Consider the following 144,179-nt stretch of genomic DNA (forward strand, 5'->3'; position numbering starts at 1 on the left):
ACACTTCAGTGAGGAAGGAGGACTCGGCTGGCGGGCCTGGTGCCTGTGCACCAGGTGGCTGCTGCCCGAGGAGGTGGGGCGCAGGGGAGACAGAGATGCTAGAGAGGCACAGAGCGGTGCATGGTACTTGCTGGAGACTAGAGCAGGCTGGCCCCTGCTCGAGCAGGTGGGGTGGAGGAAGAGGGAGCCAACCGTTTTTTTCTAAACGAAAACCTCAGCATTCAGGGTAAATTGCCGGGTTGGCACTTTGCGATAAATAAGTGGGGTTTGGGTTGCAATTTGGGCACTTGGTCTCAAAAAGGTTCGCCATCACTTTATTAGAGGATGGGGTTTTGGAATCGGTTCCAAGAGGGTTGGTTTTGTTTTGCATCTGGCTGCCGGCTGTGAATCTGAGTTGGATTCAGCCAGCTGCTCAGTCTGGTCCAACAATACCCTCCTTACTACAGACCCAGTCCCACCTGTTTTGTGCACGCTGGTCCGGTGGTTCTCCGCACAGAAAAGGAATCCTTCCTTTGTTTCTCATCAGCAGAAAACTGGTTGACTTCAGCCCTACGAATTCTGTTCAGGCGTCATTGCAGAATGGAGCTGACCTTTGGGCATTCTGTAGGGAAGAGTGAGGAGCCACCATTGTCCAGGTTACACCCCGAGCAATCTGGCATTCCAAACTGGGAAGGGGCTTGAGATCTTGTGATTCCGAAGGTATCTGAAACAGAAGAGGTAGTTGGGGCAGATGGGGATAAAATTTGATTTAAGTATGTAGGAAGTCTTGTAATACAGGAGAAGGAAAAGATGCATTTCAAGGGGAAAACAAGTATATGATGATTTGTATGCTGCCCTTCCCCTCACGGGCTCGGCGATTTCCAACACATAACGAAACCATATGATCAAAATTTAAACCAGCAATTAAAACTAGATGGCGACTAACATCGAATGTAAAAAAACAGTGGCTCCTTATAATTAACAATATACTCTGGAGGCTCATGGAGGAGGTGGGAGCGGAAAAAGAGCCAGGCCCTTTGAGTAGTAAACTGCCGATCCTTCAACCCTAGGCCTGGTGGAGCAGCTCACACCATTCCTACAAGTGGCGCATTTGCCCACCCCACCAGCGTAAAAACCCTCCCGTGCTGCTGCCCAGAGTTCCCCAGGGGCGTTCCTGGGCCCAAAACCTGGTGGAAGCCAAATAAGGTCGGCCCCGCCCCTGGGAACACCCCTGGCCTGCCCCAGCTGTGCTGGTGTCCATGTTTAGACTGGTGCAGCGCTGGGCCTGGAGGCTGCTTCCGAGTTGGCTGCCACACATTTCCGTGGCACTTGCCCATCTCCCCGTTTGCTCTCCCCGCTGGCATAAGTGCCACTTAACGCTGATGGGGTGAGCAGTCGCATTGGCTCTGGCCCGTGCCACTCCCACAGTTCATTCTGGGGGGCCCATCTCGATGGGGCTGCCCGTCTCTTTACTCTGTCCCCCTCCTCCCGATAGAGTAAGCAACCTTTTTCTGGTGTTGTGCTATTTGTAGTATAATATTGTGTATTGCTAATGCTTTCTTTGTTGCCTACATGTCTGCAACAGCCTCCCCTCCCTCCCAATGACAGATACTCATTGCCTGGGGGGACTCCAGGGGATCTTGTGAGTCATCTCAATTTGACTAACAATTCTTGCATAGCGAGGAAACTTTTGAGGGGCTCCCATTTCCTGAAAAACAGCTGCCAGTGAACCATTTTCTATATAAGATTAGATAAGAAATCATAAGAACATAAGAAAGAGCCAGCTGGATCAGACCAGAGTCCATCTAGTCCAGCTCTCTGCCACTCGCAGTGGCCCACCAGGTGCCTTTGGGAGCTCACATGCAGGATGTGAAAGCAAGGGCCTTCTGCTGCTGCTGCTCCCGAGCACCTGGACTGCTAAGAAGAAGAAGAAGAGTTGGATTTATATCCCCCCTTTCTCTCCTGTAGGAGACTCAAAGGGGCTTAGGCCCCTTCCGCACCTGCAAAATGATGCGTTTTCAAACCACTTTCACAACTGTTTGCAAGTGGATTTTGCCATTCCGCACAGCTTCAAAGAGCACTGAAAGCAGTTTGAAAGTGCATTATTCTGCATGTGCGGAATGAGCCTTACAATCTCCTTGCCCTTCCCCCTGCACAACAAACACCCTGTGAGGTAGGTGGGGCTGAGAGAGCTCCGAGAAGCTGTGACTAGCCCAAGGTCACCCAGCTTGTGTGTGTTGGAGTGTACAGGCTAATCTGAATTCCCCAGATAAACCTTCACAGCTCAAGCGGCAGAGTGGGGAATCAAACCCAGTTCCTTCAGATTGGAATACACCTGCTCTTAACCACTACGCCACTGCTGCTCAAATGCTGTTCTGCCCATCTGGATTTGGACTATGCTTATCCCAGCTGTCCTAGTGAAATGGGATTACATATGGGATTAGCACTAAACTGGGTGTTGATAATATATTGGTATGGTAGGATTTGGCCACGTGTGCAAGTATTTTGACTGGAAAAGGCAGCAGGAAGTAAAAACTGCTTGTTTTGGAAAACCCAGCCTCTTTGTTAATATTATTCTGAGCTCTGAGGAAAGGAAGTTAGTAACCAAGGGTTTCTGGACTTGTGAGAAATGAATGCAGAAGACAGAACTCAGATTAAGAGAATGATACTTTTTATTGCTGAAACAGTACAACAGCAGAATATATATATATATAAAATAGCTATTTTTATCAAAAGCCATTTCAAAATAAGTAGCTGGGAGAAATAGCAGTTTTAGGGACAATAAGAAATTCACCTCTCTTCAACTGGAATCCATCAGTGACCAGTAAGTAGAGAGTCCTCACATGGCAAAAAGAGACAAACCGAACATAAAGTAGGAGGGTTGTTACATTAATTTTAAGCACATCACATAAATAGGTCACCTCCCAAATAAGCCAACCACACAGAGACATTAAAATTGCTTAGCACTGGATTGACTTGCCAGCATAAAAGCACAGCGAACAGGTTTGGTTTCAGAAAGACGGGAGCCTTTGTAGTAAGTGGTTACCGTATACCCAGTGGTGGGATCCAAAATTTTTAGTAACAGGTTCCCATGGTGGTGGGATTCAAACTGTGGCGTAGCGCCAATGGGGCTGGGCGGGGCACGACGGGGCGTGGCCGGGCATTCCGGGGGCGGGGCATTCCTGGGCGGGGCTGTGGCAAGGACGCAGCCGCTGTGCCAGTCCTTGGGCAGGAAACGAATGCACGCAGGTGCAGGCTGCCACGCACGCTGGTGCACCTCCTGCTAGACTGCTTCAAGTTCTGCTCGCTACTGCTGAGAGGAGGGGCGTAACTAAGGCAAAAATCACGTGGCAAAATCACCAAGTAGTAACCCCCTCTTGGCACACACAAATAATTAGTAACCTACTCTCAGGAACCTGTGAGAGCCTGCTGGATCCCACCTCTGCGTATACCATGTAATGTGAGCACATTAAATTTCAAATTATCCTGTTTGGAGCCTCTCGTGGCAGGCGACAGCTACTGCAAAACCACTGTGCTCAAAAGACCCATTCATCCAATTCGTGGGGCCCATACAAACATGTCAATAGGTGGTACGCATATGGATTTCCCTTACGGAGCTAGGCCACTGTCAATTATTTTGTAATTTGCTTTCTGAAGCAAATTGCTTCTTTTTTTAAAAAAAAAGAAGTCTAATAAAATACGGATCTGAAACAAGCTTGGCTCTCTTCAATGCTTATCAGTGGCCAAAATAGACTGAGAAGTCTGAAGCAAAATATGCTCCGTTTCAGCAATCCTTAACCTTTAGATTAGCTGCATTCGTTGAAGGCTGACTTGGCTTACATATGTTGTAAGGTGATCTAAAGGGGTTTCCTTGTCCATCCCCCCAGCACTGATTCCCGGCACTGATTCCCGTAGAAGCTTCTCTTATGATCAGAGAGGCTACATAAATAAACTGTGCTATGTGATTGTGAACTTTGTGTGTGTCAAAGACACTTCCATTTGCACCAGAGCTGCCTACTGAAGATCCTGTATTTGAACCTATGCTGCATCGCTCCATTAGCTTCCCTCATTGTGAATCACCCTTCTCTGGGTAAAAGTCCTTGTTGGTATTGTAAATATCGGGGGGGTTGGTGGTTGTGGGCTTTCCAGACTGTGTGGCCGTGGTCTGGTAAATCTTGCTCCTAACGTTTCGCCTGCATCTATGGCTGGCATCTTCAGAGGTGTATCACAGAGAGAAGTCTGTTATAAGAGAAGTCTGGACACAGTGTGTAACAGACTTCTCTCTGTGATACACCTCTGAAGCGTCTGTCCCAAATACGAGCAAAATACAATGAACAAGATCTACACCAGACTCCGGCTACCCTGTCCGGAAAGCCTGCCAACCAGTTGAGTCTGGCCGTGAAATCCTTCAACAATACATCAGAGGGTTTGTTATAGATTTGTTGGTGACTTCAACCAGTGGGCCAAATTCTAACCTTGGTTGGATCATGATGCTGTTGTCTGAATGAATGGTCTACCAAATTACCACTTATAAAATATGAACTATATTCTTGGATCCTTCAGCCAGACTAGATTTTCGGAGCAGGCTTGGGGTTGGATCCAGCCAGCTTTTTCACGCCACCTCATCCCTTCCATACTGCAGGTCCTGTAATTCTCAGTATGGCCTGTTTGACAGTCCAGGGTGATCCCTCCGGATTCCATGAGCAAAAAAGCTGGTCGCATTTAATCAAAAGGAAATAGTCTGGCGACGATCAGCAGTTCTTGAATTCTTTCTGGAATTGCATGGCATGGAGAAGGTTGCTGGTGGAGGGCTTCCACAGCTCATAACCAGCAATCCGTGGTGTGTATATTTATTTATTTATTGGTCTTCTAGGCTGCCCTTCCCCAGGTGGGCTCAGGGTGGCTTACAGCAAAGAATGGATAATGATATAAAAATAGAAAACCCATAAAATTAACAAAATGCCAATAGCACCATTTAAAACTAGGGCAAATCAGACAACCTAATACCTCCCCCCCCCCCCCCAAAACACATGTCTTATCAGTCATGTTGTGAAGGAAGAGGGGGAAGCCGGAGAGGGAAGGGAGCCCCTCAAGATGGAAAAGTTGTGGCTTTCTTTCTCCGGGGGCCTGGTGGAACAGGTCTGTCTTGCAGGCACTGTGAAATTGTGCTAAATCCTGCCGTGGAAAGCCTTCTGAAAATGGAGAATTGGGCGCAGTCTGTTCATCTTGTGGCAAAATCACGGGAAGTACAGAAAAGGATCTGTGCTGTAGCCAAGCTGGCCGCAGTGAAAATCTGTGTATCTGGTCGTAAGGGGTACAAACCACAGTGTTTTGGTCTTCTAAAGTCCTAGAAAGTTGGTGCTGGCAACTAGGAACTTGAAAACTTTACATTGCCCTGACATTTTGTACACCCTTTTATATAAAACTGGTAACAGTCTCAAAGTTAGTGCTTTAGCATTTAAAGTTATTTCCTCCCAGCATAAGTAATTCACATATGTTGTTTCTCCATTTTTAAATATTTTCTTCATTAATGGTGCCCGTTCCGCCCAGATCTGAAAATGTGTATAAAACTGGCCTCTGCAATCACAGTGTGGATTTTATAGTTTAACGTACTTTTATTTAAGGTGACATATCAAACTACATTCTTTAACGTGATCAGTATAGGTCAGTGATGGCGAACCTTTTCGAGACCGAGTGCCCAAACTGCAACTCAAAACCCACTTATTTATCGCAAAGTGCCAATACGGCAATTTAACCTGAATACTGAGGTTTTACAGGTTCTGGTGGGTTTTCCGGGCTGTGTGGCTGTGGTCTGGTGGATCTTACTCCTAACGTTTCACCTGCATCTGTGGCTGGCATCTTCAGAGGTGTATCACAGAGGGAAGTCTGTTACACACTGTGTGGAATCTTCAGAGGTGTATATCAGAGGGAAGTCTGTTACACACTGTGTGGAATCTTCAGAGGGGTATCACAGAGGGAAGTCTGTTACACACTGTGATACACTCTGTGACTGCCCTCTGTGATACACCTCTGAAGATGCCAGACACAGATGCAGGCCATGGACCCTGTGATCAATGGGCAGAGAAAGCTTGATGGGGAGGGGGGGAGGGCAGAGAGGGTTGGCTGCTTGGTGCCGCCGGCTCCCGCACTGCGAGAACAGGTGGCCCTAAGCAGGTCGCAGCCGCTATTCACCCTCTGCCCCAGGGAGAAGGTGTCTGCCTTCTCCCTCGGACAGAGGGGGAATGGCGGCGACCTGCTCGGGGGAGATTTGGGCACGCACGTGCCCGGCGAGAGGCCGCCGCGTGCCAGCTGTGGCACGGGTGCCAAAGGTTCGCCATCACGGGTACAGGTTGATCTGCTGGCATGATCCACAATGAGGCAAATTCAAGGTTCATTTTTTAAAAATAACATTTGCCCAAGTAAAACACATCTTCTCACCATTGTTATTGCCAGTCTTCAAAACCCTTCCTACCACCCTCCTAGTGGTTTTCCAAAGTGGTTAGACTAGTCTGTGTTTGTGAATCTGCTGGGGTTTTTCCAGAGTAATTTACCATTGATGGTGCTGGGATGTTGGATTGCTTCAGTTCTCCTGGGATAAATTCCATGTTGAAATGTCATGTCACTTTGCTGCTCAATTTTCACCTTCAGCTTGGTGAGTCAGATATTCCCTCATTGTAATTGACTTGTCCTTTTTAGGGATTCTTGTTGTTTTGTGATAGGAAATTGTTGATTGCAGAAGCATTTTAAGCATGAGGCCTATTAAAATTCCTTAGTGCATGTCAATCTAAAAATGTCCACCAGGAATCGGCAAATTAATTATTTTAACGTTAAGTCACATGGAAAATCATTGTGCATTTTTGTTTTTCATATCACAGTCAATTCTGGATTCTGTTTTTTTCCCCCTCTTACATATTTCTTATCAGTAGCACCCTTCAGGGGGTTTCAGAACAGAATTCTCAAAAAAATCTTGCTCAAACAGAGTATGAATAAAGAAAAAGAGTGACCTGCTCATCATTTTTAAATGAGTTCCAAATCAGATGGAGAAATAAAACTTGGCTTGAGCGGAATACGTTTATGCTTTTTGTGAAAATGTCCTCCTTGGGGGATCTCGTGGAGGCTGGATATAATTCCTTTAGAAGGTAAGCTAAATCTTCAAAATCAAAGTCCGCAAAGACACCTGCAAAGTCTTATAGGCAGCGGCGATGAATCAAAGGCACGCATCTAAGATCTCAGAAGACGGAGTGAGTGAAAGTATTCCGGAAAGGATTCATGGGCTCTAAAAGAGATGACGTTGCACAAGAATCAGATGCTGCACCTACAATATACCCCTCAGCTGAATTGACAAGAGGACAGTTTCCAAGATGCGGAGTACTTTCAGAAAGCCAGAGAAATTGCATGGGACATATTTAGTTGATGTGTAATAACATGTGATGCTTAGGAAGATATGTAGTTCTGGTCACCACGTTATGCTTTAAAGGTAAAAGGGGTGGTTTGCCATTGCCTTCTCCAGGCATCTACTTTACCCACAGCAAGTTGAGTACTCATTTTACCAACCTCAGAAGGAGACTGAATCAACCTTGAGCCACAGACCTGAAACTGACTTCCATCGGGATCGAACTTAGGTCATGAGCAGAGCTTGGACTGCAGTACTGCAGCTGACCACTCTGCCACGGGACTTCTGATATGCTATACTTCACTCTTCCTTGAGAACCTCAGAGCACAGGGACTTCCTAGTTGTTTTTTTCAAAAAACCCTCTCCTGTCCTTGACTTTAGAGATAGTTCACTGTGTAACCGCATCATTTAGCACTATATAATTTTATGGCGTACCCTTTTCCACCCTTTGCAATACTTAATTGACCTTTAATACAGCAGAGTGAAGCAAGTTAAAATACCCATTCCAGGAGCTTGCATTCTCTTGAACTGTGTGTTCCTTTTTAACGGGATTTCAAAACCATTTCGCACTAAATGAATGCAGTCCTTTTGGATAAAAGCAGCTGTGGAATTTGCTTTGTTTTCCTCCTTTGAACGATACAAGGATGATTCATCTCTTCGGTTTGTAAAACGGCAGGTATTGTATATTGAATTTCCCACGGAAGATTAATTTTGAGTGGCAAAGTTACGCCCTTCCTCTATTAGTTCAGACTGACTACTTATCCATTACATCAGCATTTCAGTAGCCTATTTACATTTCCTAATGCTGTTTTGGGGGAAAAAATCCTGCTGCTACATTTCTTAATTCTCTGATTCACAAGGAAAAGCATCACATCTGCCCATCCCGCAAAAGTAGTATATGCCGTTTTTAGTGGAAAATCTGTCCCGATGCTTTACATTCAAAAGTCCATAAAATCCTTGGAGTCCTTTCTGATAGTCCTTGAAGATGAGTGGGCCACCGAGCTGAACTAAAGCGGTATGCTGATACCTTGCTCTTCTTTTGCTGAATTGACAGCATCACAGTTTAGGGGTTTGTGATTTCAATTTTTGCCCTGGGTTTTTGCCTCACAACTAATTCTTCCAGCTCAAATGTCGCCCACAGCCAGTTGTGGGGGTTAGTGTAGTGTTGACATCTACCTGTGACTTTGTACTGGCCTTAATCAACTAATTCCACGTAAGTCATTGAACAACCATCGGTAAGGTCTCTTGACTTCATTCCAATGGAAAGCTTCCAGTGCCTCTTATGAATCTCTGGAGTCAGGTTGCTGCTGCTGGCATGATGTTAAAACAGGTCAATCAGAAAGGGGCGTCCTCGTTCTGCTAGTGCAGTGGTGGCAAACCTATGGCACGGGTGCCAGAGGTGGCACTCAGAGCCCTCTCTGTGGACACGCGCAAACAGAGTCCCCCCCATACACACATCTAGGCTGGCCTGGGCCACTGGGCTCTATTATTAGCATTAAACCTAAGACCTAGTTTTGGGGAAGCAGTGTAGGTAACCCTGAAGTGCTGTTAAACCTCACTGATTTTCATGCGAAGAACTAAAGCGCAATCCTTTACCTGGGAGTAAGCTTGGTTGCTGGCAATGGGGCTTGCTTCTGAGTAAACCCTCCTAGGGTCGTGATTCACCTGTTGGAAGAGTTGCACGGTTGCTTCAAAGCAAAGCCACTGACTACCACCAAGCTTACTCCTGAGTAAGGCATGCCTTGGAGCCAACCGTTTTTCTAAACTGAAACCTCAGTAGTCAGGTTAAATTGCCGTGTTGGCACTTTGCGATACATAAATGGGTTTTGGGTTGCGATTTGGGCACTCGGTCTCGAAAAGGTTCGCCATCACTGTGCTAGTGGGAGAATGGCGCAGGCTTGCACAGCTTTAAGTAAAAGTAATAGGGCACAGGTGTCAAACTCACGGTCCTCCAGATGTTATGGACTACAGTTCCCATCATCCCCTGCCAGCATGATTGTAGTCCATAACATCTAGAGGGCCGTGAGTTTGACACCTATGTATAGGGCATTCTAGGTAAAAATCCTGAGAGCAAGGACAGTGCAAATGGTTCCTTTCAGCACCATGGACAGCATTCTGCTTGAGAGTATAAGGAGAAATCTGTTGTCATAATTGTATTGTTAAAATTGGAGACTTAAATGTGTGCAGGGGGCCAATAAAACATGTTGTGTGCACATTCACATCGTTTACCCTGTGGCTACTGGTTTCACAAAGCATGCTTTTTGTGTAGGAGAGGGAGGATGCCAGCATCTAAAATCTGAAAAGCATGGAACTTTGTCTTACTCAAGAGATCACATGTAGCCCAAAGATATGCGCTGTTAACTGCTTTCTGATGCTTTGCTGTTTTTTAAACCCAGGCCCATGGATTGAAAAGAGAACTATACTGTGGAACAATCTAAACTTCGTTTATTTTGTCACAGTGTAGTTTTGGCTGAGTGTCTAAGGCTGTCGTTCTGGATTTAGTCTATCACTGATTTCAGAGGAATTTTAAATGCATCTTATTGGGTACAAAGTTCTAGCTTAAACATTAATAGCCAATCACCTAATTTTAAAGGGAATAATAGCGATGTACATTTGACATTCATATTCACAATAGTTCTCCTTGATGTCAAGGAAATAGTTAAGAAACTTACTTTGCAGTAAAATTTGGGCATCTATACATTTATCCATAGTTTCAATGATGCATTTTCATTTGTGGGAGACCATTTGAGCAATATGGGGATTGGCTACCAAAAATACCATGTAAATGCCCATGCCATGCTCTGGAAGCTGCTGCTACAATTTTATCACTTGTAGACACTTTCCCACAATCTTTCAGTGGGGATTGTGGGTGACTTAACACAGGAGTAGTGGATTTCTTGGTATAATGAGCAGGCAGCACTGCATCAAGAAACTGGGATCCCTTTGTTTCTCCCATCACAGCATGATGTACACAGAGAGAAGGCGTGTGAACCTTTGAGACAGTTTCTAAAGGATCAGTATTAAATCTGATACACTAATGGATATAGTAAAATCACTGAGGTAGCCAAGCTTGCAGATGACACTGACTTTAAAGAAGAAGAAGAGTTTGGATTTATAGCCCCCCCCCCTTTCTCTCCTGAAAGGAGACTCAAAGGGGCTTACAAACTCCTTTCCCTCCCCCCACCTACAACAAACACCCTGTGAGGTAGGAGGTGCTGAGAGAGCTCCAAAGAGTTGTGACTAGCCCAGGGGTAGGGAACCTTTAACACTCAAAGAGCCATTTGGACCCGTTTTCCACGGGAAAAGAAAACACTTGGAGCCGGAAATAATTTTTGACGTTTAAAATAAAGATAACACTATATATATAGGGTTTTTTTTAACCTTTTACTCCACTCATTCTGAGAAGCACATGGATGCGCCCACCCTGCTGCCTCCAATGGGGCGGGCGAGAGGGGAAGCCCGCACCGTGGCCCAGCCAACCATGGGCAGTTGGTGCGCCCGCCCTGCTGCCTGCAGGGCCGGCAAGGATGGGGCCGGCAGCTAGGCTCGTGGAGCCACAGTGCAAGGGCAGAAGAGCCGCATGTGGCTCTTGAGCCGCAGGTTCCCTACCCCTGGACTAGCCCAAGGTCACCCAGCTGGCATGTGTGGGAGTGAACAGGCTAATCTAGTTCCCCAGATAAGCCTCCACAGCTCAAGTGGCAGAGCTGGGAATCAAACCTGGTTCTCCAGATCAGAGTGCACCTGCTCTTAACCACTATGGCACTGCTGCTTCAGAGGATCCAACCCAAAGGTGGTGGGTTGGATCCTCTGGATTGGTTTTGCTAGCAGAGGCACTTTTCCTCTGGCAGACGAAGACTTTCTCTGTTGCAAAGTAAATATATTACAGGCTTCGTTAGTGAAAAAAAACCCAAACTCAGCTCTGCGTGTGTACCGAGGGAGACTGATTGGATGTGACTGTGCCAAAAAACTGGAAAACTCAGCAAAGATGTTTTCAAGCAGAGGAGCACAACGACTGATTAGAAAATAATTGACAAAATAATATGACTGTGCTATTGATTTACATAATGTGCATCTGTGCAGCTGCTGCAGTGGAAACTGTTGTTCGAGTTGGCTCATTCACAAAGGATATCTAGAAAAGGTACCCCCCAAAAAGATTCTAGCTCTCATGAAGGTGGTATTGGAACTTAGCTGGGCAAGTGGACTGAACCAAAGAAGGGAGAGAACGCTTCCGCACAGAAGTTCCAAGGGGTTATGTTGTAGATCCCTTCAGAGCCCTATCGGAAAAACCTCAGCTTGTAGCAGCTTTTTTTAAAGGTCTGAATTTGGATTGGGGCAGAGACAGCTTGCTTGGGAGGGGGGCCAAGTTTGCACCAAACTTGGGGGGGTATCATTAGGGCAGTCTCCTGATGAGACCCTGAAAGTTTTGAGACTGTGCCTTCAGAAATGTGCCCCCCACAGCCTGCAACCCCCATTGACAGCAATGCAGAAAACTCAATGCAGAACAAAGATTCTTGGGAAAATTTATAGGATGTTAGTTGATGTTCCTGCAGGGGGTGCATTTTTGGATATATCGACACCAAAATTTCAGGGTATCATCTGGAGATGATGGCACCCACCAAGTTTGGTGCAGTTTGGTTCAGGGGGGCCAAAGTTATGGACCCTCAAAACTGTAGTCCCCATCTCCTATTAGCTCCCATTGGAAACAATGGAGGATGGGGCACCCCCTTTGGGAGTCCATAACTTTGGACTCCTTGAACCAAACCTTACCAAACTTGGGGAGTAGCATAAGGACAGTCTCCTGATGAAATTCTGGTGCTGATATGTCTAAAAATGCACCCCCTGCAGGCACCAATGTCCTGGTACAAAAAGAAATTTGGTCGTGGTGGAGTGGCCGCCCATGGGGGGGGGGGGGATCCAACTCAGGTTTTGCCCAGGGCTACAGTTTGCCCAGGGCTGCCTCGTTACGCCCCTGCCCCTTAGCATTTGCTGACTGCACGTTCAATGGGGGGTGCTGTTGGTCGACTCTGTGATTCATGCCTGTAAACATATTTATTCCTTTTAAAGATGTTTCCAGTATGCACCTGCAAATGCAGTTAACCAAGCAAGAGCTGGTGTGTGCCTTCCCATATCTACACCTATTGCCCCAATAAAATCCGCCGTTTTCCCACGCAGAGGGATTTTTTGCACGGAACAATGGCAGCAGAAGGGATGCGTTTCTCTTTCTTCCTTTAAACGTGCAATGTTTAGAACAGGGATCCCCGAACCTTTTAAGCCTGTGGGTATTTCTGGAATTCTGAGAAGAGGTGGTGAGCACTGCACCAAAGGGCCGACAAACGTGATACCTTCCTTTTCACTTTGCACAAGAATAGCAGAAGAGGAATCAAAACAAATGAGGTAGTTTTCAAAGGGGAGGGGCGGGGGGAGGGGGAGAAAGAGGAAGAATAAAGCAAAGGTAAATCTGAAGGGGACAATGCAGCCACAATCCCAAGTGTTACCTTCCTGATTCTCCAGGGGCTGCACCTGAGGCTGCAACCAGTCAGTAACACGCCCTGCCTTACAGTGATCCCACACGCTTTTGGAAAAACTCACTTACCTACAGCTGTAGGTTGCCGTTTTGGAGAGGCTGGAAGGGCGAGGGGCCCCCGAGTCAGCCATATGCAGCCCTATGGGCAAGTTGTTGAACAGGCTGGCTCAGATCTCTGCAGCTGGCTAAGGGTGGGGCCCAGGGCAGCCCAGCATGGTTTTAAATGGCTGGCCAGCCTCTTCAGCAGTCCGCAGGTGCCAGAGGAGATACTGGCGGGAGCTATGGTGCCCGTGGGTGCCACGTTGGGGAAACCTGCTCTAGAGCTTGATTCTATTTTTATCACGAAAGGAAGGTACACGTGATTGTCATGCTTCGTTTGGACTTGAGACTGTAAACTGTTCTTCTGGAGTTGGGTCAACTGTGACCTCTGTAGAAAAACAGCCATCCTCATGCTCACAGTAACATATGAAAACTCTTCACGTCCTGGATGGAATCTTCTCAAATATGTGCAGAAATTTCCTTTCATCATCCCAATAGCACAGGAAACTTATTTTGCGGCACTGGCAGAATACCTTATTTAGGTATACTAAAGATAAGTGGGGGAGGGAGCAATTGAATACTTTTCTCTTTGAAATGGCTTCTTAGAAGCATCCTCTTTGGGTACATGGAATTAGTTGTGTGACTCTTTCAACCCTTGCTGGAATAACTGAACATTACTGAGGGGTGCGTTTGACAAACAGAAGGTCTAGACTAGAGGTGTCCGACTGTGGCACTTCAGATGTTCATGGATTACAATTGGCCATGCCAGCAGGGGCTGATGGGAATTGTAGTCTATGAACATCTGAAGTGCCAGAGTTGGACAGTTGGCCATGCCAGTAGGGGGTGATGGGAATTGTAGTCTGTGAACATCTGAAGTGCCACAGTTGGACACCCCGATCTATAATCTCGGTTGTGTTCTTTTGTGGCATTCTTGTTCTCTTATTCTCTATGGGCAAACTTGATAGAAACGATGCAGTAAATTTTGTGAGGTCATTTACAACTGATATTACCTGGTTAGACTATTCAGCCTATTCTTTGGTTTTACAGTTTAGTTGTTATGTGACAGCAGGGTGAATTAATCACTACAGTGAACAACACTGTAATTGTAGGTTGTTTGTATGCTGCCTTGAGCATTGGGGGGGGGAGTAACTGATAGATTGTACAAATAAATAAAACTGAAAAATCTCTGTAGGGATCAATGACAACATACATTTTCAACACAACAAAATAACAATATTTCCGTGGCTTTTGAGATGTAGCCAGTAAAGATTTTGTGGCTTCTAAGATGCCCTGATTGGTAACCTACAGTTCCTGAGATAACATATATGTTATTCACTACGATAATGCCACATCGTACGTTATTATTAGACAACTGAAATAGAATGAGTTTGAATAGTACGAATAGTAATTACTTTTGATTAATGTTAAAAATAAAGGAGCAGCCGAAATCATTGTTTTTATTCACACCTACTCAATGCCTCGTCATGATAAATTTACAAATTATAATCTTTCAGATTAATGTTGGCAGATGAGCCTGTCCTATACCAGAAAAGCGAGATTAGTCAAGATACCAAACAGATCACAGGGTAAGCCAGCTGCTCCCACAATATATTCCTGCTGGTGCAATCAGTATTCTCCTTCACTGAAGGGACCTATTTGTGAAATCAACAAATAATGCCCCGTTGATCTGAGTGGGTCAGGAATAGCCCCCTTTTGAAATAATTTGCAGTCTGATGCCAAGAAATCATGTTCAGAGTTTTCGTTCCCATGCCTATTGTTGCTCACACAAAAAATAACTTGTATCATAAAAGAGTCTTTTATTTGAGGCATGGCCAGGTATGCAAGAGGACAGTCAAACCATTTATAGTATTTTAATCTGAATCATCTATATAAAACATTTATTTTAAACTCTATAATGGGATTATAGAAATAATATCTTTGATAGAGTGTACCTCAAAGTACTCACCATGGAAATATAACACATTTTAATAATACATGACCCTTCAAGTCCAAACCATCTTTGATTCGCAGGCTTATTTTACCATGGAAAAAGAAAGTTTCTGTAGCTACTCTGTCTTCAAAAGAAGCTTGGTTTTGTTGGACGTCTCTTCTTGTTTCCCAAAGATCATGTGTCGCATGGAAATATTTTATAAAAACGTCTGAGTCAATTGGATTCGTAATTCTAGATTTGTTTGCATTCGTGTCTGGTACACGTCGCTTGTCGCTCAATTCGCCAAGTGACTTCTTCGTAGGTACAGTGGCATATGGTGCATTCGTCCGTCTTCACCTCTCGGCCCGCAGGGATGACTGTGGTTTCTGCAAAGCAGTTGGGGCCTAAGAACAGAAGAAAGGGATGGTACTTAGAAGAGCTTTTCATGTAATCTAGAGAGTGGGACACCATCGAGCCCAAAGCGTGGCTTGCGTGTCACTGGCTGTACTCTAACCTACGTGATAAAAAAGTTGTAAGAAGGAACAAGCGAAGAACTGCACATCATTTTATGCTCTTAACCACATGGCCCTAATTAAATAATATTTACAATGCAACTAGCAAACAACCCAAACAGCAAAAATCAGTAACAAATACATGAAATGGCCCGTTGTCTATCGCTAGGAGGAGTTTAATTTGATCCAATATCCATTTGTTTTCTTTTTTTAAGTGGCCTTAAACCCCACAGATGTCACAACCTACAAATCTTTACACTTGTCATCGGTATGCAGCAATTTAAAATGAAACCCGAGGTGCTGTTTCACCCCACAGCTGTAGGTTTATGGGGTGCCTCAAAGTTCAGTGCTGTCACCCATGATCTCTACAAGAAACCACAAGTTGGAAGTCATCCAAAGATTTGGGATGAGATATCACATCATGCTGCTGCTGTTTGCATGCTCGCTCTCTTTTTCATCTCCGTCTGATAAAGAGGGTCCTGAACCGTGTCCGGTCGGCAATGGGTTGGTTTTGGATGAACAAATCGAGCAGCAGTTGGGATAAAAAGGAAGCACTGATCGTTGAGAGATCAGCTAATCTAGGGTTAGCTTCCCCATCTATAAATCAGAAATAACTCTCTCGTTGCTGAAGGATACAGAAGACTGGTCATTGTCTCAAAGGAGTGACGAATAACAAACAAATGCCAACAAGTGTCTCTGAAGTCAGCAATCTAAACTTAGACCTCCGTAGTAGCTCCCAACATAACTGCAGTCAGTCAATACTGCAGTCTCAGCAGCAATAGACTTAACAGAAGTAAATGCCTGGCATGAAGCACACGGTAAAGGAATACTTTATTCAAACGGGTGCCCCCTAAGTACCTCCTATCTGTGCTTTCGGGGATGCCACACAAAGCCTGCGCCCACCTCCGGGTCATGCAGGAATGAAAGATGATGAAAACAAGCCCCTCGACTGATGGCCCTGATATTTCACCTATTGCCAGGGTGGCTTCCCTTTGCAAGGACCACTGAGTCATTCATTTCACAAGAAGAAAAGTTTGGATTTATACCAAATATAAGGAGTCTCAAAACAGCTCGCGAACTCCTTCCCTTCCTCTCCCCGAGAGAGAACTGTGACTGGCCCAAGGTCACCCGGCAGGCCTCATGTGGAGGAGCGGGGAAACAAACCAGGTTCACCAGATAAGAGACTGGGGAAGAATGGGGAATCAAACCCAGTTCTCCAAATTAGAGTCCACCGCTTTCAACCATTGTATACTATATAGTATACAATGCCCTAATAAGAATATACAGTTGAATGCATGACCGTATGCAGTCAACAAATGTTTCCAATAGTTTTAAGAAAAAGAAAAACGAAGTGTTTTGGTTTGAAAAGTTTCAAGGGGAACCTTATATCACCATCAGCAACCAAACAAGGTGCTTCAGTAAAGTTCTGAGCGAGCTTCAGGAGGCCTCTGGGATTTTTACTTTTGCACACGCGTGTTCCTATGCACATGAATATCAACATGAATCTGTACCAGAGCACCCCTACACCAGCTCAAATCGTACCACCCATCACTCAAATCTTCTGTGCTCCACGTTTAAAGGGCAATCAAGCTCAAGGAACCTGCTGTTTTAGTAACAACAGTTATCTGAATTTTCATGTTCAGTCCACGGACAATTACTTCTGATCGAAAGCACGCTTGATTGCACCCTAGGAATCTTCCAGTGGAACTCGGTTAAAACAGACTATCAATTCTTGAATTGAGAGGGCTTTCTCCAGTCCGCAATGCGATCGGCTTACGCAATTTAACATCCTGGCCAAAATTGCTTAGACAGGATAAAGCTGTAATGCTGCCAGTTATTCTTCAATAAAACAAAACAAAAACACCGCCGTTGTCTTAAAACGAGAGAATCTCACCCAGTCTCTTCCAAATTTAGGTTTCGCAAAACAGTTTCATACTTCTTTTCTTGCATGCTCACTCTGATGTAAAGAGCACGGCGCCATCTCTTATAGTTTTAAATAATGACACATCTCAGGGTTTGCTTTTTGTTTTTGCTGGCAACTAAGGCAGCTCCCAGAGACAGACAATTCCCACTTGGTGCTTGTTTTACAGCAGACGGCCCACGCAGCACTTTCCCCCATACTTTGCTTCACCCCTCCCCCATCCATGTTCACCGTATCCTCCCTCTGGCGGATTCTGCATGGCCCAAAATCACTGTTGTCGGCCTGGTAAAAACGCCGCTTGGAGGGGGAACTTCCCACGGCTGCTGCCTCCAAATTGAGGCAGCACTGCTCTTTTCCCCTCCAAACGGGGTTTTCTTGACTCGCTAAATGAGTGAGTCTATTGAAAGACAGCGGCGCCCACCTGGTGCCCAGTGAACGGCACCGGGTGGATGCTGCTGTTTTCTGGCACGCCGCTTTTGTTTTAAAACTTACCACCTCGTCCCTGCATGGCTCCATCAGGATGAGGAGATATGCACCCCTGCCCTCCGACCCCCAGGCTGTTGCCAGGGCCACGGGGGCGTGTCCCCTCAGCCTGACGAAGCTATGTAGGGATGAGGAGGTAAGTTTTAAAACAAAAGCGGCGCGCCTTGTGCAGAGGCACTGCCGTGGGCTGTGGCAGCTCTGGGACCGCCCGCACGGACATGGCGAACATTCCCAGGCCAGCGCTGGTGTCATGTACACCAGCGTCCCACCGCTCTCGGGGCCCATGCAGAATCTGCTTCTGTTGGAGGGATTTTTTTAAAAAATTTAAGGAATTCACAGATTCCTACAGTGTTAACAATGGTTAGTAAAAGGCGAAAGATTTATACGATTTGTACGATCTGAAGAGAAACCAAAGTTGGACCTCGACCTTTTGACTATTTCACTACAAAACAAGGATATACAAAAAAACAAAGAAGACGACTGGTCTTTACTGAAAGAATTCTTCGCAAATAAGTTTCAATCTATTTAAGTTAAATCATATAAGAATGTTCATTTGAAATGTTATGCTTACAAATAGAATGTTTGTCATATAATATAGATGGCTAGTATAACTAAAGTTTCTTTTTAGAAGATAATATAACGATTGGTGAAGTCATATTTATGTTTAATTGAATAAGTTGTATAATGGGAAGATGACAATACCCAAACAGGGGTATTGATTATCTGTATTTTTTATCTCTTAAGTCAATTTTAACTGATATACAGTGTATGTTTACTTTCGATGCTGTAACTTCAATAAACATTTATTATATATATATAAAAAAAACAATGGTTAGTTACTGCAACAATATACTAGAAGAGGAGGAGCTTGGCTTTATACCCAGCCTTTCTCTCCTGTAAGGAGTGTCAAAGTGGCTTACATTTTTTAAAATAATTTTTTATTGTATCATTTGAATTGTACAGTTTATAGTAATTTCCTTCTTCATACATTTTCAAACAATACTTTCCCCCCCTTTTCTCCCTCCCCCCATTGCTTCTTCTTCATAGTTTTGTCACACAAACAGCAGTAAGTTCATTCTCTATAGCCTCTTCTCCCATATTTCTTCATTGACTCGAGCTTCTTTCATCCAGTCCACATATATTATCCATATCTTCAAAATTTCATTCTGTTTATCTTGCCATGTCTTATTTTTGGTTAGTATATCGAAAATATCAAGTGTCACTTGATCCCAGATATATTCTAGCCATTTCTGAGGTGTCCATTTTTTCTTTTCTTTCCAGCCCAAGGCTATTGTTGCATGGGCTGCTTTAATCATTATTTTATACATATAACTATAGTGTTTATCCACCCTTCTGTCTTCCATTACACCCATGAACATTAAGTCATTATTTAAATCAATATTTATCTTCACCAGTTTCTCGATATATAACAATACAATTGTCCAAAAAATTTTTACTTCTGCACATTCTGCACATATTTATGGAGGAGAAATCGATCTATGACTACCAATCTTGATCCTCCTTGATCTCAGATTGCAAATGCCTTAGCAGACCAGGTGCTCAGGAGCAGCAGCAGCAGAAGGCCATTGCTTTCACATCCTGCAAGTGAGCTCCCAAAGGCACCTGGTGGGCCACTGCAAGTAGCAGAGAGCTGGACTTGATGGACTCTGGTCTGATCCAGCAGGCTAGTTCTTATGTTCTTATCCACATATGGCTATAATATGCCTCTTGGTCTCCACAGTGCCAGCATTTATAACTAAGTCCTTTTATCATATATGCTAGTTGTTTTGGTGTTCTATACCATTTTAATATCACTTTTCTTTCTAACTCCATATATTTCTCAATCTTTATATTTTTCCAATTGTCTATTAATTTTTCAGTATTACCAATGTCTAGAAATCCTTCCTTCTCCCATTTTTGTTTCAATGTTCTTATCATGAATTCCTTATCATCTACCATATATTTATATATATGCCCTCAAAGTGGCTTACAAACCCCTTCCTTCCCCCACGACAGATACCTTGTGAGGGATGTGAGGCTGAGAGAGTTCTCAGAGAACTGTGACTGATCCAAGGTCGCAAGTAGGCTTCATGTGCAGGAGCAGGGAAACAAATCCAGCTTTCTCTTTTTCTAATTCTCAGCTTTCTTCTTTAAAAGGCTTTACTCGTTTTTTGGTGTGGTGCTACAAAGGCAAAGGGCACTTGGCTGGAAGTTTGTGCACTGTTATGGTAGCACTTTTGCGCTCTACTGCAGTGAGGTAATAGCCATTAAAAAAAGCAACCCTGAAGTGCTGGGGCAGATTAAAAAAAACAAAGATAACCAACTGTGTATACGAACTGAAATGCAAAATAATTCTAAAAATATATACTCTTTACTAGGCAGTTGAATCACAATAATAATCACAAATCCATTCCATATTCTCAGCAATTGCATCTAGTACAATATAGCTTTCAAGTGTAGTCATCAACTACAAAATACAGTCAGCCAGTGATAAACATACGATGAAATACACAAGTTCCTATTGTCTGTGTGACTGAACTGCCTAGTAAAGGGTATATATTTTTCGAATGGTTTCACATTTCAGTTTGTATACACATTTGGCTATTCAGTTTAGAACAGGAATATCATATCTTGTTGGGGCAAGCAAATAAATCATGCTCATCCCCCTCTGTCGGAATAATACCGGAACAGGGGCACATAGCCAAATATATTGAATTATTAACTGAACCCCAACAGAGATGGATTATCACAAGGGCCAGATCCAATACCTTCCCATTGGCCATTACAAAGGGTCGTTACTTATCCATCCCTCTCCAGGATCGGGTTTGTCCACACTGTAAAAATCAAGTGGAGACTCTTGCTCACATTATTCTTGACTGTCCGAGAGATATGTGGGCATTAGGAATATCTCTCCCAGGCTGGCCCTAGACAAATCTGAAAGTGACTCTGACTGTTCTGTTGTGGAGCTTCTGTTAAACAACACAGATGTCATGCTCTTGGAAAAAGTAGCAAAATTTCTTTTACAAGCGACATTTCTAAGTAATGTATACTGCTATATACAGTCTTACTGTCTGCGTTTTGAATGTACTCTTGATTTGTATTTCAAAAATGTCTGGCAACGCTCTAGAACAGTGTTTCCCAACCTTTTTGAGGTCAGGGTACCCTTGACCTCACTCTTCATATCTCACGGTACCCCTGCTGCCACCCTCCACCTTCCCCTCCCATTGCCCCTGCTTGCCACACCCCCCACCTTCCCCTCCCAGGGTTAAGGGAAGCACTGGGGGTGGTGGTGGCTGCTGACCTTGTGGCAGGCCCTGCCCCATGGGCCAGCTCCATGTCCTTGCTGGCACCGGTGGGAGACACCACAAAAATGAGGGGGGGGGCGGTAGTGTTACCGCAGTACCCCTGGGACATGCTCACGGCACCCCAAGGTACCACAGAACCCTGGTTGAGAATGGCTGCTCTAGAACCTATGTTTTAAATGCCAAATAAAGGTTGTTGTTGTTGTTGGCTAGTCAGTTTTGCTTTTCTTGGAACTGTGTTGGAACCCTTGCTTATACAGGGTGGGGGCAAATGGCAGCTGTGGCGATGTCAGGCCTGGCTTTGGGAGGGGGAGGTGTGTGGAGTTGCTTTTGCTTTTGCAGGTGCTTGGCTATCTTACTGCCTGGCCTTGAGTGTCTACTGCTGGGATGGGCCTCAAGCCTGGATTTCTCTTTGCTGTACTGTTCTCATATGGGGGGGGGGGTGGAGTAGTGTGGGTCACATCATCAATTGCTTGGCGCCTTTTTGCCAGATTCTTCTTCCTTGTTCTCTGAAGTCTGCCAATAAAACCCTTGAGCCAATCGAGTGTTTTTTGGGTACTGATCCAGGGGATTGACATGCGACTGCAATCAAGAAAATGGTACCAGTGTGGGCAGAAAAAAAAGAACCCCTTCCCATCCATGCAATGTTCAAAGGCGCTTTGATCACGGTCTTTCCAAAAGAGCTCATGCCAGAATGGTATGAGAAAGATCGCAGCAAAGTGGGGGAACCACAAAATCAGAACGAATAGAGGGTGAATCGTGGTTGCGCCCTAAACTAGAACTGCTGTAAGGAAGTCAAAGTGGAGTGAAACAGCTTCAGTTTTTATTTTAGGTGCAGAAAACCATGAGCCACCAGAAGTGGACTTCATATTCATGACATGGATCATTCATTCCTGTTTGATTTGGCCCAGTCTCCCATGAAATGCATGGAGAATGGTCTTGATCACCTGCTTTTTAGAAGAAGAAGAAGAAGAAGAAGAAGAAGAAGAAGAAGAAGAAGAAGAAGAAGAAGAAGAAGAGGAGGAGGAGGAGGAGGAGGAGGAGGTGGTGGAGGAGTTTGGATTTATATCCCCCCTTTCTCTCCTGCAGGAGACTCAAAGGGGCTTACAATCTCCTTGCCCTTCCCCCCTCACAACAAACACCCTGAGGTAGGTGGGGCTGAGAGAGCTCCGAGAAGCTGTGACTAGCCCAAGGTCACCCAGCTGGTGTGTGTGGGAGTGCACAGACTAATCTGAATTCCCCAGATAAGCCTCCACAGCTCAAGCGGCAGAGCGGGGAATCAAACCCAGTTCCTCCAGATTAGATACACGAGCTCTTAACCTCCTACACCACTGCTGCACCACTACCCATCAAAATGTTTGGAATGCCATTAAAAGACAAACCCTTGAAGACTTTTGACAACACGAAGCACCTACTTCATGCCAGGTTCTGATCCCCTCTCGCATGTCTCTAAAACTTAAGTGGGTTCAACCTCTTAATCTCAATAATTACAACCTCTAATGAGTATCAAAATGCTGAACTATATCATTTCAGGGAACAGAAAAGTGTAAGATACGTTGAAAAAAAAACGCATTTTGACTGGCAACATTTTCTTGTGCTTCATAAATCTCAGTTCATTACTTCCGTGTAATACATCTAAAGGAGCCGGGTGGCGTAGTGGCTAAGTGCTTGCACTGCCACTCACACGGTCAGGAGTTCGAGCCCCCTGTGGGTCAGATATCCTGGCAACTGGCTCATAGTCAACTCAGCCAGCCATCCATTCATTGGTCGGTAAATGAGTACTCGGCACACAGTTAGGGGGTAAAGAATAGCCGGGGAAAGCAATGGCAAACTACCCCACAAAAATGGCTTGCCTATGAAATCACTGCTTGCAGTGGTACGCCAGGGTCGCACACGACTGAAGGGGAAACTTTACCTTTAATACATCTAAAGGCGATTCTGTGTGGATGGAAAAGCTGAAGTACCCTGCTTTGTTGAACCAGCGAATGTGAGAGAAATACACAAGGCTCTTCGGCAAGAGAGGCTGGCAGTGCCTGACATTTTCCTTCTTCCTCTTGATAGCCCCCTTAAGACCTACTTCTAAATCAGCAATGTCCAAACTCTCTTTGCCTGACCTTAAGCCTCCACCAGCAGCTTCCCCCGTCGATACTACTCTGCACCAGTCCCTGAACTAAACCTCTCACCTTTCCCCACAACACACATAGTAATTGCTATGCCAAATCCCCACCTCTTTTCCCTTCTCCTTCCAGCTGTTTTGCAGTGTAGTGACTCACTTTCCTTGGTTGGCCTAACAAATCTGTTTACATGCTTTTGCAATCAGAGATCCAGCAGGAACTCAAAAGACCATCATGGGCAGAAGCTAAGAAAGCAATGAATAGTATAGTTGGCAAAGATTAGTATAAGGAAACATATGTAATAGTTCAGGATAAGTAATATATACTCACATACTTGATACATAAGTGGAAACTGTCAAAATCGCAAGCTAAGCGATAATTTTGTTCAAGGAGAAGTCCACTCACTAGGTGTGATGGTGGAAGGGTTCTTTCCTTATTTTTAATTTCTTATTTAAGTTTTTAGCTCTTCTTTTCTCTCTTTTCTTTTATAGGTTAGGTAATAGTAACTATAGCAGTAAATGGAAACAAACACAGTTACATGAATGTAATGTAAAACATACAATTTACTCCTGCTATTTGAAATAATCTTGCACCAGTTAGTCAAGCTTTTCTTCTTCTTTTTCTCTTCTTTTACGTTCAATAACCTTGTTTATACTTGTAATCCATGTTGAAATATGTTGAAACTCAAATAAAGTATTTTTTTAAAAAAATAGTATAGTTGGTGAGTGGCAGGGGGCTTGTTCAAGAGTAAAAATAAATAAACGGTTTCAGTGTTGGGTACTTGACAGAGCACATCCACCCATATATTCCTATTCGGGCACTGAAGTTAAAAGGGGCAGGCCCACCTGGCAGCGCTGCCCCCTTTGGATGTGAGGGGGTAAGGGCAGCCTGAAGGGCCTCCTCAACAGTGGCCCCTGCACTGTTACTAGACCAGGGATAGGGAACCTGCGGCTCTCCAGATGTTCAGGAACTACAATTCCCATCAGCCCCTGTCAGCATGGCCAATTGGCCATGCTGGCAGGGGCTGATGGGAATTGTAGTTCCTGAACATCTGGAGAGCCGCAGGTTCTCTACCCCTGTACTAGACAGACCCACGGTGGGTGAGGGAGGCCTGCTTTTAAATCAGCAGTGGCTCCACCTATCCTGCCAACCCTTGAGTTGGCCTAGCAATGCGCTAAGATAGACACCATCCCTGCATTGGCTCAGTGTTACCTTCCTTCCGGTCGTTGTCCAATGACTAATCCCATCTTCTAGTTTCCTGACTAACCTCTCCAAAATATCACCTTCACACCTGCATTGGCATTATCCCAGAGTTCCCATCAAACCTGTCATTGGCACAATAAACAACACACATTAGTAGTGATACAATCATGATTGTAACTTAATGACATAACACAGGGACTTCGCCACCGTTTCAGCAGAAGAATCATTGTTGAAAAGATAAGAATTTTTTTGTCGGTCTGATAGACCTTCTTTATCAGTGAGTAGAGGGGTCAGCAAGTTGGACCTGATTGTCTTATAAAATGGGCAATGTAGAATCAGACGAATTACAGATTCAGCCTGCTTCATGCTGCAATCACAGATTCTGTCCCAATAGGGAATTTTTAGATATCTTTTTGTTATAGCTGAAGGAAGCACATTGCACCTTGCCAAAGAGAGAGCTCTTCACTGGTTGGGTAAGATTAATTGGCTCAGGTATTTGGCCTCCCTAGCTATGTTACAGAGAATTCCTTTAAAAAGGGGAGAGCAGGACTTTTTTGCTGCAGTGCTGAGATGCTGGAAATCCTGATCAATTAATCTTTGTATTGTCGAAGGCTTTCATGGCCGGAATCACTGGGGTGCTGTGTAGTTTCCGGGCTGTATGGCCGTGTTCTAGCAGTGTTCTGCTAGAACATGTGTTCTGCTAGAACACGGCCATACAGCCCGGAAACCACACAGCACCCCAATTAATCTTTGCTTTAAGGAGTGAAAGATTTCATAAGCAAGCAGCACAGTAAATCCCAGTGTTAATAACCTGACCTATTCCAGCCCCACACCCTCAATTCTATCTATATCCTAGGACTGTGTGAATTCTCTGTGTGTTCTGACTATTTTGCGTCTGTGTGTATTTATTATTTCACTTTTTCTAATGCAATCATTACACTTTTATTCTTGATTCCTGTGGATTTCTTGCGGAAACCACCTCTGTAAACCCTGGTGAAAAAGATGTCATAATAGTTACCCAGCATCTCACTAAGCAAGGTCTGTCCTCACTGTAAAAGGGGAAGACTTCAGCATTTGAGTAACAGCACTGTGGAATGCCCTCCCAGCAGAGGCCCGCCAGGTGCCTACTCTTTTGGAGTTTCAGTGTCTGGTGAAGATCCGCCTCTTCACCTGGGAGTTTGGCTGATTCCCCTCCTACTGGGATGGGGAAGGTCTCAAGGTGTCCTGTACACTCTGCCCACTTTTGGGAGTGGTTGGGGTGGGTGTTTTAGAGTTTAGAATGTTTTATGGTTTTAGAATTGTTTTTATTGTATTGTATGGGATTTTATTGTGGTTTTTACTGTAACCTGCCCTGAGACTGCTATAAAGGGCAGGGAATAAATCTAAATAAATAAATCAGGAGTATACTAAATCTGCTGCTTGCTAACCTACTGCACCACAGATGTTGATTGCTTTTACGCAGCATGACGTTGGTCTTCATACCTTCACCATAGGCTTAGTCCTGTGATGTAGAATATACTGCAGGAGTGATAAAAAGAAGTCATGCTGGCAAACTGCTCACAAATGTTGGGCACATTGATGAAGCGATAACCGCTGCTGAAATAAGAAAGATCATATGATGTTTATGATCATGAGTCTACATGCTGTCTCAGAGACACAAGATGGCCAGCGATGTTCACAACTGCTCTTCATTATGCATCACAATTCTGCAGAATTAGCAATTACAAACACCAGAATCCCCACGGAGACATCTCCTTAATGCAAATTCTAGCCTGGAGGCAAAGGCTGGTTGAAAAATGCATCTCCAGCATAAGAGAGTTCCATAAATCTGAAGCAGCTACAGAGAGTGCCTCTACGTGGCCCAAACATCCAAATTCTGCACATGAATTCTACTGTGAGGAATTTGCTGTGGCCTAACCCTGAACCAATTTGTGGTTGCGGCAGGGGAAACCATGAACAGATGATCTTAAACTTCTCTAGGCTAAACCCTATTAATCTGTTAACACCAATGGAGAACCCTCTTCTGACCCAGGGAGCTTTACCCCAGGAAACATAGAACATTACAGTAGAGCTTGGGGCCCTTGGACTGGAATACATAAGAACATAAGAACATAAGAACATAATACAACAGACTGATAGAATCCAACCCTATATGCAGCCAGGAATTTAATCTCAGCCCTGAACTACTTTAGACTATAAACAAATTTTTAGAAATGATGGGGAGCAAATACTAGGGAAAGAACAAATAGGAAGTACTTAACCCAGTTCTTAGAGAGTTTCAGGCTAATAGACCCACTCTCTCAAATCACATATATTCTGCCTCGTTCTCCATCTTGTAACCTTTTTCTGTGTCTCCCCAATTTTGTTGTCCCATCACATTTTCCCATCATGTGTACTCTATAAAATAAACCCTATTATTTTTCCTCGGAATAAAAGAGGCTGTTCGATTACCTGGTAGCCATGTTTAGATGGTGGCACATCCAAGTTATTCTGAAATACAAGTTCATCACGGGCCACCGCGGCAGTATTGACTCGACTAAATGCAATTTTGCCTTTTACTAGCATATATATCTTTCAGGATACCCCTGAAATTGTGGAATGGTTTCCATTATAACAGCCGAATTCAGTCACCAGCCGTTTTAAGAACACTTTGGCAGTTTTAAAGCACAAACAACGAGAATGGGCATCTTCTTCTGTTTATCAGTGTCTTTCTCTGCACTGGTTGTTTTAGAACTATCAACACATTTTTAGAGCAGCATTGGATGTCTGCATTAATGCATCTAGGGAAAAGAATGATAAAAGATCATTAGCTATTTTGCTTAGCTCCTATGGAAAATGGCCAGGGTTGTGCAGTTGCACTCGATCAAATCTGAGATGTTTGGGAACACATTTTTTTTAAATCAGGGAAAAATATTTTTGCTTTGCTGCATTGTGGCTCAAAAACAACAAAAAAGGGATGTGTGTTTCTTCAGGAGGAGGTGATGTCAGCATTCACTCCGACTGACTCGGCTACCACAAATGGGAGAAAGCTTGTGGTCTGGGGCAGAGATGGGATGCAGAGTGTGTGAACAAATGGACATAAAATGCAAACTAAAGTAACATATATCCCTCGGTCTCCTGGTCAACCAGGAAAATCCATTTACTGAATGGCTGGGTAGAGCTGGCCCTGCTCCCAATTGCCCCCACCCCACCCCAACTGGCACAATGGGATGGGAGGGGCCAATTGTGACTCTATAAAAGTTACGTTTTTGTAAGGACCCAGTCATGCAGTATTGATGCTGCATTAATGAAATAGATTTGGGTTCGGTTGTTACTTTCACCCAGTAACTTTTTTACTCAAAGCAGGGTGCCAGCGTGGTGTAGTGGTTAAGAGCAGGTGCACTCTAATCTGGGGAACCGGGTTTCATTCCCCGCTCTGCCACTTGAGCTAGGGAGACTTATCTGGTGAATCAGATTAGCTTGTGCACTCCAACACATGCCAGCTGCTGCTGCTGCTGCTGCTGCTTCTTTCCTTCTTCTTCTTCTTCTTCTTCTTCTTCTTCTTCTTCTTCTTCTTCTTCTTCTTCTTCTTCTTCTTCTTCTTCTTCTTCTTCTTCTTCTTCAGCGGCAAGGTGGACATTCTTGGCAAGGAGTGGGAAAATGGAGAGTAGTACTCCAAATTGTGACCATGTGATATGTCATGGAAATACATATGTGGCATACTCTACCACTGCAATTACTGTAAAGTTCATTGCTATTTCAAAAAGGATGTGAGAACACTGCTGCATATATTAGAAGGTACCTCCATTATGTTCACAATTTGCCCTGCTTGACTCTGTTCCTGCTGATCCTATTGCTTGTCCTTTTGGGTGAAACTGTACTAACATCTTGCCCCTCCTACTTTTGGGATGCTCTAACTTGCTGACATCAGCAACAATTATTCCTGGCTTATGGAATCACAGAATAATAGAACTGGAAGGGACTCTAGGTCATGTAGTGCAACCCAACCCCGTGCACAATGCAGGAAATTCACAACTACACTCTGCTCTGTGCCCATAGGAATGGAAAAAAAACCCCTGCAGGATCCCTGGCCAATCAGGCCTGGAGGAAAATTGCTTCCTGACCACAAAATGGTGACTGGCGTGACCCTGGGCATGTAAGGGAAGGCGACAAGAGTCAAGCCCTAATACAACCTTTCCTGCCTTCCCTCTCAGGATTTGCCTAAGCTCACAGAATCAGCCATGCTGTCAGATGGCCACTAGCCTCTGCTTAGAAACCTCCAAAAGAGAGCCCATCACCTCCCAAGGAAGCTTGTTTTACAGAAGAACCACTTTGTCAGGAAGGTCTTCCTAATGTTTAGGTCAGGGGTGTCCAACTCTGGTGCTTCACATGTTCGTGAACTACAATTCCCATCAGCCCCTGCTGGCATGGCCAATTGGCCATGCCAGCAGGGGCTGATGAGAATTGTAGTCCACGAACATCTGAAGCACCAGAGTTAGACACCTCTGGTTTAGGTGAACACTGTTTTGATTTAATATCAACCTGTTAATTTTGGTGTGACCTTCTGGGGCAAAGGGAAAGCAACTCAGCACCATCCTTTATATGACAGCCCTTCGAGTAGTTGAAGATGGCTACCATATCACCTCTCAGTCGCCTCCTCTCCAGGCTAAACATACCCGCTCCTTCAACCTTTTCTCATAGGATGAACTCCAAACCTCTCACCACCTTCACTGCCTCCCTTGGACATCTTTCTTAAACTATGGTGCCCAAAGCTGAACACAGTACTCCAGGGATAGTAAACTGACTTCACTCACATTATTCAGCCAGTTCCCATCTCATAACTCATCCATCTTTCAGAGATACACAATCGGAGTGCATCTTATTAGGATTATACAAATTAACGTTTCGGTGGTGGTGGTGGTGGTGGTGGTGATGGTGGAAAGTGCCATGAAGTCACAGACGAATTATCACTACCACATAGGGCCGGGGTCTTCAAACTATGGCCCTCTAGATGTTCATAGACTACAATTCCCATGAGCCCTACCACTTGGCCATGCTGGCAGGTGCTGATGGGAATTGTGGTCCATGAACATCTGGAGGGCCATAGTTTGAAGACCCCTGACATAGGGTTTTCAAGGCAAGAGATGTTCACAGTTGGTTTGCCATTAGCTGACTCTGCATAGCAACCCTGGACTTCCTTGGTGATCTTCCATCCAAGCACTAACTAGGGCTGACCCTCCTTAGCTTCCAAGTTCTGATGAGATTGTTTCTGTACAGGCAAAAAATACCAATGGTTCCTTCCACTCCTTTCCCATCCACACCAATCTGAAAGATTACAACAGCAGGACGTAAGAATCACAGATCCTCTAACCGAAGAGTATGTCTCAGAGACTGAAGTTGTATGAGCTAATCCAAATCTGGTGCATTTTGGATAAACTGAAGTTTTGGAGTTCCACAGCAGGTTACATGAATTCAGTCATGAGCTTACAGTAGCGTGAACCCAATTCGCCCAGGTTGGCTGACTCCAAAAGTGAAGCAAAATTGTTACTGATGGCCATCACTCTTAACAACACCATCAACTGTTTCTCAGACAAGTCTGGGTTTGAGAGCACTCTCGTTTTTAAAATGATCTGATGATGACAATCTTATTCCATCCAGGATAAACAGACCGCTGATTTCTGAAACGTCAGCTTTATGAACCAGAATCTCTTCTGAGTTGTTTGGATTATCTTTCAGCTTTTTATGCCTTAGCTCCTTGACCGTAGTGTTGATGCATCCGTTTAGGTCAGAGATAACACCTTTTCAGAAAGTTAACAAAATGTAGAGCTGGTGTATTGCCAATATGCTGATGGCACCAAGGTTCCAAATTCACCCATCTGGCAAAAATATTTAAGAATCAATGGCCACAATACTAGGCATTGCAAAACTCCACAGAAAGTGCTAATGGTGGAACTCTGATGAAAAACTTTGGGTGTCTTGACAAAAAGGACCCAAGCCACCCTACAGCTATTTTCGAATCCCAACCCCATGTGCCAATTTAACAAATTTATTTATTTATTTATTTATTTATTTATTTATTTATTTATTTATTTATTTATTTATACATACTTTATACCTACCTATCTCTAGGGGCTCGGGCTGTGTACAACATAAAATCTCAATACTACAGTTATAAATAATATAATTGCTAAAACCTTTTAAACAGCAGTAAAAATAATAAGAGGCCCCAAGCAAAAAATCCCCAGTTTTTTTTAAATCCTCCCCAAGAGGGAGGAACCATGTAGTCCCATTAGATGAAAAGGGCCCAGATGTAAAGAGCCGGAAAGGGGGGAGGGGGGCACCTTCAGCGGCTGGTCCCTCCAAAGGCCCGGCGGAACAACTCCATCTTACAGGCCCTGTTGAATTTTTAACTTCATTTATAGGCTGCAAACAGTGGCGTAGCGCCAGTGGGGCCAGGTGGGGTATGATGTCCTGAATGGAGCAGCAGAGAGGCATGGCCAGGCAGTAGAGGCTGTGTGGCGGTGGCATGGTGTTCCAGGGGGTGCAGGATGTGTACCATGTGCACGTGCCCCGGGCGCAGTACCCCCTCGCTCCGCCTCTGGCTACAAATGCTGATTATAAAATTCATTCAAACCATTCACTATGTAAAAAGCCATGAGTGATTCCAATAGTAGCAGAAGAAAGAGATCATCTCTCTCAAACTGCATCCAGAAACAAATGTGAGTGCTGTCTTTTCCTCAAAGTTGGACTGGAAACTAGACTTGAATTGGGTCAAGGGCTGATAATGTGATAATAAGATTAGGGGTCTATTTCGGAAAAATCCTTATGGGGTACTGTTAAACTAACAACAGTGGTATGGTAATAATACCCTCAGGATACTAAAGTGGAACATAATTCATTTAAAATTAGTTTTGAGTGTTTTTCTACAAACAGCAGCCAGCCTTCACTTGAAAAGTACAAGCCGAAGCTAATGACAACAAGAAGTATCTCATCGGGCATGTTTTTTCTTCAGGTTAACTTCTATCGCCTCCCAAATGGATCTGCAAAACTGGAATTTGATTTCTTGTAAAACATATGCAAAATCCATCAATCGGTTATCTAAAAGCGAAGTCCTAAAAATGGTATCTGCTGCCAAATGAATAATAATAAACGACATTAATCACAGGGAAAGAGGTTAGCCGGTATAATTGGAAGTATGTGCTCTTGCCAAACATTCGATGAACACACCCTGTTCTTGAATCAACATTTATTTCAGGGATATAAAAATGGATTTATTTACTAAAACAGGTATAGACTGCCTTTCTCAGAGGACTGAACGGGGCTTGCTTTTTCTATGTTCAAGGCATCTAACAATATTAATCAAGAAGTATGAAATAAAAGAGCTTTTTGTGCACAGAAGATAATATTTTTTTACCGGCAGGGGGTGGGGTGGGGTGGGGTGTGGGACTTTATCCTAGATAACCTGTTTTTATTCCAGTTGGTTTCCCTATGGCAGTAGTGGCGAACCTATGGCACTCCAGATGTTCATGGACTACAATTCTCATCAGCCACTGCCAGCATGGCCCTATGGCAGGGGTGGGCAATTATTTTTTCCATGGGGCCGCATAAGAAACAGAAAATATTGTGGAGGGCCGGGCTGTGCTAAGGGGGGGGGGGGAGGAGGTTCCTTCAAGAGAAGCCGCAGCTGCAACCGGCTTCATGGGCTTTCAAAGATCACTGCCTCCCCGGTGCATGGCAGGCTGCTAGGGGTCATCCGGCAGGATGTGGCTCCCAAGGGTCAGAGGTCGCCCAGGTCTGCCCTATGGAATGGTTTTGTGCATAAATTTTTGGAATGCAAGAAATATGGTGGCAGAAGCCAGCGTAGAGCGGAAATCTCTCAGCTGGGAAAGGATCAGGCAGGTTCTTCTCACCCTGAATTGACCCCACAGACCTCCCTCCTTGAGTCATGTGTCCTTTGCACGCCAAGATCCTCCAGCAAAGTTAAAGGTTTGGGAAAAAATCCATCTTTCTGGTATCAAGTCAGAGTCTCATGATAAAGGCACAGATTTTCCCAGAGGCTTTCAAGAGGAAGCAGCCAGGCTGCCAAGAGAACTCAGGCGCACATTAAACAAGGTTCCGTTGGGCGGTCCCCCAAGACTACTCTCATCTCAGCAATAAACCACCACCCGTATTTGCAGAATGATCATCTATCCTTCCAGAATCCCTATCCCAATGTAGACTTCTCTGTCAATCAAATAAAGCACACGGGACGGGCTGTCATAATCAGTCCCTGCTCGATCCTGCCATGTTTCACCTTCGGCCTAGGTCCTGGGCACTTCTTCTGTTCAGGCTTTCTGTTCAGCCCCCCTACCCCTTCCTCTTTTTCCTTTTCTTTGGCTTGTTATCAGCTTATTAACCATTGCAACTCTCTCAGTAGTGTGGAATGTAGGTTGTTTTGACCCTGGTGGGGAAGGGTAGTTCTCATTCCAGATCCTGGGACTGGAAAGATGCTCTCCCTTCCTTGGGAACCGGTGGGTGTGTGTGTGTGTGTGTGTGATGGAAATTAGGGGTAACGTAGGGTATAATAGTGCTTGCAGTATTGACTATGTTTAGTCATGGGAATAGAAGTCCAAATGCAGCAATGGTGTAGTGGTTTAGAGCAGGTGCATTCTTATCTGGGGAATTCAGATTAGCCTGTGCACTCCCACACGCCAGCTGGGTGACCTTGGGCTAGTCACAGCTTCTCGGAGCTCTCTCAGCCCCACCCACCTCACAGGGTGTTTGTTGTGAGGGGGGAAGGGAAAGGAGATTGCAAGCCCCTTTGAGTCTCCTACAGGAGAGAAAGGGGGGATATAAATTCAAACTCTTCTTCTTCTTCTTCTTCTTCTTCTTCTTCTTCTTCTTCTTCTTCTTCTTCTTCTTCTTCTTCTTCTTCTTCTTCTTCTTCTTCTTCTTCTTCTTCTTCTTCTTCTTCTTCTTCTTCCTTTCCTGATGCTGATTCATAATAAAGAAATTAACAGGCTGCAACAAGGGCTCCCGAGCCAACTTCTGGCCACGATCAGCTCAACAGATATGAATCATACCTGCCAGCCAGGTAACTCATTCATTGGCACCCAGACATATTTTCCCCTCCCATTACATCACTTACCTGTATCGCTCACTAACTAGCACCCTTCCAATAGTCAGAACTATTCTGTCACACCTCAGATTCTGACCTTTCTGCCAATGGGGCCTCACATCGTAACATTCCACCAACCACACTGCAACCGAAATTCCAACAGTGAGCAGCTGGGCCCTGAAGTTCCACCCAATTGCACTGGGGAATTTAATTCCGCACCATTTTGGCTAACTGTACTGCTTCCTCTGTTCAAACCCAGATAAATCTTAAATGTGCAAGAGTTTGCCAGGTTCTGCTTCCAAGCCTTCTCCCATCACTAGTCACACAAAAGTGCTGCATTTTTTTTATAAAGACAGGCAAAGTATGATTGTTCTTTCTCCTGTCCGGCCTCCCTTCTTGAAATTGAACCTCCAAGTTCTCCTAATTGCTCTCTTCTCTTAGCTCCAAACCCCTTGGCTCTGGGTCTGTCAGCCTTGCATCTAACTAGATGCTTCCCACAGCACTCCCCCACCCCACACCTGCATAGGGACTCCTTTCCTTCATGTTTTGAAAACCCTTCCCCATTTACCCCGTTGCATATTCTGGTCCCTATCTGGTAATCACTACACTTACCCTGTTTCCCTGAATATAAGACATCCCCTGAAAATAAGACGTAGTAGAGGTTTTGCTGAAGTGCGAAATATAAGGCATCCCCTGAAAGTAAGACATAGCAAAGTTTTTGTTTGGAAGCATGCCCGACGAATGGAACACAGAAAAATAAGACATCCCCTGAAAATAAGACATAGCGCATCTTTAGGAGCAAAAATTAATATAAGACACTGTCTTATTTTTGGGGAAACACGGTATATTTGCTCTCTGGCTTAGTTCTTCCTTGGACTAGGCATGTGATAAATACACAATCTGGGTCAAAAGAAACTTTAACTGGGTCTTACTTTAAAGTAGTACAATCAGATTCTAGGATTATTTGAAAATGAATGGGTTTATTAGCTTGCCGTGAGTAAATTGCTCCTGTGCGAGTAAATTGCAACTGAATGGTCCAGTCTGGCTGTCTTGTATTGCTGTCATTTGGCTCTCCTGTATCTTTATCAGGTCAATAAATTCACTTTCTGCTAGAGCAGCATCAGCCCCCTCTTCTTCTTTTCTTCGCTCAAGAGACTTATTACACTAAGCCTGGATCTGTGTGTATTCAACAGACTCAAAAGATCCCCTGGAATCACTTCAGAACAGAACTGCGACAGCTCTTCTCTTCTTGCCATGTGGTCAAGTAGGCTTGGAAAGAGAACAATTTTCCTCTCTTAATCGTGCAAGGGATTTAATGCTGCCACCAGGGATTTCATTCCAAACCCTTTCCTTTTAACGCCTCTTAAATTAATGTGTCCGAACTCTAAAGCATCTTTGTAGATCTACGTGATCCTGAGGTGACAACCCCTTGTAATTTTCTCTAGTGCAAGGTTCCAAGTAAACTTAAATCAATTGAAACTTTGGTTTTCTTTCTTTAAAACGAGGTTTGCGTGACACTACAGTTCTTCATTTTAAAAAGTAGATAATAGAACAATGGTAATTCAAGATAGGCCAAAAGATAACAGGGATCAAGCATCAATTCTTTTATGTCCCACATAGGCGCTCGCGATCGGCAACGTAGAACTGTTGGTGATCCCCTGGCCTCTTACCATGCATTTACGCGGCTGGCTCCTCAACATTGGCCTCCATGCCTCGGCTCTGGCCCCTGCCTCGGTGGAATGCTCTACCTCCAGCTGTCTGGGCCCTGAGGGACCTTGGTGAGTTCTGCAGGGCCTGTAAGGCAGAGCTATTTCACTGGGCTTTTGGAGGGGCCGGCCGCGGTTCCACCACCCCCCATTGAAATCAAAGCTGCCTGTCTGGACCACCTTGGTTGGGCCCTAATTCCATCTTGGGCCCTGCCTATCTCCTCCCTTTACTTTCTTTTTTACCTCTTTAGGATCGGCTAGCCTGTGTGTATGTGTATGTGTTCTACACAATCTTGTTGTTTTAATCTATTTATTGTTATTAACTGCTGTTGAGTTTTAATGGGTTAAGTTTTATGTTGTATTAATGTGCTGTTTGGAAAACAGCCATGTTGTGAGCCGCCCCGAGCCCTTCGGGGATGAGGCGGCCTATAAATTTAATAAAAATAAATAAATAAATAAATAAATAAATAAATAAATAAATAAATGATATAAACCATTTTTTGGTGGGGACTTTGCAGAGGTTTCGTTCTCAAAATGAGTCTGGCTGTTTTATTCCTCTCAACTTGGGATTTTGGAAAATCGCTAAACCAGCGATCTTTTTGCAAACTCCCGGGCTGAGGGTACCGCACAGCTGCCATCTGCCATTGCAGGGAGAATCTGCTTGGCTGCCACTTTGTGCAGGCCGCCCAGCACGTTATGGGCTGCTTCTCCAAGAGCCTGCCATTCCTCACGCCTCCCAAGCACGTTCCCCTCCCCCCAGGCAGCGGATACAACCTCCATTGCACCCAGATTCATTTTTTTTAAAAAATTAATTGATATTTTGGATTGCTACAGATTTATCTTATACATTTTTATATTTCATCATATCCTTTTATCCCCCCTTTTCCCCTCCCCCTTCTTATTTTCTTCTTTAAATGTGCAGCAGCAGGTCCATTCTTTCTAGTCTTCTTTTCCAGTTTTCTTCTGTGATTCCAATTTCGTTTAACCCGTCTTTGAATCTATCTCAGATCCACTTTATATCTTTTGTTTTTCTCTTGCCCTATTTGGTTTCTTTACATTATGTCAAAAAATTTCCAGTTGTGTTTGTTCCCATATATATTCCAACCATTTCTGTATTGTCCAGATTCTTTTGTCCTTCCACCCTAATGCTATTACTGTGCACCCAGATCCATGAGAACACATTTCACGTCGATTGGACATTGCCAAACAGTCCGGTTTGTTCTTGTGGCCTCGGATTGCTGCTCCCTGGTCACAAATGCAACACACGTGCAAATGTGGAAAAAGGGCAATGGGTTCATTTGTACTAGCTTTTACTCTTTATAACTATGCTGTGAAGAATCCATCAATGTATGGCCATGACTTCCGGCTGAGGTAAGGCACCTTTTCACTTTGCTCATCTCTACTCTCCGACTCCCTCCTTCAAGGAAGGTTTCTTTCAGCCTGACTTTCTCTTATATTACTGGGACCAGCTAAGGATTTGTCTTCTTTTTTGGTCTCCCAATGCTACTCTACTTTCCCTTTGGATCATTTAAGGGTTTAGAGCAGCAGTGGTGTAGTGGCTAAGAGCAGGTGCACTCTGATCTGGTGGAACCGGGTTTGATTCCCAGCTCTGCCGCCTGAGCTGTGGAGGCTTATCTGGGGAATTCAGATTAGCCTGTGCACTCCCACACACACGCCAGCTTGGGCACCTTCCACTAGTCACAGTTCTTCTGAGAGTCTTTCAGCCCCACCCACCTCACAGGGGTGTTTGTTGTGAGGGGGGAAGGGCAAGGAGATTGTCAGCCTCTTGAGCGCCCCTCCTGCAGGAGAAGGGGATATAAACCAAACTCCTCCTCCTCCTCCTCCTCCTCCCCTCCTCCTCCTCCTCCTCCTCCTCCTCTCCTCCTCTCCTCCTCCTCCTCCGCCTCCTCCTCCTCCTCCTCCTCCTCTTCTTCTTCTTCTTCTTCTTCTTCTTCTTCTTCTTCTTCTTCTTCTTCTTCATACAACATGGTTTAGGGCTCAAACAGAAATCTGCTCTTCGGGTTGTCTAAACTTCAAAAACTGCCTCCTGGTCACATCTTTCCCCCCTCAACCATTTTTCTCCCTGTTCTCTTTCTCACGCTCAGACTCCGTCTGCTTGAGAGTCATCTTTTCTTAATTCATCCTTCTACTCTACTGCCGACCAATCACTCCTCTCTCTCTTTCCCCCCTTCTGTGTCCTACCTCTCAATTAAAGAAACACACACAACACTTCAAACTGTTGCAAGGACAGTGGCACAAAGGGAATGGGGCTTTACACCTTCCCCCTGTACTGTGCTCCTGACCTGGAAGGGTCCCAGGAAATCATAGCCTGCTCCACAGTGTACTCCACTTAACACTTTTAACCAATGCAAATGGTACTTTCTCCCACCCTGGACATTCCACAGGTATATATGCTCCACTTACTTTACTACCATCAGATCCTCTGAAGATACCAGCCACAGATGCAGGTGAAATGTCAGTAGAGAATGCTACTGGAACATGGCCATACAACCTGGGAAACCCACAACACCCTAGTGATTCTGGCCACGAAAGCCTTCAACAGTACAAAACAATATGCGCTTCTGAGATTTGGAGAAAACATGAGCGTGGTTCACAGAACTGCCAGCCTGGTATCTATTGGAGCCATTGGTGTCCTCACCCGGAGGAAGAAGGTCCTTTACAGTTATCTGACACTGAAATTATTTGTCTGTAACTTTGCGTGTAGAGTTGTGCATGGTGATGCCATGGGAATGTGCCAGCATCACTGTGTGTCCATGCCTGGTTATGAATGAGGTTGTGAACATGCCACTCCATGGATAGCATGAGGCCGTGGTGGCGAACCTTTGGCACTCCAGATGTTATGGACTACAATTCCCATCAGCCCCTGCCATTCCAATGCTGGCAGGGGTTGATGGGAATTGTAGTCCATAACATCTGGAGTGCCAAAGGTTCGCCACCACTGGATGAGTGATATAATCATGGATTCTAGTGCTGTTGCTATATTCTTTGTACCTTCCAGTTAAATGATTATTTCTCTCAGTTTCTTTCCTGGGAGAGAGACAAGCCTATCAAATAAGCTATGCTTATTTAATATTAGTGGGACCATGGGGTAGTGGGAGAATGACGTGGCCTGAGAAAAATCACTAAAGAAAACAGGCATTACATAAATGACCAATATTTTATTTATTTATTTATTCATATTTATTTATTTATTTATTTCTTGGATTTCTATACCGCCCCATCCCCGAAGGGGCGTTGTTAAAAGGCCCTAAGCGGCCTGGGGCAGGAGTCTTTCTGAACCTGCTGCAGCAGGGAGGTGGATGGCAACTAGAGGCAATTTTTTGCCCACTAGTGTGGCACCTTGCCTGTGACCTGACCTGGATCGCCCAGGCTAGTCTGATCTTGTCAAGTGAAGCCGGGTCGGCTCTTGTTAGCACTTGAATGAGCAACCACCAAGGAAGTCCAGGACTGCTGTGTAGAACTTACATGGAGATCAATGGGATGGTGAATGTGTAGAAATGTGGGCAAGACTCCAGAAAACATACTGAGGAAGTGGATATAAAAGTACTCCACAAAATGGGCAGAACTGGGGGCTTGTCTGAATTATGTGCACATTGAACTGTGTTTGCAACTGAGCCTTGTTTCCATGTATGTTGCTTACTCACATGAATTTTGTGGCTCATGCCATTGTTTATATGTTTTTGCATATAAACAATGGGGGTGGCATCAAGGGAAGGGGAGTGAGGGGAGTGAGTGAGGGGTGGCATGCAAGGGAGGAGAGGAGCACTCGCATCTGGACATGGCCCACCCACCCTACCAGAGGGCTGGAGAGAGAGGAGAGGGAGGGGTGGCATGCAAGGGAAGGGGACTGAGGGAGGGGAGTGAGTGAGGGGTGGCATGCAAGGGAGGGGAGGGGCACTGGCATCTGGACATGGCCCACCCACCCTAGCGGGGGGGGAGGGAGGAGAGGGAGGGGTGGCATGCAAGGGAGGGGAGGGGCACTGGCATCTGGACATGGCCCACCCACCCTAGCGGGGGGGGAGGGAGGAGAGGGAGGGGTGGCATGCAAGGGAGGGGAGGGGCACTGGCATCTGGACATGGCCCACCCATCCTAGCGGGGGAGAGAGGGAGGAGTGGCATGCAAGGGAAGGGGAGTGAGGGAGGGGAGGGAGTGAGGGGTGGCATGCAAGGGAGGGGATGGCCCCCGGAATCTGGACATGGCCCACTCACCCTAGCGGGGGGGAGAGGGAGGGGTGGCATGCAAGGGAAGGGGAGTGAGGGAGCGGCATGCAAGGGAGGGGAGGGAGGGGGAAGGTAAACCACCTCCATCTCTTGTCCTGAAAAACCTATGGTGTCACCTTCAGTTGTCTGCAACTTGTCCCCTTTTTGGCTTGCCTAGAGCCTTTTTCATAGGCTTAAAAGTGTCAGACTGAAATGTTTCTCTTTTCCCAGACTTGTAGCTGATGTACTCTAATTCTGAAATCTGTAATGGTCTGTGTCTAGCCTGTGGACCAGTCTATGAATATAATTTAATACAGCTTAATGTTGTTTTTATAGCTTATTTTAATATTTACAATGTTATAATTGTTCTTTATAATTTTATTGCACTTTTTTATTTTGTGAACCATCGTTAGGTGGTCTCTGGACAGACAGGGTACAAATTGTGTAAGTAAACAATCAAAGCACAATTCTTCTAAACAGAAAAGACACTACGCTGAAAGCTTTTAGAGACACAAAATATGCTAAATAGTTCAAACGACTTGGCTAGCAATTGCCAATTTGCCTTCAACCCACTCAGGTGCTGATATGGAATGCTCACAAACATTTTAACTGTCTTCAGTACAGCAATGGAAAGAAGGCTTCCTTTTTCACTCATTGAGGGTCCAAGGATTTATTCATATTACTCAGGAAGCTGAGTTTCCATTGCCACTTTTCTCTAACCTGATCTGCTCTCAGCACTGATCAATACCACTGCAAGTAGTTTTCAACGAATAACTGAAGCCCTGAATTGAGTTCCTTGGTTCAGAAAACATAAGACTGATTATAAGCTTTTGTAGCATCTATATAAGTAAGCTACTACTTCCTCATCTACACTATCGAAGCTGGGTTGCTGTATAGATTTCATATCTCACATTTCACCTTGCCTTTGTTTAACTGTGGAGCCCTTTTCCTTATGTGGAAAATGTGCCAATTTCACTGCTTATCTCCGTGCCTTTTCCAGCTTAGATGCCAGATCCTTCTTTGCCATGTGAATTAAGTGGGGATGAGTGAGCACAATAGAAATTACAATGAAGAAGGCTTACATCAATTGCTGTCTACTTTCAAAGTCATTATCATAAGCATAATATAATACGTGTCCAAATCCATAAGCAATACAACAGTGCCACAAGCTATCTGAAATAGGGACCCTAATAACACTGACAAAAATCCTGTGTAATACAAAACAAAGATCCTGTGTAATTTGATGAAAGCCACTAAGCTAGCCAGAACCTGGATTTGATTGGTCTTGTACAGGCTTCAAGGCTAGTGGAACTTAAATGTCCTAGAGGACATTTGGAGGACATTTTGCAGCAGCCACAGTTTTCAGAGCAGACTGCAGTCCCTATTGGTTTCAAATCATTGCCATTCATACAAAGTACTGTATATTTTGGAAGCACAGACATATGGAGGCCGATCAGGGGGGGGGGAGATCAGGGGGTCTCCCCTCTGTACACAACTGTTGGCCAAAAACACTTCTTCCCAACTCACGTTAACCACGAGAATGCCCACATCACTCTACTTCACCTCTTAAGACAATTAAAAGGGCTAGGCCTGCCCCTTGCTGGCCCCAGAACCAGCATGCCTCTCATATAGGCTGACCAGACGTCCCGCTTTTGGCGGGACAGTCCCGCCTTAAAACAATTTGTCCCGCGGATTTTTTCAAGTGTCACGATTTTTGGCACTGCCTTCTGGGGCGCAAGGCAGTGCGGCAGCCTCCCCAAGGCCCCAAGGTAGCTGGGCGTGGCGATGTGCCCGCCACAAGACGCTGTCCTACCAATTCATAACTGGGTCCGTCTCGGTTTACAAAGGTGACCATCTGGTCACCTTACTCTCATAGGCACAGCAAGCTGAAAGAAACCTTGCCCCTGCCGCAGGTGACATTTGTCAGGGGTGAGTAGAGTAGTTTTGCAGCCTTCCGCTTCCCTCCCCAGCAGTGGCCATGTATTCAGCCACTCTTTTCTGGCAGCTATACACAACAGCTCCAAGATTTCTTTCTTAACATTAATAGGCCATTTATACACCAGCAGTTCACAAGTACAGCTGGGGTTGTTTATTCTTCCCCTGCATTGAATTTCCTCTGCAGACACTTTGCCTGTTCTCTCTCTTATTCGTTCCTCAGACAAGGCTCCAAAGAGATGTCCTGAATCGGCCTATATCAGTCACAAACTTTGCTGTCCATACTTTTATTTCAGACCTTTCCCCTCTCTCAGAATGAAGCAATAGTAAGTTTGGATTTATACCCTGCTTTTCTCACAGGTAAAGATCTGAAAGTAACTTACAAGCTCCTTTCCCTTACTCTCCCCACAACAGACAGCTTGTGAGGTGGGTGGGGCTGAGAGAATTCTGAGAGAACTGTGACTGGCTCAAGGTCACCCAGCAGGCTTCATGTGGAGAAGGGAGGAAACAAACCTGTTCACCAGATTAGAGTCTGCCGTTCACGTGGAGGAGTGGGGAATCAAACACGGTTCTAATCCTTCCCCCTTAGTTAGTACATGACTCATTTTTGTAGCGCTTTTTAAACAGTCGTTTGGTTGCAAATTTTAGCGGTTTAATTTATCGTCGTGAGCTGCCCTGACTCATTATGGGGAAGGGTGTCCTTGAAATAAAATCATTAATATAAATAAATCAATGCAATGGAGTAAACAACAATAATTTTTTTAATCCTCATCGAAAGCATTTGAATTTCATATATGGTACTTTCAGCGGATTCCACATGGGCTAAAAACAACGGTGTGAAAATGGTGTAAAAGGGTTTACACCATTTTCACACTGCTTTCACGCCGCTTTTTTTTGCCCCTGCGGAATCCACTTTCAGTGTCCCAAATACTTACACGCTGCATGAATACACCCAATCTAATTGGACACGGACACCGAAGCATCTCAGTACTAAATGATCCAATAAATGCACTTGCTTCTGTAGAAGAACAAGTCCATGGAACTGTTACTGCAGAATTCACTCTAACATTTGCATTTACTATAATTGAATGATTGTAAACTACTAAAAACATTTGTCCATTATAATTTTCTACTTTTCTAAGATTATTTCTGAAGGCGAGTATTATGGAAATGTAAAATTCTTGTAGAAATAAAACAGCTGGAACATTAACATTAAATTTGTTTTCTCTTCGGCAAGACTAGAACCTTCAAAAGCGAGGATTGAATTTCCCAGACGATAGAGACGGGTTTCCTTTAAATCTCCTGATTAGTGCATTTAAAAGTAGCGCAGAAAAGAAAGCAACCCTACGGATCGAAAAAGCGTTATTTTGTTCTTCTGGTTATATTGCTCACACAGAATATTCTGGAAGCTCATAGGAAGGCTTCGCCAGTGTAATTAAGAGAAAGAAAATAGCGTTGTAGTCAGCAAGTTTCAACTTGACCAGTTTTTGTTGATGAGGATATAATCAGTGAAGTTTCACAGAGTTCTTTTGGCATGCTCTTCTCCATATTACGATGCCCTCTGTAATATACTGGTTCTGCTTGACCAGTTTGTAGCTGGTCCAGAAAAGAGGTTAACCCTGATGTCTTTAATTCTCTTCTTACACATTTATTGGGCTCTTCCTGAAAAGAGATCTTGGTTGTATATGGGGTTCCCGCCTCCCCCCCTTTCCTCTCACAAGCCTGTGAGATGTGCAAGTCACTACCTGTTTCCCCTAATATAAGACATCCCCGAAAAATAAGACATAGTAGAGGTTTTGCTGAAGTGCGAAATATAAGGCATCCCCTGAAAGTAAGACATAGCAAAGTTTTTGTTTGGAAGCATGCCCGACGAACAGAAATATAAGACTTCCCCTGAAAATAAGACATAGTGCATCTTTGGGAGCAAAAATTAATATAAGACACTGTCTTATATTCGGGGAAACACAGTATTACAAATCTAACCTAGGATGATCCATTGTCCTTCAGCAGAGATGGGAGCTTTAACCAGCTTGTATCAGTCCTTGTTCAGCAGTTGCCCTGACCTGGACGGGTCAAGCGAGCTCCCTTTCGTCAGATCCCGGAAGCTAAGCCAAGCCTTAGAACTTGGATGGGAGACCAGCAAGGAACTCCAGGGTCACAATGCAGAAGAAGGAGAAGAAGAAGAAGAAGAAGAAGAAGAAGAAGAAGAAGAAGAAGAAGAAGAAGAAGAAGAAGAAGAAGAAGAAGAAGAAGAAGAAGAAGAGGAGGAGTTTGGATTTACATCCCTCCCCCTTTCTCTCCTGTAAGGAAATTCAAAGGGACCTACAATCTCCTTTCCCTTCCTCCCCCAACAAACACCCTGTGAGGTGGGTAGGGCTGAGAATGCTCTGAGGAACTGTGACTAGCCCAAGGTCACTCAGCTGGCATGTGTTGGAGTGCACAAGCTAATCTGGTTCATCAGATAAGCCTCCGCAGCTCAAGCAGAAGAGCAGGGAATCAAACCCGGTTCTCCAGATTAGAGTGCACCTGCTCTTAACCACTACACCACGCTGGGTCAACTAACAGTAGAGACAACTAACCACCTGTTTGTCTCTTGCCTTGAAAACCTTATGGAGTTGCCATAAGACAGCTGTCACTTGATACCACCAACAGTTACACCTTACAGGCTACCTCTTCTGTAAGCGGTGCAGCCCCTTCCTTCACCTGTCTCCAAACCCTTGACATTCTCACTTCCAGAAGTTGTAATATAAACATTCTGCACCATACAGTTAAAGAACGCCCATCATGATTACTACTACAGGGAGTCAACTGGAATAATGATTCACAGGAAGCACTGCAAGTGATTTAAAGGTCAGCTCACAGCAGACAACAGCGGCCTCAATTCAAATGCCAAACCTGCCAGGTTAGCGCCAAGCTTCCAGCAGGTTTGTATGGGTTTGTACTGGAGGAACCAGGTTTGATTCCCAGCTCTGCCGCTTCAGCTATGGAGGCTTATCTGGGGAATTCAGATTAGCCTGTGCACTCCCACACATGCCAGCTGGGTAACCTTGGGCTAGTCCAGGGGTCTGCAACCTGTGGCTCTCCAATTGGCCAGGCTGGCAGGGGCTGATGGGAATTGTAGTCCATGAACATCTGGAGAGCCACAGGTTGACGACCCCTGGGCTAGTCACAGCTTCTCGGAGCTCTCTCAGCCCCACCCACTTCACAGGGTGTTTGTTGTGAGGGGGGAAGGGAAAGGAGATTGTAAGCCCCTTTGAGTCTCCTACAGGAGAGAAAGGGGGATATAAATCCAAACTCCTCCTCCTCCTCAGTTTGAAAGGGTGGGGGGAGGGAGAGAGACCTATTTTCCTGTTTCTTGCTATAGGCTCTATGAAGAAAGAAAACAGCAGCAGCCAGACTGTCTAGCGGGCAGGAATGACCATCATATGCCCTGATGGCCTCTCTCTACCACTGTGACATTTCAAAGCTAAACTGCAACTGCTTTAATCATGAACTAGGTAATTTTAATATCATTATTAACCACATTAAGTAAATCAAACTTTCAATTTCACATATCTTGTTTTTTTTAAATATAATCTTCTAAGCTCTGTGCCTTGAAAAAGACTGGTGTGGAGTGTAACAGCTGGCTTTTTTTTTTTGCATTTCCACAGTAAAAAGATACCATCTTACCTGCTAGTCATTCATAATTTTGTATAATGTATACAAATGTTTTATTTATGCATTAGAAACTACTTGTTTCTATTAAAACGGTACAAAATCCAACATGAAATCAGAACATACATATTCATCAACCATCGTATCTATTCATTAATGTGTACTTAATTACAACCAAAGTGAATAAGAACACGGCCACCCTTTATCGTGTTTTTTTTTACAGCTCAGGACGTGCTTAGTTTTTGAAGCTAGTTATGTTGGTCGGCAGTACAAGAACTAGATTTGTACTCAACTCAACAACCTTTATTGGCATAATAATACAATTCTATCAACAGAGAATTCAGTCACCAAACAGGCAATGAAAATAAAATTATGAATAAATATCAATACATAAATTGAAAGCTAAAACAAGGGGGAGAGGGGGAGAAAGGAATTAGGCAAGTTAACAGTTGGATTTTTGGATTATATATAGGTCAAGAAATTTGGCAACTGGATCTGGAGCAGCAGTGGCGTAGGAGGTTAAGAGCTCATGTATCTAATCTGGAGGAACCGGGTTTGATTCCCAGCTCTGCCGCCTGAGCTGTGGAGGCTTATCTGGGGAATTCAGATTAGCCTGTACACTCCCACACATGCCAGCTGGGTGACCTTGGGCTAGTCACAGCTTCTCGGAGCTCTCTCGGCCCCACCTACCTCACAGGGTGTTTGTTGTGAGGGGGGAAGGGCAAGGAGATTGTCAGTCCCTTTGAGTCTCCTGCAGGAGAGAAAGGGGGGATATAAATCCAAACTCCTCCTCCCCCTCCTCCTCCCTCCTCCTGCTGGTGTTACCGTATATACTTGTGTATAAGTCGACCCGCATATAAGTAGAGGCACCTAATTTTACCACAAAAAACTGGGAAAACTTATAGACTCGCATATAAGTCAAGGGTGGGAAATGCAGCAGCTACTGGTAAGCCCTGATTCTCCCTTTAAATCCACTTGGGGGGGTGGGGGGTGATTTAAAGGGAGAATCTGGGGAAAATTTGAGGGTGCCTGTCAGGGGAGGAATGTTTATGTTAGCAGTACCAATATTTCAGAGTATCTTTAGGAGACCCCCCTGATGATACCACCCAGGTTTGATGAAGGTTGGTTCAGGGGGTCCAAAGTTATGGACCCTCAAAAGGGTAGCCCCATCTATGATTAGCTTCCATTGGAAACAATGGGGGATGGGGTACCCACTTTACGGATCCATAACTTTGGACTCCCTGAACCAAACAACACCAACCCTGGCTGGTATCAGCAAGAGATTGTTCTGATGATACCACCCAGGTTTAGTGAAGTTTGGTTCAAGGGGTCCAAAGTTATGGGCCCTCAAAATGTAGCCCCATCTACTATTAGCTCCCATTGGGGGGCGGGGCCCCATGGGGTGCAAGGCCCAGGCACCATTCTCCCCCCCCCCCATGTCACTGGATCTTGGGTTCTATGCCCTATTGTTGAAACTCTAGAAGAACTGGTTGGCAATGGGGTGAGACAAAATGCTGGTCTGACCATCAGGGCTCTTCTTATGTTCTCGAGCCTTATCGAATTCGATCAAAGTTTCCTAGTCTAGTACACTTTGCAAGGAATCTCAAGCACCAGTATGTGTTTGGTATGTCAACAGGAATTGGTCAGTGATCCACCAGTAGGCCTCAGTCTACCTCCCTATAAACTCTTGACTCATAAAAACAACCACTTCCACTTTTTGCCCAATTGTGTATTGCTGCCCCCATGCAAATGGAGACATTTCCCACAATTGTGCGGTGGTCTCTGGAGCACACTTTCAGTTCCCTCCTTTACGTAACCTACAAGCTGGTTCCCAAATATCAGGGATGTGAGGCATAAACCCCTGGTTTGGTCTGAGATGGCCGCCCCAGTCTCAAACAAGTGCTGAAAATAAGTTCACTGTGGAACACAACAGGGCTGTAATGTGAAATACATACAGGCTCACCCAAACTGGATTTCTTCAGGAATTTTAATTCCTGCGCTAACTCAGTTGCAGCATCAAGGGCAGCGCTCTACAAAACAAATGCACCAACAGCAGGATGGGCTAATCCTTCTGAATAGATAAGATTATCAAAAGAATGATGGAGCCAGAAAAATCTCAATTTTTCCCTCTACGCTGAAGTAAATATTACTGAACAGGGCACACATTTGCATTTCAGGATCAAGCTAGGAACATCAGAAGACTCCAGGGAAACTGGGGAAAAGTCAGAAGCTTCTAATCGCAGCTAAATAATCATCTTGATAAATGTAGATTCCATGTTTTAAACAGCCTTGGCATAATGTCGCAATTTCCCTAAGGCATGGAGGCTTAACAAATAAAGCAACCCTACACCTGTAATTATGAAACTCACTTTTGGCTAATTATGTCCTATTTATTCACACTAAATAAAACTGTGTTGACAGGTTGCGACTGAGCGCAGACACTAACTGTCATGAAAAAGGCAAACCCTTAAAATAGAATGAAATGTTTGGTCTGGTTGAAGGAGACAACATAAATTCATCTTTCCCCCTTGTCCTTTATCTTCCCTCACTGTAGAATATCTCACATTTGGCAGTCTTCCAGCAAGAATGTAGTTTGCTCACAGTACAACAGTGCAATCTTAAAACAGTTACACTCTTCTAAGTCCTCTGACGTCAACGCACTAGGGTCTCAATGTGCAGCAGTACAGAAGTGGAGAAAAAAATTACGAGACACGAGGCTCAGATGACACAGTAATGATTTCTTGCACTAATATAGGTTTAAGGTATATAGAGGTGTAGCTGGGCCAGAGTGCGCCCGGTGCACACTCTGTGTTTTCTGCCCCCCCCCCCACGGCGCTCTGCCCCACCTTACCTTAGTGCAGGCTGGAGAAGTGTCCTGTTCCCTTCAGGCTGAAAATGGCCTGGTGGGAACTACACTTTTCATGAAGTGGCTCACAAGGTCTCTTAGGAAGTGTAGTTCCCACCAGGCCGTTTTCAGCCTGTAGGGAACAGGCCACTTCTCCAGCCTGCACTGTTTCATGAAGGTAAGTGTGTGTGGGGGGTCCCATGGGGGGCAGGAGGAGGCACCATGGGGGGATCTTCCGCCCCCCCAGGCACGTGCCCAGTGCAAAACGCACCGCCCGGCCCCCTGGCAGCTCTGCCTCTGAAGGTATATGCCATGGGTGCCAAATATATGGCCCATTGGCCTGATCTGGCCCCTTGAGAGTTCTTATCCAGGCTTTTTTAGCTCTGCTCAGGCTGAGCCCAGCATTGAACTTTGGGTAGTGTGCCCAGCTCAACAGTAAACCTAGGCCCCGCTGAGCCTGCAGTTCAACACCGGGCTTGAGCCAGGTCCATTTTTAAATCAAAATCTCTTGTTTTCCTCTGCAAACCTGTAGGTAGGTCTTGGAAGCTTGAATTTACTCTGAATATATGGTCAATGTTTAGAAAGTCTCTTTGGATCTTCAGGTAGTCTTGTAGTAATCAATGAAAATTGTCTTCTACATTTGTCCTACAATGATCCTCTGAAGTTCCTCTCAATCATACATTGTTGTTTCTGCACCGTACTTCCACAGTTTCTGGGGTGTTGTGTGGTTTCTGGCCGTGTTCTGGTAGCATTTTCTCCTGACGTTTCGCCTGCATCTGTGGCTGGCATCTTCAGAGGATTTCAGCCCCTTTCTGCCCTTTCCATCTAGAGGTCTTTGCTGGATCAATGTTTCTGAGAGTTTATCCATTCCCTCTAGGCCAGTGGTGGCGAACCTTTGGCACTGCAGATGTTATGGACTACAATTCCCATCAGCCCCTGCCACCATGGCCAATTGGGCCAATTATAACGTAGGTATAAATTTTTATGGGGGGGGGTTGGGGGTGAGGCCACGCCCCCATCCACCCCTGGGGGCATGGCCACACCTCCCCAAGCCTCACCCCTAGCCTCAATGCTTATAAAAGCAGCTCTCTGAGGCCAGGGACGGCAGACTCCCCTGCCCTACCCCCCCACCCTGCTCCCCCCCACCGGCTGGGCTTCCAGCTGGTAGCCGACAGTCCCTTCTCCCTCCCCTCCAGGCAGAGGGGTAGCTAGGGAAAATGGAGCCTGGTACAAAATCTGAGGTTTGTGCCCCCCCTCCCCCCCATGGGCGGCTGCTGTGATGCTGGAATCCACCCCCAAACAGCATCACTTCCAATGGTGTTTAAATTAGGGAGCCCAGATTCTCCTTTTAAATCCATCTTAAAGGGAGAATCTGGGCTCACTAGTTAAAACAACATTGAAAGTGATGCTTTTTTGGGGTGGATTCAGTGTTGGAATTTAGTAGGTTTGCACCACTTAGGCAGAACCGATTATTAAAATGGTGCTTGTAAACAATCAGTTGTTAAATTATTTGAATTCCCACCATCAGAACTGGTTGTTAAATTATTTGAATCCCCCCATCCTGAAACATTATCACGTTCAGTGTTTAATCTGGGGACCTCAGATGCGCCCCCCTCTCTATATTCAATTACCACCATATGCTACCCTCTTAGAGGGGAGTCCGGCCGTTCCCTTTCCTTAGGGAGGCCTCTAATTAAATTGGGTTTTGGGGCGCCTGATATCTCTGTACTGACCGCTGCTTTTAATAGATTTTAATAGATTTTATTGGTTTAATAACTTTACTGATTGTAATGAATATTGTTGTGCACCGCCCAGAGCCCCCCAGGGATGGGGCGGTCTACAAATTCAAGAAATAAATAAATAAATAAATTTAAATCCATGCCAAAGGGGGTGGATTTAAAAGGAGAATCTGGGAAAATCTGGAGGGTGCCTGCTTTCAGGGGTGCAATTGTTAAGCTAGCAGCACTTTCATGGTACCTTTAGCAGGTTCGCACCACTTCAGCAGAACCGACTGTTAAAATGATGACACCACCCCGGTTTGGTGAAGTTTGGTTCATGGGGTCCAAAGTTGTGGACCTTCAAGATTTAGCACCCATCTCCTATTACCGCCCATTGGAAACAATGGGGGATGGGGCACCCTTTTGGGAGTCCATAATTTTGGACCCTCTGAACCAACCTTCACCAAACCGGGGTGATGTCTGCAAGAGACTATTCTGATGATACTACCTAGGTTTAGTGAAGTTTGATTCAAGGGGTCCAAAGATATGGTTTCTGGCCTGCAAAAAACCTACAAACGGAGATTCAGACATGAAATGGGGGGGTTGAACCCGAGAACCCCCCTTACCTATGTCCTTGCGCACCGGCAATTACAAATTTGTATTTCTCTCAAGGAAATCAATTTCTCTGTGCTGCAACTACCATCTTTAAAGTGAAAGTAATCCCACAACTTCTTTATGGAATTCCTGTGTGGATTCATGCATATAATAACACAATCGAGCCAGAGGCTCATTTTTTTCAACGTAAAACAAGAATGCCCAGATGTGTTAGGTATTTTACCATTTGCATAGAAACCAAAGCAATCTCCTGTGAAAATTAAAGCCGGTATTATCTCCATCAAATACTGACTGAATGTGATTTTTTAACAAATATATACAACAAACAATGTTATTGATAAGTATCTTCTAACAATGAAACTGCAAACTCGCAGGTTGAGTTTGCAGTTTCAAGTTTACAAGTGTCTGTTGTCCAAGACAAGTTACAAGGAGATAGGGTGAAGGTTGGCTCATCAGAAACATGCTGTCTTCCCTCTGCCCCTCCCCAAAAATCCAACAAAAACCACCATTCTCATTTTTTGCCAAAGTGTCAGAACATGAAACTTTGAGAAAATTGACTGTGTGCCTAACTCCCTCTTGTCGAAAACCCAGGGGTAATTATCAATGGACTATTTATACTGTTAACTGTTTATTCTTGTTTACTGTTTATACTTGTTTTCATCCTGTCATTTTTACCAGTCAGTACAGTTGTCTCTCCCACATTGTGAAGCCCCTGGTGATCTGGAAATCTGTGTTAAAAATTGTGGCCCTCCCTTCCCACCAGAGATTAAGTCTGATTTTTTTTCTTTTTCTTTGATTTTAACTTTAAAAAAGAAATTGTGTATATTTGCGGTATTAAAAGATAAAATATGTTGATATAATACAATACTATGCATTTGTTTTATGCATTTCTGAGTTTCTAAACTTTTGCTGTGCTGTCTGCTGGCCTAGGCTACTTTCGCACATGCAGAATAATGCACTTTCAAACTGCTTTCAATGCTCTTTAAAACTGTGCGGAATAGCAAAATCCACTTGCAAACAGTTGTGAAAGTGGTTTGAAAACGCATTATTCTGCGTGTGCAGAAGGGGCCCTAGTGTCATCCATGGCTTTTGTAAACCATTCCCCGTGTGATTCCCGTGATATCAAAACTGCGATGGAGAAAGTTGTGATGTGGAAGGGAGAACTGAATTTACTGTCAACTGATTATATTGTCTGCTGATGGGTAAATCACATCCAATGTTGCATAAATTGTGTTTTGGAGTGGGGAGACCATGCACGTGATAATCCCAAAGTGACCGCCAATTATGTTCCTTTAAGACCAACATTTCCACACTATGGGGTGTATCTATTCCTTTCCTGTATTTCTTCTAATTTATGACCACTAAGCATCTGTCTAATCATTCAGAGTCATCACCTGAACAAAGAAATCTACTGAATTCAGTGGCAGGTTCCACTATGGGAAGGGCGTGCATGTGATTTGCATCCATCAAGGTCTTCCACTATAGACAACCTATTTCCCCTTTATGCTGCTCCAGGGTGTATTCTGTGGGTTATTTAGGACTGCAGTGAGATAGTGGTAGCATTTCTGCAGGCAGAAATCCCTGCTGGATCTAAGCCAATGATCAAACAGTGGAAGTACAAATGAGAAAAACTTAATCCCAAATCCCTAAATAAGAGGCACCACTATTGACTCCCCTTTTTGCCAGTATATAAGCCGTAATATCATTCTGAGGAAGGAAACCAGGATACGCCAGGATTTTCACACACAATCCTTCTTCTGCTAACAGATGTGTCAAGAGCATCAGCACTGCCCAACATATAAACATCCTTCTCTGAGACTCAACTGACTGAGGAAAGGCAGTACAGGAATCCAAGAGGAAATGTTAACTGGATTATACCTCTGTCTCAAGAAAGCTGTCAGCCCATTGTTCTGGGAGCTGATCAAGAAGATGTCATATACACACACTTAAGAGAATTGAGTTCCAGTGTCAACACACTAGGTAACACTTGAACAAATTATGACTGAAGAATGCACTGTGCTTCCCTAGACACCTGTGCACAGTAAAGATATATACTAGCCAGACCTGAAAACCGGCTGTGAAGTTCTCCTACAAAACCCCTCAAGTAATAAATGGAAGCTGTAAAACAGGCAGTGCTTACTGACTGGCACCGTAAGTAATAACATACCTTTGCTATATCAGTATCTCTATAAGCAAACAGAACTGGCACGCACCAATTCAATGTTTAGAAGGATGTTTACATTCAATGTTTACAAGTTACTTTCAATCCACAAGTATGATCCAGTCAGAGCCCCATTTATTTCAATTAAAAAATAAAGTATACCGTTAATTGTATTGTCGAAGGCTTTCAAGGCCTGGTTAACTTTGCATGAATGATGAAGGTTGGAGCTGGAAGAGGCCATGTTATACGGCAGATTTCATTCTCGATTTCCTGACCAGTTTGCAGCCTGCATCTGTGGCTGGCATCTTCAGAGGATCATATAACATAAAAGATGCCAGCCACAGATGCAGGCAAAATGTCAGGAGAGAATGCTGCTAGAACACGGCCATACAGCCCGGAAACCACACAGCACCCAAAATATACAGTTAATTCTTTCTCACTGAAATTGATAAGACTTCAAAATGTTTTCCTTTGGCTGAACAGGGTTCGGTTTTGTTTTTTAAAATGTTTCCTAATTAGTAAAATTAAAGTATTGGTAATTTAGAACACTTTAAAACTATGTCCTATAAATGGCAGCTGAATACAGCAATACGACACAAATTAAAATGCAGGCTAAAGAATAATTACCCCATAGGTTTTTAAAATTCTAATGAATGCATCTTAAGCAAGCTGAAAAAAAAATCCTATTCCTGGTCAACAGAAATCGCAGTTACTTGTTGCAATGTGAAAGATGAAATCATTAATTTAAAACCCTTCAATTTTTTTTAGCAGATATGTTTGCCATGCACGTCCTAAAACAATTGGCTCATTATCATTAAAGCATTCTTAACAGCCTTTAGAGTGAAAGTCCATGAATGGCTGAAACATGGCACAGAAAATAAAGATCCTAAAGCCTTTTTAATGCTGTGTGATCTGAATTATCTAAGAGATGAGGAACTGAAGCCCCAGCGGTTTGATTTTGCACACTGATTCTTCCTCTTCCTATCCCGCTTAAGTGACAAGCTCGTATTTTAGTGCTAGGTCGGAAGCATAAAGTTCTGTTAATATCCCAACAGATCAAACAGACAAACCAGTATAACATAAGACAAAACAAACAAACAAAAAACAACCAGATCAATAAAATACATATACCTCATATAATCTGCAACATACTAAAAATAATATGTAGCAATGGGTCTATACAGTTTCTCATAAATCAACATTTTAGCCTTTTAGGTAGATCACAATTGTCAGATATTTAGCAACGACTCGGGTTGTTTCTGGATCAAGGGCTGCTAATAATAATGATACCACCTAGGGCTCAAGGGGAAACTGATATCTAATCCAGAGAGCTCTGAAGCCGGCAGATCACTGATCATAGAATAACAAAACATGGTCTATGACAGTCTTCATTGCACCAGGTACACAATTGCAGAAGAATTCTGAAAATGGAGTATTAGTCAATCATCCTCAGTTCTGCAGTTGGCAGAACAATCGATCTGGCGAGCATAAAAGCATGCCTGTGGTTTGGTGTTGGGGACATTTCAAACAGCAGGGAAGGGTTAAAGGAGGAGGAATACCTAATGCAGAAATAACATACACACCTTGCCCGAGTTAGTTTACCAGCACCATCCAGATCAAACCCCTTCGTCCTCATCATCCGTGATACTTCTTGGTGATCCATATTCCTAAGCATAGCCAGGGAAAGGCCAACAAACTCAATTCTATTAATTACACACTTCTCCCCAGAACTTCTAAAATGGTTTTCCTTCATAAGATACAAAAGCCCCACGTGGGCATTAGGCATTGAATAAAGAATCTTCGTTCGCAGGTTAAAGGGTGCTATCCCTGAGCAAACTCTACTCTACAGGCAGGTCCTGCTACATAGCTAAGCGCTTCTACCATCCTACGCAGGAACTGAAGAGGTGAGACGGAGAGACTGTTTATCCAGCTTCAAACAAGATTTGAGGGATTATTTTGGCATTAAAAGCCTCGATAGCCACAGGTATACACTGACCTCCTTTTGAATAGAAAAACCTTTAAAAAGTGTTTGTGTTGGTCTTAGCAGTCTCAGTAACTGATTAAATGTGGGCTTTCCAATTGAGATAACTAAACATAACCCCTAGATATTTAAAGTGATCCATCCTCTCTATTCCCACCCCCCCCTTAATAGTCCTGGTCTTCTGTCTAAAACAGGACCTTTTTGAAAATATTGTTATTTTAGATTTACAATTCCAGTCCAATCCAGAGGGAGGGGGCAAATCCCCCTCTGGAGGTGGTGTGGGCCTACCCCAGTGGAAATGCCCTCCTCGGGGGACCTACCCCAGTGGAGGGGCAAATATGCTGGAACCCAGTCACTGCAGTGCCCGGCCTCAAGTTGGCATTCCTGGAGTAGAGCTGATCTTAGCTTCCACCTGGGTTTAGAGTCCAATTCGCTGCAGCCCCGTTGCACTGTGGCCACCCTTTTGCGTTGCGTAAGTGCATAGGGTTCCGTTGGGGGAGTCCCGGCGTTAGTCCCTTCTGAGTATAATAATCAATAAATGTGTTTAATACCTTGCAGAGCCCTGGTTTTGATCTAGATAATAGCAGTGTGTCATCTGCATGCATCAAAGCAGGAATCATGCACAGCCAATGTAGGTCATTTCTGAAGGTAAAGGATCATGTCATTTGAATAAAGACGAAAAAGTAGAAGGGCTAGGAGACAACCTTGTTCAACACCTTGTGAAAGGGGGATAGAACCAGCCCATGACAAATTTGTGCCATTGGATACTCATATAATTAATAGATTAACCAGATTTGGGCCAAAGATGGCTCCTTTGAACTAAATCAAATGCAGCCCTAAGATTCATAAACGCTGCATAAAAATGGCCTAATAGGAGAGAAGAATACGTATCAGCTGAATGATCAAATGTAAGACAGTGACCAAGAGCTGAAACCCTAATCCTACCTATTCAAGATACCATACACCTTATACCTTTACTCAATTCAAAAGCTTGGAATGAAGAACAGCTGTGTATATACTTTACCTATTGTTGACAAAAAAACTAATAGGTTTGTAATTTTTAGGCTCAAACTAACTTCTCATTTTGATGGTTGCTCAGTTTACCATTCTGTTCCACTCAGCATTTTTATTATTATTATCATTTTGATATCTCACCCTCCCCCTTCAGGTTCGAGGTGGCGTACAACAATTTTCCCATTCTGTTCCCATACTCTGTTCAGAAATTGTATCTGACAAGTGGGACAAAGATGGATTTGAAGTTCTGAACCGAGCTCTGCCAAAGGGGCAGGTTTCCAGCAAATAAAAGCTTTGGCTTTCAACAAATGTAGATATCCAGCTAATAAAAAAGGAATTAAGTGTATTTCTGAGCTGCTATACAGCTCCGCTAACACACACATCAGTGCACACCCATCAATAACCTATAGATCAGTTGTATTTGTATATAGGATGGAAGGTAATCCTGGAGTAATTTTCTGCCACTGACTAGTTATTCTTCAATCTCTCTGTTGATGGACCTCTAGATCTCTTTAACCATCCACTTCAGCACATGAATAGATATGTATTGTATATGTGCATCTACAATAATATTGTACCTTAACAATGCAGTCCGACTTAATAACATAAAAGGACAAAGGGGAGATTTTACATTGCCCATTGAATTCTAAAATGTATAAGTAGGAAGTCCTGTCAGGTCAAATTTCTTTTCACTTGGGAAGAATGATCACTATAAAATGGAATGGTTGGTCTACCAAACAAAAAAGAAAAGGGATGTGGGGAAAAGGGGAAATGTATTAATGTAAATACAGAGATACCCAAACAGTAAACAATAATATAAACAATTTATTGGACTGAGCAATATACCAGACCATGGTCACACAGGCTGGAAAATGAACAACAGCCAGTTGATTGGAGTGTTGTGGGGTTTCCGGGTTGTATGACCGTGTTCCAGTCTACCTTTCACAGTCTATGTATATTTTCTGTCCATCATACATCTATTCTGTTGATCATATACATTCATCACATATCTATGAGGGCTAATTTCATTTAGTTGGGGTTGAATTAATAACAGACTCTTAAGCAAGTCATTTCCTGCCCAATTAACATCACATTTGAACTGGTCTGAAGGGGAGAGAATCGTTTTATTAAAACCAATAAAGGAAAGCTTTTATCAGCCATCTACACCCCTATTTGTGGAACTCTTCCTTTTATTTTAGTAGTGTTGATGCTGTCTGATTCCTTTCTTTTTTAAACTTTTTAACATCTCTTTTGTGTTTTGCTATGTGTGTTTCTACGCTTGCTAACTTGCTATCATACAATCTCTATCTTTAGAGCATCTCATCTGGTATTTTCTCCATTCTGACCTCCTTTTAAGCAAAAAGGTCTGCTTTACAACTTCAGTTGTTTGTTTACATTCATAACCACTTCTACATTTTCTTTTGTTTGGTAGAACTTCATTAAGCGTTCATTTATATGCATGAAGTCTTATACTGGCCACTCAATAGAAAACAATTTGATTTAGCAGCTTGAACTGTGATCATTCTAATCACAAGGACTGCTGGTTACAGACCTGAGCTATTTAACTGATTTATAAATTACCTGGAGCAGGAGAAAAATAGCAGAGCAGCCATGTTTGCTGATACTAAAAGACTGAGAGAGAAAATCTAGGTCTTGAAGAGTTTCCAAAGGATTTCTCTGAATAGGGGGAGTGGACATCGTGATGGCAAAATTTAAATTAAGTGAATGCAAAATGGGCAATAAAAACATTAATCAAATATGTCCAGGATGGTGGTGGTGGGGCTATGTTCAATGAAGAAACTACTAAGGAAATATCTTGAAGTCATAATAAGATTATTGAAAACATCAACAGAATGTGCTAGGAGAGCACAAAAGGAGAATTCAATAGTTGGGGTTATTAGGAAAGGAAGTAGGTATCACATGGTCAGTATTAGATACTAGGTGTAGCTCTCATCAGATATGAAAGAAATACTACATCAACTCCAGGGGAAAAAGCTGGCATGAAACCACAATGCAAATTTAAAAGATATTTTCTTTTAACTATAAATGAGAAGGTTGGACTATAAATTATGATTAATATTAATTTAAACCGGTTTGAGGAACAACATATATTTAAATACGAGTAATCTTATAGTATCCCAAAGGCTGGCTGCAGGTAGTTTCCGCATTTTAAAATTATATATATGCTTCAAATCAACTTTTTTGAATTTTCTACTGATGCATTGGGAGTACCCCCACTTGATGTAACAGAACATATATTGCTGGTTAATGACTGTAATAAAATGTGTTGTTGATTAGTATTAATTTAAGATAGAGCATACTGTAATATTTTAGCAATTGGTTCATGGGCCTACACAATTTTCAACACAAAGAACTAAGTAGAATAGTAACTTCATCTACCACATGCTGGACCGCCTTTGTTTTAGAATGTTCCGCTTGGGTCCTAGTACCCAACTAGTTCTATTAGGCGGGCACAAGGACCCAAGCAGGGAATTCTAAAACAAAGATAGTCCAGCATGTGGAGAATAGAGTTAAAATTTGACTTAGTTCTTTTTGTTGAAAAAGGTATAGTGTTATTACAAACAGTTTCACACTGAAAAACAATAAACGATTCCACATTAATTTAAATTACATTTTAATCATATTTGACTGTGGTTAAATAATAGGTAATCAATCAGCAGCATCTGATCAACATGCCCAGGGGTCTGCAACCTGCGGCTCTCCAGATGTTCATGGACTACAATTCCCACCAGCCCCTGCCAGCACGGCCAATTGGCCATGCTGTCAGGGGCTGATGGGAATTGTAGTCCATGAACATCTGGGGAGCCGCAGGTTGCAGACCCCTGAGCATGTCCAAAATGCTTGTTGTAATTGAACATAAGGGAAGCTCCCATAAACATATTACACCCAAATTTAAAAACAAACTGTACAGATAAAAAAGTCTAACTTCTTTCTGGCTAGAGCTAGCTCCTAATCAGAAAAACCTGTCATTAACTAATAAACACATTTTGAGATGCACAGAGTGGCGTAATTTATTACAGTTGTGACAAAAGTATTTGTCTTTTGTTGAAAGGCAAATATAAATTATAAAAATAATAAGAATAATGAAATCAAAATATTAACAACGTCTTCAAAAACAGGGAACGTACAGTCTAAAAAAATCTGAAGAGTTGATTCTATAATAGCATTTTTTTAGTTGTAGCTTCTACTTCAAGAGAAAAAGATCTGTGGGATTATCCCAGAAAATTTTTAAGTCTTAACGTATGTGCTTGTTCATTCACTAGGAATCTGGTGTTTCAAAATGGGCATAATATCGATGATGTGAGAACAGGAGAGGTTCCAACGGTGACTTGTCATGAACAGAATACTGATGAGCTTTGGACTTCCAACAACTTCAAACTCTGCAGATGTGGGGGACCAGTTTGGTTGGTCTACCCCAGACTGATGGATCCTGACAGCTTCAGTAGATTTTTCTACCGACCTGGCTGGTGGTTCTCCTGATACTCTGGTGAATCTCTGCAATATCAAGGTGACTGAGACAGCAGACACAATCACTCCTAGATGTCTTCTTCCACTGAATAGACTGAGTTCAGGCCACTGCTTTTCCATGGAGCTTGGGATGATGAAGCAGATGGGAAGATGGCTGGAATGAAGATGAAGATATGTGAAAGCCAGTATAAAGGCCTACTCTGTGGAGAGGAGGGTAATGAAGAACTGCTTCTCTACCACCATTACATTTGCACTACCTTATTCAGATGGATTTTCTACAGGGCTTTCATACAGAGTCCAGTCTAAATTCTTGCAGCCCACTTAGATTTGTTTGCTCAGATTTTGTGCTCTAACCATGTGTGCTCTAACTCTGAATTGAGCACAAACACATGATGCAGCAAAAAATATTGTCCAGTTTTGGTGGCTGTAGTTTGGGAACATTTATGGGATATTTGGAAAAGTACACAACCTTTGCTCATCTTGGGATTGAGAAAGGAAGTAGTCAGCTGGGTATAGGAGGTGACTAACAAAGGTGGCAGCTGTAACGCAGCTCCTCAGAAACTATCCCTGAATCCTAATTATCTGTCTTTCCAGCAGCTAGTAGCAATCTTCCCTTCTTAGGAAAGCAGTGTTGGTACTGAGACACTTCTGGGTAATACTGATCACCAAGACCCATTTCAAACCAGCTTCTTGATAGTTATGGGACTGAAAGTTCTTTGATTACCTTTTTGATTTGAAATGAAAAAAAGGGAAATGAACCGGTTGATTGGTGGCTTTTGATACCATCAACCAACCTTCCCTGTAAGCCCTGTAAGCCATATTGGTGCCATGCAGTTGTGTAGCTACAATGGGGCGGGGGAGGGGGCACCCCGCCCTGGACATGCACTATTGGCACCACGTGGGCGGCGGAAAATTGCCTCCAAGCCCTTCCTCCACCCCCAGGCCCGGCAGAAGCCCAGAGCAGCTGGTGGGCCCAGCAAGGCTGCTTTTTCAGCCGGCTGAACTAAGGTAAGTGGGGGGCGGGGGCCCATAGGGAGCCTGTGGGGGGTGAGGCCCAGATGCCATTTTGCCCTGGACACCCCCCCCCCCCGCCACTGGTGCCATGCAGATAAGGGGCCGCCTGGCCTCTCCTGGGTGGTTCAGTTTTGAACAGTGCTTTGGTAGTTCCGTACAGTACCAGGGAAGGATTAGAGTGTAACCTGGACACAGTGTATACACCTCTGAAGATGCCAGCCACAGATGCAGGCGAAATGTTAGGAACGAGATCTCCCAGACCATGACCACACAGCCCAGAAAACTCACAACAACCAGTTGAATCCGGCCATGAAGGCCTTCAACAATACATTAGAGGGTAAATTGACACCAACCAAAATTTTTTTTGAACTGCCTAGTGGGGTTAGAGTATTACATTCTGGTGGATCTGCCCCGCTTATCAAGCAGGATACAGAAAGTATATCAAGCAGGATCCCGCTTATCAAGCAGGATACAGAGAATGCTGTTCCTCAGAGATCCATGTTGAACATGCTACTTAATATGCACAAATATCGCATGCTAGTTTTCATCTGTGTTAGGTGAAGCAACAGATTTTTCAAATGGGTACACTGAGTCAGTAATGGACTGAAAGAGCTCATCCAAGATAAGATTGGAAAAGTGAACAATTAATTCAGGGAAGAAATGTTTCTCCTGTTATTCGTTAGTTTTGATACCCTGCCCTTCTTCTTTGGGGATCAGGGCAGCGTACGACAGTTTTAAAACAATCTAAAAACATTTAAAACATTTAACATCTACTCAATAATTGCAGTTCAAGAGGTGACAACTCCTAGAATATCATCTAAACACAAGGGGCAATAAGTAATATTCCAACCCTGACAATTTAGTACACAAGGGTTGGTAGATGGAGGAGGCCTCTAGATGTTACCATACCTGCCTCAACCATAAGCCTGATGGAACAGCTCCATCTTACAGGCCCTGCGGAACTGCATAAAGTCCTGCAGGGCCTAGTCTCCTCAGACAGAGCGTTCCACCAGGCGGGGCAAGGGCCAAAAAAGCTATTCTTTGAACTGTTCTGTCCAGAGATGCATTCCTCCTTAGAGACCAAATGCTCAGCTTACACTTCTCCTTAAAGATCAAGCACATAACTTCGAGGTAAGAACATAAGTACAGCCTAATGGATCAGATTATGGCTCCATTGTCCAGCATACTTATTCAGCAGAGAACCAGTTACCTGGAGAGCATGGAGGCCAAGACCCTCTCCTACTGATGCCTCCCAGAGGTTTGCTACCTGTGGATACAGAGGTTCCCTTCAGTCATTATAACTAGTTGCTCCTGAGGTACTTCTTCTCCATGAATCTATATGTATGGCCATCACTACAACCTACTTTCTGGTTGCATATTACAGTAGCATCCATTGCACACAATGCCTTCCCTTACCCGTGGCTGGTGGGCTGGCAATGGACCCTCCTAGAGTCCTTTATTACCTGCCTTCTGTAAGATCCGGCCCTTGTTAATGTAATCTATTGTATGCCTTTGAAATAGATTTGGAAGCTTCAATGGGCCAAGAATATTGTAGCCAGATGATTAGCTGGAACTGGAAAGAACATATATCCTAAGCATTAAACCAATTCCACAAGCATCTATTTCGCTTCCATGCACAATTAAAATCACTAGCATTGACTTTATAGAGTCTGAAGTTTGGGCAGCTAGGTGCTGCCCCCCCCCCCCCCCAATACATTTTGTTTGCTTTCATATGAATTTGTATATTAAGATCTATATCAAAAAAACCTTTCCCCAAATGCTTTCATTTTTGTAAGTTAAGTGGATTGTTACTGAACAGAGGGCCCTTTTTATGAATATGTTCCAACCATGAATTCCCTCTCCTGGCAAATTCAGTTGGCACCTACTCTAACATCTGTTATGTACCAGATGAAGTCTGTACTGTCTGTTCGTTTATTTAAAATGACACATAGCTATCTATCACAATGGGCTAGCACATCAAACATAACACAAAGACATATTTTTTTAGAAAAACGTGAACAGGTTTTGCCACCTTACCTGATACCAATGTCAATTTTTGACTCTTTGTCCATGGACTACATATGGAAACAACCCAACAACCATTTTTTTCCCAAAATGCAAAAGACATACTGTCATCTTTATAGGAAAACCCCTGCAAATCCAAATCACCTCCACAAATACAGGATACATTGGCAGGTGGTACTCCTGCCAAAGTTGATCTTGCATTTAGAGAGGACTGAAAGAGAGAGCGTAAGCAGTAAAATAAAATCAGGTCAGAGACCAGCCTCGCCTGCAAAGCAGATAAAACAAATGATGGCTGGAAAAACTTGTACTTTAGAAAACTGAAATAGTGGACAGACGATACAACAAACATGTTGTCTGTTTCTCTTATGGATGTTTACACCACAATTACTTGTCAAGAAGTAAATTATTTCAGTAGAACTGCAAAATGGGTCTCACTCATCACAGAGATTGTGAAGGCACATATAAAAATTCCCTGTGTAGAACACAGAAATATCTTCAACATAATAGTTCAAAACCACAAATGTAAGCAAATCCCAATAAATTCTATTCTACACACAAGTAGTCGGTTATAACATTTACGTTCTAGGTAATCTAGGCAAGTGAAACTCCCTTGGCTTGCTAACTGTTCTTATCTGACTCACATACCCTCCTGTGACAAAGATCTAATCCCACTTTAGAACTGGAAAATTGAAGCTATATAGAAACTTGCCCATAATCACTCAGCAAGTCCATGGTCAACCTCAGATTTTGATAAAGAGATCATTTACAAATGGGTCATTTGGAAGTCGGCTTTTTTCCTAATTTCCCACAACATCGTGCTGCTTCTGTATACCTTTAAGTTTTCCCTGTCTTTCCTGTGATCTTTTCCATTCACGCAGATGAGAAAGTCTGAACCTTTCTAATTCCCATCACAATGGCACCCTTTCCATTGCTTTAGTCTTTGCTGGACATCTCTCCACAGACAACTGATGTCAGTATAGAAATATAATGTTATAAACAATAGAGGAATACTAGTTCCTCTAATTTCCCAGATATAAATTTGAAAAATCCCTTCATCCTCCCTCCCCCACTAATTTTGCAGAGAGGAAGCTTTCCCACTGCAACAGGAAGTGCTATGTAAAAGGCAGTCCCTTATGCAAGCACCAGGTTGTTACTGGCCCGTGGGGGGAAGTCACATCATGAAGTTCACTAGGCAGACAATATTTATGAGGTGGTTTGCCATTGCCTTCTTCAGTTGTCTACACTTTACCCCCAGCAGGCTGGGTGCTCATTTTACCGACTATGGACAGATGGAAGGCTGAGTCAAAACTGATCTGGCTTTCTGAAACTGTTTTCTGTTGGGATTGAACTCAGATTGCAAGCAGAGCTTTTTACTGCAGCTTACCACGCTACGCTACAGGACTAGGGACGTTCATTATTTTAAAATGAAGCTAGTAATTCAGAGAACCTGGTTTACGGATCATTGCAACATCAAAATTCTAGAATGTCAATTGTTGGTTGAACAAACCTTGATAAACTTCCTGTGTGGCATAAGAGGGTGTGGCCATCATGGGGCAGGGGCAGGGAAAATGCTGGGACACACCCTCTGGAAATCCTGTTTTCTCTGCACTGTATCTGCAGTACCAATGGGAAAACCCATAAGCCTGTCCCAGTGTAAAAAAACAACAATATTCTCCAACCAGAATACTGTGTAGAAATTCTCCAACTGAGAAATGCAATCAATAGTATGTACCATTGCTCTTAATGGGTTGTTCTCCATCAAAATACACACTCCCATTAAAAATAAATAAATCTTCTAGTGGTTAGAAAGCCTTGATCTGGACTGCCCAGGCTAGCCTGATCTGCTTAGCTCTCAGAGCAGGGCTGCTGCCCATGGCTATTATTTGGATGGGAGACCTTCAAGGAATACCAGGGTCATGACCCGGAGACAGGCAATAGCAAACCACCTCTGGACATCTCTTGCCTTGAACCCCCACTGGGGTCACTGTAAGTCAGTTGATTTCATAACAAAAATCAATGCTCTTTTATATGGTAGCTCGGTGTTTGGAGGCTGTGGCGGGCTAGTTATGTCAGAGCAGACTGAACCTGAATCCAATGAAGATGGAGGCCCTGCGGCTGGGGCGTGGCATGCAAGAGCAGGGGTTCCAGCTGCCATAATCGGACAGTGAGGCTTTAACACCTGCCTCGTCTGCCAAAAGCCTGGGTGTGATCCTGGAGTTGATGGAGACCCAGGTCACATATACAGTCAGACTGGCTTTTTTTTCATCTACCACGGTCAGACCTTGCCACAGTGATCCATGTGATGGCCACCTCCAGGCTAGATTACTGTAACTTGCTCTATGCTGGCCTGCCCTTGAGCCTGCTCCAGAAACTTCAACTGGTCCAGAATATTGTGGCGAGAATGGGACTCCAGTGAAGGAACATAGAAGACCTATTCTCTACTCCCTACACTGATTAGCAATTGAATTTTGGATCATTTTCAAGGTTTTGGTATTAACCTTGAAGGCCTTGAATGATCTTGGACTGTTCTACCTGTAGAACCGCATCTCCCTGTACTGCCCACAGAGGACCCTTCAATTCTCTCAGTGATTCCTGGCCCCAAAGATATAAAGCTGGCTTCCACCAGAGCCAGGGCATTTTTGGCCCTTGCTCCTCTGTGGTGGAATTCATTGCTGGCAGACATTAGAGCTCTCCAGAACATCAGTTAGTTCTGGAGAGTGTGTAAGATCAAAATGTTCTGCCAGGCATACAACTAAAGTCACTGGATGTACATCAAGATATGTGTTGGCCCCCATGGTCATATTCCCCTGGGGGTGTTAATCTGGGTTTTACAGACAATGTATTGATTCACTGCCATCTAAGGATAATGCTGTTAGAATGTTAGACCTGTGATTATGTAAGTTATGAAATCCATTGGTTTTCATATTGTTTTTAAAAAACCAGCCAAGGGGAGGCAGGATATTCAATTGAATAAAAAACAAACAAGTAAATAAATATTTGTCTTGATCATTGACTGGTCATATTTAGCCAACTATTAGTGGCATATACTTCAGTGCTTAGAACAGGAAGAAATCTTTTCAGGCCTAGAGTTTAGAGTAACTAAAATGCATGCGTGGGAGAAGATACTGTACTATGATAGAAACTGAAAAAAAGCTTGATTTTTTTTACTATTGTTTCATGTTTTTAGTTGGATAACAAGCATCAAGAGCCTAAGCAACATGATCAGCTGAATCATCTCATGCATACAAAAATACAGCATTCCAGAAGATATGATATGATCACACCTACATGTTTCAGACAACAGAAAAACAACTGTACTTTGCATCAGCTGGGATGTCTCGACTGTTTTCAAGGGCAGTTCCACATAGAGCACACCACAGTATCACAGTATCGAAGTCTCAGAATGACAAAAGACCAGTTTAGTGCAGTAAGGTCAATGATCATACTTGCTTTAAAATGTCAGAGTACTGTTGTGATTTTAAAATAAGTTCTTAAATTGTCATTTTGGGAGCCTGGCCCATTTGAAAAGTGCGGGCAGTTAGAAATATCATTAAATACAGACATAAGAACAAGAAGAGCCTGCTGGATCAGACCAGAGTCCATCTAGTCCAGCACTCTGCTACTCGCAGTGGCCCACCAGATGCCCTTGGGAGCTCACATGCAGGATGTGAAAGCAATGGCCTTCTGCTGCTGCTGCTCCTGAGCACCTGGTCTGCTAAGGCATTTGCAACCTCAGATCAAGGAGGATCAAGATTGGTAGCCACGGATCGACTTCTCCTCCATAAATCTGTCCAAGTCCCTTTTAAAGCTATCCAGGTTATTGGCCATCACCACCTCCTGTGGTGGCATATTCCAAACACCAATCATGCGTTGTGTGAAGAAATGTTTCCTTTCTAGACCAGGGATGTCAAACAGGAGGCCTGGGGCCTGGATCTGGCCCCTTGAGACGGCTCATCTGGCCTGCGAGCATCCTTCCTCCCAATCTGGCCTGGAGAGCCTATTGCAGGCTTGCCAGTCCAGGCAGCCCCCCCCACTCCCAATCTGGCCTGGTAAACCACCCACCAATTCCAATCTGGGTTGGTGAGCTAACTGTGGCCTCACCAGCTGAGGCAGCAACCACCCTCCTCAGTGCCCGATCCAACCACATCACAATTATGTCATATCCTGCTCTCAGGACAAATGAGTTTGACAGATGAAAAGGACAAAAACATCCTTGCTGCCTCAAATTCCAGTATTTAATTCCAGCATACTGCTTGCATCATTCCCATAATGCACAATATCCTTAGAATTGAACATGTGACTTTTGCACATCTTAAACCTCACAATACAGATGCTTCCACGCTCCCATTCAAAATATAATACTCCAAGCATGGCTGTTTATAAACAAAAACATTGGATCAAGTGTTGGATTTATGCACCCCACAATTTAGTATGCGGAGGTATACAAAAAGCACAACCTGCCAATGGATTCATTCTCTCTGTCCCCCCTCCGATGGAAATGGTAATAGCCTCTTTGATAATTCCTCATCTCTCCCAGGCTGGAAGAAAACCACACACCTGTCAGGATTATTCATGCTTATTCTACTTGAATAGTGATAAACGTTAAGCATGTGTCTGGAGAGAGCGAGGCTTTGTTTCCTCTTGGAGATTTGGCATATTCGAAGGTTTATCGCAGTTTAACATGGATTTGTGCGCTGGCATTACTGATATGCAATTGTTCAATCTTGCTGGAACAGTCAAAGGCAGCTTCCAGCTGCATACCTGAAGAGCTTTAAGACCACATTTTATCTCACCAAAAATCTCGAGGTTCGCAGAAAGAGGGAGAACGCGAAACCTCCTTTCATGTTTAAACAAGGCAAATTGGATTTCTATCAGTCTGGCTGAAGTGCAGCTTTGCCAGGGGCCACTAATGAAACGGCTTAGCTACAGATAAAGGGCATTTCCTTGGCTGACTGTAAAGATTGAAGGCTTTTACTATTGAGTTTCTCCCTAGGTCCCCTATAGGTAATTAATTGGGCTATGTGTAATAATGAATGTGCAAGCGTTTACAGAAATTCGCAAGTGCTTAAAAAAGAGAGGCGCAATCATAGGGAGGTGAGATGGAGCAGCTTGGATCAATTTTTTCCCCATTTGGGGCAGGGCAAGGGAATTTTCCTTTCACTCAGCTCCAAGCTAAGGCTGTTTCCGCACGGGCGGAAAACAGCATCCTAGGGATGGTAAAAAACACCATTCCTGGGGCACTGATTGCAGCAGCGCCGTGCTCACCCCCCCCCCAAACCGGTGCAAAGATGCCGCTTTTGAACCTCGCTCCCTGAGTGAAGTTTTTCAAAAGCGGTGTCTTCCTGCCAGTCCAGTGTGAAGCGCACTGGTGTGAGGGTGCCGCTTTTGGCCCCTCCGGTTTCCCATTTACTTACCTCTCCTCCCTGCGCAGCTCTGGACGGCTGGCGGGACATGCCCACACTGCCCTCTGACTCCTGGAGGTCAGAGGGCAGCATGGGCGTGTTCCTCTAGCCGTCAGAGCTGCGCAGGGTGGATAAGTAAGCAAATGGGACGACCCGCGGGCAGCTCCGAATGGAGCCGCCCTTTCGGGTCGCAGCAGCTTTGGGGCTGCCCACATGTTACCATGTGAGCGGTCCCAAAGCTCCACCGGTGGAGAGACATTTCCTGCCGCTGTGCAGAAATGGCCTAAGTATCAAAAGTCCATATTAATAACTGTTGACATTCACAGGGTGGGAGACTTCCGGTCCCTGAACCCAGTGGTTACTTTTCACTGAGCTCTCCCACATTCCAAGATAAGTTTTATTTTTGCTTACTCTTTAGGCCCTTTTGTTTTTATTTTTTAGTACTCTTTAATCTTCAGATTGTTTTCATTATTCAAGGGCAGAATCCCTTAAGGTTTGTGTGTGTGGAGTGGAGTGAAGCCCCTTCTTTTATTGCCAATTTTAGAATGACTAAGAACTAAGATCAATGAGATTTGAATTGAATTGGCTGGAATTTCACTGCCCTTTGGAATTTAATTTTCCAGGCTTCTACAACACTGTCATTTGTGTCCCTCCTGTTTGCTTGAATACCTGAATACCATTGTTGGCCTTCACAGACTTGAAGCACTCCAAATTTTTCTGAATTAACTGTATTTATATTTATATGGTTGTATGCCGCTCTGAGCCCTGCGGTGAATGGGCGGGGTAGAAATTTGAAACTAACTAACTAACTAACTAAATAAATTAAATAAGAAATATTCATTGAGGTTTAGTACTCTTAAGAATTTACGAACTGGCACACTGCTATTAAAATCTCTAGAGCTTAATTTCACCCCATGGCCCATTCCAGGACATTATCAGGGATTTTGAAGAGTCTGTCTATGTGTGTGTGTCTGGGCACGTATAACCTACACAATTAATCAGAAGGGGAGAAAACTCGTTCCTTTAAAGCCTAATTAATAACCTCACTGGAATGTGGTTAGCTTCAAAGAACTCAGCTCCTTAGCAAGTATAACATCTGAAACGGATGCGTTGGGAGAAACTTGTATATATGACCCTCCTAATCTCCCCCTCTAGGATACCTGTTAGAACTTTCTCAGGAAGAATTTCCTCTCCTCTATGGCATCTCCCATTTTACTTTGCGACTGTCAACATTCTATAGAAGAAAATGGGCTTGCTTAGTGTTCCTTGTTCCATTTTGGGGAGAGAGGGGCCCAGAGACCCTAGTCTGAGTTTCCTTACCATGTGAAGGTTGGTGTGTGGCATCATGGGATAACGTCTTCAATACACTGGTGCCAAAACTACAGAACAGACTCCCTACGGAAGGCTACCTTATTCCTTTCCTGATCGTGTTTAAGTGCCAAGCTAAGACAATTCTTTTTCAGGGAAATGTTGGGGCGTTCTGACTGTTTTAAGTTGTAATAGAGTGCTGGTTATTGATCTTTCTGCTTTGATTGGCTTTGATGTTTTCATTTAGTCTGCTGCTGCCACCAAGCTTTTCCCTACAATGATGGTTGAAGCCTGAAGCCTGAATTTTAATAAGTTCAAAGCTGCATGAACAAGTTGTCATGTTTCCTGGTCTCCAATAAACAGACTCAGATAGACTTGAAATCGATTTATCAATAGGAATTCAAAGCAGGTTAATCTTCAGGAATTCATTGTCGAGACTAAAGGTTTCCTGCCAAACCATCCCAATAAAGGTTTCCATGAACAACCTCCCCATAGCCCGTTACAGAGCGACTCCCGTAGCCCGTTACTGGGCAACTTTCCATCAACTTTCACCAGCTTGCTCCATCTCCCAAGGCCAGGCTCCCAGATAACAGTACAGATGAGTCCATCCTGGGAAAGGCATTGCTGAAAGCCTGCACATTTCTACTTAGCAAAGCTCTAAAATAAACTTCAAGCAAGAATAGTCAGGGTACCACATCCTCCCAACCTCCCCTGAAGATATGGAAGTACACAATTAGTGTACAGACAGGAGTGTCTACTCAGTGCAATCCTCTCAGACAAATGAAACATGGGTCATAGAATCAAAGAGTTGGAAGAGACTCCAAGAGCCATCCAGTCCAATCCCCCGCCATGCAGGAACACACAATCAAAGCACCCTTGACAGATGGCCATCCACAGAAGGAGACTCCACCACTCTCCAAGGCAGTGAATTACACTGTTGAATAGCCCTGATGGTCAGGAAGTTCTTCCTAATGTTTAGGTGGAATCTCTTTTTCTGCACCTTGAGTCCATTACTCCTTGTCTCCGGAGTAGCAGAAAACAGAAAGCTGCCTCTTCAACATGACATCCCTTCAAATATTTAAACATGGCTATCACCTCACGCCTTAACCTTCTCTTCTCCAGACTAAACACACCCAGCTCCCTAAGTCTCTCCTCGTAGGGCATAGATTCCAGACTTTTTACCATTTGGGACACTCTCCTCAGGACCTGTTCCAGCTTGTCATGATAATCAGCTATCAAACCTTTCTTTCTCAAGTGTCACTTAAAAAAACCCAACTTCTTGTAAAAGGGAAAAAATAATGGCCGCATAAAGTAATAAAGATGAAAAGAAAATAAAGTTCACAACTAACAAAAATAGAAAAATACTTTGTGCAGAGACTCAAATTGTCATAGGAAGAGCATCTCTATAATTCTATTTTGCCCTGACATGGATAGCTCAGCCTAGCCCAATCCTGCCAGGTCTTGGAAGCTAAGCAGGATTGTCCCTGGTCAGTAATTGAATGGGAGATCACCAAGGGTCACTACACACAGGCAGGCAATCCCAAACCACCTCTGAGGCCCATTCCGCAAGGGCCAGTGAAGCAGCTGCACACCGGCATACATGATGCTGGTGAAGCCCCGGGACCGCTCGCTTGCTCCTGTGCAGGCAGTCCCGAAACTGCTGCAGCCTGCAGAGCTGTTTTCAGACTAGCAGGCGCCTCCAGTTTTAGGCCCTACCTTCTTCTCCCTGTGGGAGCCTCCTCAGACAGGACAAGGGACATGCTCCTCTCGCGTTGCTATGCTTATGCCCCTGGGGTTTGAGGTGGCAGTGTGGGCGTGCCTCCTTGTCCCTGCGGAGCTCCGCAAGGAGAGAAGGTAGTTTTTTTAAAAAACAGAAGGCACCTAAATGCGTTGCCTCCAACCTGGTTCCGTTCGCCATGGTACTGGGTGCAAAACGCTATTTTTCAAAAACCTCACTCATTGAGTGAGTTTGAAAAACAGCGTTTCCCCACCAGTTGGGGGAAAAAGCACTATGCTGCCTCATTTTGGAGGCGACAGCCATGCGAACAGCGCCCCAGGAACAGTGTTTTTACTGTGCCTGAGGTGCTGTTTTTGGCCCGGTGGAGTGGGCCTGAAAGTCTCTTGCCTTGAAAACCAGTCAGTGTCACCATAAATGGGTTGTGACTTTACAGCAAAAAAAGAAAGAAAATCTGTTTCAATAATAACATCAACAATATACTCAAAAATGATGTACTTAAAAAAATCATACTTATTCAGTGTCATAATGAAGACACTGGTGAATGATATTGTAATGTAATGGTACTGCTCTGTGCTTAATAATAAACCTGATGCAACTGCCTGATTGGTTATCTTTCCCTTTTATTTGAGTCAGTGAAGCTGAAAGTTGAAGATGTTCATTTGAAATGTATTTAGCACATATTCAGCTGTTTCCTCTGTAAAGAAAATATTGTGATTTCCTGCCAAACTGTCCTGGAAACAATATGGTCAATAAATTTGTCAGCCTTTAAACTCCTACAAGACTCGTGTTAGTTGCAGCTGACTAACATGGACACCTCTCTGAACCACTTTAAATCATCTAGTAAGCATATTAAAAGAACCAATTCAATTGGAGCCAGAGTTTCAAATTTTGAATCTATGATTTACAAAGCTGCAATAGTACTTCTGCACATTGTCTTTGCTGTTTGAGAAAGCCTTCCTTCCAATGACAAGTGCCATATTATGCTGCTTAACAGTAATGAATGAAAAGGTCTGGAAGCCACGCTGCTCGTCTCTCTTGAGCGAATGGCCTTCGCAACTTCAAGAAAGTGTAAATTGACATAAACATTCAAATATTTCATGATTAGTTCCATTTTTATAAAAAAAGTAGGGCCCCAAAGTGGGTAGGACCACCTGGCGTTCGCATTCATGTCATATCCAGGGTCAGAAATAAATTTAGTTGCGATGTTCCTATGCTACCTCTTCAGAATGCTGCTCAAGATGGCTTACAATTAAAACAACCTCACCGTGTATTTTTAAAAAGGCCGTTAAAACAATATGCTCTTCATAACAAGAAAAACATGCATTATTATATCCTTCAAGTAGAATCAAGGCGAATGGTTCACATCTGTCTGTTTCTTTGCTTACAAACAGTCTATAATTTTTTCAAAAGGTTTCTTATCAACATGAATGGGCCACTCCATACACATATAAACCTTGAAACAGCCCAGACACCAAGTCTGTTCCCCGATCAATTCAAAGAATGCTATTACAGGACCATATAACACCAGATACATCATCATAAGCTCAACTTTTAATGTCATACATGTCGCGATCAGTCATACCATGATGCTCTTGACACAGGGCAAACAGGTCCAGTCCTTGTGTATCTAACGTCCCATCATAAACAGCCTTGCTCAAATCTTGCAAACTGAGGACAGTGGTTTCCGTTTGAGAGCCAATCCATCTTACCTACCTTGGGACTTCCTCTTTTTCCTTCTGCATTCAACCTTTCCTAGCTTTACTATCTTTTCCAGTGACTGTTGTTTTTTCATTATGTGACCAAAGTACGATAGCCTCAGTTTAGCTTCTAGGGACAGTTCAGGCTTGTTTTGATGTCAACCCCACTGTCTTTTTGGTGGCCCTTGGTATCCATAAAACACTCCTCTGACACCACATTGCAAAGGAATTATCTTTCTTCCTGTCAGCCTTCTTCATTATCCAGCTTTCACACCCATACATAGAAATGGAGAACATCATGGCAGGAATTAATCCGAGAGGGGAACCTTTGCAGAGTTATTCCAGCCTAAGCCAAGTGGACTCAGTGGGCTCAGACTGGAGTAATTCTGAATAGGACCACATTGTTAAAGTTTCAGTACTCAGAAACCAGAGGGAGAATATTTTAATCTCCAAGGGGATTTTGTTGCTGATCTAGAAGTCATTATTTTTCACCATGAAGAACTTCAAAGGGAGACTCCAGAACAAAACAGCTGAAATTAGACTCTATTGAGATGTCTGATTTCTTCCTGAGTCTTGGACAAAAAACAAGGATTCCTTGGCGTTTACAAATGCTAACCAGCTCAGCAAAATTTGTGAGACTGCAGCGTCTCCAATCACTGATATCGTGAATGGTCATTATATTTGGCTTGATCAGAAGTGCTTTTGGGAAGCAGCTTCTAATACTGGCGTGATTTAAATCCAGTAAGACTCTGGATCCAGATGGCATACGCCTTATGGTCCTTAAGGAACTCAAGTATAAAATTATTGAGTTGTGTGTCACAGTATGTGTGAGTTGTCACTATAATCATCCTTCATGCCAGAGGACTGTGGGCAGCTGCAAAGACGGGGAAGAGCTGACGAAGTGGGCTCAGGATCCCACAAAATGCTACAGGCGGATTCTAATCCGGGGAGCCGGGTTTGATTCCCCCCTTCTTTATCTTGGTGAGGGAAAATCTCTCTGGTGAACCGGATAGATTTCCCCCATTCCCTACTAGCCTGCTGGGTGACCTTGGGCCGGTCACGTTCTCTCAGCCCCACCTAACCTCACAAGGTGATTGTTGTGGGGAGAGGAGGGGAATGAGTTTATACGTCACTTTGAGTCTCCTAAGATGGAAAGAAAGGTGGGGTATAGGTTCAAGCTCTTCCTCTTAAAAAAAAAAGAGGAGCAGCAGTGGCGTAGGAGGTTAAGAGCTCGTGTATCTAATCTGGAGGAACCGGGTTTGATTCCCCGCTCTGCCGCCTGAGCTGTGGAGGCTTATCTGGAGAATTCAGATTAGCCTGTACACTCCCACATACGCCAGCTGGGTGACCTTGGGCTAGTCACAGCTTCTCAGAGCTCTCTCAGCCCCACCTACCTCACAGGGTGTTTGTTGTGAGGGGGGAAGGGCAAGGAGATTGTAAGCCCCTTTGAGTCTCCTACAGGAGAGAAAGGGGGGATATAAATCCAAACTCCTCCACTACTGGCTGGCCAAAGCATTCTCCCATTCCTGTCTTTCAAGCTGAATGCTATTATAACGAAGACTGTATGAAAAGTACATGGCGTGCCTTGACTTGTCATTTTGCGGTTTTGCCACTAACACTCTCCCATAATTAGGACCCTATTACTTTAAGGACTGATTTCCTTGGATACAGCATACCTTGTTACATATTCTGACCTGCATTTCTTTATAGAGTGTAATTGGTGTATTTATTAACTTTAGCCTTTTCTGTGTTTGGTGCAACACAGTAAAATCTGTTGCATCTCCTTCACGGTTCATGGTTTGATGGTTTTGTATGGCTCGTCGACACTTGAACCCCATTTGTTTATGTGATTTCACTGTTGTTAGGTGTGCTCACCTGCAGTCCTTGGAAGAAGGGGAAACGTGCTAAATAAATAACAGAGGGATGAGAATAAAACCACAGGGTTACCTCAAACTGGTCAAAAGAGACTCCTTCTTCACATATGCCGCTGCTGTAGCTTAAACAGTTCATTCAGAAAACAGCTAGCAAGATTATTATTTTATTATTATTAGATGCTACTACAGAAAATTATTATTAGATGCTACTACAGAAAATTAATTGCCATCTTGGAGTGGCACGCTTCTCCATATCAGAGTCAAAATTAATGATATCACTGAGAGTATAATTAATCTAGTCCTTAACTGCCTGTTTAATTAACCTGAATGTTTATTATCTTAAATGCTGAGTAGCTTCCTCTTTAGAGGCCTTGCGTAACTTGCTAACTGCAATATTAGGCAGTGAGATGTGTTGTTACATGGGGGTTCATGGGTGTCTTACCTTTGGGTCAATGCGGTACTGCTTCCCATGTTTCCCAAGCACAGTGATCTGCCATCTGTGCATTCATTAAATGCCTGGATGACTTAACTGAAGTTGCTTTTCATGCTTAGTCACAATGCATTTGTGATCTTTCCCCTTCATAAATCAAAATGAGTGGTATTCCCTGGCATCATTAGATGTACATATACTAAAAGCAATGAACCTTCAGCGCAAAAGATTCAAGGCAGCAAGAATGCCAGCTATTTTCTGAAACGTGAAAAACAATCAAGGAAAACCCTTTAATGCTCTTGATAAAAGCACCGCTTTCCCCTGTACCATTCAGTCTAACCAATTAAGTTCACCCTTCCAAGCTCTGCTCTCTGCTCTCCCATGTGCGAGGGGAAGTGGACGGCCCAGGTAGACTGCTCAGGTTATGTATCTTACCCCATGGATGTTTCTGGAACCTACCGTGTTTCTCCGAAAATAAGACAGTGCCTTATATTAATTTTTGCTCCCGAAGATGCGCTATGTCTTATTTTCATGGGATGTCTTAATTTTCTGCTCCACAGCTGCATGCTCTGGTGTTCTGTTTGACGGGCATGCTTCCAAACAAAAACTTTGCTACGTCTTACTTTTGGGAGAATGTTTTATATTTAGCACTTCAGCAAAACCTCTACTACGTCTTATTCTCAGGGGATGTCTTATTTTTGGAGAAACAGGGTGTGTTGCTTTCTTTCAGGTGCAAGGTCAATACGTTTCTTTTCATCTTTTCAGTTGGCCTTTTAATTAAGAAGTTGATTCTTGGACACTATTTTAGCTTGGAAACTATTCTTTTGAATTGTCAGTAGCCTTTATTTTTGGTTGTTGTTTTTTTTTAGCTAGTGTAGGGTTTTCAGTGCTGGATTGTGATTGGATACCTTTTATCATCTTGTTTTTACTATTTTTATTTTGTAAGCTGCCTCATGCACATTCTCAGAAAGGAAGCATAAAGGCTTTCTATTGTTATACGAATTCACATGAAAGGGGAAAGCAAGGACCCTGTAAATTACTATCTAATTAGCATCTATGTTAGATAAATTATACAATGGTTATTTACTCCTGAAACTGGAAACGTGGATCAAGAACTTTTCTGCTCTGGGTTCTGAACAGACTGGTTCTAGAAAGGGGACTTCCACTTTGCACTATGCCCATTTCTTGCACCATCTGGCTGCAAAGTACACTTCTCAAAAAAAGGGGGAAACTGTATACTACATTTATTGATCTGTAAATGGCATTTGATTCAATTTTCCAAAGACATCTTTAGGAGAAACTGGAGGCCACTCCAATATCATAAAGGCTCTTACACTTAACTAAACATCTTCACACAACTTCCTAGTTGAGGGTGCAATATAACCACCGGGGTAATTTAGTCAGCCAATTGTAGCTATACAAGGAGTACATCAGGGCTCTCTGGTTCTGCAACTTTTTAATCTCTACTTATGACCTTCTCCAGAAACTATTGCAAATGACATGCATGCTCTTATACTGGCAGGCAATTCAGTCCCTATTCTCCTCTATGCTGATGATGCTGTTTCACTTTCCCCCTCAGCAATGGCCACAAGGCAAGATCTTAAAATTTAAAAACCTTTTCACTTTACTGTGCAGTTGAATTTCTCCACTTAAAAATCCAAAATAATGGTCTTTGCCAAATGGAGACAGCCTCAATCAGTCTTTAGAAAACATCAACTTAATTTGTTTAATTATTTAGGCTGATTATTTCATCTTTCTCTCGAGGACTCTCTATTCCACTCATACCTTAACAAGTACAAATACGAATGTAGCAGCTATCCAAAGATTCTTCTTTACCAGGGGCAGCCAATATGTTGTAACCTGCCCTGAGCCCTACGGGGATACGACAGGATATACATTTAATAAAATAAATAAACACATAAATATACCCCACCAGGTTTACAGACAAAAATCACAGCCAAACTCCTACATGGAGTCCCTATATCAGTGGTGGCGAACCTATGGCACTCCAGATGTTCATGGACTACAATTCCCATCAGCCCCTGCCAGCATGGCCCATATGGATCCAAGTTTTTGTTTCTGACATGGAACCCATACAATCATCTTTCCTTCGTGCCCTGTTTGGCACTCCCAGACGTGTGGCTTCATCAGTCCTGTCTTGGCACTGGCATGCAACAGCTGGTCACCTCTGCTTAGTTTGCTGCCCTAAAGTTTGGACTATTCTTACACTTTCCTCAGTCCCTCCCTTCCTTTTGCTTTGATCAAATTCTGATTCTTTTCTAAGTCCTTGTTCTCAGCCTCTGGATTCTAAACTAGCAGGATCAGGTTTTCCTTCTCTGGTTAGTCTAAGTCATAGGTGTCAAACTCGCGGCCCTCCAGATGTTATGGACTACAGTTCCCATCATCCCCTGCCAGCATCATGCTGGTAGGGGATGATGGGAACTGTAGTGCATAACATCTGGAGGGGCGTGAGTTTGACACCTGTGGTCTAAGTCAAGCTTTGATAGGGCTTGTACTCTGACTAAAAAACAGATTGAACCATTAGACTGGAATCTTCCATCAGATGCCAATCGAATTTGTTGTCCATTGTACCTGGGTTTTACTCCTTCGATGCTATTTGTCAGCAATAAGTATGTTACTGGCCGTAGCTATATTCTCTTTCGGTTCCCTCTCGTTGCTGTCTTTTCCCTGGCCCTTTTCAATGTATTACGGTACCTACTGCTGATTTTTAGGGAAGATTTTCCAACCCCCTCGCGGTCAAAGGATTTGTTCTTGTGGACATGAGGTGCCAGAAACCCTGACATGCTTTTTCATCACACTGCAAACTCTATGGCAGAGTGACAGCCTCTCTGATAACTCCCATTTTTTCAGCTTTTCCCAACTGTCTGGAGGACTGTCACTTATATAATCTATCTGAAACTAAAAATCTCATCTCTCCGGCAGTTGCCAAATAGATCTTGGCTGCACTAAAAAATATGAGCTACTGCCATTAATTCGGTGCCTACTTAAATATTCAATGATTATGTGGCTATTTTAATTTTAATTCAACATTTTAAATTATGCATTCAATATTGACTGCTTCTTTTTCTCAGTGTTTCAATTGCTGTTATATTATTCTGTCTAAAAGCTTATGTGCTATGTAGACTAACTTGAATAACTGAATGAAAACTTTCTAAATAAATAAATAAATAAAACATGCCACAGAGGAGACCCAAGCCTCCAACCATGGGGTGGGATTCAGCCTGTTATTTCAGGGATAGTACAACCTCCTGTAGGAGGAGATGAATCACTGATGAACAGAACCTCAGTCTTATCTGGTTTGGGATTCCGATAATAGGCTCTCATCTGCTCAATTAACGTGTTAAAGCATTTGTTCAGGAGTTCCACAGTTGGCTCAGCTGTTAGAGTGAAACTGAGCTGGGTGTCATTCACATATTGAAGGCATCGCGCTCCAAATCCCTGGAAAATCCCCCCTCCCAGAAGTTTTGTACAAATGTTTTCAGTGGGCAAGGCCACCTTTAGGCCCTTCTCTCTTGTGGCTTACAGTGTATAGCTAGAGGGGGGAAAGAGGGGAGAGGGGAGGACAAGACAAACTCCTGTGACATCCCACGATATAAAGGCCTCAGGGCGCAACACCAACCCTCTGAGCCAGGTGAGGGTGGAGCCATTGTTTTTGAGAAGTGCTCTGCATCTCTCACAGAGAATGATCTGTGGTTGCCACTCCTGGGACAGGAAAATCTTGTCTTGCAGAGTTAGCTATGTGGACTACCTGCTGCATGGTAACCAGATAGCCATTTTCTTTGGTGATCGCAAAGCAAACACTTATGGAGAAAAGGAATATTCTATTCCAGTCAGAGGCGTGGGGGGGAGCACCTGGGGAAACCCCTTCTCCGGCTGCCACCCCCCATTCCCCTCTTACCTTAGCCAGTGGGAGCCTGCCGCAGGCCACCCCTCAAGCAGCCTGGTGGGGCAGGGCCAAGGGCCACAGGTGGGGCAAGGCCAAGGGCCTTTGGCCAGTGGAGGCTCTGCCAGCTGAAGGAGCAGCCTCGTGGGGTCGGGCTGAGGGGAGAGATGTGAGGGCGATTCTCTGCCCGCCTACATGACCCGCTGGCATGCGCCCGGGGACATTTGACTACACATGTCCCCGTGAGTGCTGTGCCTCTGATTCTAGTCCTTCAGCCCCTGCTGAAAGGAAACGAATCCAGTGAGGATATTGACCAGGCAAGGGAAGGTGGAAATGCCTTTTGACCACAGCTGCACTATTACAGAAACCATCTAAACTAAACGTCTTCCTTTTGTTCTGTGGTTCAACCATTTCAGATCCATAATAGCACAGTAATCTCTGTTTGTCTTTGGGACTATAAACAGCATAGACCCCAGATGTCTTTTGGTCCTCTAGGGCTCTTGTTTCCAGAAGTGGCTCTATAGCTGAGACAATTGGTGATGTTTGGCATCTGAATTAACCTGTTTGGCGGCAGGGCCTTTATGTTTTAGCATATGTTTTACAGACCCTGTCTATCACTCAGCGGTAGCTGACAAGAGAGTTCCCAGGTGCTGTTGAAAGGCTGAAGACATCTGCCTATTGCTCTGGAAGTTCCAGGATGCTTGGTGTCAGGCAGAGGAGTTTTTCTTTCCTTCTTCATACTGGGAGGAGGACTTACTGAAGGTAGACTTTGAGCTTTGCTCTTGCTTGTGCTGCTGATACTGTTTCTTAACATTACTTTTGTTTACCAAACATTAGGAAGAACTTCCCGATGGTAAGAGCTGTTCGACAGTGGAATACACTGCCTTGGAGGATGGTGGGGTCTCCTTTTTTGGAGGTTTTTAAACAGGGGCTGGATGGCCATCTGTCGAAAGTGCTTTGACTGTGTGTTCCTGCATGGCAGAGGGGTTGGACTGGATGGCCCTTGTAGCCTCTTCCAACTATGTGATTCTATGATTTGAAGGACCTGAAATGGGTTTTGGATCAAGACTCACAAAAGGAGTGGAACCTCTTCTGCCTAGTAAACACTGTGATGTGATGTCACCCCATAGGTCAGTAATGACATGGGTGCTTGCGCACGTTCACCTTTACCTGTTATTTTAAAAACAGAGCACCACAGTGCCAATAAACGTGCTTTTCCAACTGCACTTAGCCTAAAAGCTTTCTCTTATTCAGGGAGTGCCCACCTGGCTACACTGATCAAAGAAACAATAACCCAAGGCTTGACTATCACAATGCACTATATGGATTGCACTAAAAGCAACTGCAGCAGGGAAAGGAGGGAGCCTGTCTGTTATCAACTGTAGAAAGCATTTTACTCCCATTCTGTAATTTCTTCACTAGATTTCCAGTTCAATTCCCAGTTCAAAACAGTCCTTTTAGGTCCCTCCTTCCTTACAAAGTTGCTATCCGCTGCTACCCATTCATGAGTTGTTTCAGCAATTGCCTCTGTTTTATGGAACAGCCTTCCAGAAGAATTTAGTAGGCCTTCAAGCTGATGGCAATTCTAAGTCGCTGGAAAACCAAGGACTTTATGCAGGTTTTTGGAGTAAGGCAGGGGTGTTGAACTCATTTGATACAAGAGCTGGATATGACATAAAAGTGACCTGGTTGGGCATGGCTGGGGTGGGGTAGCCACCTCGGTTGGCCCCAGAACAGCACAGGAAGGGAGGTGCCTGGACTAGCGATCACACAGCGGGGGGTGGGGGGGTGGGGGTGGCTGCCTTGAGAGGGTTTATCAGGCCTGTGAGCCAGCTTAGGCAAACCACCCCTTCATTCTCGATATAGCCTGGTGAGCCCTCAGCAGTCTCACGGGTCTCTTAAGCCCCTGGGTGGCACATTTGACACTCCTGACCTTCTTGCTATTATTAATTTGTCCGTATTTTTATGGACAACTTCAACCTAACTACTTCAATTAGAAAGAAAAATTCGTAAAATAATCATTTTATTACTCATGAGCCTGGGGCCGATTACCCACTGCCAGCTGTTTCCTGCCCTCGCCCTGCTGTGGCACGAAAAGTCACACCAGAAATTCTCTCGTTTTCCAAGAGGAAAGTGAGGAGCACGCGCAGGACAAGAGGAAATCCGTCGGGACAAGAAATTTTGCCCCAATGTGCCTCCTCTCTAGGCCGCAAAGGGCATGCGCATCGGGACAAGATTTCTCCTGATCACACAGGTGCTGGGGCACGCCTGGTTGTTTTTCTTCCTTGTTACAGCTGTAGTGTATATACAGTCATGCAGTCATTCCTCACTTCTCAATGCCTGGAGGTGGAAAATCTGCTTGTTCTGTGGACTGTGCCATTACCAAAGAACATGGAAAAGGAGACGGTGATAGGAAGAGTGAAAACCATGATAGTAATTCTCAAGGAGTCAAGGACCCCATCATGAAAACAGGGAGAAAGACTGCAAGAGGGGAGGAGGCTGCAGTGTGTGTAAAGTGCTGACAAGTTGAAGATGACCTATGGTGACCCCCTCACAGGGTTTTCAAGACAAACAGAGGTGGTTTGTCATTGCCTGTCTCTGCATAGCAACCCTGGACTTCAGTGGTCTCCCATCCAACTTTCAACCTGGTAGGGTAGGATTTAGGAGGAGATAATCATAGGTCCCTGGAGGGCAAGACCACTAGACAGAAGCTGGCCCACTTCGGCCATGTGATGAGGGCAAATTCCCTGGAAAAAGAGATGCTACTCGGAATGGCCAGTGGTAAACGGAAATGGGCTAGGCCAGTGGTGGTGAACCTATGGCACGGGTGCCAGAGGTGGCACTCAGAGCCCTCTCTGTGGGCACGCGCAAACAGAGCCCCCCCCCCCCATACACCTAGGCTGACCTGGGCCACTGGGCTCGATTATTAGCATTAAACCTAAGACCACGTTTTGGGGAAGCAGTGTAGGTAACCCTGTTAAGCGCTGTTAAACCCCACTGATTTTCATGCGAAGAACTAAAGCGTGATCCTTTACCTGGGAGTAAGCTCGGATGCTGGCATTGGGGCTTGCTTCTGAGTAAACCCTCCTAGGGTCGTGATTCACCCGTTGGAACAGTTGCACGGTTGCTTCAAAGCAAAGCCACCAAGTAACACACGCCTCGGAGCCAACCGTTTTTTCTAAACTAAAACCTCAGTATTCAGGTTAAATTGCCGTGTTGGCACTTTGCGATAAATAAGTGGGTTTTGGGTTGACATTTGGGCACTCGGTCTTGAAAAGGTTCGCCATCGCTGGGCTAGTCCAATGACTCATTAGTTGGAAACCATTAAGTGGGACATGGGCATGAACATCAACCAACTGAAAGACATGGAGGGGACCAGTTTACAGAGTATCCAAGAGTCGGACACGACTAAATGGATAAAGAAGAAGAGAAAGAATCATAGGTCAGAACACACACATGCATATGGATTTAGAAACACACATCACACTTAAGTATCAAGGAGCACGTAGCCTGCAAGATCTGGGAGACAGTAATCTAGCAGAGATTTTGTGGGAGCGCAGAGTTTTAAAGGCAAAATGCAATTGTTATTGATCATAGCCATCCGACAGGCACAAATGCAAATGATTTCCAAAGATGTTACAATGAAGCCTATGGCACATATCAGTTTGAGAAGGATTATTACAAAACGCCCAAAGCAAGAAAAATGTTATATCCTACAAGAAAGGCATGGGCTGTCACTGCCGCCGGAACACAAAAGCTGGCTTTTCGACAGCCTCCTGCTAAAGCCTGCATACTTAACTTACCATTTTTGCAGATGGGACAGCACTGATCTGGTTCGTACACAGGATCCACACAGTCGGTTTGAGGACAAGCAGACACGGTGCAGACCACTTCTCCATTGGCTTCACAGCGGCATTTCTCACATGGTGAAACCTGAAAAGAAACCAACCATTTTTAGCCAACTCCGCTGGTAGATATTCACAGGCATCTTCTTTATTCCACTTTCTAACTTCCTTTCTTCTAGTTATTCAAACGACAATTAAACAAAGTGATTGTACCTAGTTCAGTGTACCCACGTGTTATACTCAGTCAAAGGTAAATATGTGGATCAGAAAAACTGAAGTAATGTGCCCCAACTCTAGGGGCTAACAAAGCCATGCCAAAATCTTTTCCCACCAAAAACTCTTATTTGACAATAATTAAATAAAAATTGGTGCAATGAACTGCGATGTTAAGCACTGATTTCTCTGGGAGAGAGCGATATATGTACTTCCATTGAGGAATGGTGTTCTGGTTTGGTATCAGAGAGATTATGTTCAAAATTCTCGCTGTGCCATTCAGAGGCGTATCAGGGGAAATGGTGCTCGGAGACAACCCCTTCCCCAGGTGCCCCTGCCCCCAATGGGGCTGGACCTGGGGAGGGCAAAAGCTGGCCTGCATGGAGGTCGGGGGTGGGGCTCGGCGGCAATGGGTGGCCCAGGCAGGTGCTGCGGCTGCCCGCTGCCGAGCTCCACCCCCTCTGCAGGCCAGCTCTTGAGTGGCCTGCAGGGAGACGGGGGGGTATTTAGTGGCATGCGCCTGGGGACATGTGTGACCCCATGACTCTATATAGGCTGTACGCCTCTGATGCCATGAAGTTCAGAAAATGATCTTGGGACTGTCATCTCCTCCCCATTTTGTCTACCTCACAATGGGAGGGCATATATGACCTCCTGAGCTTGTGGGAGGAGAGGCAAGACAAGAATCTAATATAACAGAAAAAGTCTTGACCAGTTCCGAGGTGCCAGGATGTTTGAACATTCTGACAGATGCACATCTGTCTTTTAACTTTTCTGCAGCTCCTCCACCCAACTGGCAACTGGAAGGAACGGGCCGGCTTTCAACATCTCCATTCAGCCTCTAAGGGACGACAAGGGGGAGGAGCTTTCTGTATCCATTCTGTGATTACAAGATAGGAGGAGAGCTTAGAAAGGATGCACATTTGAAAAACATTTGTCTCACAACTCAGCTGCCACTGCCTTGACAGATCTTAGGTCCCGCTCAGTGCCTGAGATGCAACTAGAAAGGAGGCAATTTGCCTGGTTGTATGCTAGTGTTCTGTCCCCCACTGTAGGGGAGATTCGCTTCAAGGCAGAGCTTTTGTTACAGACACCTTCCTCCCCCTCTTACATGCACTTCGCAGCAATTGGAAGAGCTTTCTTTTTATTTTTAACACTGCTGCTCTATTCCTGGAGCAACAGACTGGGGAAATCTAAATGGTCTACCACAGGGGTGTCCAACTCTGGTGCTTCAGATGTTCATGGACTACAATTCCCATCAGCCCCTGCTGGCATGGCCAATTGTAGTCCACGGACATCTGAAGCACCAGAGTTGGACACCCCTGGTCTACCAAAATAACACTAGGAGCAGCAGTGGCGTAGGAGGTTAAGAGCTCGTGTATCTAATCTGGAGGAACCGGGTTTGATTCCCAGCTCTGCTGCCTGAGCTGTGGAGGCTTATCTGGGGGATTCAGATTAGCCTGTGCCCTCCCACACACGCCAGCTGGGTGACCTTGGGCTAGTCACAGCTCCTCGGAGCTCTCTCAGCCCCACCCACCTCACAGGGTGTTTGTTGTGAGGGGGGAAGGGAAAGGAGATTGTAAGCCCCTTTGAGTCTCCTGCAGGAGAGAAAGGGGGGATATAAATCCAAACTCTTCTTCTTCTAGATCCAAGACAGCACACACACACACGCTCATACTAAAAGGCAGCAGAGAGCAACATCCCCATCTGGAGGTTGCAAGGAGAGAACGGGCGGGTAAAGGGGCGGCTGGGCTGGGGACACTTCACAACAGGAGAATCCATTAAAAAAACAACAGTGGGGGGGAGGAGGGGGAACCCACCACGAAGTTGACAGCTACAGGGTAAGCACTGCATGCATAAAGGGCCATTGTTTGCTGGGTGACCTCAGGCCCATTACACGTTCTCGTCCTAGCCTACCTCATAAGGATGTTGCTATGATAAACGGGAGAGGAGAGAACAATGGACACTGCCCTGAGCCCCTTGGATGAAAGACAGGATAAGAAAGGACTAAAAACATTTTAGAAGTGCAACGGGCAGGCTTTTGCCCTATTAAACATAGTTTACTCCAGGCCATTGCAAATGGGGTATCCAGTTATGCATAAGGACAGAGGTGAAACAGCATGGCACGGAATGAGTCCAGAATGCACTAATTAATGATGACAATGTTAACATTTTGTGCAGACAGCAAGACATTCTTCTATAAATGCTTGCCCAATAATATGATATATATGCTGCAGAATCCACCCCTGTATAGGTTTGTTTTTCCTCAGCTGTCAAGCACTTTTCAGTAGTTACATTTTCTAGACACCAAGTGAAGAGGAAGAGATGCTAAAGCTACATTAGCTCCGTCCCTTGTAGGCTGCCGAAGGCGATTTTATGTGAATGTTCCTGGACCAAATGTCAGTGCAATGCTTTTGTTTTGGGGTTTTTTTGGCCCCTTTTAAAAGCCACAAAAACAAATCAGTTCATTGTATTGTCGAAGGCTTTCACGGCCGGAATCACTGGGGTGCTGTGTGGTTTCCGGGCTATATGGCCGTGTTCTAGCAGCATTCTCTCCTGACGTTTTGCCTGCATCTGTGGCTGGCATCTTCAGAGGATCTGATGCCAGCCACAGATGCAGGCGAAACGTCAGGAGAGAATGCTGCTAGAACATGGCCATATAGCCCGGAAACCACACAGCACCCCAAATCAGTTCATTTTCTCTATTTACTTACTTAATTCATACCTACACAAATGGGGACCCAAACTGGCTTATATCATACTTGTTTCCTTTATTTTATCAATGTATGTCAATAGAGACAAAATGATATGACAATAATTCTTTCATGCAAATGCGTGTCATCTGCAGAGGAGGAAAGGGCAGAACTGGAAAAAGGGAGACTCCGCTGGTCTTTTGGCTTGATCTCCTCTGCAGATCATGCTGCAAATTTCTAACGGCTTCCATCTGTTCTTTAGAAACCCATTTCATATTCTTAGTTTTCATATGCAGTAAACACAGGTTGTGAGGAAGGTTAGTACAGATGTCTGGCAGATCTGCTTAAGCAAATAATTGCAACCTCTCAGGTTTTAATCAAAAATCTGAAGCTCCATCTAAAATGATGGCACTCCACTGGAAAAAGTAATTTGAGAGCTGCGGTTCTAGATCTCAGTCCTGTACTACTTACATAGCTGGTCTGCTTCAGGGGTCATAGCAAACAGATATCCATGACAGGGACTGCTTCTCCTGCTCACGGGTTCCCATCATTCCTCCCCTATCACATGCAGAAGAGCAAACTGCGTTGGGAAAAGAAACCAAACTCCATTCTTCCCAAGGCTCATTCCGCACATGCAGAATAATGCACTTTGAAACTGCTTTCAGTGCTCTTTGAAGCTGTGCGGAATGGCAAAATCTACTTGCAAACAGTTGTGAAAGTGGTTTGAAAACGCATTATTTTGCGTGTGTGGAAGGGGCCCAGGTGCCTGTATTTGGACACCCCAACAAATTGGAGCTTCACCAAATAGTTTCTCCAGTCAGGAAGATTCCATGTTGGAGGAGGGGAAATGTGCCACAAACGAAACTTGCATTGGGCATAACGTCCGGATGCAGCTCAGGGCACTTTTGAGCTACTTTATTGTTCCTTTTTCCTTATCAATTGAAAGAAGAACTGAAGCAGGGATGACCTCAACACTGTATTTAATTGGTTATTGTGGGTTTTCGGGCTGCATGGCCGTGGTCTGGTAGATCTTGTTCCTAACATTTCACCTGCATCTGTGGCTGGTATCTTCAGAGGTGTATCACACAGAGAAGTGTGCCTTCTCTCTGTGATACACCTCTGAAGACGCCAGCCACAGATGCAGGCAAAATGTTAGGAACAAGATCTATCAGACCATCGCCACACAGCCTGGAAAACCCACAACAACCAGTTGAATTTGGTCATGAAAGCCTTCGACAAGACACTGTATTTAATGTTCTAGTCAACATAACCATTCAACAAGGCCCATTCACTATATTCATAAAACAACTGGTTACACTTAACCTGCCTGCCAATAAGTTATGTTCAGCGAAGGTTCCACTTCTCCCTACAACTTTTTTGTTTGATTGTTTCACAAAGCAACTCATAACTTCCTGTGTTCTTGCAGTGACAGCAGTCATGAATTGTTAATTATAATTTCAGGGGTGGGAAATTAATACTGTTTTTCATCAGAGCCGACAAAGCAATTGCTTAGTTTTTCACTTTTTTATTTTACAGTAAAACAGCATGACTGCTAATCAGCAATCAGAAAAATAAAAAGTGACAGCATCAACTTTAGCTGCAAAGGGAATACTAGTACTTCCCTCACAAAGGGCTGCTGTTAAAAAGATAGAAACCAAGTCAAGAACAGAAAACAATTAAGATGGAATTTAAAAGATAGTCCTTCTGAGAGACAATATAACCCTGGCTGTCTCGATTTAACGGACTAGTGCTTCCAACACATTTTAGAGTTTAAAAAATGCCTGCAAATAAGTTTTGGGAAAAGATGGAAAGACAGAGGGAAAACACAGAAATGCAACAGGATGGCAACAATGTCATAGGTACTTCCACTATACTTTGGCCCACAATTCCTTTGCTATAGCACAGGAAGGATCTAGGAGGCAGCTAACACCGGAAAGTTACCCCTGCTGTGACGATTTGTATGTATAATAAGAATTCACACCCAGGACATACCTTACCCAATAGGGCAATAACTGTGTGATTCTATTAAGAGAATCAACTTAAATAAGACCTTTACTGATGATAATGTAGCAACCATTTTTTCTTAAAAATCAGAACTCATCTTTTTATAGCATATAAGCTTCACACAAAAGTAGACAGAAGTAAACAAAAATCTCTGGCTGTTTCCGCACAGCGAAGGGAGAGAGCCTGCATCGGCATTAATCATGCCGATGCAGGCTCTGGGGCTGTTCGAACAAATGGACCCATGGGCTGCGCAGCTGTTGGAGCAGGCTCCGCACAACCGCGCAGCCCCCTTGCCTCCTGCTGGCAGCCGTCGCTCTGCTGTCGCTCTGAGGAGGCCAGGGGACACGCCCCCACAGCCAGAGCAACGGCTGCAGTGACAGAGGCCAGGGGGCATGTCCCCTGGGCTCTTCAGAGTGACGACAGCCAGCAGGAGGTAAGGAGGCATTTGGGGCCGGGGAGGGGAATACGTTGGCTTCCACCTGCTGCAGTTCGAATGGCAGCGGATGGAAGCCGGCGTTTGCAGAAAAACTAGCTCCCCGAGCGAGTTTTGAAAACACCATTTGGGTGTGAACAGAGCGCCGCTGCATCAATTTGGCAGCAGCGCCTGTGCGAAGGGTCCCCGCCAAAACGGCGTTTTACCGGGCTGAAGTCGTTGCTTTCTGCCCGTGCGGAAAGGGCCAACGTTTCTCAATGAAACATCCATAAACTGTGGTCGAAGATGTCACTTCTGGACTAATGTAGCACTTCCAAATATTCTTCTACAAGATTGACAAACTATAACATAGTATAATGCAGGAGAGGTAATGAATGTACATCATTAACTTAATTAGAAATTATTATTGACAATATGTGTGTTCTTACTAAATAACAGAAGTAAAAATTATTCCTTTCATTTCTGCAGGGTCAATTTTGAAGACCTCTCTTAAGCTTTGCAAAATGACAAAGTTATTTTAAGATAAAGTAAACATTTTATAATAAAAAACTTTTTTGAAACAGACATGCAATCCACATGCCCCTCCCTTGTAGCATAAGAAGAAGAAGAAGAGAAGAGTTTGGATTTAAATCCCCCCTTTCTCTCCTGCAGGAGACTCAAAGGGGCTTACAATCTCCTTGCCCTTCCCCCCTCACAACAAACACCCTGTGAGGTGGGTGGGGCTGGGAGTGCTCTGAGAAGCTGTGACTAGCCCAAGGTCACCCAGCTGGCGTGTGTGGGAGTGCACAGGCTAATCTGAATTTCCCAGATAAGCCTCCACAGCTCAGGTGGCAGAGCTGGGAATCAAACCCGGTTCCTCCAGATTAGATACACGAGCTCTTAACCTCCTACGCCACTGCTGCTCCTCACAATCTTCACATAGGGTAGTGGAGTAGGAGGTAGAGAATAACACAGATAGGACTGATATAGTTAACATGTAACAAGTGTTATAAGGAAGCTGCAAAATCTATGGCTTGATTAAGTCCCCTTGGGAACTTTCTTGTTCTCCCTGGGCGTGTCTGAAAAATCCTCTGGGGTTGAGAGTCTTTGCGCTAGCGATCTAAAAACTGTCTCCTATAATTTATATTATCTCTAACGTCTCTATCTTCTTCCTCATCAGAACTAGTATGAGTGTCAGAGCTCTCAGATGTAGAAAAATGAAAGCTGTCTGTATCCCTCCAAGTGACTCTTTTTCTGTGTTTAATGCTGTAGTCCTTTGCTTTCCAGAAGTAAACATAACCAGCGTTATAATCATTGGTGTCTCTATGAAACTCACGTTGTTTAGCTTCCAACATTTTATTAGCAAGGACTGTCATATCTTCATCTAACAATTTATATAGCAAGGGATTTTTCCAGTGTTGGGAAGGGTAATTGAGAGGGGGAGGGGTGACTGGTAGGACAAAATGGAGCACAGGAGAATCATATAAGTTGCCCTGAAGTCATTAGAAAAAGAACAAGATTACAGTCTGATAAATGTGCCCACTTTGTACTCTCTTAGAAAGCTGATTCCTGCAGCTGAGTCATGTCTACCCTTTAGAAAACATTTCTGGCATTGGGCCTTGTGCACTTGCTCAGGTGTTAGGAATATGGACCTTCCTTACCCTCTGGTCATGTTAGGGCATCCCCCCTCCCCCGTACAGTAGGTTGGCAAAGGGGGTACCGGAGCTTGTGGAAGGAGGACAAGGCAGTAGACCAACTGGGGAAACCTTAGAGATGCTGCTGCCATTGCCTTGGCAACTGGAACTGTAGAGTTCATAAGTAGTGTCCAAAGCACTAGGAGAGTTCAAATGGCAACCGGAACTAAAACAGTAACATCTGAGCATTATAAACCTGTCCTTCCCCTTAAATGTGTTTTTTTTTCACCTGTTCAGCCTTGTTACTTGGTGGTCCTTTGAAATGTGGGGTTTTTTTTCCAACATACCCTATTGCATGTGCACTGTGCCAATCAGAAATAAGAAAAATACATTCTTTGCAAACCTGGTCATTTACTTTTCCCCCCCGAAAGTCATTAGACTCTCTCCTGCACAAGTTATTTACAACAAATCAGGCCACAAAATGGCACTCTTTCTTTGAATTCCACACTTTCCCTCATTTGGTTCTGCAAACATTTTCCCTTCATTTTTCCTCTGTTGTTTTTTGAGCACTTTTACCACTATAATTTTTTTCCTATCCATTTCCGAGCATGCAATCATGTTGAAACAATCTTCATTTCTCTGCCCCACCTAACAGATGGTCCTTATCTATGCTCCCATGTAGTGGACCAACCTCCCTTTCAGCCATTTTCTTCTCTTCCTCATCTTCCATTTTCGAGAGGAATTTCAATTTTTTCCCTCTTTGTCGTATCAAATAGTCATGGAATGATGAGGCAGAGGAAAGAAACCAGACCACTGGATCAAATTTGTTTCATATCAAACTAGCAGTGTAACATTAAGGCGAAGATACACCATGTTCACAGTGAGGAGTGAGTGAAATTGACGAGGGACTGCCACAGTAAAAACTGTGCATTACTGCATCTCTAATTTGACTGAAAAATGTTTCAGGGGTAAGAAATGGACTACTTGGGGCTTTCCCCACTCACCTTCTGCTGAGTGCCGCTCTTGCGCCCCCTCAGTGCGCGTCATTCCTGGCGCGCTCTCGGGGTTCCCCACAACCCTGCGCTCTGCGCGGGGTCATCAAAAGGTGCCGTTTCTTCAGCGCCAGGAATGACGCATGCTGAGGTGGTGCAAGAGCGGCAGTGTCGGGGTGGCTGCGTGGTTGCCGCCCTTGCAAGTGGGGAGCGCCGCTGGACCCTGCGCTACTTTCCCGGAGTAGCGCGCAGCAGAAGGTAAGTGGGGAAAGCCCCCTTGTTTCAATTCCTTCCTGTAATTTTGCCTGCTCCAGTAGGGTTTTTTTAAACTTCCGTTTTGGGTGGATAGTTCTCGATGGTAGAAAATGGAGGCTGAGATACTTTTTAAAATTCATCGCTTCAGTTTAACCGTGCAGTAACGCTAGAGTGCCATCACAAAAGGGGGAAAAAGGAGGCGTGTTGTTCTTTGTCATCACAGATTGCATTCCTCCACTATTAGGAATACTTCTGGGAGCAGCAGTGTAGCGGTTAAGAGCAGATGCACTCTAATCTGGAGAACTGGGTTTGATTCCCCACTCAGCCACTTGAGCTGTGGAGGCTGATCTGGGGAACTGGATTAGACTGTGCACTCCAACACATGCCAACCTTGGGCAAGTAACAGCTCTTCGGAGCTCTTTCAGCCCCCCCCCTACCTCACAGGGTGTTTGTTGTGAGGGGGGAAGGGAAAGGAGATTGTCAGCCCCTTTGAGCCTCTTTACAGGAGAGAAAGGGGGGGATATAAATCCAAACTCTTCTTCTTCTTTTCAGCAATAGAGTGGAGTAAATGCAACTAAAAAGACAAAGGGAAAAACAATAGTGGGGGCGGGAGGAGTGAGGAATGATTTCACAGAAAACGTTTCCAAGACTCAAGGTTTGACCACTGGAAAAATCTGTGGTAAGCTGTACATGTAGAAAAAGCTGTTAGGTTATTCACACTAATGTCATGTCATTTCTTTTCTTCCATTGTTTAGTTTGGATCTGGGGGATGTGAGGGGAGGGAGGGAGGATCTTGGTCCAGGGATGTGCTATGGTAGTCATCAGCAGGTCTGGGGTACGGAGGGGTAGTCACATTAGGCATCCTAATAACAAGTAAAGTAAGTAAAAGCATTATTCTATTTATCCAAAGCCCTCAGAATGTGAAACAGAAAAAAAGGAGAGGGGGGGGGGGAGCAAGAATTAACACTGAAACATATATTTTGGGACCACTGCTCTTTAACCTATTCATAAATGACCTGGAAGTAGGGGTAGGTAGTATGGGGGCCAAGTTTGCAGATGATACCAAATTATGTAAGGTGGTGAGAACTGCAAAGGATTGCGAAGAGCTCCAAGTGGCCCTTTATAAATTAGGTGAGTGGGCTAAGAAATGGCAAATGCAGTTCAATGTTGCAAAATGTAAAGTGATGCACATAGGGGCAAAAAATCCAAATTTCACATACATCAGTCACAGACCAGGAAAGGGATTTGGGCATCTTAGTTGATAGTTCCATGGGAATGTCAACTCAATGCTTGGCAGCTGTGAAAAAGGCAAATTCTATGCTGGGGATAATTAGGAAAGGAATTGAGAATAAAACTGCAAAGATTGTCATGCCCTTATATAAAGCAGTGGTGCGTCCGCACTTGGAGTACTGTGTTCAGTTCTGGTCGCCACATCTCAAAAATAATATTGAAGAGATAGAAAAAGTGCAGAGAAGGGCAACGAGGATGATTGAGGGATTGGAGTTCCTTCCTTATGAGGAGAGGAGACATCTGAGGGGGGATATGATTGACGTCTTTAAAATTATGCATGGGGTAGAAAATGTTGACAGAGAGAAATTTTTCTCTCTTTCTCACAATACTAAAACCAGGAGGCATACATTGAAAATGCTGGGGAGGGGGGGAGGAATTAAGAATAATAAAAGGAAACATTTCTTCACGCAACGTGTGATTGGTGTTTGGAATATGCTGCCACAGGAGGTGGTGATGGCCACTAACCTGGATAGTTTTAAAAAGGGCTTGGACAGATTTATGGAGGAGAAGTTGATCTATGGCTACCAATCTTGATCCTCCTTGATCTCAGATTGCAAATGCCTTAGCAGACCAGGTGCATGGGAGCAGCAGCAGCAGCAGAAGGCCATTGCTTTCACATCCTGCATGTGAGCTCCCAAAGGCATCTGGTGGGCCATTGCGAGTAGCAGAGTGCTGGACTAGATGGACTCTGGTCTGATCCACCAGGCTCTTTCTTATGTTCTTAAATGTTAAAATACAATCCTTCATTAATAAAAAAAATTAGAATAGGTTCTTTCTTTATAGACTCTTTGGCTCTATTCTTCCTTCTTCCAGTGGAAACAGAGATACTCTATGGGACACATAAGGGTCAATATCAGATGGCAGATATATCAATTTATCGACAACTGAAGCAAAATTACCTGGGATTATCTTAACAATAAATTCGTTCCTAGCTCTGCATAAAGTTGACAATCTATAACATAACGAGGGAGATTTTTGACAACTGGATTCGTGCCTATACAAAGATGCTGAGATAGTGGAATTTGAGGATATCACCCAGTAAAGACAACCAATGACATTGTTTGGAACTTCCTAGATGTAAACACCAACATGCAGAGATGTTTACCAGATACAATGCTCTAGAATTGTCTTTTTTGATGGTTTTAAACCACGGAACAAATTTTGACTGGGAAATTATAGAACTATCGATAATTGCATCTTCATGGTGGACCCAGTCAGTACCATCACCACTGTCTTTTGAAAGTTAAGTCATCTGGGTAGAGCGTGAGAGAATAGAACCAAAAAAAACAAAAAATCAGATCAGGATCTATCTGTCTGTATTACGAATTTAAAGTACTGGTGGCTGAAATAATGTGTCTGAAGCTTTATTTCTCTTCCAAAATCTTAATATTGCGAGATGTGCGTGGACTCTAAACGAAGGGAGAACAAGCTCCGCTCTCAGGAGGGCCGCAGGAGACACTTTGGGAAGTGCTCGTCCTTCTGTTGCCAGCACAACAGAATGCCAGTAAAAAGATCTTTAGACAGATTTTTTTAACTGAAGGGCAGTCCTGGATAGTATGTCATCTTAGCTCTTGTGACATTGCTCGTTCTGAATCAGCAGGAGAACCCAGGTTGATTACAATATACCCTCTGCTGGCTACATAACATGAGCAAATTACACCATTCTATTCTGAAGCAATTTAAACTTAGGGTAAAGGGCATGCATTACAGAACGAATAAGCTGTACTATTTCAACAGCAGCAAAACTGCCATATAGAACAGCATCAATCACAAGCATACAGTATCACTAAATCTTCCACCCTATCATAAAATCTGTATGAAATGAATGGGCAGCAGATGGCAGACACCTATATTTTTGCAAATTGAATAATAAAGGGAGCTCTATAAAACAAATCTGTAGAGCCATTTCTTTTTGATGCTGTACATATAGCTGGAAAAGTAACTGCATGTGTGCATTTATATAAAATATAAATCTTTGTAGTGGGGCAAAAGAAAAATGTTGCATTTCTTACCCTACTAAAGAAATCTTAGTTGATTAACTGTATGGCTTTTTGATAGGTCAATTAAATCTGCATAAATTAGCATATTAATATAATGCATTTTGAAGGGGAAAATGCTTTATCTGAAGAAGAAGGGATCATTTTAGAAGGCGCTTTGCCTCTATGCGGAAGGAAACTGCATGGCAATTCTTCCACAAGAAAGTTAGAATAAAATCTTCAAAAAATCTTCTATCCCAGTTAATTGGGTATATCTTTTTAATTGATCAGAGGGTTTCTAAACGATTGAATGCTCAAACACAGTAATTGTAAAAATACAGATGACAAAAAAGATAAGCGCATCTGCCAACTCAAGAGGTCTCTGAAATTGGGTAGATCAGAGGCTGAGGAAAGGATACCAGTTTCTCAGCTGTCCAAACAAGAATAGGTACAAAAAAAGAAGAGGAGGAGGACTTAGGATTTATACCCCCCCTTCTCTCCTGTAAGGAGACTCAAAGTGGCTTACAATCTCCTCCCCCCCTCCCCACAACAAACACCCTGTGAGGTGGGTGGGGCTGAGAGAGCTCCGAAGAACTGAGATTTTTTTTTAGGTAGTTGCAGAAACAGGTGTTAGTAATTTTATTCCCCCATCCTGCAATGTTCCAAGATAGGAGCTTTGCATGGGGACTCAGAAGACCGGTGACTAGCCTAAGATCACCCAGCTGGCGTGTGTTGGAGTGCACAGGCCAATCTGAATTCCCCAGATAAGCCTCCAGAGCAGGGAATCAAACCCGGTTCCTTCAGATTAGAGTACTCCTGCTCTTAACTACTAGGCCACTGCTGCTCTGCCTCTACACAATTATCCTAGGCAGAAACTGACCCCAGTTAATTGTTTACGTGAAACTGACAACTATGTAAAAGTACAAAATGTAAAAGTACAATAATTCCACTGATATTTGAAAACTGTTTGGGCTGAATCCAACCAGGTTCTTGGCTGATAAAAAAGGAGGAATCATCTTCGATCACCAAAAGGCTATGCAGAGTATCATGGCAGCTGAATTTGAAAAAACCATGTGGGATGGGAAGATGTAGTATGGAAGGAAATTGGGTGAGATTAAGTGAACGCCCAGGTTGGATCAAACCCTTTAATTCCTGTTATTTTTTAAATGAAAACCTGGTCTATAGTGACACACAAGAATCAATACAGCAAACTTTACATTTGTAAGCAACTTCTTGTCCCCCCTCCACTGAATTTGCTGGGTTTTTTTTACAATTTCAAGTGAATGGCTCATAAATCAAAGCTGGGGTGGGGGGCGTGCAAAGAACACAAAGTCCTCAAAATCTATAAACAAAAGCTAACTTCTTCACAGCCTATGTGTTTTACTAATAATCTACATAATTAACTCGCATTCCTGCAATTTCTCTGTTATTACAAAGCTCTAGGCAGCCTTCCAAATTCTAGCTTCTTACAAAGACTCCTTTTCCATGGCTGCTGTCCAAAAAAGGGACACATGTGTGCACGAGGACACCATAAACAGAGTATTGCCTGCTCCTTTCACTGTAGCTCCCAACACCAAAGAAACTAGCTGCTGTTCCCAGTTTGCCAGCCCTAGAGAATTATATATCAGAAACTTGCAAAGCAATAATTCCATTGCGCCGCAGCTGCATTGGTGAGAACACACAGAAAGTATTTCTGTTAGGCGAAGCTGAAGAGACACTTATTCTCAATCACACATCAAGTCATATTATTTCAAAACAAAAATACTGTTAGATGGTGTCCTAAATACATTTGCTACTAAATCCTACTGATTTCAATAAAAATCTGTTTTCATAGTCATTATTTCAATATAGGGAAGCCGCCACGATTTGGCCAGGTTTGATTCCCAGCACAGATATTGTAATCCCGGTTGGGCAGACAATTACCCCAAACCAACCACTGGTCTCATTCTGTCCGATCTACTTTTTATCAGGAAAACAAAATGCCATAAGCTGAATGAGCAAACCCCTGCAGAAATGGGTGCGCAAGATTAATGATGGAGATGTATCTCTGAGTATGCTACATTTCAACTATAACTGGATTTAATGGTAACTATTATAACTGTATGATACGTCCACATAGCTTCTTTGTCACTATCTGGAATAGAAGTGCATATTCATCTGCGATGCCCCTTCCCCACTGATAAAGAATACCTACCACCCTCCTTAAAACCTCTCAGTCGCTCAAGTTCAGGATTACAAGTAGGTCAGGTCATCACACATCACTACCCTCCTTGTCTCTTTTAAAACCTCTAGAGAACCATTACTATTTTCCCTCTAAGATCCTTTCTCTCACTCACAGAGATTTCAGTAGACAGGGCAGTCCACCCCCTTTAGTAACAGGCCATCACTCCAACATTTCACAGGTTTATTGGGGTTGGGACTCACACTCTCCCATTTTCACAGTGCCACCATTTATTCATATCCTAAAACATATACAGACCAAGATCTTAATTTGTATGCTTGCATGGTTCTTTCCCTGAGGCAGAAGCTGCTAAGCGAACAAGGAGTTAACTTTTATCTTGGTTTCAATGTAAGGTAAAAGATATGCTTCTTTTCTGCTGAACTTTTGAACTGTTTCCCCTTTCCAGCATTTGGGATCTTCCATTACAAATTGTAACAAATTCACTTTTTTCTATCTAAGTTAGCTCAAAGCCGCTCTTCACCCCAGCTTCACTAGGACATCCCCCTCCCTCTCTAGCTCATCAACTCCCTTAACTGCTGTGGCGTAAGAGGTTAAGAGCTCGTGTATCTAATCTGGAGGAACCGGGTTTGATTCCCCGCTCTGCCGCCTGAGCTGTGGAGGCTTATCTGGGGAATTCAGATTAGCCTGTACACTCCCACACACGCCAGCTGGGTGACCTTGGGCTAGTCACAGCTTCTTGGAGCTCTCTCAGCCCCACCTACATCACAGGGTGTTTGTTGTGAGGGGGGAAGGGCAAGGAGATTGTAAGCCCCTTTGAGTCTCCTGCAGGAGAGAAAGGGGGGATATAAATCCAAACTCTTCTTCTTCTTCTGTTTTCCAAATGTCTCTCACTAATATTTTGTCAGTTCCCATCAGTCATTCTTAGGAAGGGGCAAAACCTAATCTGTCTATCACAATATTGTACTCAGTTTTTATGGACATGGAAATGGACTCCTACTCAATAAAAAAATATGATTACATATTGTCTACTGATAAGGTCCCACACTAGTAAAATGGTCAGTCTAGCTCAGTGGTTCCCAACCTTTTTTCACTTATGTACACCTCGGCAACCCATTTCCCTAACATTGTACCCCCATATTAACAAACCTCTTATGTAATTTTCTTCACATATCCCAAAATGCTCTGACGCATACCCCTGGGAACCCCAGGTTGGGAACCACTGATGTAGCTTGATGAGGATCTGCAAGGAGCTGTCACTGACAGTCTCTTCTAAGCTAAACATTTTACGTTCAGTGACATCTCTAGCAACAACGATTTAAATAAGAGAAAAGGGAGAGGCAACGAACAAACAGGACTAGGAGAATAGAGGTAGACATTTATAACAAAGCAGCAGTGGCGTAGTGGTTAAGAGCAGGTGCACTCTAATCCAGAGGAACCGGGTTTGATTCCCCGCTCTGCCGCCTGAGCTGTGGAGGCTTAACTGGTTAGCCTGTGCACTCCCACACATGCCAGCTTGGGCTAGTCACAGTTCTTCAGACCTCTCTCAGCTCCCCCCCCCCACAGGGTGTTTGTTGTGAGGGGGGAAGGGAAAGGAGTTTGTAAGCCCCTTTGAGTCTCTCTACAGAAGAGAAAGAGGGGGTATAAATTCAACTCTTCCCTTCAACTCTTCTAAATCTTTCTGTATGATTTTGCCCATGGCAAGTAGACATCTTGTGTCATCCAGGTATTCATGTGCAAAAAGTAGGCCCATGAGAAGACAACAGAAGTTGTTTTCCTCACCGAAACACTTAAACCAGGCTTCCCCAACCTTTTTTGACCGAGGGCACATCTGGAATTGCGACAAGGCATTGTGCGCACAGCACCAAGTATCTTGCGTATCTGAAGTTAAGCTGTTGCAATTAGTTTGAGGCAGGCTCTGCTTCCCACGGAAGCTATTTTGTGGCAGTTGCTGCCAAAGCCATGTTTTAAAAATCTGCACAGCCAGTCAAATCTCCAGTAGTCAATTAGAAGCCTTGCTGAGCAAAAGCCCTACCTGGCCCCAAACACTTCAAAGAAACATTTGGCGGAAGCAAGAAAAGATGTCAGCAGGCGACACGATGCCCACAGTCACCATGTTGGGCACCTTGATTTCAACAGTTGCCAGCCAACTCCAGTACAACAGATTGGTGATGGTTTGTAAGGGAATACTGAGGATGTGCCTTAATTTGAAGTCTGAGTGTGTAGGGGTAACAAAAAAGATGAAAAGGAGGCATGACCAAAATACCCAGTGGACCACTCATGTGCCTTTTTCTCATAATGGTGTTCATAGCTATGAACATATGGCAGCTTTCAGAGCAAGGGAATCATCATTCCTCTCTTCCCATTTCCAAAGTATACTCTTGTGCAGAGTGAAATTCCTTCCTTCATTGTGGCTCAGCTTTCATCTGCTGCAATTTCCTGGTTTAATAGGATCTTCTGCACGTTGTAAGCACAGGTAGGGAGACAAGTTAAACGCTGTAGAACTTTCCCCTTTGATAGCGGGAAAAGAGAGTGCAATCGGCGCGTCTGAGAAGCATGTCCTCATTTTCCTCCAATATTACTCCCACAATTTGGTCTCCAAGTAGGTATCAACCATCACGATCACTCTGCCTCTAGATTTTCTCAGCATGCCTTGGGAACCACTCTGTATTTTCCCGTTTTTATGTTCATAAAACAGGTAATTCAAAAGGCTTGTTTCAAAGGGTAACCATTTTGGCCTGCATTACAACACCTAGATCCAAGTCCAGTACAACTGAAGACACTAACAAGACTTGTGAGCTATAAGCTTTCCAGAGTCAGTGCTCCCTTTGTCAGATACAAGGCTTACCGTGTTTCCCCGAAAATAATACGGTGTCTTATATTAATTTTTGCTCCCAAAAATGCGCTATGTCTTATTTTTAGGGGGTGCCTTATTTTTCCGCTCCACAGCTGCATGCTCTGGTGTTCTGTTTGACGGGCATGTTTCCAAACAAAAACTTTGCTACGTCTTACTTTCGGGGGATGCTTTATATTTAGCACTTTAGCAAAACCTCTACTAAATCTTATTTTCAGGGGATGTCTTATTTTCGGGGAAACAGCGTACTATATCCCACCTACAACTAAACGGTGCAACGTTGTGTCTCCAACAAGGACTAACTTAAAAGCCATTGACTCAAATCTAGTATACAAACTAGCATTCACTCTCCCTACCAAAAATCTGCGAAAGACGACAAATGTAGATAAAACTTCTTCTTAAGCTATTGCTATTTCTATTGGAATAAAATGCCCCCATTCTGTTGTGATAGAATAATACCTGTAGAAATGGGTTGTGAACCCGCAGAGGAATGCAATGCTTTTGGACTCATTGTGGGATTTCCTCTCTTTACCTTCTGTGCAAAGGGCGACAAGGAGTACAAGAACCACATCCAGAGTTTGTGGGAATTGGAGAGTGTCTGTCCAGCACTACACCAGTGGTGGTGGGGGTACTGCTGCTGTACAAAAGCTCCTGCAGGGAACCTGTAAAGATCCCTACCAAACACGCTGAGCAGTAGAAATGCAAACAGCAGTCTGCACTTTTGTACTAGACTTGCTGAAAGTCTTTACTAGACCTGCTCAAAGTCTACATCAGTGTGATGTAGTGGTAAACTCTAATCTGGAAAACAAGATTTGATTCCTCTCTCCTCCACATAAGATGACTCTAATCTGGTGAACAAGATCTCCCCACTCTTACACATGAAGCCTGCTGGGTGACCTCAGGCTAGTCACAGTTCTTCAGACCTCTCTCAGCCCCACCTACCTCACAAGGTGTCTGTTGTGGGGAGAGAAAGACAACAAGTTTGTAAGCCACTTTGAGGCTCTTTACATAAGGAGAAAATCAAGATATACAAACCAACTCTTCTTCTTCTGATTCTATCTTTTAAGAAGCATTTTGCTCTCATTTTCCAACAGAAATTGACATTGTCAACTCATCTGCCCTGTAGATACAAATGGCGCATCATCCTGATTGGAGAAACAATCCATAGAGAGCAAAACAATATACCATATTGGACAATTTGGATTTCACAAGATGCCTGTTGTGGGGAGAGGAAGGGAAAACATTTGTAAGCCGCTTGGCCAATTATCCACTGGTGCTCTGGCGCTGGGGGGGGGGGGGGGGCTGGAAGCACGTCAGGGCAAGAAATCTGGTCCTGACGCACTTCCTGTTTGCAATGCGCCGACAGGACGCAGGTCAGAGAAAGATTTCTTGTCGTGATGTGCTTCCTCTTGCCACGTGCTTGCTTCTCTCTTTCTGCAGGGAAAGTGAGAGCACTTCTGGTGCGACTTTTCGTGCCAGAGCAGGGCAAGAATGGGTAACAGCCAGCAGTGCTTTTGATTTTTGTGTTTAAAATGTCAGGTGACGCAACAGTTGGATGCATATTTCACATGTAATCTCGTCTTCAGAGATGTTCTCCAAGTACCTCATATGCACAGGCTCTCATCAATACAACTGGAATAAAATGCACATCTACACGCAGATAAACTATTTGCGATATGCAAATAAATAAGCATGCAAATAAAAAGTTTTGCATAGAAACAGCTGTCTGAGTGAGCCCTAAGTCGGAATTATTCCAGTGTTCCGGAAAGTACAAATTACATTTTCCAGGATAATGAAAATGTTGCCTTATTAGAAGGAGAGTTTTACCAGACAGAGATGCTGGCCCTGATTAAACTCACTGTATCACATCCCCCCTTCCAAAAGAGTATTACACCATAGGCCTATAATCAGTCTGACAGATTATTACATAACACTGACATTTCCACTTGAAGAGAAAGTAAAAAGAAAATATGTAGAGAGCCAGCCTGCAAAAACATATTCCTTTCATGGTTTGCTGTTAACCCTAAGCAGCCCCCCGACTTCTAAAACTCATTAAAAACAGAGACAATAAACTCGCATTCTGAACATGCAATGAAGATCCATAGACCATTTATTACTATCAAAAGGCACAACTGCACTTTTAGGCTCTAAACAATGCATTTTTAAAAACAACATAAAATAATTAGAAATTAAAGATGGGCAAGCACCAGGTCATTACAGACCCATGGGGAGGGTGTGTGTGTGTCATATCATGACATTTACTAGGCAGACTATGTTTTAAGCAGGAGTGTCCAACTCTGGCGCTTCATAAGTCCATGCCAGCAGGGCCTGATGGGAATTGAAGTCCATGGACATATGAAGCGCCGGAGTTGGCCACCCCTGTTTGAAGGGGTGGTTTGCACCTGTCCCAGTCGTTCACACTTTAGCTATAGCAAGCTGGGTGCTCATTTTATCTACCTCGGAAGGATGGAAGGATGAATCTACCTTGAACCTGCTACCTGAAACTGACTTCCATTGGGATCGAACTCAGGTTTGTGAGCAGATCGTTTAACTGCAGTACTGCAGCTTACCACTGTGCACCATGAGACTCCTATGAAATAATTAATAATGACCTAAATCCTCCTTGTTGGAATGTTATTATTTTACTTATCAGAAAGCTCATGGGTTTTCAGGACTATACATAAAAAAAGGATGTGAAATGACCCAGCTTTTTTGTTGTTGCTGAGAAAACCCAACTCACAAGAAGCTCACATATATTATTGAATCAGACCACTGGCCTATTAGGGTCAGTACTGTCTACACCAGCGATTCCCAACCAGGGTTCCATGGTACCCTGGGGTGCTGTGAGCATGTCCCAGGGGTACCGCGGCAATGCTACTGGCCCCCCTCAGTTTTGTAGTGTCTCCCACCGGCACCAGCAAGGATATGGAGCTGGCCCAGGTGGCAGGGCCTGCCACAAGGTCAGCAGCCACTTCCCACCCACCCCCACCCCTTGTGCTTCCCTTCACCCTGGGAGGGGAAGGTGTGGAGGGGGGTGGCAAGCAGGGGAATTGGGAGGGGAAGGTGGGGGGAGGATGGCAGGGGTGCCGTGAAATATGAAGAGTGAGGTCAAGAGTACCGTGACGTCGAAAAGGTTAGAACATAAGAACATAGGAACAAGCCAGCTGGATCAGACCAGAGTCCATCTAGTCCAGCTCTCTGCTACTCGCAGTGGCCCACCAGGTGCCTTTGGGAGATCACATGCAGGATGTGAAAGCAATGGCCTTCTGCCGCTGCTGCTCCCGAGCACCTGGACTGTTAAGGCATTTGCAATCTCAGATCAAAGAGGATCAAGATTGGTAGCCATAGATCGACTTCTCCTCCATAAATCTGTCCAAGCCCCTTTTAAAGCTATCCAGGTTAGTGGCCATCACCACCTCCTGTGGCAGCATATTCCAAACACCAATCACTTGCGTGAAGAAGTGTTTCCTTTTATTAGTCCCAATTCTTCCCCCCAGCATTTTCAATGTTGGAAAACACTTGTCTACACAGACTGGCAGCGGCTCTCCACGGTCTTAGCCACATCACCGATTACCTGGTCCTTTTAAACTGCAGTCACTAGGGATTGAACCCCGTATTTTCAGCATGCCAAGCAGATGCTCTACTACTGAGCCACAGTCTCTCATGAACAATCAGCTCCCCCCCCCTCCCTCTCCCACACCATTATCTTACCATGAATTCTTCCAGGGTCTGATAGGTTTTCCCCCGGAACTCACAGTAGTTCTTCCTTTCCTTGCACTGCGGGCAACACTGACTCGTATCTACATGAATACATCGTGGGTGGAGCCTAGGGCACTCTGGCTGAATGCACAGCGGGCCCTCTTCCGTGCAAAGGCAAGGGCAAGCAGAGGGACCCGGTGTAAACTTCTCCCCAATAGCATATACAAAGCCACTCTCGTCCACACAGCCTTTCCCACGGTAGTCCGGATAAGCGTACTCCTCTGGAGGTTCGGGGGTAGTACTAGCAACAACATCCAAAAGGGAGGACTCTTCCACAACCGGAAGCTCCTCTCGGACGCCATCCATTTGCTCTCGGGCTTGGAGGCTCCCAAACTTAATGCTGGTTGCCTGGCTGCTCACAGCCTGCTTTTGCTTAGTCCAAGATTCCTTGTTAGAATAATTCCTGCTGCTTCTGTTCTTCCAGTCTTTCGTACCCTCCTCTCTACCATTCCTGCCAACTTCGTTTGTTTTTCCCGGCCCGGTCTGGTTCTGGTTCTCCCGGGCTGATGCATGGTCTCTCTTTTCTTGGCTTGCTTTTATCTCTTGCTTGTCTTGAGCCTTGGCCAGTTTTTGAAAAGGGGCCGAGGAGCTGCAGAGAGCAACCATCAGGCAGCAGGTCACAAGGAGGGAGCTAGAAAGAGCCCCAATGGCCATCGCCGTAGAGCTGGGCATCACCTATGATATCCCAGAGGGGCAGGAACCGCTTCATCCACTTCAAAGGGAATCAGTCTGCCAGTCCACAGTCCCTGGGAAGAGATCATTGAGGACATTTCAATTTTCAGTCTGTACCTTTTCACAGTCAACAGCATGTACACCTTCATCTATTATGTATATAAAGGAGAAGTAAATTAATGCGGGCCAGCAGAAGCCTTGAACTTCAAAGATCCAACTTCAAATTAAAGCTCAGCTATTGATTTGTTTTTGCATCCTTCCACAGATTGCTACTTCTTGGCCTCAATTCTCTGTCTCTAAGATGGGAATAATGACTTACACCATCCTAACCAGTTTGTAGTCGCAGGGGGAATCACTGTAAATCACTACAGAGGGGGGGAAAAATCAATATAATGCTTAAGGGTATCCAGGGTATCTGGATAATCAGACATTCATACAAAGAATGCTATTTATAAAGTGATCACATTGACTTGGAAGGGGGGGTTACTTGGTGAGGTGACAGGAAAGAAAAGAGTCACAGTGTGCTAGCGTAACAAGGAATTCAAAGCAAGCCCTGTAAATTCTTGATTTACACTTTTCGGGGGGGAGGGGAATCATGCAGCTGGGTTTGTGAAATCCAGATATATAAAGAAATTAATCTCCCCAAATCACAGCAGACTCCACAGCAAACACCCAGTGGTAAATGTCCAATTTCCGACAGCACACACCACAATCCTCATTAATCCTTCATTCAACCAAAACTGTCTCATGACAGTGAGTGAAATTTAAGAGAAACCCACCCAGCTCCAAAAACCCAAATGAAGTTCAACACACGGAAGCCAAACTTGTGTGAAAACCCTCTCCACAGAATCCTCTTTTTCTTCCCAATTGACAGAATGTTAGTAGTTGGAGGACTCAGGGGAACAGGGTTATCTGGAAACAAATATTTCAAACAGCAGCCCCACACCACCAGCTTTGTAGACTGAAATTAACAGGAAGGGCAAAAATGTGCATCATTCCCTCCCCTCATCACAACATATTTAGTATGGAGTCTCTTCTATAGGTAACTATATATCTACACGGCTCCTTTCCAATGCAAATACGCTTGCAAGCCTTACTCCTTATCCTGTGTTCACAGCAGAGATCTACTATGGCAATCACAGCAATAGTATGATTGTTTCAAATATTCCAACCGAAGCCAGTGAGTTAACAGTCTGCACAAGCATAAACAATTGCACTTCTTGGCGTTTGAAGGGCTATCCATCCACACTGACTTAATAGTGTATCTCCAACCACAGATACTCACTGATGATTTAGTTTAAGGATCAAGCTTTTTAATTAAAAAAAAAAACACCATGTAGTAATCTCATCCTCTATCTGTTTCTTCATTTATCCAGGTATACAGGGAAGTCAGATGCAAGCACTGTAAAGCCAAATAAGATCCACTGTTTTTATAAATCACCCTTGGTTCACAGTATGTGGACTCATTTCACTTTCACAATGCAGTTGCTTTAAACAATACAAAACCCTATTTGTCTGGGGGCAACAGTACAGCAAAGGAAAAGATGCCCGCTCCACAGGGGGAGATTCTTTCTTCAGGCCACTTCCAACACCCCTCTCAAGCCTATCTTTTCCACATTTTTAATCTACTTTGCTGCAGCAGAATAACATGACCACCCTTCTGGGAAAATCCTGAGCCTCAGTTTCCCATTTGTGAAACAGGAAACTACTCACCAGTTTTGTGACCAAGATAAAGGCACTGTGCATGCTGCATACTTTTAAAAAATGCCAGATCAATGAAAAAAAATAATGCAGAGACCTGTTCAGGGTTAATCCTTTAGGGTAGCAGCTAAAACTTTGAAATGAAGAGTAACTGAAGCAGGAGATGAACGTTTCCCAGGAGAAACCCCTCTTCCCCAACACACACAATATATTAGCTGAAACCCCACAACGCCCTGCCCGTTCCTTCCAGCCGGATTACCTATTAAATAAATCAGTTGCATCTCTGTGGCATTCATGAAGACAAAAAAAGAAGCCACCTCCCTGTCTTTAGAGGATCACGCCAGGAGACCCAAATTCAAATCCCTCCTTGCCATGAAACTTAACAGGTGATCTTGGGGCACTCTCCTACACCCTAACCTACCTCGCAGGGAGGGAGGGTCACTGAGGATAAGATGGAGAAGCGTAGAATGAAGCATGCCACCCTGAGTTCCATGGAGAAATGTTAAAAATGCACTAAATAAAAATAAATTGGTGAGGGGGGCAGGGGGAGACAGCAAGAGAGAGCCAGAGGCAAGAGCAACATATATAAAATACACGGCAATTGCCATTAGATTCAGGTTCGTCTCTGGGCTCTTGCTGAAACGCCCGATTGAAAAAGTGCTTTATTTTTTTTTTAATGGGCTGTAACACCCTTCCTCCCCAACGTATGTCCGGCTGCAGCAAGCAAGCAGAGCGGAGTGAAGCGTTTTCCGAGCCTTTGATACGCTGAGCCCCAAAGGTTCACCATCCCCGCTTCGGAGGACCCAGATTCAAATCCTGGCTGGGTGACCTTGGCCCACAGTCACTCCCTCACAGCCTAACCTACCTCGCAGGGCTGTTGCCGCACGGAGGGTATAAAGAAGAGCAGGACTCCGCAAAGGGGAGAAATAAAAAAATGCACAAAATAAAAATAAATTGCTGGAGGGGGGGATGAGAATGAGAAAGGCAAAGGCGAGAGTGCCAGAGAGAGAGAGAGAATCTGGGGCAGTGGCCATTAGATTTAACTTCACCTCTGGTTGCAGCCGAATTTTTAAAAAGCGCTTGAATTAAAAAATGGACCGCAACACCCTCCCTCCCCAACAAATGTCCTGTCGCAGCAAAGGGGGGGGGGGAGCAGAGTCGAGCAAAGCATCTTCCCAAGCTTTGACAGGCGGAGCCCCAAAGGTTCGCCATCAGTGCTTCAGAGGACCCAGATTCAAATCCTGCCCGGGGCGCCAGTCTAACCTACCTCGCAGGGCTGTCGCTGCACAGAGGATAAAAAAAAAAAAACGGAGCAGAGCAGGACGACGCCGGCCTCCCTGAGCAAACGGGAGGATTTTTTTTTTCTTTAAAAAAATGCGCTAAATAAAAATAAATTGCTGGAGAGGGAGGGAGGAAGGGAGGGAATCCGCGGCGGTCGCCATGAGACTGAAGTTGGTCCGGTTGCAACGAAGCATGCCTAGTTTTTTTTTTTTTTTTAAAAGTGCTTTGTTAATCAATACATAATAATAACGATAATAATTAACTAATAATTAACTAATAAAAAAAAACAATCCCTCCACCAAATACACGTCTTGTTGCAGCAGCAAAATGAAACAAGAGAGCGGCTGCTGCACCCTCGAGGCCGGCGGCTGCTGCAGCGCAACTTCCCGGGTCTTCTTCCTCCTCCTCCTCCTCTTCCTCCTCCTCCCCGCCCCCCCCCGCCCCCAGAGGGGCACTTTTTACCTCAGCCCGCGTCGCCCCCGCCAGGCCGCTGCCTTCCCCTCCGTCCCCGGCGCCGGCGGCTGCGGGAGAAACGGCGGCTCCCCTCCGGCTCCCATCTTCCGCCGCTGCCCGCTGCCGTCTCGCCTCCGCCGGCTGAGGAGACGAAGCGCCGGTCGCGACCGACCCACCCGCCCGCCTGCCTCAGCCGCGCGGCCACCAAGGCGGGCTCCTCCCCGGCGCTCGCCCCATTGCGGCGCCCTCAGCCGAGCCTCCCCTCCAACGCCGCCCCGGGGCTGAGGCGAAGGCTCCGCGCCCGTCCTGCCTCCCCTCCCGGATCCGGCCGGAGCGCGGCGCTGAGGCGGACGGACTGCGGCGGCGGCGGCGGCGGCGGAGGGGAGGCGATGTGAATTCCCGCCTTCGGTGCGCCGGGGAGACGGAGGGGGCGGCGGCCAGGCGCGAGGATGGAGCTGCCGCCGCCCGCCGGTGGACGGGGAGGAATCTAATTTGGGCCACGATGAGCCTTTATCTCTGGAGAAGCGGCGGCATATAAGTTTTCCAGGTAAAACTGGGCAGTATCACAAATCCAGCATATTTCACCCAACATAATTGTAGGGGAACGATGTTATCTCTGGAGGAAGGTATAAGTTTTCCAAGAGTAAAACTGGGCAGTATCCACAAATCCAGCATATTTTTTCACCCAACATAATTGGCAGAGCGATATTAGCATCTAGAGAAGCCCGGCATTTATAAGTTTTCCAAGTAAAAGGTGGGGCAGTACTGCAAAATCCAGCATGGCTGCAACGCAGTTGTCAGAACATTTTGTAGTAGGGTGCGGATTTTCCAAGTAAAACTGGGCAGTATCACAAATCCAGCATATTTCACACAACATGATTGCTTGGAAGCGATATTGTATCTCTGAAGAAGCAGGGTATAAAGTTTTCCAAGATTAAAACTGGAGCGGTATCCGCAAATCCAGCATATTTCCCTTTAACATATTTGTCAGAACGATATTGTATCTCTGGAGAAGCAGGGTATAAGTTTTCCAAGTAAAATTGGGCAGTATCACAAATCCAGCATATTTCACACAACATGATTGTCAGAACGATATTGTATCTCTAGAAGCAGAGCTATAAAGGATTTTCCAAGTAAAACTGGGCAGTATCACAAATCCAGCATATTTCACCCAACATGATTGGCAGAACGATATTGTATCTCTGGAGAGAGCATTATAAGTTTTCCAAGTAAAACTGGGCAGTATCACAAATCCAGCATATTTCACCCAACATGATTGGCAGAACGATATTGTATCTCTGGAGAAGCGGCGTATAAGTTTTCCAAGTAAAACTGGGCAGTATCACAAATCCAGCATATTTCACCCAACATGATTGGCAGAACGATATTGTATCTCTGGAGAAGGGGCGTATAAGTTTTCCAGGTAAAACTGGGCAGTATCACAAATCCAGCATATTTCACCCAACATGATTGGCAGAACGATATTGTATCTCTGGAGAAGGGGCGTATAAGTTTTCCAAGTAAAACTGGGCAGTATCACAAATCCAGCATATTTCACCCAACATGATTGGCAGAACGATGTTGTATCTCTAGATATAAGTTTTCAAGTAAAACTAGGCAGTATCACAAATCAACATATTTCACTTAACATGATTGGCAGAGCGATGTGTATCTGGAGAGTATAAGTTTTCCAAGTAAAGCGGGCGGTATCCACAAATCCAGCATATTTCACACAACATATTTGTCAAACGATATTGTATCTCTGGGCGGTATTATAAGTTTTCAAGTAAAAGTGGAGCGAATATCCTGGAAATCCAGCATATTTCACCCAACATGATTGTCAGAACGATATTGTATCTCTGGAGAAGGGGCGTATAAGTTTTCCAAGTAAAACTGGGCAGTATCACAAATCCAGCATATTTCACCCAACATGATTGGCAGAACGATATTGTATCTCTGGAGAAGGGGCGTATAAGTTTTCCAAGTAAAACTGGGCAGTATCACAAATCCAGCATATTTCACACAACATATTTGTCAGAACGATATTGTATCTCTGGAGAAGCGGCGTATAAGTTTTCCAAGTAAAAGTGGGCAGTATCACAAATCCAGCATATTTCACCCAACATGATTGTCAGAACGATATTGTATCTCTGGAGAAGGGGCGTATAAGTTTTCCAAGTAAAACTGGGCAGTATCACAAATCCAGCATATTTCACCCAACATGATTGGCAGAACGATATTATAATCTGGAGAGGAAGAGTATAAGTTTCCAAAGTAAAAAAACTGGGCAGTATCCACAAAATCAACATATTTCACACAACATATATTTGTCAGAGCGATATTGTATCTCTGGAAATAGTATTGTCCACAGTTCCAAGTAAAAGTGGGCAGTATCACAAATCCAGCATATTTCACCCAACATGATTGGCAGAACGATATTGTATCTCTGGAGAAGGGGCGTATAAGTTTTCCAAGTAAAACTGGGCAGTATCACAAATCCAGCATATTTCACCCAACATGATTGGCAGAACGATATTGTATCTCTTTGGAGAGTGGTATATAAGTTTTCCAAGTAAAAGTGGGCAGTATCACAAATCCAGCATATTTCACCCAACATGATTGGCAGAACGATATTGTATCTCTGGAGAAGGGGCGTATAAGTTTTCCAAGTAAAACTGGGCAGTATCACAAATCCAGCATGATTGGCAGAACGATATTGTATCTCTGGAGAAGCGGCGTATAAGTTTTCCAAGTAAAACTGGGCAGTATCACAAATCCAGCATATTTCACCCAACATGATTGGCAGAACGATATTGTATCTCTGGAGAAGGGGCGTATAAGTTTTCCAAGTAAAACTGGGCAGTATCACAAATCCAGCATATTTCACACAACATATTTGTCAGAACGATATTGTATCTGGGCCCGGTATAAGTTTTCCAAATTAAAGTGGAGCGGTATCCTGGAAATCCAGCATATTTCACCCCAACATGATTGTCAGAGCGATATTGTATCTCTGGGCGGTAGTTTTTCTAAATTAAAAACTGGGCAGTATCACAAATCCAGCATATTTCACTTTAACATGATTGTCAGAGCGATATTGTATCTACAGGCTAATTATAAGTTTCCAAGTAAAACTGGGCAGTATCACAAATCCAGCATATTTCACACTAACATAATTGGCGGAAACGATATTATATATCTCTGGAAATGATATAAGTTTTTCAGGTAAAACTGGGCGAGTATCTAAATCAGCATATTCCACACTGCTTATAATTGCTTGAAACGATATTATATCTCTGGGCCAGTGATATAAGTTTTCAGGTAAAACTGGGCGGTATCACAAATCAATATTTTACATAATTGGCAGAGCGATATTACTTATCTCTGGGCAGTATAAGTTTTCCAGAATTAAAAAAACTAGGCAGTATCACAAATCAGCATATTTCCACAACATAATTGGCAGAGCGATGTATATCTGGAAGCGGTATAAGTTTCCAGGTAAAACTAGACATTATCACAAATCAACATGTTCACACAACATAATTGGCAGAACGATATTATATCTCTGGAGAAGCGGCGTATAAGTTTTCCAGGTAAAACTGGGCAGTATCACAAATCCAGCATATTTCACACAACATAATTGGCAGAACGATATTATATCTCTGGAGAAGCGGCGTATAAGTTTTCCAGGTAAAACTGGGCAGTATCACAAATCCAGCATATTTCACACAACATAATTGGCAGAACGATATTATATCTCTGGGCCGGTATTATAAGTTTCCAGGTAAAACTGGGCAATTATCCACCAAATCCAGCATATTTCACACAACATAATTGGCAGAACGATATTATATCTCTGGAGAAGCGGCGTATAAGTTTTCCAGGTAAAACTGGGCAGTATCACAAATCTAACATATTTCACACAACATAATTGGCAGAACGATATTATATCTCTGGAGAAGCGGCGTATAAGTTTTCCAGGTAAAACTGGGCAGTATCACAAATCCAGCATATTTCACACAACATAATTGGCAGAACGATATTATATCTGGAAGGCCAGTATAAGTTTTCAAATTAAAACTGGGCAGTATCACAAATCAACATATTTCACACAACATAATTGGCAGAGCGATATTATATCTCTGGAGGAAGCCCCAGTATAAGTTTTCCAGGTAAAACTGGGCAGTATCACAAATCCAGCATATTTCACACAACATAATTGGCAGAACGATATTATATCTCTGGAGAAGCGGTGTATAAGTTTTCCAGGTAAAACTGGGCAGTATCACAAATCTAACATATTTCACACAACATAATTGGCAGAACGATATTATATCTCTGGAGAAGCGGCGTATAAGTTTTCCAGGTAAAACTGGGCAGTATCACAAATCCAGCATATTTCACACAACATAATTGGCAGAACGATATTATATCTCTGGAGAAGCGGCGTATAAGTTTTCCAGGTAAAACTGGGCAGTATCACAAATCTAACATATTTCACCTGTATAATTGGCAGAGCGATATTATATCTCTGGAAGGGTAAAACTGGGCAGTATCCTGGAAATCAGCATATTTCACACAACATGGTGGCAGAGCGATATTATATCTCTAGATGGTATAAGTTTCCAGGTAAAACTGGGCAGTATCACAAATCCTTTTATATTTCCCATACAACATAATTGGCAGAGCGATGTTATATCTGGAGGTATAAGTTTTCAAGGTAAAACTGGGCGATTATCCACCAGTCAGCCTCCTTCACACAACATAATTGGCAGAGCGATATTATCTGGAAGCTGATATAAGTTTTCCAGGTAAAAAACTGGGCAGTATCTAAAATCAACATATTCCGCACAACATAATTGGTGATATTATATCTCTGGGCGGTATAAGTTTTCAGGGTAAAACTGGGCAGTGTCTAAATCAGCATATTTCACACAACATAGTGGCAGAGCGATGGCTATATCTCTGGAGGCGGTGTAGTTCCAGGTAAAACTGGGCAGTATCACAAATCTAACATATTTCACACAACATGATTGTCAGAACGATATTATATCTCTGGAGAAGCGGCGTATAAGTTTTCCAGGTAAAACTGGGCAGTATCACAAATCCAGCATATTTCACACAACATAATTGGCAGAACGATATTATATCTCTGAATGATATCCATGCTCCAGGTAAAACTGGGCAGTATCACCAAATCCAGCATATTTCACACAACATAATTGTGAAGCGATATTATATCTCTGAATGATTATTATAAAGTTTCCAGAGTAAAACTGGGCAATTATCTAAATCCAGCATATTTCCGCACAACATAATTGGCAGAGCGATGTTATATCTCTGGGCCGGTATAAGTTTTCCAGATAAAACTAGACCAGTATCACAAATCAACATATTTCACACAACATAATTGCTTGAAGCGATATTATATCTCTAGACTGATATAAGTTTTCCAGGTAAAACTGGGCAGTATCACAAATCTAACATATTTCACACAACATAGTTAGCAGAGCGATAATATATCTCTGGAGGCATTATAGAAGTTTTGCAGGTAAAACTGGGCAGTATCACAAATCTAACATATTTCACACAACATAATTGGCAGAACGATATTATATCTCTATGAATTATGGTTTCAGGTAAAACTGGGCAGTATCACAAATCCAGCATATTTCACACAACATAATTGTCAGAACGATATTATATCTCTGGAGAAGCGTTGTATAAGTTTTCCAAGGTAAAACTAGGCAGTATCCTAAAATCTAACATATTTCACACACAACATAATTGGCAAGAGCGATATTATATCTCTCGGCGTATAAGTTTTCCAGGTAAAACTGGGCAGTATCACAAATCCAGCATATTTCACACAACATAATTGGCAGAACGATATTATATCTCTGGAGAAGCGGCGTATAAGTTTTCCAGGTAAAACTGGGCAGTATCACAAATCTAACATATTTCACACAACATAATTGTCAGAACGATATTGTATCTCTGGAGAAGCGGCGTATAAGTTTTCCAGGTAAAACTGGGCAGTATCACAAATCCAGCATATTTCACACAACATAATTGGCAGAACGATATTATATCTCTGGAGAAGCGGCGTATAAGTTTTCCAGGTAAAACTGGGCAGTATCACAAATCCAGCATATTTCACACAACATAATTGGCAGAACGATATTATATCTCTGGAGAAGCGGTGTATAAGTTTTCCAAGTAAAACTGGGCAGTATCACAAATCTAACATATTTCACACAACATAATTGGCAGAACGATATTGTATCTCTGGAGAAGCGGTGTATAAGTTTTCCAAGTAAAACTGGGCAGTATCACAAATCCAGCATATTTCACACAACATAATTGGCAGAACGATATTATATCTGGGCTGATTGTATAAGTTTTTTTCCAAAGTAAAAAAAAAAAGAACTGGGCAGTATCACAAATCTAGCATATTTCACACAACATAGTGTAGAAGCGATATTATATCTCTGGGCTTGGTGTATAAGTTTTCCAAGTAAAACTGGGCAGTATCACAAATCCAGCATATTTCACACAACATAATTGGCAGAACGATATTATATCTCTGGAGAAGCGGCGTATAAGTTTTCCAAGTAAAACTGGGCAGTATCACAAATCCAGCATATTTCACACAACATAATTGGCAGAACGATATTATATCTCTGGAGAAGCGGCGTATAAGTTTTCCAAGTAAAACTGGGCAGTATCACAAATCCAGCATATTTCACACAACATAGTGGCAGAGCGATGTGCCCATATCTGGAGAAAGCGGTGTATAAGTTTCCAGGTAAAACTGGGCAGTATCCTGAAATCTAACATATTTCACACAACATAATTGGCAGAGCGATATTATATCTCTGGAATGGTATAAGTTTCCAGGTAAAACTAGACAATTATCCACCAAATCCAGCATATTTCACACAACATAATTGGCAGAACGATATTATATCTCTGGAGAAGCGGCGTATAAGTTTTCCAGGTAAAACTGGGCAGTATCACAAATCTAACATATTTCACACAACATAATTGGCAGAACGATATTATATCTGGGCGGTATAAGTTTCCAGGTAAAACTGGGCGAGTATCAAATCCAACATATTTCCGCACAACATAATTGGCAGAGCGATATTATATCTCTGGAGGCGGTATAGGTTTCAGGTAAAACTATGGGCAGTATCCACAAATCTAACATATTTCACACAACATAATTGTGGAAACGATATTATATCTCTGGGCTGATATAAGTTTTCCAGGTAAAACTAGACAGTATCACAAATCCAACATATTTCACACAACTATAGTGGCAGAGCGATATTATATCTCTGGAAGCGGCGATATAAGTTTTCCAAGGTAAAAAACTGGGCAGTATCACAAATCAACATATTTCACACAACATAATTGGCAGAGCGATATTATATCTCTGGAAGCGTGCTATAAGTTTTCAGGTAAAACTGGGCATTGATATCTAAATCAGCATATTTCACACAACATAATTGGCAGAACGATATTATATCTCTGGAGAAGCGGTGTATAAGTTTTCCAGGTAAAACTGGGCAATTATCTAAAATCCTAACATATTTCACACAACATGATTGTCAGAGCGATATTGTATCTCTGGGCTTGGTATGGTTCCAAGATTAAAACTGGAGCAGTATCACAAATCCTAACGTATTTCACACAACATAATTGGCAGAGCGATATTATATCTGGAAGCGGTATAAGTTTTCCAGGTAAAACTGGGCAGTATCACAAATCCAGCATATTTCACACAACATAATTGGCAGAACGATATTATATCTCTGGAGAAGCGGCGTATAAGTTTTCCAGGTAAAACTGGGCAGTATCACAAATCTAACATATTTCACACAACATAATTGGCAGAACGATATTATATCTCTGGGCAGTATAGAGTTTTCAGGTAAAACTAGACGTATCACAAATCAGCATATTTCACACAACATGGTGGCAGAGGCAATTATTATATCTCTGAATGATTGTATAAGTTTTCCAGGTAAACTGGGCAGTATCCTAAAATCTAACATATTTCACAACATGATTGTCAGAGCGATATTATATCTCTGGGCATTATAAGTTTCCAGATTAAAACTGGGCAGTATCACAAATCCAGCATATTTCACACAACATAATTGGCAGAACGATATTATATCTCTGGAGAAGCGGCGTATAAGTTTTCCAGGTAAAACTGGGCAGTATCACAAATCCAGCATATTTCACACAACATAATTGGCAGAACGATATTATATCTGGAAGCGGTGTATAAGTTTTCAAGTAAAATAGACATTATCACAACTCTAACATATTTCACACAACATAATTGTCAGAGCGATATTATATCTGGAAGGTATAAGTTTTCCAAGAGTAAAACTGGGCGGTATCTAAAATCTAACATATTTCACGCAACATGGTGGCAGGCGATATTATATCTCTGGAAGTATAAGTTTTCCATTAAAACTGGGCAATTATCACAAATCTAACATATTTCACACAACATGGTGTCAGAGCGATATTATATCTCTGGAGGCCGGCATTATAAGTTTCCAGGTAACAATGGGCAGTATCACAACTCTAACATATTTCACACAACATAATTGGCAGAACGATATTATATCTGGAAATGATTATAAGTTTTCCAAGTAAAAAACTGGGCGGATATCACAAATCTAACATATTTCACACAACATAATTGGCAGAACGATATTATATCTCTGGAGAAGCGGTGTATAAGTTTTCCAAGTAAAACTGGGCAGTATCACAAATCTAACATATTTCACACAACATAATTGGCAGAACGATATTGTATCTCTGGAATGATTGTATAAGTTTCCCAAGTAAAACTGGGCAGTATCACAAATCCAGCATATTTCACACAACATAATTGGCAGAACGATATTATATCTCTGGAGAAGCGGTGTATAAGTTTTCCAAGTAAAACTGGGCAGTATCACAAATCCAGCATATTTCACACAACATAATTGGCAGAACGATATTATATCTCTGGAGAAGCGGTGTATAAGTTTTCCAAGTAAAACTGGGCAGTATCACAAATCCAGCATATTTCACACAACATAATTGGCAGAACGATATTATATCTCTAGATGATTGTATAAGTTTTCAAGTAAAACTGGGCGGTATCCTAAAATCCCAGCATATTTCACACAACATGGTGGCAGAGCGATATTGTATCTCTGGGTAGTATAAGTTTTCCAAGTAAAACTGGGCAATTATCCTATAAATCTAACATATTTCACTGGCTTATAATTGGCAGAGGCGATATTGTATCTCACAAGATAAATTATAAGTTTCCAAAATTAAAGAACTGGGCAATTATCCACAAATCCAAGCATATTTCACACAACATAATAGTGGTCAGAGCGATATTGTATCTCATAGGAATGATTGTATAAAGTTTTCAAATTAAGAATTGGGCAATTATCACAAAATCGATCCTAGCATAATTTCACACAACATAGTGTCAGAGATGATATTGTATTTCTAGGAAGAGTGATATATAAGTTTTCCAAGTAAAAAACTGGGCAGTATCATAAAATCTAACATATTTCCACACAACATAATTGTCAGAGCGATGTTGTATCTCTGAATGATTATAAGTTTTCAAATTAAAACTGGGCAGTATCTAAAATCTAACATATTACACACCACATGAATTGTCAAGAGCGATAATTTGTATCCTCACCAAGATGGTATATAAGTTTTCCAAGTAAAAAAAACTGGGCAGTATCCATAAAATCTAACAATATTTCCACACAACATAATAATTGTCAGAGCGATATTATATCTCCTAGGAGAAATGATTATTATCAAGAAGTTTTTCCAATTAAAATTAGGAACTGAGTATCCACAAATCCTAGCATATTTCCACTAACATATTTGTCCAAGGAATGATATTGTGACATCTCTGGACCAAGAGTATAGAAGTTTCCAAAGTAAAAAACTGGGCAATTATCCTAAAATCTAACATATTTCACACAACATAATTGGCAGAACGATATTGTATCTCTGGAGAAGCGGCGGCATATAAGTTTTCCAGGTAAAACTGGGCAGTATCACAAATCTAACATATTTCACACAACATGGTGTCCAGAGCGATGTGTATCTCTGGAAGCCGGAAATGATTAGTATAAGTTTTCCAAGTAAAACTGGGCAGTATCACAAATCTAACATATTTCACACAACATAATTGTCAGAACGATATTGTATCTCTGGAGAAGCGGTGTATAAGTTTTCCAAGTAAAACTGGGCAGTATCACAAATCTAACATATTTCACACAACATAATTGTCAGAACGATATTGTATCTCTGGAGAAGCGGTGTATAAGTTTTCCAGGTAAAACTGGGCAGTATCACAAATCCAGCATATTTCACACAACATAATTGTCAGAATGATATTGTATCTCTGGAGAAGCGGCGGCATATAAGTTTTCCAGGTAAAACTGGGCAGTATCACAAATCCAGCATATTTCACACAACATAATTGTCAGAATGATATTGTATCTCTGGAGAAGGGGCCTATAAGTTTTCCAGGTAAAACTGGGCAGTATCACAAATCCAGCATATTTCACACAACATAATTGTCAGAATGATATTGTATCTCTGGAGAAGGGGCGTATAAGTTTTCCAAGTAAAACTGGGCAGTATCACAAATCTAACATATTTCACACAACATAATTGTCAGAACGATATTGTATCTCTGGAGAAGCGGTGTATAAGTTTTCCAGGTAAAACTGGGCAGTATCACAAATCCAGCATATTTCACACAACATAATTGTCAGAATGATATTGTATCTCTGGAGAAGGGGCGTATAAGTTTTCCAAGTAAAACTGGGCAGTATCACAAATCCAGCATATTTCACACAACATAATTGTCAGAACATTTCTCTAGAGAAGCAGGGTATAAGTTTTCCAAGTAAAATTGGGCAGTACCACAAATCCAGCATATTTCACACAACATAATTGTCAGAACATTTCTCTAGAGAAGCAGGGTATAAGTTTTCCAAGTAAAACTGGGCAGTACCACAAATCCAGCATATTTCACACAACATAATTGTCAGAACAATATTGTATCTCTGGAGAAGCGGCGTATAAGTTTTCCAAGTAAAACTGGGCAGTACCACAAATCCAGCATATTTCACACAACATAATTGTCAGAACGATATTGTATCTCTGGAGAAGCGGCGTATAAGTTTTCCAAGTAAAACTGGGCAGTATCACAAATCTAACATATTTCACACAACATAATTGTCAGAACGATATTATATCTCTGGAGAAGCGGCGTATAAGTTTTCCAAGTAAAACTGGGCAGTATCACAAATCTAACATATTTCACACAACATAATTGTCAGAACGATATTATATCTCTGGAGAAGCGGCGTATAAGTTTTCCAAGTAAAACTGGGCAGTATCACAAATCTAGCATATTTCACACAACATAATTGTCAGAATGATATTGTATCTCTGGAGAAGGGGCGTATAAGTTTTCCAAGTAAAGCTGGGCAGTACCACAAATCCAGCATATTTCACACAACATAATTGTCAGACCGATATTATATCTCTGGAGAAGCGGCGTATAAGTTTTCCAAGTAAAGCTGGGCAGTACCACAAAACCAGCATATTTCACACAACATAATTGTCAGAATGATATTGTATCTCTGGAGAAGGGGCGTATAAGTTTTCCAAGTAAAACTGGGCAGTATCACAAATCTAACATATTTCACACAACATAATTGTCAGAACATTTCTCTAGAGAAGCAGGGTATAAGTTTTCCAAGTAAAATTGGGCAGTACCACAAATCCAGCATATTTCACACAACATAATTGTCAGAACATTTCTCTAGAGAAGCAGGGTATAAGTTTTCCAAGTAAAATTGGGCAGTACCACAAATCCAGCATATTTCACACAACATAATTGTCAGAACGATATTATATCTCTGGAGAAGCGGCGTATACGTTTTCCAAGTAAAACTGGGCAGTATCAGAAATCTAACATGTTTCACACAACATAATTGTCAGAAGCGGCATATAAATTTTCCAAGTAAAGCTGGGCAGTACCACAAATCTAACATATTTCACACAACATAATTGTCAGAATGATATTTCTCTGGAGAAGCGGCGTATAAGTTTTCCAAGTAAAACTGGGCAGTACCACAAATCTAGCATATTTCACACAACATAATTGTCAGAACGATATTATGTCTCTGGAGAAGTAGCATATAAGTTTTCGAAATAAAAGTGTACACCTTATTTTGTCCAGCCACAAACATCCTCCCTCATGATGACTCATTCCCTCATTCCTAGAAATTACTCGTATTACATTACTCGTATATCTCAATAGTGTATTACATTACTCGTATATCTCAATAGTGTATTTCTGTCAAGCGGCATATAAGTTTTTAAAGAAAAAGTGTACATGTTTAAAGTATCATAAATCCACTATATTTCACACAACATAATTCTTCTTGGGCTATATTCCCCTTGAGGGGGTTAGCACTGACATTTTTTTAACCAAATAGCTCGATTTTTGAGGAGTAAGATTGTCAATATGCATATCTTCAACAATGCTGTCCATCCACTGTTTCTTTGGTCTTCCACCAAATATTGTATTTCTGGACAAGCGATCTATAAGTTTTCAAAGTGGAAGTGTACACATATAACATATCATAAATCCAGTATATTTCACTCAACATAATTGCTAGAATAATACTATATCCTTGGACAAGAGGCATATAAATTTTTAAAGAAAACGTGTACACGTATAAAGCATAATAAGTACAGTATATTTCATTCGATATAACTGTTGGAATAATACTATATCTCTGGAGATACAGTTTAGGAAACTTGGGGTGCATCCCTAAAAGCACTTCGCTGGGAATAAGCGCCATAGAGTTAATTCATTCATTTATTAGACTTGGATGTTGCTTTCCCATGAAGCAGATTGCTTAGTTACCCACACATTCATATGAATGAATGAATGTGGCTGCGTACATATATTATAATATGTATAGCATACATATAGTATATGGTATGAATATGGCTGTGTACATATAGTATAAAGCCAGTATATTTCATACAATATAAGTGTTAGAAGCAGCCTGTAAGTTTTCTGTAAGTTTTCAGGTATACATGTGTAAGAGGAAGTGCACTGGGGCAAGAAATCTTGCCCCGACATGCCTCCTCTCTTGGCACACTGCAAAGAGGAAGCACGCCAGGACAAGATTTCTTGCCTCAATGTGCTTCCGGTCCCACTGCACGCCAGAGCACTGGGGGATAATCAGCTAGTCAGCCGACGTTTATTGCAAGCGACCGTAGGCCTTTACAATTTCTCTCCCCAATCATTTATATAGTAGTCATATGGTACATACAGAAATTTAAAAGCTTGGAGTCGTCATAAAAATACTATTACAACAAATAAAATGTCTAAAAAAAACCTTGCTACCTTATATATCACTACATATAAAACTCAACATTCTACAAGTTTTAAATGCCAAGACGTCCTGCATATATTACATGCTGTAACGTTGTTTTCTTTCAGCAAATTTGGCACTTATCTTTTTGGCAGCTGGGGGTCATGGCAATCAAACCTCCCTGTGGGCACAGTGGAACAGTGTCATCCTCGGTCTGAGCTCATTTATTTTAAGTTACTCTGCCTACGACTGCACTGTTAAGTAACTTGAGTTAAAAACTTCCAGGGAAGAAGAGGAGAGCTTTTTTGGGGGGGAGGGGGGACAGCCAGCCGAGCATCAGCAGTTTCATAGTATTTCCTGAAGGGGGAGGCGGAGTCTGGTTGGTCCAAATTGTATTTATAAATGAAGGCTCCTCCTCCTCCTCCTCCTCCTCCTCCTCCTCCTCTTCTTCTTCTTCTTCTTCTTCTTCTTCTTCTTCTTCTTCTTCTTCTTCTTCTTCTTCTTCTTCGTGCGGGTGGGAATTTTGATGCTGGGCTCAGCTTGGCTGGGTCCAGCTTTAAACTGCAGGCTTTGAGCCTCCAGTTTAAAGCTCAACCCAGCCATCCTGAGCCCAGCATCAAACTGAGCAGTCTGGCTGACTGGATCCAGCTTTATACTGTTGGCTGTGCTCCCAAGGTACATCTGGCCAGAGGTGGATGGTCATCCTGATTGCTCAGACAGATGCTGGGCTTAGTATAGCTGGGTTGAGCTTTAAACTGCAGGCTCAAAGATGGACCTGACCAAGCTAAGCCCAGCATCAAATAGATCTGTTCCACTTAAGAACATAAGAACTAGCCTGCTGGATCAGACCAGAGTCCATCTAGTCCAGCATCTGCTACACACAGTGGCCCACCAGGTGCCTTTGGGAGCTCACGTGCAGGATGTGAAAGCAATGGCCTTCTGCTGCTGCTGCTGCTGCTCCCGAGCACCTGGTCTGCTAAGGCATTTGCAATCTGAGATCAAGATTGGTAGCCATAGATCGACTTCTCCTCCTTAAATCTGTCCAAGCCCTTTTTAAAGCTATCCAGGTTAGTGGCCATCACCACCTCCTGTGGCAGCATATTCCAAACACCAATCACACGTTGCATGAAGAAGTGTTTCCTTTTATTAGTCCTAATTCTTCCCCCCAGCATTTTCAATGAATGCCCCCTGGTTCTAGACTTCAACTGCCCCTTCCTCCAAGCTCCACATGGAGTTCATGAGTGGGGCATAGTTGGAAAGGAGGGTGATGGTGGCTGGCAATACACCCCCCAAGTAACTTGCTCAAGTGGTGCCTGGGGCTCTAGCCCCCTTTCTCCCCTACCTCATTACCCCACTGCATACAACCAACAGGGAGCCAGAGGACAGCATGAATCCTAAACAGCTAATTTCCATTGGAGAGTGTGGCTCTGTCTCAAGCAAAAGATGTCTGCTTTTGCCTCATGCTCATTCAGAGAAAACAGGAATATTTTGCAGTGAAGAAGGGGGGAAAATCACCACGGATTTCTATTGCCTAATTTTATAAAACTTTATGCAGTCTGAACACATCCCTTGTCAGGCTTACAATGTAAATTAAAAAAAGTAATGTTTTCATCAAAATTCAAAATTTGTTGGTTTCGTGAGTAGGCTTGACAATAAATAAACATTAATCTGTACTTTGTGGAGTGGCTGAAACAGGCAGAAATGCTGAGATCGCTTTGTGTGTGCGCCCGTAGCTGCTCGTGCTAAAGGTTCATGTCTGAGTTGTGCCTTTTAAAGAGAAGTGTTACTTACACGCTGCAGCTTGTGGCCATTTTTGTATCTGCATAGTCAGCAAATTTTCCCCATCAGCAGAAACAAGGGCAAAAGCCTTCGGGATCATGGGTGGGTTCTTCAAGTGACCTACTTGCCAAGCACTTTCCTCCTTTTCGACCGTGAGCAATTAATGTATTCTTTAAAGTGCCAACTATTGGATGTGTTGCTTGGTTTTTGTTCCTCTCTACTTGATGCCATGTACTGTGGTCACAAGAACTGATTGAGATTCACTGGGTAGGTTCATCAGTGGATCATTGTAACCAGTCTCCATTGTAATCACAGTTTGATGAGGGGGCATAAATAAATGCCTGTCCTATGACATCTACAGAGCATTTACAGAGTGCAGAGGCATATCGGGGGGAAATGGCGCTGGAGACAAGCCCTTCCCCGGGCAACCCACCCCTGCACCCAGAGGTGGGATCCAGCAGGTTCTCACAGGTTCCCGAGAGTAGGTTACTAATTATTTGTGTGTGCCGAGAGGGGGTTACTAATTGGTGATTTTGCCACGTGATTTTTGCCTTAGTTGCGCCCCTCCTCTCAGCAGTATCGCGCAGAACTTGAAGCAGTCTAGCAGGAGGTGCACCGGCATGCGTGGCAGCCTGCGCCTGCGTGCATTTGTTTCCCACCCAAGGACCGGCGCAGCGGCTGCATCCTTGCCACAGCCCCGCCCAGGAATGCCTGGCCACGCCCCCGTCGTGCCCCATTGGCACTATACCACTGTTTGAATCCCACCACCATGGGAACCTGTTACTAAAATTTTTGGATCCCACCACTGCCTGCACCCTTCCAAGCTTGAGGGAGTGGCTCGGAGGCGCTGAGCCCTGGCCTGCATGGAGGCCAGGGGCTTGGCTTGGAGGGCAAGGCCGCCCGATGGCAAGTCCCACTTCCCAGCCTCCGTGCAGGCCAGCAGGGCCTGGGGAGGGCAAAAGCCGACCTGCATGAAGGCCAGGGGAACAGGGCTCAGTGGTGGCAGGCAGCCCAAGTAGGCGCTGTGGTCGCCCACTGCTGAGCCCCGCCTCCCTGCAGACCAGTTTCTGAGCTGGCCTGCAGGGAGGTGGGGGGCCAGGACTCAGTGATGTGCAGCTGGGGCACGTACCTTTTGGTGATGTGCGGGAGGCACCTGGCACCCCCGCATGTGACCAAAAGGCACAAGTGATCCCATGCCCCTATAGGCCATACATAAGGTGACCAGACGTCTCGCTTTTGGCGAGACAGTCACGCTTTTCAGCAATTTGTCCTGCATCCCGCGGGGTTTTTTAATTCTCCCGATTAGGCAGTGCAGCAGCGCGGGAGCGTGCACGCGGCCGCAGGAGTGTACTGCCTTTTGCGGCACTCCCCGGTTCGGGCAGCGCCGCAAAAGGCAGTGTTCTCCTGCGGCCGCGTGTGCCTCCCGTGCTGCCGCACTGCCTTCTGGGGTGCTCCCCTGTTTCCCGACTGGGGAGTGCCGCAAAAGGCAGTGCGCTCCTGCGGCCGCGTGCGCACGCCCCGTGTTGCAAAGGTGAAAATCTGGTTACCTTAGCCATACATCTCTGACAGAGTGTGATATAGACACTGGCAGCTACAAAATTAGTGTATTTTTTTTTTAAAAAAAAGACCAACCCAGTATTTTCATATATTTCAAATTTGGGAAGTAGCGCTGAAACACATTTAACAATTGCATGCATATTCATTATGGGCAGTTATTAGCACTGATCAAATGCTGCTAACAATTGATGGGATGGTATCTGTGGGTTGATTTCCACATTTGCTTTTTATTAGCGCTCTCCAGGTTTTCTTTTCCGTGTGTTCGTTTTTAACTTCAATCAAGATGCATATTAAAAAGGGAAGCGGCTGGCATACAATTATTTCCTTAAAGAGCTGAATGGAGGAAATCGGCCAAAAAATTCCAGTCATCCGTTCATGAACCAGGAGTTATCCGATTGATTTAACACCAACTTGATTGGAGAGGAAAGCGCTTTGCTGCAAAATCTGGACAAGGGAAGGCAAGATGACCTTGTCTGATCTACTGAATTTTTGAGATCTTCTGTTATCTTTACCCATGGCACACATGGGCTCTCATGGGGAAAGGCAGCGGAAATTCCACACCCTTCCGACCTGCATCCATGTCCTGTGTCCATTCCGCCTACCAGCTGCTGCTTTACCCACTAGTCTGTTCCCCACTTTCACCCTCCGTCCCATGCTTGCTGTCAGAGCCAGAGCGAGGGGGAATTGCTCCCGGGGCATGTGTGTGCCCTGCACCCCTGCCACGCCCCCGCCCACCCCCGCCATGTCCCATCCACCCAGTCCACCCCTGCACCACCCCCACACTGGCGCGCTCCCGGTGCAAGATGCCCCTTCCCCATGGACGCTACGCCACTGCTTGCTGTAGCTTCTGCTTTCCTTCTGTCTCAGGTTGGTGATCTCTACGGTGCTCTTTTCTATTTAATTCCTCCCCCACATCCTGCTGAGCTTCTTTTCCCCATCACCTCTCTCTTTCCTAGTTGTTTTGACTGATGACCTATATCGGGAGAGAGACTGGGAGAATTCTGCGCTGTTGATTGTGCTATATCCATTGCTTTGGATAACATCAGTCACAACATCTTTCTACATTGCTTGAAGTTGGGGAGATGCCAGCTGGAGAGATATTATCTAGCTACAGTTATCCATATTCTTGTTTTGTCAGGCTAGGTGACTGTCACTTGAAGATCTTTTGCAAACGAAAACCGATTCAAAATGGTGGGGCTGGAGTGATGATGACCAACATGCTCTTGCCAAGTTGAACATACCCAGCCTGTGATAAAAGACTTTCCTTGACTTTCAGTGTATTTCCTGGTGCAAGTTGTGCTTGTTTTTACCTTTAAGGCCCTGAGAATCGGGTTTGATTCTGCTCTGCCGCTTGAGCTGTGGAGGCTTATCTGGGGAATTCAGATTAGCACTCTGAGCACTCGAACACACACCAGCTGGGTGACTTTGGGCTAGTCACAGTTCTTTGGAGCTCTCTCAGCCCCACCTACCTTACAGGGTGTTTGTTGGGGTGGGGAGGGAAATGAGATTGTCAGCCCCTTTGAGTCTTCTTACAGGAGAGAAAGGGGGGATATAAATTCAATTCTTCTTCTTCTACTACTACTACAACTATTAATATATTTTTATACACACACACTGTATATTGTATAAATTGCATATATTGTATACATTTTAAATGTTTAATATGTTTTAAATCCTTTTAATGTTGAACTGTTTTAACGTTTGATGTTGGCCTGAGAACCCTATTTGGGTTGAAACGCAGCATAGAAATGTTTTAAAGAAATCAAGAGAATGTCTCACAGGACTAATATCTCTACCCATCAATTTTTTTTTCATTTAAAATAATTTAACTCACTTTCCCTCCCAAAATGAAGCCTGTAGCAATGCTTATTTCTTGTATTATTTATGCACAGAACTTTAAAATAATAGTATACTGAAGCACAATAATAAAACCAAAGCCGTGATGCCCCCCAAAGCTTACTCCTTTAATAAACAGTGTGATTTACAATAATAATACCACGGCCATAACACCACAGCCATAATTTTTAAAAAGCCAGAAAGAAAATGAAATAGCGAAAGCAAAACAAACAAACCCCGCATTATCCACCCTCTAGAGCAAGGGTGGCCAACCTATGGTGCTTCAGATGTTCATGAACTACAAATCCCATCAGCCCCTGCCAGCATGGCCAATTGGCTGATGGGCTGATGGGAATTGTAGTCCATGAACATCTGAAGAGCTGAGGTTGCAGCTCTTGTTTTAGAAGAACAGTAAACCTTTATACCTTGCTTTGCTTGTTGATGCAGCCCAGAATTGCATTGGCTTTCTTGGCTGCTGCATCACACTGCTGACTCATGTTCAGTTTATGGTCTATTAAATCTCCCTTTCACAGGTACAGTGATCAAGTCAGATGTCCTCCATCCCATTTCAGTGCATTTCATTTTTTTTTTCTGCGTAAGTCTTACATTTATCTCTGCTGACATTCAGGAGCAGCAGCAGCAGAAGGCCATTCCTTTCACATCCTGCATGTGAGCTCCCAAAGGCACCTGGTGGGCCACTGCGAGTAGCAGAGTGCTGGACTAGATGGACTCTGGTCTGATCCAGCTGGCTTGTTCTTATGTTCTTATGTTCTTGTTAGTTTTGGCCCAGTTCTCTAACCTGTCCAGGTGGTTTTGAATTCCAACCTGGTCCTCCGGGGGTATTAGTTACTCCTCCAAATTTGATGTCATCTGCAAATTTGATCTTACGCTCTCAGCCTCCACCTGGGCAAGTATTTGGATCAGAGACCTCCAAGATCCCAGGGGGTGTGATGATGAGGAAGGTAATGGCAAACCAGCCCTGAATGTCACCGTAAGTCAACTGTGACTTGATGGTTAAAAAAAAAATAAAGATCCCGAGAAAGGCCGAAAGTTGAAAAGTCTTCTAGAAGGAAGTTGGGTAGCTGACAAGACTCTCAGAGTAGCAACAGGGGAAAAATGAGAGAGCTTTAACCTTCTGTCATTGGGATGTTTGAACAAAATGTCATTGCTTCTGGGCCATGAAAAATTGTCAGTAGAATCCAGTTTCTGTTTATTTAGATTTATGAGGGGTGTCACATGATGGATGCTGCCCTGACATTTGAGCTATCCCCTTGTAAACGTGGAATCAGATAAATTTGATTAATGGGGCAGTAGTGAAGCGTACCCAGTTCAGCATTCCATTTTTGGCAAATGACTGATATGAAGGAAATGCGTTTCGGATGCAGAAAGGCAAATGTTGTGCTTGCAAAACAGAGAAACCCATCAAGATGACAGTTATTTCCAAGGTTATTTGAGCAGTTTTCTTCTTGTGTGAATCCAGTGATCTTTAATAGGTTTGTGTTTGTTCTGTAAGCAATACAGATGTATGTGCATGAGAGAAAGTGCACATGTATATAGGGACGGAGCGGGTTTCAGCAACCGGATACTGATTTGTTGTTTACCTATAAATTTGTGTGCTGTTTTACACACATCAAGAGCCTACAGGGCAGTTTCCATATAAAAAGTAAACAGCTAAAATAGCTAAATGTGAGATCTGGTTAAGATCTTATCATTGCTATATCCTTGCTATATATAATTTTTTCTCTCTTTCTCACAATACTAGAACCAGGGGGCATCCATTGAAAATGCTGGGGGGAAGAATTAGGACTAATAAAAGGAAACACTTCTTCACGCAACGTGTGATTGGTGTTTGGAATATGCTGCCACAGGAGGTGGTGATGGCCACTCACCTAGCTTTAAAAAGGGCTTGGACAGATTTATGGAGGAGAAGTCGATCTCTGGCTACCAATCTTGATCCTCCTTGATCTCAGATTGCAAATGCCTTAGTAGACCAGGTGCTCAGGAGCAGCACCAACAGAAGGCCATTGCTTTCACATCCTGCACGTGAGCTCCCAAAGGCACCTGGTGGGCCACTGCGAGTAGCAGAGAGCTGGACTAGATGGACTCTGGTCTGATCCAGCAGGCTAGTTCTTATGTTCTTATGTTCTTGGGGCCATAAGGAAACCACCCCTTTTGGTCTGAATATCCCATTTAGTCAGCGGCGTAGCGCCCAGGGGGCTGGGAGGGCATCTTGCACCGGGTGCGCACCGGTGCAGGGGCATGGTGTGGTGGGTGGGGGCAGGGCAGGGGCTTAGGGCACACATGTGCCCCAGGTTCTGTTACCCCTCGCTACAGCTCTGCATTTAGTTCTTTATTTACTTCATCCATACCCTCCTTTTCTCTCCAGTGGGGATCCGAAGTAGATTACATGAATCTGTTCTCCTCCATTTTATCTTCACAACAGCCCTGTGAGGTGGGTTCGGCTGGGAGTGCACGACTGAGCCTTGGTCCCTCAGCAAGCTTTCTTTGCGAAGCGGGGATTTGAAACCAGGTCTCCAAGATCTTAGCTCAACACTCTAACTGTTTCACTACTCTGACTCTCGTACATTGAGGATTGAGAAACTACAGGCTGGAGCTGAGTCTAAAGAATGAGGTACTTTGTGGGTTTTCCGGACTGTGCTGCCGTGGTCTGGTAGTTTTTGCTCTTAATGTTTCGCCTGCATCTATGCCTGTGAGGAAGACAAAACGCATACCCCATCACACAATCGCTCCACCCTGTGTCACAGAGAGAAACATATCTTACCATGACATGCCTCTGAAGATGCCTGCCACAGATGTTGGTGAAAGGTTAGGAGCAGCAGTGGCGTAGGAGGTTAAGAGCTCGTGTATCTAACCTGGAGGAACCGGGTTTGATTCCCAGCTCTGCCGCCTGAGCTGTGGAGGCTTATCTGGGGAATTCAGATTAGCCTGTATACTCCCACACACGCCAGCTGGGTGACCTTGGGCTAGTCACAGCTTCTCGGAGCTCTCTCAGCCCCACCTACCTCACAAGGTGTTTGTTGTGAGGGGGGAAGGGCAAGGAGATTGTAAGCCCCTTTGAGTCTCCTGCAGGAGAGAAAGGGGGGATATAAATCCAAACTCCTCCTCCTCCTCCTCCTCCTCCTCCACTTCTTCTTCTTCTTCTTCTTCTTCTTCTTCTTCTTCTTCTTCTTCTTCTTCTTCTTCTTCTTCTTCTTCTTCTTCTTCTTCTTCTTCTTCTTCTTCTTCTTCTTCTTCTTCTTCTTCTTCTACCACCAAACCATGGCCATACAGCCCAAAAAACCTACAACAGCCAGCTAATTCCAGCCATGAAGGACTTTGGCAATCGACTGAGATACTTTATTTGTACAAAGGGAAGGTTCTTATGTGTTTTTATGTGCTTTTACCTTTACAGCATTACTGTTTTTGTGGTAGGTTTGCATGCCCCAATTGTAATGGTCTTTTGCTCCACATATTATATGCTGCCTGCTCTGACTTGTATAATCCCAGGTTAGTCTGATCTCATCAGATCTCAGAAACTAAGCAGGGTTGGTCCTGGTTAGCATTTGGGTGGGTGACCACCAAGCAATACTAGGGCAATGATGGGGAGGCAGGCAATGGCAAACCTCCTCCAAATGCCTCTTGCCTTGAAAATCCTATGGGGTCGCCATAACTGTACATAAGTGTACAGTTGACTGTACACACACATAAAATAGATGGGATGTCGCCAGAGGTGGGATCCAGCAGGTTCTCATCAGTTCCCGAGAGTGGGTTACTAATTATTTGTGTGTGCCGAGAGGGGGTTACTAATTCCGTTAGAACTTCCATTAGGTCCAAAAATCATAAAGTTTCCTATGTGTTTCCTATGTGGCTGGTTAGTGAAGGTAGAAAACGGAATAATTCTCCCTGTTTTGCTGTTTTAAAAACATGTTTTAGAAATATGGTAAAGTTCCTTGTTTAAGGAAAGTCTCCTTCTTTTGATTTCTAGAAACAAAATTAAGTATTTGAAAGTATTAAGTATTTGACAGGCAGTCAATTAGAGGAGAAGTAGTTGTTTCTGTTGGCAGTAGACGATAGCACTTGCTATAATGAGTTTAAATTATGGACAGAAAGATACCAGCTGGAAATTAGGAACTTTTTTTTACAGTAAGAGTTTTTTACAGTAACAGAAATTATTATTGCCCCACCCCCAGAATGCCCAGCCACGCCCCCGTCATGCCCCGCCCAGCCCCATCGATGCTACGCCACTGTTTGAATCCCACCACCATGGGAACCGGTAACTAAAATTTTTGGATCCCACCACTGGATGTCGCATAAGGGTTGTAGAATATGTATTTATAACTGACCATATGAAGCTGCGATCATGGAGGCCCCCTCTGCACATGCAGAATAATGCACTCTCAATCCACTTTCAATGCACTTTGCAGCTGGATTTTACTGTGCGGAACAGCAACGCCCCCTTGCAAACAATTGTGAAAGTGGATTGAAAGTGCATGATTCTGCACGTGTGGAAGGCCTGAGTTCTATCAGCGGTCCATCTTGCCTCGAGACAGCCAATATGTGTATGTGTGTGTAAAGCAGCAGCAGTGAGAGCAGCAGTGGCCCAGTGGTTAAGAGCAGGTGCACTCTAATCTGGAGGAGCCGGGTTTGATTCCTCGCTCTGCTGCTTGAGCCGTGGAGGCTTATCTGGGGGATTCAGATGAGCCTGTGCACTCCAACACACACTGGATGGGTGACCTTGGGCTAGTCACAGTTCTTTGGAGCTCTCTCAGCCCCACCTACCTCACAGGGTGTTTGTTGTGGGAAGGGGGAAAGGGAAAGGAGAATGTAAGCCCCTTTGAGTCTCCTTACAGGAGGGGGGGGGGTATAAATCCAAACTCTTATTCTCTTCTAAAGTGCCATCGAGTTGCAGCTGAGTTTGGGTGACCTCATAGGAAAGAAATGAACAGAGGTGGTTGGCTTGCAAACCCTAACCCTAACCCTGTCTCTGCATAGCGACCCTGGCTATTTCCTGAGCATCAGTCGCTGTTATGAGCCTTCCTGGAAAGTCAAAACTCTTTTCATTTAGTCAGTTCCACTCAAGCCTCTATTAACAAAAATATGAAGAAAGAACCCCCAGCTCTTCCAGAGGTTATCTCACTTTGTTTTAAATTGCTTCCATCTCCGGTTTTAAAAGCAAAATTAGATGTGCAAGCCTTTGATGTAGTATGATGGTTTTCATTTCCCCCCCCCCCCCTCCCAAATGTGCCGAAATTGAAAACATCTTTTGGGGAGGAAAAAAATGAATAAAGTCAGTACGTGGCAACTGACAGCCCGTTTCGAAATATGCGCAACGGTATTCCTGTGTCCCAGTAGTGCCTCTCCCCCTTTTATTAAACTTTACGGACAACTGTCAAGCAGCAATCAACTTTTGGGGCTTTTGGGGGGACCGGCCGCTGATTTCCGTCCCTCTCATTGCCCTGCCCACTGGCTGTGCGCCTGACCATCTGCCAGCCCCCTCCCAGAATTCAACCAGTCCCAGGATTTGATCACTGGGGTGTGATGCCAGACGCCCTTTATTATCATTAATTATTAATTATTTATTGATGGATGCTGCTGCTCCAGTTTTAAGGTTGTGTATTTTCACTGGGGTTATTTGATTTGTTTTATTACGTTTGTTGTTGTTCGCTGTACACCGCCCTGAGCCCTTCGGGGGTAGGCCGGTTTATCAAATCGGATTATTATTATTATTATTATTATTATTATTATTATTATTATTATTATTATTATTATTATTATTATTATTATTATTATTATTATTATTATTATTATTATTATTATATTTTATTTTATTTTATTTTATTATTATTGATTTTATTGTGCTCTATCTATTTGTTTGTTCATTGCCCTGAGCCCTCCAGTTTATAAATATAATAATAATAATAATAAACATCATAATAAACATCATAATAAACATCATAATAAACATAATAAACATCATAATAAACATCATAATAAACATCATAATAAACTTATGACGACCCCAGCAAGGGACTTTCGAGGCAAATGAAAAGCAGAGAGAGTTTGCCAAAAACCGTCCTTTTGCAAAACCTTTCTTCCTGGCCTCCCATCTAAGCGCCGGCCCTGCTCAGCTTCCAAGAACGGATGAGGTCAGGCTCCACCATGCTGTCTTCCTTCTGTCATCAAAATTCAACCTCACCACAATCCTGTGAAGCAAACCGGGCAGAGTTTATCAACCCAATCCAAGAGGCCAGGTGGCCAGCGCTGCCCCGCTGCCCCCAAAGCAGCTTCCCGGCAGTGTGGGGAGGCTTGCAAAGCAAAAAAAGCCCCCCCCCACCTCCGAGAAGCCTCTACGGGGCTCAATAAACACATGCCACTCAAAAGGGTGTTGTAAATCTCGAGACCTGGCTGGCGGTGTAACATGGCGAATTGCCGGGAGGGAGTCGACTAATGTTGACTCCACCCCCATCCACAGCCACGCCCACAGCCCGCCCCTGCTATGCCAGCAGTGGCAGGGGCCCTGGGATGCTGGCACTATGTCCAGGGCTGCGTCTCATTGCCTTTGAGGGCTGCGGTTTGGTGAAACTGCCAACGGAGGGGAAATTCACCAGCCTGGCCACATGCCACTTCCACGAGAGGATTCAAGCCCCTCTTCCCACTTTGGATGGCACTGTGCATAACCTATCCAAGTCTCCTTCGCCAGTGGTGTACTGCTAATGGGGACATGGGGTATCCCAGGTTGTTGGGTGCACACTGTTTTGTCACATGGGGGGGGGAGGCGCTGGCCGATCATGCCCTGGGGCGTCATATAGGCCTGGTACACCACTGTCCTTTGCTCAAGGGAGATGAAAACTCAGGTTTGCTCAGGATCCGTCAGCAGAATACGATTACCTAGAGCAGGGGTCTGCAACCTGCGGCTCTCCAGATGTTCATGGACTACAATTCCCAATTGGCCATGGTGGCAGGGGCGGATGGGAATTGTAGTCCATGAACATCTGGAGAGCCGCAGGTTGCAGACCCCTGACCTAGAGCCAATATACTGTGTGACTTTTCAGGTCTGTGGGCCTGAAACACTGGAATAAACATTGAAATAAACATCGTACAAAATGAGTATAACAGTATACTAAGTTTTTATTTCCCACTGTAGCCAACGGCAACTGGGATCCAGCCAAGTTTTACCCTCTGTTTTGATTTCTGTACAGCAACCCCGACCCAATACGGTTTGTATATGTGCAGGCCCCATGATCCCTGGCATAGCCTTCTTTAGTAAGCAAAGAGGACCCTTTCTCCTTTTTCGACAGGAGAGAAACTCATTGGGTCTGACCCGATGTAAAACAACCAGAGAGGTGACGTTTAACCATTTAGCTTAAAAAAAGCAGTTTGCTCATTCAGTCAGTTCTTTGGGCAACCTTCCTGGCTGCATATATTGCTATTCTGTTTTTGTAGTTACTGTCCTTTTAGTTGGGGACAGATATCAGACTGTAATGGGAAAGAAGTGTTTCAATCTGCTGCCCAAGTGACATTTGTTCAGGCAGGTTCCTATCACATCTTTTGAAATGAAGCAATTTGCAGAAATAATATTAGCGTGCGGAACGCGCTGGCCTCCGAATAGACGTTAGCTTGGAAACAAAGACAGAAATGGAGATGCAAGGTCTGCATAAGTACCCCATGCATCATGCACATTTGAAAACTTCCTGAAAATGGTCAAAGAAAACAATAGTTATGCCTCAGTGTGATTTGCCGCCTGAGGAGGGGAGGAATTTGTTTATTTATTTTCCTTCATTTATATGTGCGTTTCCAACGGAGATCCGAAGGAGCTTATGTTGTTCTTGTCTCCATTTTATCCTCACAACAACCATGAGAGTGCAGTTAGGCTAAGCGTATGTAAATGGTCTATGGTTCTCTAGCAAGCTTCCATGGAAGAGTGCGTATTTGACTTGGATCTCTAATGTCCAACCTAGTCCAACACTCTAACCACCATGTAACATTACTTCTGACCAGGCCTGGAGCAAGGGGGAACTGGGCTTGGGGCACGCATGTGCCGTTTGCCCCTGCCACACCACGCCCACCCCCGCCATGCCCCGGAACGCCCCTGCCACGCCCACGCACTGGTGCATGCCCGGTGCATTGCGCACCCCCCTTCCCCCTTGGTACTATGCCACTGCTTCTGACATTAACATTTCCTCCATACGTAGGCATAACTCCAGAAAAATTAGTTTGGGAAGCAACCGAGTAGTAAAAGTTATCATTAAAGGAGCAGGGCTTTTTTTTTTTAATACTCTAGTCTGGATGTCTATTGTTTTTATCAATTAAAACACATTATTATGTGACGTGTTAAAAAAAAATCCTGCTTTTCCACAGTTCTGAACGGCTGGCCATTATTACTTTGGTTTTCCACCCTAAAGAAACTAGAAGAAGGAGCTGAACAAATCAAAGAAACTTAAAAAGCATTTTTCCTTTTCTGTCCCGCGGTTGCCATTGGATATTATTCCAAAGCCAACTCTGTCCCTACCAAGAAATGTATACATGCTAATCTTTTCTATTTCTTTTGATAGAAATCAAGCCACTTCCTTTCAGACACTGAATGTTTAAAAATAATACATGCTGATCAGTGTGATTTAAATGTATTTAATCAACAGTTACAGCTGTTGCTCATGTTCATACATGTGCATTAGTCTCCCTACAGCTTGGAATGGGCACCTATGCTATTACACATCACTCTGAGAATCTTGGAATGACCCCACAACAGTGGTGTAGCGCCAATGGGGTGGTGAGCGACGCCCCAGGCGTGTGCCTGTGTGGGGGCATGGCCGGGTTGTGGCAGGGACATGGTCGGGGCATTCTAGGGTATGGCAAGGTGGTCTGGGGCATGAGGCAGAGGATGCAGGCATGCCTTGGGCACAATTCCCCCTTGCTCTGCCCCTGACCCACAAGGAACCTACCTAGTAGGGACCATAATTACTAGTGACGCTGTAAATTTTGCCACGAACACATTTAACTGTACAACTTATCATGTTTGAAGGTTGTGATCAGATGTGAGCTGATCTCTTGGTCTGTGATTGAAGGATGATTGAAGGACTGGAGCACCTTCCTTATGAGGAGAGACTGCAGCGTTTGGGACTCTTTAGTTTGGAGAGGAGACGTCTGAGGGGATATGATTGAAGTCTATAACATTATGCATGGGGTAGAAGATGTTGACAGAGAGAAATTTTTCTCTCTTTCTCACAATACTAGAACCAGGGGGCATCCATTGAAAATGCTGATGGGAAGAATTAGGACTAATAAAAGGAAACACTTCTTCACGCAACGTGTGATTGGTGTTTGGAACATGCTGCCCCAGGAGGTGGTGATGGCCACTAACCTGGATAGCTTTAAAAGGGGCTTGGACAGATTTCTGGAGGAGAAGTCGATCTCTGGCTACCAATCTTGATCCTCCTTGATCTGAGATTGCAAATGCCTTAACAGACCAGGTGCTCGGGAGCAGGAGCAGCAGCAGAAGGCCATTGCTTTCACATCCTGCACGTGAGCTCCCAAAGGCACCTGGTGGGCCACTGCGAGCAGCAGAGTGCTGGACTAGATGGACTCTGGTCTGATCCAGCAGGCTAGCTCTTGTGTTTTGTGGTGAGCAGCTGCAAATACCTGCTCCATATAACTGTGCCCGTGTAAAGATGCTGTGGATTTAAATAGTTTGGCAGCCATCAGCATCACTAAAAACGACTCAGACAAAAACGGAAGGGCAGCATTTTGTCGAAGCACAGCATTTATTAATGATGGATTCAAATCAGGGGTGTCAAACGTGCGGCCTGGGGACCGGATCGCTTGAGGGGATTTATCAGGTCTGTGAGACAGCTGAGGCAACCCTCCTCTCTCACAATATGGCCTGGCAAACCCACTGGACTTACCTAGCCAAATTGGGGGGGAGGGGTTTGCCGCAGCTGACTTGTGGACCTCATAAACCCTCTCAAGGCAATTACCCCACCTTTGCCAGTCCAGGCACCCCCCTAGTGTCATAAGAACATAACATAAGAACTAGCCTGCTGGATCAGACCAGAGTCCATCTAGTCCAGCTCTCTGCTACTCGCAGTGGCCCACCAGGTGCCTTTGGGAGCTCACGTGCAGGATGTGAAAGCAATGGCCTTCTGCTGCTGCTGCTGCTCCCGAGCACCTGGACTGTTAAGGCATTTGCAATCTGAGATCAAGGAGGATCAAGATTGGTAGCCATAGATCGACTTCTCCTCCATAAAGCTATCCAGGTTAGTGGCCATAACCACCTCCTGTGGCAGCATATTCCAAGCACCAATCACACGTTGCGTTGCGTGAAGAAGTGTTTCCTTTTATTAGTCCTAATTCTTCCCCCCAGCATTTTCAATGGATGCCCCCTGGTTCTAGTATTGTGAGAAAGAGAGAAAAATTTCTCTCTGTCCACATTTTCTTCCCCATGCATAATTTTATAGACTTCAATCATATCCCCTCAGCCGTCTCCTCTCCAAACTAAAGAGTCCCAAACGCTGCAGCCTCTCCTCATAAGGAAGGTGCTCCAGTCCTTCAATCATCCTCGTTGCCCTTCTCTGCACTTTTTCTATCTCTTCAATATCCTTTTTGAGATGTGGCGACCAGAACTGAACACAGTACTCCAAGTGCGGTCGCACCACTGCTTTATATAAGGGCAGAATGTCATTCTGGGATCAGACAAGGCAGCCCCCCAAAGAGCTTGACCCAACCAAATCATACTTTTGTCCTATCCAGCCCTCATAACAAATGCGTTCAATACCCCTGATTTAAATGATCTGTGAGTAATCTATTTTTTTAAAAAAATGCCTACTGAGTGGAGCAGTTATGCTGTACTGCATGGTTAGTGAGCAATGCGGCGGAATAACCCGCAGAACACTCACGAACGAATCGACAAACTATTGAACCGGTTGTCAAAAAAAACCACACAGGACTGTGCTCCTTACCAGCGGACAGGATGTGAGCCAAACTGGCAGGTGTATGAGCATCTCTGATAATGATGTCCCAAGTGACAAATAAAATTATGGTTGAAATGCAAACAGGAATGCGCTTTGGCTTGAATTTGACTAGGAGCTGACGACGTTCGGTTGAGCTTTCTGTGTTCCAGGGTACAACAGATCTGAGGATTCGTTTTTTTGTTTGCTTTCAAACCCAATACATTATCTCTGCATTTATTGATCCTGACTTCATGCTTCTTGCTGAGTGGGATGGGTGGGAGGCTGTCTTGCTCCAGAAAAGAAAACACGTCGCTCTGGTGAGTACATAAGACGCTGCTTCAGTCGAGTTCCATCTCAGGAAGAGAACAGTGACAACTCATGTCTAGATCAGGAAAAGAGCAGGCAGAGCAAAGGGTAGTTTTGCAGAACAGTTTAAGTCTGTTTCAGCGAGGGAATAGAATGCCCAGTTGTTGAGCCTGTCTCTGGTGATGAGCAGACCTTGTGCAAATTACAGTGCAATTCGGGGAGGCCGAATTCCTCTCTGGAGATGGTGTGGGCTTATGCCACCGGGTTTGTCTCCCCAGGGGCACATATCCCAGCAGAGGGGCAAATCTGCTGGCACTTGGCTGCTGCGAGGCCCTGGGATGCCTGGCGGCGGTGCCCAGCTCTCCATGAAAGCACCTGCACTGCCCTCAAGCTGCACTGGCATGGCGGGGGCATTCCAGAGGGTGCAACCGACCTTAGTCAGCTTCCACCACTCATTTGGCCACCTTGAAGCCAGCGGGCCCAGGCTTGGAGATTCGTTACATTTTCTGAAGGGTATCTCTGCTTTCCCCTATGGGGGGTTTTCAGGTAGGTTTTTATGCCACCGGATTTGCTTTTCCAGAGGTACTCATCCCTGCCTGCCAGCCCAGACTGGATTGGGCTGCCAGTTTGAATCTGGGGAAAAGGGAAGTTGTTGTGGGTGGAATTCTGTATGTGAGAAACGATTTAACCCAGTGGCTAGCCTGTTTGTGCCTGAAAATGTTGCAGGGAAAATCTAACTATTCTCTCAACTCATAACTGGTTTAAGTTTTTTAAAATGTATTGTCGAAGGCTTCCACGGCCTGACTCAGTTTCTCCACTGAGTTAACCCTTACTATGCTTACGAAGGCAAAAGGAGCTTGCTTCCGGCTGCTGTCCTGTGCGATTGCTCCCTGATGAGCTCCAATGCACGTTTAAGATAAGTTTTAAAAACTTCTTTTATCCTATTCACTCTTTTTTATCTCCCAGCACTTTTTAAATCTGCCAGCACTTCCTTTTAATCCAAAATTGTTTTACTAACTTGAATTGTTTTACTATACAAGCACAAAGTCTGTTAATGCTAGCTACATGCCAGCTGCATTCACTTGATTGGGCTTCTTGTTATCTGAGTCTCCTTTAAAACTTTTAAACCTGTTATCTTTTAGCTATTATTGGTTTTAGCTATAGTCTTAGTGCATCTTAATTTTGAATAATTTTAGTAATTTAATAATTTTATTGCTGGGCACGACACCAGCGTCCCATTGTTAGGGATCTCGGTGACCTGAGTCCTTTTAATATTTTTTTAAACTGTTTTTCTAAAGTGTTTTTTTCCTTAGCAATTCTTAGCTTAGCTAATTGTTTTATTGTTTTATTGCATTTTATTGCCCTTCTGGCTTTTGAATCTTCTGAGCCCTAGGGTTGTACGGAGGGAAAGTTTTAACTAACCAAGGCAAAATTATGTTGCTTAACAGCTCAATTGTCACAGGAAGCTAATCTGTATTCTGTTCTTTGCTTTTGTATGCTTGTTTTATCAATTTGTTAATTGCATTTATTACTCATCATGAGCTCATTTACTGCTCGTAGGTGTCAGGGTGAATATTCATTTAGTCACATTTACCCTGACATTGAGCTGTTCAGGCATTTGTAGTGTGCTTTTGTAGTTGGCCTTTCTGTCACCGCATGAGTCACCGTTCTGACTTTGCCCCCTTTCATTCAAGAGGCAATTGTCTCATGCCGAAACACGCAGGTGCGTGTGTCTCCTGAAAGGGCAATTAACCTTACAGTTAACTTTGGAAAATGTGATCTTTTTTTACTGTAAGAATGAAGTCCGTCTGGTGTTCCCACAAGGATCTCTCCTTTCTGCCCTGTGTTTTAATCACGAGCCATTTATGCACTTGTGGTGTCCTTCCCATTGAGCGTACGTTCCGTTCAGGTTGGATTCTCGGTTATACACATTTCTCCCTATTTGGAACTCGCCACGCTCTCAGATCAGAGAATCCCCATGGTTTCTGAATAAGTGCAACTTTTGCTCTCCCTTTGCAGGGAAAGTGAAGGAGATCACTGTGTGTTAAGCTTTCTTCGGGTTTTCCCACTCCTCCCCATCTTCCTCCACTCACACAAATGCAGTTTCTCTGACTTTTTGAGCCGTTATTTCAGAAAAATCAGAAGGTCTTAAAAACAACAACACTGAAGGTCTATGGCTCCAGCAAAACCAACATGAAACCGACCAGGTCTAGTAAAGTAAGGCCAGACTCAAGCCAGCAACCTCCTCCCATGCCCCCCCCCACCAAAAGCAGCAGGCAACCTCCCCAAATGGAAGTTGCACAGAAACAACAAGGAAGTGGTGGGTGGGCCAAATAGTGGCTTGGCCAGGGACACTTGGCAAGAAAAAAATCCCTGAGCAAACAAAAAATTGCAGGAAAACCCCATTGCAAAGTCAACAGTGGCAGGATGAGTGCTACATGCATAAATGGCCAATGTTATATGCTTTTACATATTATTATTATTATTATTATTATTATTATTATTATTATTATTATTATTATTATTAGTAGTAGTATTATTATTATTATTATTGTTGTTGTTGTTGTTGTTGTAATTAATGATGATGATGATGATGATAACAACAATAACAATAATAATAACATCCACAACAACCACAACAACCACCACCACAACAATAATAATAGTTATTATTGTTATTATTGTTATTATTGTTATTATTGTTGTTATTGTTATTATAGTTATTATTATTATAATTATAATTAATGATGATGATGATAATAACAACAATAACAATAACAACCACCACCACCACCACAATTTTTATTATTATTATTATTATTATTATTATTATTATTATTATTATTATTATTATTATTATTATTATTATTATTATTATTATTATTATTATTATCATTATTATTATTTAATTTGATAAACTGCCCACCCCTGAAGGGCTCTGGGCGGTGTAAAACAAAACCACAACTAAAACAACGTGCACAATAAATAAGTGGTAAATATGTACTTTAGCTGTGGTTTTATTGGTTTTTGTGATGTGTTTTTACCATGCTTTCACTGTTCCCAACCTCGGGCAATGATAATGGGACGGCCAGCTGTGGTTTGCTACTGGCTGCGAGATGCCAGGCCAAGTATGGCGCAGGCCTGACTCCCAGCAGGCTTCATGTGGAAGAGTAGGAAAACAAACCCGGTTCTCTGGGTTAGCCTGCTGCTCCTAACCACGACACCACACTAGATCCCTATTTCACACCTGAAAGCCCCATAGGAGACTGTGTCACAAGCTCATCCTCTACTTCCATCAAACATTTTAATCTGATTCTCCAGGCTATGTATTTTAGAAGCTGTCGTGCCATTTAAAGCCAAGTACCAGCATTTACATTCATGCCTATACACTGGATAATTTTTGCTTTTTTTTTTTTTAAAAAAAGGGAGCATATAAAGTATGATTTGTAGGTTATTGAAAATGTCATGTTGCACGCATTCCCCCGGTGCTCTTTCCTTAGCTCTAATTACTGAAACTGATTACATTTAAAAGATTGCCTTTTCAGCCAGGAGGCATGCAGATACATTTCCTTAAATGTATTCCTTGGGCCATTTTGACATGAAAAGCAGCGAGTAGGTGCTCTGCCCGCTCGGAGTAAGCTGCCTTGTTAATGTCTCTCTCCACAGCCCAAAATGGATCGGCATGTGAAGTGAATGACAAGGTGAGTAACAGCCTGCTTTTAGCTAGAGGGAAGCAAAGTGCAAGCGGGCTGGGATTGAGACAAGTCTTGAGAGTTTGTGAAATGTTTTGTCATTTTGTGACTGCTTAGGATTCAGATCAAGGCCTCGCAGAGGTGGTAATCTGGGCTTCTACCTCTGAGCCTCTGTCTCTATCTCCTGTACAATGCTCCTCTGTGCAAAATGTCATATACATAGAGTAAGGTGACCAGATTGTCACCTTTTTAAACTGGGACGGGGCGCGATTGTCACCTTTTTAAACTGGAAACTGGGCAGCGCCCCAAAAGGCAGTGCGCTCCTGCGGCCACGTGCGCAGGAGGCTGCCGCACTGCATTCTGGGGTGCTCCCCTGTTTCCCACCCTGTGACAGGGTGGGAAAAGGGAAGCGCCCCAGAAGGCAAAATCGGGACAGTTAAAAAACCCTGCAGGACGTGGGGCAGATTGGTTTAAGGCGGGACTGTCCTGCCAAAAGCGGGACGTCTGGTCACCTTAACATAGAGAGGTATCTGCTCTGTTATCTGATTTGCTTGCTCACGCTGGCAGGCAGGATGGGGGTGGGGGAACAGAAACAGTGGGCTGCTCCTTCCACACGCTTCCCTTCTCCTCTCATCATGATAGGAAGCCTACTTAAAGCAAGGGAAAGACACAAGGCCTTTTTTTGTATACATTAAGGATGAGCACAATAAAGCCGAAAATATTATCCTATGAGGAAATGTGGGGGAGGTATCTGAGGGATGCTTTTCAAGATAGAGCAACCGAACATGCAGGGTTGCTGCAGGGGATATTCCTGAGGAGAACCCCAACGTTTGGTGAAATTTGGTTCAGGGGGTGCCCAAATCTCTCACTGGAAACATAACTGGAACCCCTGAACCTAACTTTAACAAACCTTTGGATTCTTCTCAGAAAAGTCACCTGCAGCTACCCTGGGCTGGGCTGAATAAGCCTGAAAACTGGTCTTCTTGCTCTCTCGACCCTGCCCCCATAATGGGAGTGATGTGAGTGGGACCGAGAGAGCCCAAAGGCACAGCACCCTACCCTGTCCCGCTCCCAGCTTGTCTCTGGGTGCCACCCACCCCCCGTATGCCTCTAAGGATGATCACATGTGCTTCAACTATTACCCGTGTCACTTCAAAGGGACCTGTTAGGGCTCAGCCTGGCCTGAATGGGAACCCCAGGGAGGAAGACTCAGATAGAAAAGAGGGGGACAGTGTTGGTTCCAGATTCTCAGGCACTACCTGTCGATGCAGAGACTGAGCAGCCAGAAGTTCCTGCGGGACCACGTCCTCAGGCTCAGGCAGAGCATTCAGGCTGGGATCCACAGCCAGGTCCAAGCTCTGAGATTCCTCAGCTTAGCTCTGAGACTCTTCAGCCCCTTGATACAGAGCCAAAGGGGACTCCCCTCCACACACAAACCCACCCACCCACCCACCCACCCACCCACCCATCCATCCATCCATCCATCCATCCATCCATCCATCCATCCATCCATCCATCCATCCATCCATCCATCCATCCATCCATCCATCCATCCATCCATCCATCCATCCATCCATCTTCAGAGCCCCAGGAGCAATGCAGGAGGAGACTACATGCTAGCTTACAGCAAAGGAGATGCACAGCAGGTTAGCAGCTATGGGGCGAGCTAGAGTAGATACAGAGTCTTTTCAGGAGTCAGACTAGACTAGAGTAACCCAGCTACAAGAGGTTATTGCACAAGGGAACATAAGAACATAAGAACTAGGCTGCTGGATCAGACCAGAGTCCATCTAGTCCAGCACTCTGCTACTCGCAGTGACCCACCAGGTGCCTTTGGGAGCTCACGTGCAGGATGTGAAAGCAATGGCCTTCTGCTGCTGCTGCTCCTGAGCACCTGGTCTGCTAGGGCATTTGCAACCTGAGATCAAGGAGGATCAAGATTGGTAGCCATAGATCGACTTCTCCTCCATAAATCTGTCCAAGCCCTTTTTAAAGCCATCCAGGTTAGTGTCGATCACCACCTCCTGTGGCAGCATCTTCCAAACACCAATCACACATTGCGTGAAAAAATGTTTCCTTTTATTAGTCCTAATTCTTCCTCCCAGCATTTTCAATGAATGCCCCCTGGTTCTAGTATTGTGAGAAAGAGAGAAATTTTTTTATCTCTGTCAACATTTTCTACCCCATGCATAATTTTATAGACTTCAATCATATCCCCCCTCAGACGTCTCCTCTCCAAACTAAAGAGTCCCAAACGCTGCAGCCTCTCCTCATAGGAAGGTGCTCTAATCCTTCAATCATCCTCGCTGCCCTTCTCTGCACTTTTTCTTCTCAGAATTCCCAAGATAAGCCTCCACAGCTCAAGTGGCAGAGCTGGGAATCAAACCCGTTTCCTCCAGCTCTTAACCTCCTATGCCACTGCTGCTCCTGATTGTAAAGACTTCTGATCGTAATCACTGAGTCCAGTATTGGTCCAGATCCGGGGCCTGACATTAATGTCAGGTAGCGCACCTGACATCAAACAGGGCTCTGGTTCTGCAATGATAATGTGCTTCCCTGAATTGCATCAGTCCAGATCCGGGGCCTGACACTAAGAAGAGTCAAGCCCTTATGATCCGTCCAACATGAATGGATTTGGAAACATGTAATTGCTCAGAATGGCAATTAACACAGCATTGTGTGGGCTGGGCTTCCACTGTGGCTTCGGCCCGGGCCTTTCCGGTTTCTAAATTAAGTATTTGCAGTAGTTTGGGTGAGCTAATGAGAGCCCTTGCTGAGTGGTATAAACAAGACCCTTTGTTTTATAAGAAAGTGGCATCCAACTGTTCTCTGCTTCTTTCATTTATTTGGCTTTAGTTAAAATGTTATGCACTGCAGAACTGTGACTGTTTCAGGACTGGGTTGTTGAAGTTGTTCTTGTACTGTTTTTTTAAATCCTTCCCAACCCCCAGGGAACTACCACACTCCACCCTGGACCCATAACCTGTAGCTGCACTCTTCCGGATATCCCCAGTCTCAAGTGTCCCAACACTCCTCAGTCTCCAGTCCGAAATGTGATGTCACTCTCCTTTCTCCCCTCCACAGTTTAAAATCCCAAAACAGTCAGAAGCTTTGGGGGACTCCTTTTTTTTGCCAACACATGTTGATAAGTATGCACCGGTGTTTAGATTCATGGGCAGAGAGCCAGCGTGGTGTAGTGGTTAAGAGCAGGTGCACTCTAATCTGGAGAACTGAGTTTGATTCCCTGCTCTGCCACTTGAGCTGTAGAAGCTTATCTGCTGAACCAGATTAGCTTGTGCACTCCAACACAAGCCAGCTGGGTGACCTTGGGCAAGTCACAGTTCTTCTGAGCTCTCTCAGCCCCACCTACCTCACAGGGTGTTTATTGTGAGGGGGGAAGGGAAAGGAGATTGTAAGCCCCTTTGTGTCTCCTTACAGGATAAAAAGGGGGGGTATAAATCCAACTCTTCTTTTCCTCAGATCTAGACCCTGGAAGAAATTTGTCCTGCATGGGGCTTCCGATAAATCAGTGACCTGAACTATCATTACAGAAAGTAATGCTGTGATGTCAAAAGGTAACCTGCAACATTTATATCATGCTCGGCCTATTCAGAGATTTCATAGGTCCTGCTTGCTTGCACAACCTGCTTTCATTCTGCATTTCAAAGGAGCTCAGAGGCCTTAGCATTCCTATGGCTAAGCAGCTGTCAAGGCTAGGTCCCAGCCCCCAGCCTGAGCAGTATGAACAATTACCTGTTTCACAATGTATGTACATCATAGCATTTTTCCCATGTGGTTGTTGTGGGTTTTTTGGGCTGTGTGGCCGTGGTCTGGTAGATCTTGTTCCTAACCTGCATCTGTGGCTGGCATCTTCAGAGGTGTATCACATAGAGAAGTCCGTTACACACTGTCTCCAGAAGTAACAGACTTCTCTCTGTGATACACCTCTGAAGATGCCAGCCACAGATGTAGGTGAAACGTTCGGAACAAGTGTATTGTCAAAGGCTTTCACGGCCGGAATCACTTGGGTGCTGTGTGGTTTCCGGGCTGTCAGCAATAGCAGAACACATGATAAACCAACCTGGACATAGAATATTATTTGAAAAAACAGAAATTCTGGACCACTCTGAAAGCCACTACGTCAGACTACACAGAGAAGCAATTGAAATCCATAAGCACATGGACA

The 144,179-nt window shown here is 43.9% G+C and overlaps 1 protein-coding gene across 2 annotated transcripts; it reads right to left on the reverse strand.

Moving 5' to 3' along the window:
- Nucleotides 1-14,737: 14,737 nt before the first annotated feature.
- On the reverse strand, nt 14,738-106,803 carry VWC2 (von Willebrand factor C domain containing 2). 2 transcript variants are annotated; one of them, XM_048511247.1, is made up of 4 exons: nt 106,430-106,795; nt 102,266-103,059; nt 82,011-82,140; nt 14,738-15,269 (listed from the first exon to the last, which is right to left on the reverse strand). In XM_048511247.1, the coding sequence occupies exons 2-4, from the start codon at nt 102,983-102,985 to the stop codon at nt 15,118-15,120; spliced, it is 1,002 nt and encodes a 333-aa protein (XP_048367204.1). In that variant the 5' UTR covers nt 102,986-103,059; nt 106,430-106,795; the 3' UTR covers nt 14,738-15,117. The 2 variants fall into 2 exon arrangements, with proteins under 2 accessions (XP_048367204.1, XP_048367205.1); XM_048511248.1 differs by lacking the exon at nt 14,738-15,269 and adding an exon at nt 57,945-58,969 and having other exon boundaries at nt 106,430-106,803.
- Nucleotides 106,804-144,179: the final 37,376 nt, after the last annotated feature.

Source organism: Sphaerodactylus townsendi, linkage group LG11 (assembly GCF_021028975.2).
Source record: "Sphaerodactylus townsendi isolate TG3544 linkage group LG11, MPM_Stown_v2.3, whole genome shotgun sequence".
In the NCBI taxonomy this organism is placed as follows: Eukaryota; Metazoa; Chordata; class Lepidosauria; order Squamata; family Sphaerodactylidae; genus Sphaerodactylus; species Sphaerodactylus townsendi.

What these genes read in the sequence shown, in the direction of transcription:
- VWC2 (XM_048511247.1), bottom strand. Translation starts at nt 102,985, where the DNA reads ATGCCCAGCTCTACGGCGATGGCCATTGGGGCTCTTTCTAGCTCCCTC. An exon ending in AGACCCTGGAAGAATTCATG is followed by an intron (nt 82,141 to 102,265) that starts GTAAGATAATGG and finishes GTTTCTTTTCAG; the next exon opens with GTTTCACCATGTGAGAAATG. An exon ending in CTGTCCCATCTGCAAAAATG is followed by an intron (nt 15,270 to 82,010) that starts GTAAGTTAAGTA and finishes TTCTGTTCTTAG; the next exon opens with GCCCCAACTGCTTTGCAGAA.